Source organism: Megalobrama amblycephala, linkage group LG15 (genome assembly GCF_018812025.1).
Source record: "Megalobrama amblycephala isolate DHTTF-2021 linkage group LG15, ASM1881202v1, whole genome shotgun sequence".
NCBI classification, from domain to species: Eukaryota; Metazoa; Chordata; class Actinopteri; order Cypriniformes; family Xenocyprididae; genus Megalobrama; species Megalobrama amblycephala.
Genome location: NC_063058.1, coordinates 32,996,115 through 33,129,346, shown reverse-complemented (window position 1 = coordinate 33,129,346; position 133,232 = coordinate 32,996,115). Strand labels below are relative to the sequence as shown.

At 36.5% G+C, this 133,232-nt stretch overlaps 6 protein-coding genes and 1 long non-coding RNA gene across 9 annotated transcripts; 4 read left to right on the top strand and 3 right to left on the bottom strand.

Moving 5' to 3' along the window:
• The first annotated feature begins 24,829 nt into the window (after positions 1 to 24,829).
• Positions 24,830 to 35,722, top strand: LOC125247740. Of its 3 annotated transcripts, XR_007180167.1 has the most exons (5): positions 24,830 to 25,075; positions 25,369 to 25,483; positions 25,615 to 25,684; positions 29,716 to 29,845; positions 35,585 to 35,722. It is a non-coding gene; the product is annotated as an uncharacterized LOC125247740 (long non-coding RNA). The 3 variants fall into 3 exon arrangements; XR_007180166.1 differs by having other exon boundaries at positions 25,369 to 25,684; XR_007180168.1 differs by lacking the exons at positions 29,716 to 29,845; positions 35,585 to 35,722 and adding an exon at positions 27,591 to 27,721.
• Positions 27,002 to 41,671, bottom strand: coro2bb (coronin, actin binding protein, 2Bb). The gene is made up of 12 exons (XM_048159194.1): positions 41,280 to 41,671; positions 39,047 to 39,247; positions 36,048 to 36,164; positions 35,764 to 35,913; positions 35,530 to 35,694; positions 34,962 to 35,078; positions 34,776 to 34,880; positions 29,724 to 29,820; positions 29,108 to 29,220; positions 28,324 to 28,414; positions 28,088 to 28,221; positions 27,002 to 27,695 (listed from the first exon to the last, which is right to left on the bottom strand). Exons 1-12 carry the CDS (start codon positions 41,292 to 41,294, stop codon positions 27,576 to 27,578), a joined length of 1,425 nt encoding a protein of 474 aa, XP_048015151.1. The 5' UTR covers positions 41,295 to 41,671; the 3' UTR covers positions 27,002 to 27,575.
• A 9,335-nt stretch (positions 41,672 to 51,006) lies between these two features.
• On the top strand, positions 51,007 to 94,357 carry itga11b (integrin, alpha 11b). The gene is made up of 30 exons (XM_048159495.1): positions 51,007 to 51,243; positions 56,313 to 56,424; positions 61,832 to 61,941; positions 62,024 to 62,115; positions 62,279 to 62,393; positions 62,478 to 62,605; positions 63,715 to 63,863; positions 64,632 to 64,776; positions 64,932 to 65,094; positions 65,382 to 65,452; positions 69,652 to 69,796; positions 72,180 to 72,328; positions 75,295 to 75,438; positions 76,615 to 76,818; positions 78,051 to 78,181; positions 78,269 to 78,435; positions 80,734 to 80,873; positions 82,208 to 82,318; positions 82,395 to 82,480; positions 82,562 to 82,766; positions 84,974 to 85,072; positions 85,916 to 85,992; positions 86,973 to 87,056; positions 87,673 to 87,763; positions 87,916 to 88,029; positions 90,003 to 90,086; positions 90,528 to 90,638; positions 91,692 to 91,787; positions 92,388 to 92,501; positions 92,739 to 94,357. The coding sequence occupies exons 1-30, from the start codon at positions 51,183 to 51,185 to the stop codon at positions 92,811 to 92,813; spliced, it is 3,573 nt and encodes a 1,190-aa protein (XP_048015452.1). The 5' UTR covers positions 51,007 to 51,182; the 3' UTR covers positions 92,814 to 94,357.
• A 2,065-nt stretch (positions 94,358 to 96,422) lies between these two features.
• Positions 96,423 to 102,770, bottom strand: fem1b (fem-1 homolog b). Its single transcript, XM_048159496.1, has 2 exons — positions 101,937 to 102,770; positions 96,423 to 98,965 (listed from the first exon to the last, which is right to left on the bottom strand). Exons 1-2 carry the CDS (start codon positions 102,209 to 102,211, stop codon positions 97,330 to 97,332), a joined length of 1,911 nt encoding a protein of 636 aa, XP_048015453.1. The 5' UTR covers positions 102,212 to 102,770; the 3' UTR covers positions 96,423 to 97,329.
• A 1,695-nt stretch (positions 102,771 to 104,465) lies between these two features.
• cln6b (CLN6 transmembrane ER protein b) lies at positions 104,466 to 116,885 on the top strand. The gene is made up of 8 exons (XM_048159497.1): positions 104,466 to 104,654; positions 104,756 to 104,997; positions 106,089 to 106,203; positions 111,316 to 111,414; positions 114,440 to 114,628; positions 114,806 to 114,861; positions 115,576 to 115,698; positions 116,071 to 116,885. The coding sequence occupies exons 2-8, from the start codon at positions 104,939 to 104,941 to the stop codon at positions 116,354 to 116,356; spliced, it is 927 nt and encodes a 308-aa protein (XP_048015454.1). The 5' UTR covers positions 104,466 to 104,654; positions 104,756 to 104,938; the 3' UTR covers positions 116,357 to 116,885.
• A 1,360-nt stretch (positions 116,886 to 118,245) lies between these two features.
• calml4b (calmodulin-like 4b) lies at positions 118,246 to 126,041 on the top strand. Its single transcript, XM_048159274.1, is given in 6 exon segments — positions 118,246 to 118,290; positions 118,386 to 118,416; positions 119,548 to 119,646; positions 119,649 to 119,687; positions 124,102 to 124,290; positions 125,537 to 126,041. Coding segments are annotated over 6 exon segments (486 nt in total). The 5' UTR covers positions 118,246 to 118,281; the 3' UTR covers positions 125,656 to 126,041.
• Positions 126,042 to 126,345: 304 nt separating this feature from the next.
• Positions 126,346 to 129,042, bottom strand: rxfp3.3b (relaxin family peptide receptor 3.3b). The gene has a single exon (XM_048159272.1). The coding sequence runs from the start codon at positions 128,415 to 128,417 to the stop codon at positions 127,203 to 127,205; it is 1,215 nt and encodes a 404-aa protein (XP_048015229.1). The 5' UTR covers positions 128,418 to 129,042; the 3' UTR covers positions 126,346 to 127,202.
• Between the last annotated feature and the right edge of the window lie 4,190 nt (positions 129,043 to 133,232).

Genomic DNA, 133,232 nt, shown 5'->3' with positions numbered 1-133,232 from the left:
CCTACACATTTCTGTCCATTATGTTTTATTCTTTTAACATTCTGTATAAAATTGGTAGGTTTAGGTTCGGGGTGGGGTTTAAGGATCTTACATTTATCTAAAAAATGATAAAAAGGGGAAAGATTTGTAAATATTTTGTTTTTTCGCTGTAAAAACATACGTATTTTTACGTTTTGGTGCCATAATTACGTCAGTATTGTACGTTTTACCTTTCTAAACGTACAAAAATGTACGTTTTATGTATTAATAACTACGTATTAACAATGAGACCAGGCTGGAAATCCCAGGACATGACTGTGAAAAGCATCTTTCTCCACTGAGGGCTGTTCAAATGTAGCTGTTGATTCTGATCAGAACTACAATCTTCTGTGATATCATCAGCCAATCATTGTTGCTCTTTCAGTGTCATTAGTCACATGGTGTTTATGGCTCAGTTGATTGGCTCAAACAATCTGACTGCAGAACTCGGCGCCCATGCATGTCCAGTTGGTCCTCAAAAATTTCAGTTTTGAATTTTGGTTTACATTTTCATTAAGTGTTTTATAATGTGAAAATGTTTTTTCACTGATGCCAGACAGAATTATTATTCATTTGTTATGCATAATTGTTTGGTTTCCATCTTTGAAGTGCCAGAAATAATAAATTAAGATGAAGGTGAATTGAGATGAAGTCTTTTTTTTATGTCATTTGTATTCAATCCAGAACATTCCTTTAAGTCTTAGTAATATTTATTCTTATTCTGTTTGATGGTTATATAGGGGATTTTATGGTGCTTGACATCTTTGCTACACTACTGTTCAAGTTTGGGGTCAGTATGGTTTTTTAAAAATATTTTTATTCAGCAAGCCACATTAAATTGATTAAAAGTTCTTTTGAACTTTTTATTCATCAAAGAATCCAGAAAAATAAATTGTATCAAGGTTTTCACAAAAATATCAAATTATAGAATGATTTCTGAAGGATCATGTGACACTGAAGACTGGAGTAATGATGCTGAAAATCCAGCTTTAATCACAGGAATAAATTACACTTTACTATATATTCACATAGAAATCAGCTTTTTTAAATTGTAATAATATTTCACAATTTTTACTATTTTTACTGTATTTTTGATCAAATAAATGCAGCCTTGGTGAGCAGAATTCTTTCAGAAATTAATATTACCAACCCCAAACATTTGAACAGCAGAGCTATAGTTTTTTTTTGAAGGGAAAATTTCATAATTGAAGTAGAAGAAAGTCTTGTTTATGAACTAATAGTGATCTTTTGTGGTAAAAAAAGAGAAAAAGTGTTTAGCTGGTCTCCCTGCCTGGTAAATCTGATTAAGCGAGTCTGTTTTGTTGTTTTAGAGAGGTTTAGCTCTTCAGACCAGCAAAGCACTTTAGTCTGGTTTAATCTGTTTTTCTCAAGAGTTCAATTAACCTTGTCCAAATAGTTGGAAGTTGGAAACTGTTGCACAATCATCTTTTACGACCTGTTTGCTTTGTACACGTGCTTGTGTTTTGACACAGATCTCTGAGCTGAACGCTAAATATAAGCTGTGATTTACGAAGGACATATAAGATTGATGGCTTTTATAAACCACTCATTCGCAGCAGCTCCCGAGAGACACGTAAAACAGACAACTGGCCTCCCCGCTTCTTCTCACATACAGGGGCCGTTTCCTGTAGAGACGGTGAGGTCGAGAGGTCCCTTTGAAAGAAAGCAAAAACTGTCAAACCACAATATTATCGAGGAAGTAGAGACGGTGCAAAAATCAATGTTCAGAGGTGAGCTGCAAAGTATTTTCACCCTGTGATCCGAGAACATTGAGAATATTTCTTCCTCTGTCTCGAGTGCTTCAGGCGTTTTTAATATTGGAGATTTAAGGTATTAGAGATGTTTATAATGACTCATTAAAGTAACATTCGGAGCCCAGAGCAACAGTGCAGCAAAACAGATTGGAGTTATAAAGCTAAGTACATAAAGTTGTTAAAACAAATGTCTCCTTTCATGTTCTTGTTCTTCTTCTTATTATTGTATAGGGAATACAAATACAGTGGATTTTAAGGTATATTTTATGAAACTGCTGTTTTTTGGAAGTACCTTAGAGTAAAATTCCCATATGAATATGGAAATCATAATAATTTTTCTTAAGAACATTTTGCTGACGTTCCTGTTAAGTTATGAAAATGTTATTTCTGAATGTTCTCTGAACGTCCAGTTTAAAAAAAATATATAATTTCTTGGTTATACGAACATTAAAACGGCTATATGTAGAATTGAGAAACCCTTGTTGTGAGCGACACCGGTGGCCATTAAGTGAACTGCAGCCAGAAACTTATTGCTCATGCTCACATTCGTAACGCACAAGAAACTGAACGTGATTCGATGCCCTGATATACTCATGGAAAAGTTCTTTTTCATTATTTGCCTAGAAGTTTGTTAACGAATATGCCGACGCTGTCCACGCTGCTGAGAACGACATTTAGATGAATATGTGCTGCACGCTTTCCTGTCAATAACAAAATAAACACAACAAAATTGAGAAAACAGGAGTTCAGAAAGCATCATAGTAATGTGGATATGTTTGCACCAGCTCTGTGATTCACCGGCATCATGTCGACAGATGATGAGGTAATTAAAATTACACTGTCATGATAGTTTTATTATAAAGTATATTTGAGACTGTAGACTATATAGATCTGGCTGTGTGAGACTATAGTTTGAATACCTTTTTTTTTTTTTTGCATGACACATTGACATTACGGTAAATAACGGCTCTTTGGGTTTTATCCTGAACATTGTATAAGCATTCATTTCATGTGTCACTGAATGGAGGAGACGCTCTCATTAATGTCACATCATTTTGATTTTCCCGGCAAAAATGTCCTCAGTCCTTCACATAACAATCAGCCTACAGGCTTTCATAGGAAGTCAGGGAAGGTCTTGTTTTTTAAGTTTTAAGTTTCATTACAAGCTGTTCACACACTGGCAACAAAGTGATTAATACATGAAAATTCTTACATAACGGCCCTTTAAGAAAACATTCCATTTTATTATTTTGCAAAGATTATGGGAATGTTACTTTTAATGTTCTAAAAACATTCTAAAAATAAAAGTAGTAACATTTTAAAAACATGTTCCATGAACAATGTTTTTTTTTTTTTGCTAGAACATTATTAATGACCAAGCAAGAACATTAGCCAAAGTTTTGAGAGGTTTCCATTATTTAGAATTGGATTTTTTTTGTAAAGAACAGCTACAACAAAACTTTTTTTCCCCCCCAGAAACAAGCTTTCCCACATTTACAGAAACTTCTGATTTTCTTGATCCGATCTTGATTTTCAGACTCCATTTTCAACCGTTTAACATCTCTGTGGAAACTTCAGATCAGCATTTTTTTCAAGCTGATCCGCAGGTGTTTGATCATCCAGCGTAACTGGGTTTGTCTGTGCTAAGCACTAAACCAGCCTGATCATTAAACACCAACTGTCATAACAGATGAATATAGCAAATGGGTGTTAGATGTTAGTTTCAGCATCATCTTTCTCCATCATTTCATCTCATGTGATTCATGCTGACAGAAATGACTCAGAACTGTTTGCTTGAGAGTTTCAAGACAGATTAGAGCTGAAGATCTGTGCCTTTCTTAGCCCCTGCTGGTCAATGTCGTAACTACACTATCATGCAGGTAAAAAGCTTTTTGTCCATTTAAAAATAGCATTCTGATTGAAAAAAATTTTTGGGACACTAATTGTGCAAAAATGTGCTTATGTATGGGGGGAAAAAACAAAAACAAAAACACAAATGATCATCTTTGTGGAGGTCTTTAAACAGCAGATGTGTAACTTTGCTTACCTATCTGGGTTTCGTTAAAATCTGCTGTGTTCCTTTTGGCACAGAATTTATTCCACTTCCAGAGCCAGAAGCTTCTGATTATTAAAACAGAAACACGGGATGACCGTGGCTAGAACTCTCACTGACAGACTCCAACATTACGGATAAATCAAATAAACTTCAGGATTAGCTTAATTCCATAAAGACAAATGCGACTAGAAATACAGTCAGACATTTAGCGAGTATTAATGGAGATAAAAAGCTCTCTGAAGTTTGTGAGCCTTATAAATTATGCACATTGCTGCTTAGAACCAAAATTTAGAATAAAAGTTGAACTTTGCTTTTTAAGGTCAATAGGGTGAACAATTTAATTACTAAATTATATATTTCTACAATTGATTGATTAGATTAAATAGTGCTTAAGTTACAAGTTTTCTGAAATATTGTTTAAATATGCAAATTATCCTTTATCTAATTAAATATGCACTCATTTGCATAATTTTCCAGAACCAAAATCTGAACATTGGATAAAGCCAGATTCCAAACTCTTTTTGTTTACAAGTTTAAAGGTTTCTACAGAGAGGATTTTGGATTTTTCCTGATTTTAAAGCACATCTGAATGTCTTATTTAGTTTGAGATGTGATATGTGTCTGGATACTGTGAAGTATTTGGGAAACCTGGGTCAAATTCCTTTGAACTTCAGCCTTTTAAAGTGAGGCGTGTGAGATTTTGGAATTCTTCATTATGTGTATTTCAGTTTATGCCTTTCTTTGAAGTCATAGTTCTGGGAATTGCATAACATCGCAAACACTTCAGGACGGGAGGGGGTTCGGAATTCCATCTGTGTGGAATTCATCTAAACAATGCATACGGGAAGCTGCCAGCAGCTCTGGAAACACCATTGGGATGGTGTGAATAAGGCCACACAACCACAGCTGGAAATGTGTTAAGCATCTTAGCATGTTTACATATCTGTTCGTCTCCGTTCCGGGGAGTAATAATATTCCATGAGCTTACGCTTAACATCAGTCTCCATCTGGAATCCATCTTTCGCTGCAGCGTCAAGCCTCATATTCAAATTAAGCTAACTGTTGATGTAAGCTTTTATTGGCGTGCCTAAGCTCCTGCATGTTTACTTTGGGTTTAATAGCATTATTCACTCTTTCCCACAGGATGCATTATTATTTAAAGAGATGCAATGGATTGTTCTGTTTGATTTTCACAGGATCCTAGAGATTGAGGAAGCTCACAGAGAACATTTGTTGAATAAATGTAATATTTATGCTACTCATGTTCCTGATCTTATTGTGACTCACCAGTGCACGATATTCCATAATCTTTTAGCAAAACTTTGTGTGATGTGTGCCATCAATCCCTCCCGTGAGACACCAAAGTGCACCACGTCCTAATACGGGAGATCATTTTTACTGATGACGCCGCATTGACGTCTCACACGCAGGACGGACACTAATCAGACGCTTCTCAAATACCTACAAAGAATTTGGTCTTACCATCTTAAGAAGACTGAGATCTTAGGCCAGGACGTCAGTGGAATACAAACATCTGCTTTGACGACCACAAACTGCAGGTTGTGGAAGAATTTACCTAGTTAGGATCTACAGTGTGTAACACCTTGTCACTAGATCCAGAGGTAAACAGGCAGATTGGGAAAGCAGCTTCTGTCAAGGACGGGCTGTCCAAGAGAGTGAGGGTGAACAAAAAACTCACAGCAGCAATCAAAATGACAGTGTACAGAGCTTGTGTTTTAAAGGGGTGGTTGATTATGATTTCTCTTTTTTAACTTTAGTTAGTGTGTAATGTTGCTGTTTGAGCATAAACAACATCTGCAAAGTTACGACGCTCAGGGGCGGTTTCCCGGACAGGATAGGCCTTAAAGGTGCCCAAGAATGCTTTTTCACAAGATGTAATATGTAATATGTAATATGTAATATGTCTAAGGTGTCCCCTGAATGTGTCTGTGAAGTTTCAGCTCAAAATACCCCATAGATTTTTTTTTATTAATTTTTTTAACTGCCTATTTTGGGGCATCATTAACTATACACTGATTTTTTCAGCGCCGCCCCTTTAAATTGCGTGCTCCCTGTCACACGAGCTCTCGACTATATTACAGCACATTTACAAAGTTCACACAGCTAATATAACCCTCAAATGGATCTTTACAAGATGTTCGTCATGCATGCTGTGTGCATGCTTCGAATCATGTGAGTAAAGTGTTTATTTTGATGCTTACATTGATTCTGAATTAATTTGAGGCTGTGCTCCGTGGCTAACGGCTAATGCTACACTGTTGGAGAGATTTATAAAGAATGAAGTTGTGTTTATGAATTATACAGACTGCAAGTGTTTAAAAATGAAAATAGCGACGGCTCTTTTCTCCGTGAATACAGTAAGAAACGATGGTAACTTTAACCACATTTAACAGTACATTAGCAACATGCTAACGAAACATTTAGAAAGACAATTTACAAATATAACTAAAAATATCATGATATCATGGATCATGTCAGTTAATATCGCTCCATCTGCCATTTTTCGCTATTGTTCTTGCTTGCTTACCTTTTCTGTGCACAGATCCAGATGTTAATACAGCCTTTCCTTGTCTAATGCTCGAACATGGGCTGGCATATATGCAAATATTGGGGTCATACATATTAATGATCCCGACTGTTACGTAACAGTCAGTGTTATGTTGAGATTCGCCTGTTTTCCGGAAGTCTTTTAAACAAATGAGATTTACAAAAGAAAGAGGAAGCAATGGGGTTTGAAACTCAATGTATGTCTTTTCCATGTACTGAACTCTTGTTATTCAACTATGCCAAGATAAATTCAATTTTTAATTCGAGGGCACCTTTAATCCAGAATGGCTATGGAGTCTTGAATTAAAATAAACTAGATTAATTTAAAACCAACTGTGAAAATCTGCATTAGCATGAGAGAGGTTGCCTGTAAAACATGGAACCAAGAAAAGCTTAAAATTGCATGGAAATGAGAAGCAAATCCAAGGAAAACAATGGCAGCAAAAAAAAAAACTCCAATATAAAAACTGAACTAAACAAGAGACATTTATTTTAAAGCAAGCAAAATACATCAGCTGTGAAAAAAAGAGATGCCTGGAAATCTGTTTGTAATTAATTCCTTTTAAATAGATGAATTCTATATATGTAATAATCATATGATTATTAATGCTTTTATTTTGTCCTTTACATTGCAACTAAACATAACTATTTACACATGTGATAATTGGTGTTGGCAGTCTAGAGATGATTCTGGTTTGATCCAAAACACCATCATAGAGATTGCTTCATTATATAAAAAAAACAATTCTGTTCAGCAGGTCCTCAACCCAAGCACAAGCTCTTAATCCCCAAAAAACATTAACATAACCAAAGCGTGAGCTGTTAAAGCTCCGCCCTCTTCTGGAAAGGGGGCGGGAGCAGCAGCTCATTTGCATTTAAAGGGACACACCCAAATAGGGGCATATTTGACAAGATATAATAAATGATCTGTGGGGGATTTTGAGCTGAAACATCACAGACACTTCACAGAAACTTATATTACGTCTTGTGAAAGGGGCATTATAGGACCCCTTTAAGCACTCTCCTTTATGGCAGCAAGAGCTGGACAACCTACATGAACCAGAAGCACCACCTACGGTGTATGCGAAGAAATTAAGGGGTGTGCTGGATAAACCGTGTTCCAAATACAATCATCTTGAACCAAGCAAAAATATCAAGTATGCATACTCTTATATCCAGCTGTAATGCTTGGCAAGAGAATATACACAAGGGTTTAGCCATGGCAGAGGAAGACAATGATCTGAAACATCTGAAAAGGAAGGTTGTGACAGCACCAACCCATGCAACCAACATCATCACCCTACTGTATGTGTGCGCAAAATGCCCTAAAGCCTGCCACTCACAAATCAGACTGTTTAGCCACAGACATCGCTGCTCTAAATTATGACTATATCCGGGGGCATCCATTGTAATCTTCAACAGACGGAGCTGAAGAAGATGAGACACTTTCACATCCAATCAATTCCTCAGAAAATCAAACAATTAAATCTCTCTAGATCTCAGCAGATGATGAATAAACAAATAAAAAAACAGCTTTGCCAGTTTCACTTATTTATTTATAATTTAAAATAATAAATTTTTTAATATAAGTCACCATTTTGGTGAATAGTATTTCCTTTAGTAATGCTCTTGCTCCTTGACTTTTCAAATTAATTTTTCTGCTTCAATACTGATTAAAAAAACATGCTTGTTGTGTTAAAGGAAGTCAGATGTTTGCTTCTTATTAATAATGTAAGCATCATAGGGTTGCTTCATGGATGATATCTAAAGACTTCATCACTGATTGTTAGATTTTAGTGTTATTAGTGCCTCTAAATTTTCTGCTGGTCTTGTGATTACTGCAGCATTTGCTCTAGCAGTGTCATGACAATCTGATAATTTGAAGATTTTAAAAAAACATGTTGGACAAAATATTTCAAACTTCATTATCATGCAGACACACACTTACATAAACAATCAGCGTATGAATCTCAGTAATGGTGACAATAAACAAAAAGTGCACCAAGTGATTGGTGCACCCAGGATGCTGCAGTGCATCCTGGGTGCACCAATCAAATTTCATCAATGGCTCCCAGCATGCATTGCGGCATGAATTTTAGTAATGTTGTCATCTATACAAAGAAAAACATTTCCTTTTTTAGTACATAGTTGTCGTGTAAACATACCTTTAGAGTTAGTTTTTCTCTTGCTACTGAAATTGTGTTGAATCATGAAGCATGTCACCATTGTTGAGATTAATGTTTCTATATAAGAGAGTCTATTGTTGGAAAGATGCTTGAGTAGGCTTGCAGTGATCAACCTGAAGCTTTCACCTGCACACCCATTGTAGCTGAGAAGGGTTGAGCTCAGTCTTTATCTGGATGGAAGACTGGGTGGCTGTGGGAAGAGGTGTTAGAGAGGCTAGTGAGTCTGATCAACCTATAGCATTAGTGGGTCCTAATGCCCCAGTACAGTTGCCATAAGCTGTACTGCATAAAGGGTGTCACCCTGGTGTAAAATAGTCCCTACAGCACATCACATACTGCCCAATGCCCCAGTACAGTCACCATAAACTGTACTGAATAAAGGGTTAAAATAAACCTCAAATAATAAGGAGTATAACCCTGGGGCAAAAATAATCCCTACATTACATGATTTAGTTAGTTTCACATCACAAATTTCTAACCACAGAAAGATTTCAATACACACCATGATTTAATTGTCTATAACTTGTGCAGTCTGAACTGCTCCAAGTGAGACTCAAACCTGGGTCGCTGGTATGGGAGGTGGGCCCACTAACAAGAACACCAAAGACTTTTGTTAAGGAACAAAGCCAACCGTCAGTAAAACCTCGTTATGGAACAAAACCGAGTGACCTTTAAATCTTGTAATGGCAAAAAACAGCTGTTATTGAAATCTCATAGAGGAACAAATCCGACCGTCATTGAAATCTCACAACTGAACCAAACCGACCTTCATTGAGATCTCGTAAATGAACCAAACTGACCATCATATAAATCTCGTAACTGTCATTAAAATCCTGTTAAGGAACAAAACCGAGTGACATTGAAATCTCATAATGGAAAAAAAACAGCCGTTATTGAGATCTCGTAGAGGAACAAAACCAATCATCACTGGGAATCTCGTAACCTAGCAAAACCAACCGTCAGTGAAATCTCACAACCGAATAAAACCATCCGTCATTGAAATCTCATAATGGATCAAAACTAATTGTCATTAAAATCTTGTAAAAGAACAAAACAAACTGTATTGAGATCTCGTAACTGAACAAAACTGACTGACAATAATGAAAACCGACTGTCACTGAAATCTCGTAAAGGAAAAAAACTAACCGTCATTGAAATCTCGTAACGGAACAAAACCGACCATCATTGAAATCTCGTAACAAAACAAAACCAACTGTCTTTGAAATCTCATGAAAGAACAAAGAAAGAAAACCGACCGTCTTTGAAATCTCATAACAGAACAAAACCGACTGACACTGAAAACAAACCGTCATTGAGATCTCGTAATGGAAATTACTGAAATTTCACAAAAGAACAAAACTGACCATCACTGGAATCTCATAACGAAACTGACAGTCATAGACATCTCATAACCCAGCAAAACCGACCATCATTGAACTCTTGTAACTATCACTGAAATATCGTAACGAAACGAAACGAAACGAAACGAAACTGACTATCATTGAAATCTCGTAACCCAGCAAAACCGGCCATCATTGAAATCTCGTAACGGAACAAAACCGACCGTCACTGAAATCTCATAATGGAACAAAAACAACTATCATTCAAATTTCATGAAAGAACAAAACATATTACAACGTATTGAGATTTCATAACTTAACAACTGAAAATGTGACTGACTGACAATGAAATCATTTAAATCTCGTAATGGTACAAAACAGACCACCTTTGAAATCTCACAAAGGAACAAAATCAACCGTAACGAAACGAAATCGACCATTGTTGAATTCTTGTAACTGAACAAAACTGACCATCAATGAGATGGCCCTCCTCTGGTCAAAGTTACTGCCCTCCTCAGGTCAAAGTTTGAACTAAATTGTCATATACAATATGCTAGTCCAAGTATATAACAATTAGTTCAAACTTTGACCTGTGGAGGGCAGTAATACACTTAGAATTAAGACACTTAGAATACACTTAGAACTTAATACACTGCCGGAATTCAAATAGAGAAGAAGAAGAAGAGAGCTAGTTCAAGATGAGCATTTATGGTTAAAACGTATGTAAAATTTAATTTTTTTTTAGAAAATGAGTGATTGTTTCTCTAGATAAGACTCTTATTCCTCATCTGGTATCGTTTAAAGCCATTTGAAGCTGTACTGAAACTGTAATTTTGACCTTCAACCATTTGGGCTCCATTGAAGTCCACTATATGGAGAATAATCCTGGAATGTTTTCATCAAACACCTTAAATACTTTTTGACTGAAGAAAGAAGGACATGGACATCTTGGATGACATGGGGGTGAGAAAATGATCAGGAAATTTTAATTTGAAAGTGAACTAATCCTTTAACATGTGTTGCGCAAATTAATTTAATTAGCAATATCTTGGCGTGACGCTGGTGTTTATTTGTGAAATTGAACCACATGACTCTCGAGAGGTTTTGACTCGGCAGCAGCTGGTCGTGATTTATTTGACCTCTTGACAAGTTTTTCCTCAATAGGCTTTTGCTTGTTCACAGTCTGATCTAGTGTTTATATTTATTTTGGGCTTTAGTTCCAGCCCCTCAGCAGAAGTACGGCGGGAAATCATAGCTTTGGGCTTACACAGCGACTCAAACACGAGCTGTGCACGAGCCGTTGTATTTACGATTATATTACTTGTAGTTAAATCTATCTACTAAAGTCGAATGCTAACCGCTTAACTGAGATGTTCTCTGGCAGACAAACAATATATTAATAGTTAATATAAATTCTATATGTAGGCCTTATATAAATGACTGTACTTTACCTACAGAACTTAAAAGTATGAGTAGCTTGTAATAAGAAACTGGATGGGAATAACATTCCTTTGGGTTTTCCATCCATGCAGGATAACCACGTCCTGCTAATTGTCTCCTCATGTGAAGTCTTTGAGAACATCATACAGAGGTGGATTACTCTGCAAAACCCTGTTTAACGTATCATTGCCCTCTGAATTTCCTTCAAATGTTCACACACATGGCTGAAGCCCCAGCTCTCGTGTTGCTTTATATGGCAGCTTAATTCTTCCAATCTCTCCCTCTGAAATTCTTTCCAGGTTCCTGCACAAATCAAAGCACCTTACGGTCATTCCTCTGAATGACATGGGCTGTAATTCTGTTTAATGGTTCAGAGAACTTGATGCAACCTTTCATCAGTTTAAGGCACCCACACACTACAAGATAATCGGCCCATTTTGGGCCCAATTCATCTCTTCTGAAAACTAGCCCAGTCACGTTCCGGTGCTGGTTCCCGGGTAAAAATCATGTTCACTAAAAAACAACCCGCGGCAACAGTGTAAAAGTAGTTTAATTCCACGGGAATTGACCTCTGACTTAGCAATACTGACCCAGAGGACAAACGCACACCCACTCTGTAGATTTGTCATGTGGAACAAAACAATACCCAATCAGGAAGTGAGCTGACATGTGACATTCAAGACGAACTCACCTCCAGCTCACGCTGTATCATGTAAAGTCCACGTTCACATCGTCACTACTTCATCCAAACCTTTGCTTTTTTTTCTGACAAACTTTCTGTAAAAAGAAGTCCAAATGCTATTTCCATTATCGCCATTCCTTCTTGCCTGTTGCCTGCCATGTTTGTTTACTCTAAAGTCACGTTTGCGAGATGTCCTGTGTTCTGATGACTATATCTATGGATATTTAAGTTAATCAGCTAACCTAGCTAGTTTTTTTATTGTTGCCATTTTATTTTATTATTTAAATATCTAAATATCTCAAATCTGCAAATGCGATAGAAATCGGTTATGCTCATCTTTGCACATATAAAAGACCTGAACTGGAAGCAATGCAACCTGTTTTACTGAATACATATATGTTTCTTGCACATAACCACCATTAGGATATAAACGTTCCAATAAAAAGCAAAATATGACGTGCAGTTTACATATTTCAATTATTAAAATATAGGGGTGTAACGGTACATGTATTCATCCCATGAATCATTTCGGTACGGACATCGTGGTTCGGAGCATACAGTCAGACGACGAATACAGCCAGTCACAGGAGATCTACACTCCAAACCAGAAGGGGGCGGTGTGGTAATGCAATGCTGTTTGCTAACCGCCACAACAGGAAAAAGAGCAGAAGAAGAGACGATCTATGGACCAACCCAAAACAAGAGTTCAGATGGCACACATGATATTGCTAGAATATATGCTGAGTATCGATTAATTTTTGTGATGCGCTCCACAAATTTTGCGGAAAGAAAACTGGAACAGCAGAAAGCGATATCCTGTTTGTTTTCTTTATTTTACAAAAGGACAATGTTTTGTTGTTATTCTGAGTGTACACAAATAAAAAATACTGTTTTTACAGTATTTTTACAGTTTTGAATGATGTATTACTCTTATCTGTATGACCATAAAAGTTTTTTGCTTCTCTTTTCCCATTCTTGCTCTTCCTTGTTTTGTTTTTGCGCACAAAAAGTATTCTCGTCGCTTCATAACATTAAGGTTGAACCACTGTTGTCAAGTGGACTATTTTAACAATGTCTTTACTACCTTCCTGGACCTTGAATGTGGTACTTAAGTTGCTTTCTATGGGGATCAGAAACCTCTCGGATTTCATCAAAAATATTTTAAGATGATCCGAAGATGAACAAAGGTCTTACGGGTGTGGAACGACATGAGGGTGAGTAATTAATGACAGAATTTTCATTTTTGGGTGAACTAACTCTTTATCACACACTCGAATCGAACTGTGACTCCAAAACCGAGGTACGCAACTAAACGTGACTTTATCTGGAATAACATGCAATGATGAAACGATGCATAAATGTGCGTCGACTCTAAAAATCATGCATTATAGAAAATGAGATTCAGGTTTTATTATTGTGATTGACAGGGCAGAGCTTTTATGTAAACACATTTCATGTTTTATTTTCCTATCTGAGTCCAAACAGAAGCTCCTCTGACAGAATGCTTTCTCTGAATGTCAGTCTGGAGGATCAGCCCCGAGGGCCTCATGAGATGCTAAACTAGGTTGGCGGTAATGCTTGATCAACCAAACAAATGTCTAATTTAAGTTCAGCAGTGATGCTCTCTGAGATTATGTGCACTTCAGATTTACTGTTTTTGGGGAAACTAAAACTAAAACAAACATTATTTGTTTGATCATTGCATTAATTACCATCAAAGAGAAATATGCAGTTTCATGTGATTGTCATATACTGTATATTTTGCAATTTCTTCATGCAAAATATAACTCATCTTGGGTTGAACTATAACTTAAAACATGTGCCTGACAGGCTTCATTAGATTGACCCGAACTATTCATTCCCTGGTAAACTGATGCTTTATTTTGCACAGTGGACATGACGTTGGACATTGAAACTGTGTAATAAGTCAAATCCCTCTGTGTCCACTGAGGATGCGTTTCTCCAAGGAGGTTTGGGCCGATCCAGATGATTCTTTGAAGTTCAGACGCAGTGAATGGCTCCATGGGACACTGTCAGTTCCCAGTCAGTTTTACACGTTTTTGCCTTTTTCCATCTGTTCATCCATCTGCGTGTCTTGCTCATGTGACGGCTCCTCTTTTATGTTCCTTTCCATGTGGAAATGGTGAAAATGTCTCCCCGGTGTTTGGCAACCATGCGAGGGAGACGTCAGGTCATATTAATGATATTTTGTAAATATAAACACTATTGCACCTTAACAACAGCATAGTAATGGCACAACATGGTGTGCTGGTTTTTTCACTCTCAGTTAACTTGTGTATGTCAATCTCATTCTGTCTGGCATTAGCCATCTGCTCCGGGTTTGTTTTGGTGATCAGAGAGCAGAACGTTTCATCCACCTGCTTGTTCAGAACATCTTCACCTGCCCTCATCCTATTAGCCCTAAATGCTCAACCATTAGCACTATGTCACGGAGACAAATTGCAAACAATCTCATATGAAATGTCTGCTGGGTGTCCAGGGACGTCAAGCTCTGGTGCTTGATGAGTTTTTCATATGCACTAGTGTGTTTTAGACACACATTGAGGTTAGGTGTGTTTATGAGCAAGGGGTTTGCGATATTCTATGGAAACAGTAAGTAAATTACATTAAAGCTTTTTTCGCTGGATATTGGAAATGAATAATTTAGTGAATTTGATTTTATTATTATATTGTTTATTTCATTCTTTTATTTTACTACTATTTATACTTTATTTTGAATGTGTTTATTTTCTGTTTAATATTTATTTATATTTTTAGTTGGTTATTTTAAGGAGCTTGATGGATGCAAACAAAAAATCTGATTATTCATAATTTCTGTCATGACAACTCTTGGAGTGTTTGGCATGGTAATGGATGAGACAATATTGATATGTTTGGTCTTGGCGGAATATGCTGCTGCTGCTGTTGGTTATTGCTGCTGCTGGTTATTGCTGCTGTTGTTGGTTATTTCTGCTGCTGCTGGTTATTGCTGCTCCTGTTAGTTATTGCTGCTGTTGTTGGTTATTGCTGCTGCTGCTGGTTATTGCTGCTGCTGTTAGTTATTGCTGCTTCTGTTAGTTATTGCTGCTGTTGTTAGTTATTGCTGCTGCTGGTTATTGCTGCTGCTGCTGCTGGTTATTGCTGCTGCTGTTAGTTATTGCTGCTGCTGCTGGTTATTGCTGCTGCTGCTGCTGCTGGTTATTGCTGCTGCTGGTTATTGCTGCTGTTGTTGGTTATTTCTGCTGCTGCTGGTTATTGCTGCTCCTGTTAGTTATTGCTGCTGTTGTTGGTTATTGCTGCTGCTGCTGGTTATTGCTGCTGCTGTTAGTTATTGCTGCTTCTGTTAGTTATTGCTGCTGTTGTTAGTTATTGCTGCTGCTGGTTATTGCTGCTGCTGCTGCTGGTTATTGCTGCTGCTGTTAGTTATTGCTGCTGCTGTTGGTTATTGCTGCTGCTGTTGGTTATTGCTGCTGCTGTTAGTTATTGCTGCTACTGTTGGTTATTGCTGCTGCTGCTGGTTATTTCTGCTGTTGGTTATTGCTGCTGCTGTTGGTTATTGCTGCTGCTGCTGCTGGTTATTGCTGCTGTTGGTTATTGCTACTGCTGTTGGTTATTGCTGCTGCTATTGGTTATTGCTGCTGCTGTTGGTTATTGCTGTTGCTGCTGTTGGTTATTGCTGCTGCTGTTATTGCTGCTGCTGTTGGTTATTGCTGCTGCTGTTAGTTAATGCTGCTGCTGTTGGTTATTGCTGTTGCTGTTATTGCTGCTGCTGCTGTTATTGCTGCTGCTGTTGGTTATTGCTGCTGCTGTTATTGCTGCTGCTGCTGTTATTGCTGCTGCTGTTATTGCTGCTGCTGCTGTTGGTTATTGCTTCTGCTGCTGTTGGTTATTACTGCTGCTATTGGTTATTGCTGCTGCTGTTAGTTATTGCTGCTGCTGTTGGTTATTGCTGCTGCTGCTGGTTATTGCTGCTGTTGGTTATTGCTGCTGCTGCTGCTGCTGGTTATTGTTGCTGTTGGTTATTGCTACTGCTGTTGGTTATTGCTGCTGCTATTGGTTATTGCTGCTGCTGTTGGTTATTGCTGTTGCTGCTGTTGGTTATTGCTGCTGCTGTTATTGCTGCTGCTGTTGGTTATTGCTGCTGCTGTTAGTTAATGCTGCTGCTGTTATTGCTGCTGCTGTTGGTTATTGCTGCTGCTGTTATTGCTGCTGCTGCTGTTATTGCTGCTGCTGCTGTTATTGCTGCTACTGTTGGTTATTGCTGCTGCTGTTATTGCTGCTGCTGTTGGTTATTGCTTCTGCTGCTGTTGGTTATTACTGCTGCTATTGGTTATTGCTGCTGCTGCTGTTGGTTATTGCTGCTGCTATTGGTTATTGCTGCTGCTGTTGGTTATTGCTGCTGCTGGTTATTGCTGCTGTTGGTTATTGCTGATGCTATTGGTTATTGCTGCTGCTGTTGGTTATTGCTGCTGCTGCTGTTTATTGCTGCTGTTGGTTATTGCTGCTGCTGTTATTGCTGCTGTTGGTTATTGCTGCTGCTGTTGGCTATTGCTGCTGCTGTTATTGCTGCTGTTGGTTATTGCTGCTGTTGGTTATTGCTGCTGCTGTTATTGCTGCTGTTGGTTATTACTGCTGCTGTTATTGCTGCTGTTGGTTATTGCTGCTGCTATTGGTTATTGCTGCTGCTGTTGGTTATTGCTGCTGCTGCTGGTTATTGCTGCTGTTGGTTATTGCTGCTGCTGCTGTTGGTTATTGCTGCTGCTATTGGTTATTGCTGCTGCTGTTGGTTATTGCTGCTGCTGCTGTTGGTTATTGCTGCTGCTGCTGCTGGTTATTGCTGCTGCTGTTGGTTATTGCTGCTGCTGCTGCTGGTTATTGCTGCTGTTGGTTATTGCTGCTGCTGCTGGTTATTGCTGCTGTTGGTTATTGCTGCTGCTGATGTTGGTTATTGCTGCTGCTGCTGCTGGTTATTGCTGCTGTTGGTTATTGCTGCTGCTGCTGTTGGTTATTGCTGCTGCTATTGGTTATTGCTGCTGCTGGTTATTGCTGCTGTTGGTTATTGCTGCTGCTGCTGTTGGTTATTGCTGCTGCTATTGGTTATTGCTGCTGCTGTTGGTTATTGCTGCTGCTGCTGGTTATTGCTGCTGCTGCTGGTTATTGCTGCTGTTGGTTATTGCTGCTGCTGCTGTTGGTTATTGCTGCTGCTGCTGGTTATTGCTGCTGCTGTTGGTTATTGCTGCTGCTGCTGTTGGTTATTGCTGCTGTTGGTTATTGCAGCTGCTGCTGTTATTGCTGCTGCTGTTGGTTATTGGTGTCTTGGTGGAATAGATCTGCTGTGCTGCTGCTGTTAGTTATTGTTACTGTTGGTTATTGCTGCTGCTGTTGGTTATTGCTGCTCCTGTTATTGCTGCTGCTGTGGGTTATTGTTGCTGTTGGTTATTGATTGATTGTATTGTATTGATTGATATTGTAGATCTGCTACGCTGCTGCTGTTGGTTATTGCTGTTGTAATCGCTGCTGATGGTTATTGCTGCTTCTGCTGCAGAGTAAGTACGGGACTTGCTACTCCCAATACACACATGACATGCAGCTGTGAGCAAGTAAGACATGCTGCTGCTGTAAAATGTAGTGTACATGAATTACCCGTAGCAGATCTATACAGGTGGAGCTGGGGATGGAGCTGGGAAGGGCTGGAACAGATGGAGGGTTTCTGAAAGCGCGCTGCAAGAGCTACAGCAAATGCTGACCAAATATTTGAAGGTTGAGGAGTGAACTCAAAGGCAACTGATACAGCAGGAATCAATCAGCTGTGTTCTATAGAGAATGATGTGATTGCAAGCAGACTGAGTTAAGGACCAAAAAACAAAAACAAGCTTCTGAGGTCACTGGGTTTGGTCGCTTCCATCACAATGCATAAAAAAAAATCTGTCATCAGTATGTGCGTAGAGAACTGAGAGAGTCTGAAGCCTCAGAAATCAGGCAAAAGTGTTAATGTGCAAATCCTTGAAACTTCATTGAGAAGGTTATGTAATAGGCTACAGCAGATGTCTGCTTTTGAGACATGGAGAGGGTCAAATAGGCAGCTGTGTATTTCTGAAGAATGGGAATCTATTACCTGACTGATAATCTGCGAGCAATAGTAGTCTAATACGCTGCTGACTCAGCGGAAGTGCTCGCGGTCATTCGGATTGCCTGTCAGGGATAATTTGATTTCTGTTTCCCTTGGAAAGCTCTCGTTTATCACGCGCTGTCTCATAAAGCAATGGGTGAAAGCTCATGATGAAGTCCACCTTGAGGCAGAGTCGGGGAAAACTCGGTTATACCTACTTATACGCTTATGCTCAAAGAAACACACACACACTTTTTTCTCACAGTGTAATATATTACGTTCTCTCACTACCTTGACAAACAAACCTAAAGTCCGTGTTAAAAAAGGATCCTGTGCAACATTTCCCAGAGAACACGAGCAGCTGTATAAGAACTGCATGATTTATGAGTCAATGTGCTGCACATTTCATTCAGCCTGTATGAAACATCTGCACAACTCTCTTTCTCCTGAACAACTGCAACCTGTTTTATTCAATAAGCCCATCTGCTTATAGAAACGTCATTTTGAACGTACAAGCAGCTTTAAATGGTTAAAGGTATGTAACTCTACCATTATTATGCAAGAGTGTTGTGGATGGTTGCCAGGCTGCTATGGTATTCTGGGTGGTTGCTGTTGTGTTCTATGTGAGTAGCCCTTGTATTGTTTTCTTTCATTTTCTTTGGCTGTCTCACCTTGCTGCCATCCTGTCGGTCACATGGTTTGTGATTACTCATCTGTGGCCGATTTCCAGATTTCTATGCATCTGCAAATGTTGGCGTACTCAACTCAAGCCTGTTGCCCCTCATTCTCAGAACTCCACATGACCAGCAGACACAGCCATTAATATTCACTGCAAACGGACTGTATCCCAGCATGCCGCTGACGTTAATTGCCTCTTTGAGGAACATTGACCTCACAGTGGATTGGTGGTTCGTGCTTACAATGGTCATTATTGAGGCCAGCGAGCGCAAACAGAGAAGAAAAACAAGGCGAGAGTGAGGAAATGAGTGTTTATTGTGTGATTTCATGCTTGACTGAGAGAGGACACGTGATATCAGCTTTCTGTCTCTCACAATTTGTCAGTGTTTATAACTTTTGGGTTGAGTCTGTATCATCTCTGTGGTTTGGCCTTCTCTGAGATCCAACGCAAGACTCTAAATCTGTCTTGTTTTCAGGGTTTTTCATAAACCTTCACCTTCATAGTTCACCCAAAAATGATCATTTACTCGCTCTTCCAACTTTAATTGTAATTTATTATCTTATTTAAATATTTTTGTGGAATTTCTGAAGAATCTTTATACTGATTTTTTTTTCATTTTCACAGAATTAAAGTTCAAAGTGGATTCATATATTCAGACTCAAAGTCATTTTCAATGGCAATTTTCCCTCTGCCGAAGCTCATAGTACATGTTAAAAATGCTGCATTGATATTTTGCCCCAGATTTTATGAGACTTATGCTAAAACACCTTTATTTTCAATATGTAACGCATGAATGAAGACATAAATCCTCAAACAATGCTGGTCAAAATGCTTCCCTCCATTTTATGTTGCGAACTCTACAAAGAACACTTAAACATTCCCTTAAAATAATGAATTAAATGCCAATCTATTATAATGACATTAGTGAACCCAGTGCAAAACATCATTTCTCTCGCTTCATCCTCCATCAAGTTTCCCTTGATCTTTTGAGACAAGACTTCAATAACCTACAGAACCTTCTCTGTAAATTAAGACCCAAAGTAAATAAATAATATTTAATTAGACATTCAATAAATTTACCAACCCTAATAATAAAAATGTAAACCAAATTTAAACAATAAAAGTGAATCACAAAATGACTGTTTTATTGTTGCAAAATAGCTTTGTGTGCTTTAGTGCCATGAAATGCACTAGTGTTTATAGCCGTAGTGGCACCAGAAAACCAGAAATTGAATTGACCAGCATTTGACTAAATACATTGCCTTAAGATACGGCCTATGTAGTCCTCATTCATTTGAACACACATTGTGCATCACTTTACTAATGCTGAAGAAGCCGCTGAAATCACATCTGCCACCAGTAAGAGTATCAAAATGATCAATATTTCAATCCATTTTTAATTGCTTGTGTTTGTTGACTCACTACGGTGCATGTCTCACCTCAGAAGCTGATTCTGTATTATAATGCAAACATGGCATTTTGCAATAACAGCTGTTTCTGTGGACACTTCAGACTCAATCTCATCTGTGTTTTGGCACAGCGGTGATGGATAGACCCGTCTGCTATGGCCAGCGTAATTTTCCTCCCCTGCAAAACAGCATCTGCATGTAAAGCATGATCTTTTCTCCACCGTGGACTCCATAATAAATCACAGGCCCCCCTCACCTCCGTAACTCACAGCTACAGCTCCAGGCTTCCTTTATTTCATTTTGCAGGAATAAACCGCTCCTAATCATATTATGTCGTCCTGTTGTGGCGTGATATATAAATGAGTCTGATGTAAAAGCAAAGTGTGAATTTTCAATGGCACTTACATAAGTTAACATGAATAGAAATTGCATTTAGAGTTCAAAACTTTCAAACTTCCTTCCAATTAAATTAAGACTGGTTGTGGAATAAAATAAAATAAAATTATACATTTGCTAATCCTCTTAAAATAAATAAATAAATAAATATTGGCTGGCATGTTTTAAATTATTGAATATTTTAATGAAATTCAGCTCGTCCCTGGTACAGTAAGAACAGGAACATCAGGATGGATTGCTTCATTTTTGGAAAGAATAAGCCTTGACATGTTCAGTGAAATGAAATGAACTGGCACTGGCAGCAGCCAAAACCCCTTTTTATTAAAAATTAGTATTTAATTATAGATATAAAATAGACTGACATAGACCTTCTGAAATGTTCCCACAAAACTTCCCCAGCTCATGATGCAATATTACATTCCGAAAGAGTTTTGCCATTTTATACCTTGGACATCGATTAAAATCAATGGCACATCCAGGAGCGAGCTACCAGCCACAAAAGAGATCTAACGAAGTTATGAAAGCACATAACAGCAGTTCAGGACTTAATGAAGTTCAGAGAGGTTAGTTAGGACAGACAATATCGATTCAACAGCGTAAACCGTAGAAGACACAATAGTGGCTACTGGACAACAATGTCGGTCCTCATCTGAAACCTTGGAATGTATATTTGTGGTTAAAGGTACATCCTTCCACACATTCTTTAATTCAAAGAAAACGCTGCCAAGTACAATGCCTGGAAAAAGGATATTTCAGGCCTCACGTCCTCTTCATCCGATGTCATCATGACGAGGTCGATGCTGCGACCTTTAATCCAGTACTGAAGATGGCTGCGGAATCGACCCGACCTTCAAGAGTTCCATTTGGAATCTGATTTCCTCTTGAGTAGAAAGTTAAATTCCAGTGAGAACTTAAACTGGTGAAGTTCGCATTATGAGTGACTTAATAAAAAAATAAAATGTCAAAAAAAAAATGTAAATGCACAGCTTCAAAACCGTCAAATAAACAGGAAAACTAGAGAAGTTCTTCATTGACCTATATGTTTAAATACGGAGATCTCTCTTCCCTTTGGACTTTGTTTATGAATACTTTCCTAGTATGTACTTATGGCTTATGCAACTTGGTACTTCAGCGTTATAAAAAACAAACCAAGAATCAACACATAAACTTGGTGGACAACATAAAAATCTGACTGATGTCCATCACCAAATGTTGTGAGATGGTTGCCAAGAAACATAAAATTCAAAACACTTCTCTAAAGTATCAACCCACTGAGAAATTCCTCAAACGGCCCTGCTGAACTCGACTTACCCTCTCATTCTTCCTTGGCTGTTGAAAATATTCCCAATAAAACCTTTTTGCACCTCATAAACTGTTTTATATCGGTGTCAAGCACCTCATATTCACTTTTAGGGAAAAGTCTGCTGAACGGTCTTCAAATAAACCTAAAAATTGTTTGCTATTAACGCAAGGGATTACGAGAAAGTATATAAATTTTACATGGAAGTTGAACAAATGAAAGACATTTTACTACTCAACGTCTCAGCTCGTATGCATCAGAAATGGCATGGCAAATCAAATCAGACTGCTCTGAGAACATCTGAATCAATCTACAATCAAATTAAATGCCGCGCAACCATTATTATTTCATCAGCTTGTAAATTGAAGGCGGTGAGATGATCTTGATAGGCTCATAATTAGCATATTCTTAGGATGAATGTGAAATAGTGAGACAAAAGCCACAATCTGAAGGAAAAACTTGATAATGAATGTGAAAGTCTGTGGTAAAGAACGTTTATGCAATACACTTTAAAGGAACTGACCTTTAAAACAACTTAAAGAAGAAAATAGTCGACAATAGTTAAAAAAAATACTACAGAAAATAATACTTATTCTTATTATGTTTCATGTATTGTTTTTGCATTAGATAGATGAGGCACATTTCTATTCCCAAGACTGAGATGACATTAATCTTTCCTCCAGCGCCTTCTACAATCACTGAGATTGATGTTGCTTAAGCTTATTACTTCAATTATGCTGTCTAGCTGGGTATGAACAATTTCCCATGATGCAATGCGTCAGTCACTCTGGTCATTATTTCTGCCATTACCAGACGTCTAATGACATTGATAACATTCTCATAATCTTCAAACCTGGCCAAATGTAAGCAGATCAAGTCACCGACAATCACGCTAACCCTGGCCATTGCGTATTTTCAATCTATTTTCAACACAAAATTAAGTGCTCTGCCTACATTAATGCATGAACAATATGGCTTCATTTTGTCCCTCAGAGCAGAAGAAGCCATTATCCAGCACATCTCATAACTAAAAGCTCTTCTGCAGTCACAAAGATCGATTACACCAATGTAACTGTCTTTTTCTTGGCGGACAATGATCATATTAACTCTGGAAAGCAGAACAATGTGTGCCGAGTATGTCAGGGCGACATTAAAGCGGCTAGGACACTTACAGATTCGAGACTTTAATCATTACCCCATCAAAAAAGTATACAGGATATAGCCTTAAAAGTAGAGTGAAGGGGGGTAAAGGAAAAAAATATGGGAGGAAAAATTATTTCAATGTTTTGTGTTCACCGAGAAACTCAATTCAACTCAAGTTTATCAGGGGAACGTAAAACTTTTGAGTGCGAACGCAAAAAGCATCTCACATTCTCAAGCATCTAAGTAGATTGGTTAATAAACCTGATAGACATTTGAAAGTTTTGTTTTCTGAACAGATCATAGATTAATATCAAAGACTACAGAATAACACAAGACGCGTCACTCGTATTATTATGAATGGGAGAAAGTGAAACACGCAATATGGTGGAATAATTCCCCCTTCTAAATAGAGCCAATCGCCGATTGGTAAAGTCATCGCGTCACTGCAGCGGCCGTTAGAAGCTCCGGTTTCTATAGAAACAGTCAGACGTGCGCCTCCAAAATGAGGCAGTAGAGACGCATATTTAGGACTGTGCATGCTGATCCAGCCTGAAAAATACTGTTTTTTTTGTCATGATTCGAGCATTTAGAAACAAAGTTTATGAGAGAGTTGTTGTCAGATTTCATTGGTTATTTCAAATATGAAATTTAATTGAAAACTGGGTGAACAGATTTGGAGAATTTGATGTTTCCCCACTCAAAGAGATAGGAGCTGCATGCCCGAAAGGCGTTTCAAAGATGGCCGCCGAGTGAAATGACTTGTCTTAAAGGGACTTTCCCTGTGTCTCAATCAGCTCCCTAGTTCAGTAGTCAGGGCACTGACCAGGGAGTCGGCCATTTTAAGGGCTGTCTCAATCGCAGAATCCTTCCAGGGCACTGAAACGTTCGCTCCCTGAAAAGTCCCACAATGCACCGTGAAAACCAGGGAGCATCGATGCTCACTATGCTCCCTTAATGGAAGTTCTAAAGCGTTCACTACACATAACGATACGCGATAGATGTTTTTAAAAATACAAACTGTTATTTTATTATATTTCAGCATAAACATACATTGCTAGACAGGTAATGAAGCTTACCCCCCCCCCCCCTTTAACCACATTTAACAGTACATTAGCAACATGCTAATGAAACATTTAGAAAGACAATTTACAAATATCACTAAAAATATCATGATATCATGGATCATGTCAATTATTATTGATCCATCTGCCATTTTTCGCTGTTGTTCTTGCTGGCTTACCTTGTCTGTGCACAGATCCAGACCTTAATACTGCCTTTCCTTGTCTAATGCCTTGAATATGGGCTGGCATATATGCAAATATTGGGGTCATACATATTAATGATCCCGACTGTTACGTAACAGTTGGTGTTATGTTGACATCCGCGTGTTTTCCAGAAGTCTTTTAAACAAATGAGATTTACATAAGAAGGAAGAAGCAATAGGGTTTGAAACTCAATGTATGTCTTTTCCATGTACTGAACTCTTGTTATTCAACTATGCCAAGGTACAATTCAAATTTTGATTCTAGGGCACCTTTAAATAACATTACAAGTAATGTCAGAAAATATCAGCTCTGTTGTTCATAAATACCAGTAGTGATGTTGTACAATGAGGACGTTGTCACGTCGCCGGAAATAGAGTCATAAGTGTCCCAATGTGTAGTGAACCAGCATCTTTTACTGTCCTTATCAGTGCCCGAATTCGTGTACAGGATATACTGATTCACGAGCTCGGGAGCTAGGGAACTGATTGAGACACACCCTTTGTTAATATCCACCTGCGCCTCCATTTTGTATTCTAACGTACATTACGCTGTGAGGAAACCGCTGCAAATGAAACAGTGCGTCACGTGAGTGAACTGTTCAAATGAATCAAACTGAATCGTGAACAATATGACCTTCTCGCGAACCGTTCGCCGGATTAGATCCAATTAAGAGTGATTTATTCGCGATCTGGCATTGCTAATTATAATGGTAAACAACTGATAGAAAATTAACTGTGACATTGGTGAAATATTATCAGAAAAAATATTGTCGATCGTTATCCGTCAGACATGGATTCATCCGTATGCTAGGCTAACAATTTTTACAGGGGATCAGGTTGTTTACATGCTAAAATAACACCACAATTACGAATGATTCACCCAAAAAAACACTAGATTGTTCAGTAAATTACCATCAGTTATTTCGATGCGTTTGGCACGCAAATCCTTTTTGTGTTATGTTTCACATTTAAACATTACTAACATCATATTTTGTATCCCAAGGCACTCGTAGCTTTTCTTAATGATCGTGGCTTAATCGTGGTAGCTGAGAATAAAAGATATTGCTGAAGTTCATCTTCTGATATTGGATTCCAGCGCCTCAAATATTCAGCTGGAGGTGATTTCATTCTGGCCACAGAGAGACAAATGTCAGAAATCTCTACATTTTATGTGAAACCGGAGCGCTATCGTTGACATTTTCTGCGGATCCTTGGCGGACGCTATCAAAGCTTTTTGGTTGTGTTTCAGGACACATGCTGTGGGAGGCTGCAGACGTTGCACGACTGTTTACAAGGATCTGTCATTCATTCTAAATGAGGTGAGAGATCCACATTCAGGCCACGAATCCTGGAGGCAATTAATGAGCGGTTTTGGATCTTCCTTTGAACCCCGCGAGTGACTTTCTCTTCTCAGCTTTAACAATCTGGTCGTGGTTTAACGCTAAACTAACACAGATATTTCTTTCTTAAAGAGATAAAACCTTATAATTTCCCCACCTGCAGTAAAAATGCTCCTGAACTCATTTGTAGTATGAATGAGTCACTATTTGTACTGAAGAAACTCCCAAAAATGAAAATAATGTCATTATAGTATACTCAACCTCATGCCGTTCCACACCCATAAGACCTTCGTTCAACTTCAGAACTCAAATTAAGATATTTTTGATGAAATCCGATGGCTCAGTGAGGCCTGCATAGGGAGCAATGACATTTCCTCTCTCAAGATCCATTAATGTACTAAAAACATATTTAAATCAGTTCATGTGAGTACAGTGGTTCAATATTAATATTATAAAGCGACAAGAATATTTTTGGTGCGGCCAAAAAAAAAAAAAAAACGACTTATATAGTGATGGCCGATTTCAAAACACAAGCAGGAAGCATCGGAGCATTATGAATCTTTTGTGTTGAATCAGTTGTTCGGAGCGCCAAAGTCACATGATTTCAGCAGTTTGGCAGTTTGACATGTGATCCGAATCATGATTCGATACACTGATTCATTTATGCTCTGAAGCTTCATGAAGCAGTGTTTTGAAATCGGCCATCACTATAAGTCGTTTTTTTTGGAGGGGTTTTGGCGCACCAAAAATTCTTGTCGCTTTATAATATTAATATTGAACCACTGTACTCACATGAACTGATTTAAATATGTTTTTAGTACATTAATGGATCTTGAGAGAGGAAATGTCATTGCTGGCTATGCAGGCCTCACTGAGCCATCGGATTTCAACTAAAATATCTTAATTTGTGTTCTGAAGATGAATGAAGGTCTTACGGGTGTGAAACGGCATGAGGGTGAGTAATAAATGACATTATTTTCATTTTTGGGTGAACTAACCCTTTAATGCTTCAAAAAAGCAAGTAGCTAATACGTCTTCAACAGTGTAATTAGATTACTCTCTCTAAGAAGTATTGGATTGCTTATTAATTACTTTCTAAATCTCATATCAACCTCGACCAGTTGAACAATACAAGGATAGACATGAAAATGCTCTTTTATTTCTTTAAAATAAACGATATACAATTGCATAAATTACTTTTTCAAGGGAAAAGTAATTAGATTACTCAGTAAAGAGTAAAAAGTGTAGAGTAAATTGTAAAGAAGGATCTTTTGTAATATATATAATTTAACGTGGTTGAGCAATATTTAATTTAATTTAATATATATATGTACATGCCAGCATTAATGACGAACACAATCATTATGAACATGAATGTATCTGTAGAGCAGATTGAGAGTTTGAGATGAGGGTCTTTGCTTTTTTCGCTCTCCTGTAGCGCCATCTTCTGGCAGACAACCTGAAGAACTTCATAAGCAAATCTGTTTCTTAACAATTCTTTGTAAAAGGACACATCAAGACTTCATTTGTACATCTGTATCTTAAAGGAGCAGTTCACCAAAATCTGAAAATTCATCATTTACTCACCAACATGCCATGTTAAACCTGTATGGGTTTCTTTCTTCTGTGGATGTTCAGCAGAATGTTAGAAAATGTGGATGCTAAATAATACTGCGAAGCTCCAACACATCAATTCCACAGTAAAAATATCAGCATGGGAGTGAGTAACTAATGACTGAAATTTCATTTTTTGTGAGAACACAAATTTTAAATAACATAATTAAATTTAAAAGTACATCCATAAAATCATAATAAAACAATTATTTCCTCAGTGTGCTCTTAATAACATGGTCCGTCAGCTGTTTTGTCGTCACGTGTTTCTCAGGTTCTTGAGCTCCAGCTCCAGTTGTCGGATTCTCTCGTCTTTTTCTCCAAGTTCATCTTTGAGTTTCCTCAGCTCGTCCTGCTGCCTGTAGACCATCTTCAGCAGCTGAAAAAACACACATGTGATCTCTTGGATGTCTCATTTTTTCCTCCTAGACATCAAAAGCTTAAATGGAGAAGATCACAGATGTTTCTCAAAAGCACCCCAGTAAAAATATTTCACAATATTGCTGTTTTTTTCTGTATTTCTGATCAAGTAAATGAAGCCTTGGTGAGCGTAAGAGACTTCCTCTTTCACAAACATTGAAAAATCTTAATTATTCAGATCTTGTTCTCTTTGCCTCGTCCTTTATTCTCTGAGCAGAATCACATCACATTACTTTAATAAAATGGGTTGTGAATGCTGCTTTATGTCTTTACATGAATCATACTGTATATGAGAGCTCCTCATGAGCTTTGAAAGAGAAACTCCAAACAATAACACACACACACACACACCTCTTTGTCTGTGTTTGGAGAAATGTTCTCCAGTAAGTCAATGCCCTTCACTGTCCGTCTGTCCCGTTTTGATGCTCTGAGACCTGCTGGATTTGGACGTTTATATGCTTCTTTAAGAGAAATCAGCACTGGCCCTGTACAAACACAGATGCATTTAGACACGGCAGCATTAATGAATTCAAATCATGTTTATTTATGCATTTATTCCCTGATATGTATGAAGATGCAGATGTCACCTCTGTCAATCCCACTGAGCCACTCCGCAGCCGACAGGGCCGATTCTGTGCCCGCCGTCATCGGAAAAAGATCCTCCTGAAACGACTCGGACTGCAGCAGACACAGATGATAGTTAAACACACATAACAGTGGAGAACATTACAGAAGGGAAGATGTTTCTGTGGATAATGGCTTCATTTCAGTATGTTATGCACACAAACCATTGTATGACTTCAGAAGACTTGGAATATAAGTAAAATTAACTCTTTCCCCGCCAGCGTTATTTAAAAAAGTTGCCAGCCACTGCCAGCATTTTTGAACATTTTCTTGTTGCTTTTAAACAAACAAACAACAACAAAAATTCTAGCTTCATGCATCCTTTTATGAACATTTTAAACATAAAAGCTGAGAAAATCACATTTTTTGTCAAAGACTTCCTCCAGATCGGCTTCAGAAATCGAGATTGGGTCCATCAACACTGCAAAAGCTTCACAGTCATTTTCTCTTTTTGGGTTCAACATTTCATGTTAGGCAGTTTTGCTTTATATGCTGTTTATCACGTTATTTTACATATGCCTCAGCAATGTTTCTGCTTCTTCTTCGCCTGTGTTTTGATCCGGAGATTCTGTACTATTTCAGAAAATGCATAATAGCGCCCCCTACTGTGTAACAGTGAAAACATGGATTGTCAGAGAATTCCCTAAATGGCAGGGAAAGAGTTAAACTTCACTCAGAGAAGCATCTGATTTCATCTTGTCTTTAAAGCTAGATAACCCCATGTTATAAAATCTTGGTTTCTCTCACCCTGCGCGGGACGATCATGGAAATGGGCTCCACCAGATTTTTCAGAGTCACCAGCTTATAAAACCTGAAGATCTCGCACTCGCCCACATCGACGCCGCGTTTGGGCATCAAACCTGCATGCAAACGTCACCAGATCAGACTTGTTCACCTCCACCTTAATATTATCACAAAAGTACTGGGATAAAAGTTTATAGTTCGGATATAAACACTGATGTCTATGATAGAGCAAATCACCTTTTGAAAGTAACTTGGTGCTTCAAATAACGATTGTGTCATTACATCATTATGCCACTAGGTGGCGACAAGCGACTGTTAAAAAATTAATCATTCATTCAAAAACGCCGATTCATCCAGTAATTAAACAAATGAAGTATTTATGAGTGAGTCATTGAATCATTCATTCAACCCGTTTTTTTTAATAATAAATTCAGATAAATTAACATTTTAAATAGACTGCAGCATTTAACATTTTGTCAGAAATTACATGTTATCTTGTTTAGTTGTCTGTTCAGAGTCATGATATCTGTTTGAAACAAAAAATCCTGTTTCTCAATTTAACGAGAATCGTGCAGCTCTCTGATCCTCCTATCATGCGTTTGGTGATGCAGTAACTCACCCAGACCCTTCTGAGGAGCCGGAGACCTGAACTCCATCAGCAACTGCAGGAAGGGCTTCTCAGGACTGACCTCATAATACCTGATGTTTCCGTCACCCTGTGGACGTCAGATGATCTCGACGGTAAGATTACACACACAGTTCTGCACGTTCAGACATAATTTTCTTTGCACTAAATGTAAATAGTTGTTAGATTCCATTTATAGTTGGTGTATTGTAGAACATTATAAAACAGTTTGCAATAATAACAACATACTCAGTGTATATGATATCTATTAAAATCATTCATGGATGCTGCTTTATTGGGACATTATTTGTGCCTGTCCCTAAAGCCCGTCATTAACCCTACCCGTTAACACTTTTAGGCACTTTATTTCCCCTTTTCGAAAATGTTCTTAATTTTCATTTAAAATAAACCCCTCTCTGAGCTGATATGCAATGGGAAAAGAATGAGCGGATTCTCGCCTTACTCTCCACACCACTGATCCTGTTATTAGACAGGTTTTTTTTTATATGTTTTTTATATATTTTTATGTTCTTAATCAGACAATGGTATGGAAGCCCGTTTCCGCCACTAAAAAAAAAAAAAAAAAAAAAAAGAATTGTGACTTTATATCTCAGAATTCTGACTTTTTATCACGCAATTGTGACTTTATATCTCAGAATTCTGACTTTATATCTCAGAATTCTGACTTTATATCTCAGAATTCTGACTTTTTATCACGCAATTGTGACTTTATATCTCAGAATTCTGACTTTATATCTCAGAATTCTGACTTTTTATCACGCAATTGTGACTTTATATCTCAGAATTCTGACTTTATATCTCAGAATTCTGACTTTTTATCACGCAATTGTGACTTTATATCTCAGAATTCTGACTTTATATCTCAGAATTCTGACTTTATATCTCGCAATTCTGACTTTATATCTCGCAATTGTGACTTTATATCTCAGAATTCTGACTTTATATCTCGCACATAATTCTGACTTTATATCTCACATAATTCTGACTTTATATCTCAGAATTCTGACTTTATATCTCGCAATTCTGACTTTATATCTCGCAATTGTGACTTTATATCTCGCAATTGTGACTTTATATCTCAGAATTCTGACTTTATATCTCGCAATTCTGACTTTATAACTCGCAATTCTGACAATATAACTCGCAATTCTGACTTTATATCTCGCAATTCTGAATTCTGACTTTATATCTCAGAATTCTGACTTTATATCTCAGAATTCTGACTTTATATCTCATTCTGATAACTCGCAATTCTGACTTTATATCTCACATAATTCTGACTTTATATCTCAGAATTCTGACTTTATATCTCAGAATTCTGACTTTTTATCACGCAATTGTGACTTTATATCTCAGAATTCTGACTTTATATCTCAGAATTCTGACTTTTTATCACGCAATTGTGACTTTATATCTCAGAATTCTGACTTTATATCTCAGACTTTTTATAAATTCTGACTTTATATCTCAGAATTCTGACTTTATATCTCAGAATTCTGACTTTATATCTCAGAATTCTGACTTTTTATCACGCAATTGTGACTTTATATCTCAGAATTCTGACTTTATATCTCGCAATTCTGACTTTATATCTCGCAATTGTGACTTTATATCTCAGAATTCTGACTTTATATCTCAGAATTCTGACTTTTTATCACGCAATTGTGACTTTATATCTCAGAATTCTGACTTTTTATCACGCAATTGTGACTTTTTATCTCAGAATTCTGACTTTATATCTCGCAATTGTGACTTTTTATCTCAGAATTCTGACTTTATATCTCAGAATTCTGACTTTATATCTCAGAATTCTGACTTTATATCTCAGAATTCTGACTTTTTATCACGCAATTGTGACTTTATATCTCAGAATTCTGACTTTATATCTCGCAATTCTGACTTTATATCTCGCAATTGTGACTTTATATCTCAGAATTCTGACTTTATATCTCAGAATTCTGACTTTTTATCACGCAATTGTGACTTTATATCTCAGAATTCTGACTTTTTATCACGCAATTGTGACTTTATATCTCAGAATTCTGACTTTATATCTCAGAATTCTGACTTTATATATCACTTTATATCTCAGCAATTCTGACTTTTTTATATCTCAGAATTCTGACTTTATATCTCGCAATTGTGACTTTATATCTCAGAATTCTGACTTTATATCTCATTCTGACTTTATATCTCGCAATTGTGACTTTATATCTCAGAATTCTGACTTTATATCTCAGAATTCTGACTTTATATCTCAGAATTCTGACTTTTTATCACGCAATTGTGACTTTTTATCTCAGAATTCTGACTTTTTATCTCGAATTCTGACTTTTATATCTCGCAATTCTTTTTATCTCAGACTTTATATCTCAGAATTCTGACTTTATATCTCAGAATTCTGACTTTATATCTCAGAATTCTGACTTTATATCTCAGAATTCTGACTTTATATCTCGCATTCTGACTTTATATCTCGCAATTGTGACTTTATATCTCAGAATTCTGACTTTATATCTCAGAATTCTGCTTTTTAATTGTGACTTTTATCTCATTCTGACTTTTTATCACGAATTCTGACTTTTATATCTCAGAATTCTGACTTTTTATCACGCAATTGTGACTTTTTATCTCAGAATTCTGACTTTTTATCTCGCAATTGTGACTTTATATCTCAGAATTCTGACTTTATATCTCAGAATTCTGACTTTTTATCACGCAATTGTGACTTTATATCTCAGAATTCTGACTTTTTATCACGCAATTGTGACTTTTTATCTCAGAATTCTGACTTTATATCTCGCAATTGTGACTTTTTATCTCAGAATTCTGACTTTATATCACAGAATTCTGACTTTTTATCACGCAATTGTGACTTTTTATCTCAGAATTCTGACTTTATATCTCAGAATTCTGACTTTATATCTCAGAATTCTGACTTTATATCTCAGAATTCTGACTTTTTCTCAGAATCTGACTTTTTATCACGCAATTGTGACTTTATATCTCAGAATTCTGACTTTTTATCACGCAATTGTGACTTTATATCTCAGAATTCTGACTTTATATCTCAGAATTCTGACTTTATATCTCAGAATTCTGACTTTATATCTCAGAATTCTGACTTTTTATCACGCAATTGTGACTTTATATCTCAGAATTCTGACTTTATATCTCAGAATTCTGACTTTATATCTCGCAAATTGTGAGTTTATATCTCAGAATTCTGACTTTTTATCACGCAATTCTGACTTTATATCTCAGAATTCTGACTTTATATCACATAATTCTGACTTTATATCTCAGAATTCTGACTTTATATCTCGCAATTCTGACTTTATATCTTGCAATTGTGACTTTATATCTCAGAATTCTGACTTTATATCTCAGAATTCTGACTTTTTATCACGCAATTGTGACTTTATATCTCAGAATTCTGACTTTATATCTCAGAATTCTGACTTTTTATCACGCAATTGTGACTTTATATCTCAGAATTCTGACTTTATATCACATAATTCTGACTTTATATCTCAGAATTCTGACTTTATATCTCGCAATTCTGACTTTATATCTTGCAATTGTGACTTTATATCTCAGAATTCTGACTTTATATCTCAGAATTCTGACTTTTATATCACGCAATTGTGACTTTATATCTCAGAATTCTGACTTTATATCTCAGAATTCTGACTTTTTATCACGCAATTGTGACTTTATATCTCAGAATTCTGACTTTATATCACATAATTCTGACTTTATATCACATAATTCTGACTTTATATCACATAATTCTGACTTTATATCTCAGAATTCTGACTTTATATCTCGCAATTCTGACTTTAGTATCTTGCAATTGTGACTTTATATCTCAGAATTCTGACTTTATATCTCAGAATTCTGACTTTTTATCACGCAATTGTGACTTTATATCTCAGAATTCTGACTTTTTATCTCAGAATTCTGACTTTTTATCACGCAATTGTGACTTTATATCTCAGAATTCTGACTTTATATCTCAGAATTCTGACTTTTTATCACGCAATTGTGACTTTATATCTCAGAATTCTGACTTTATATCTCAGAATTCTGACTTTTTATCTCAGAATTCTGACTTTTTATCACGCAATTGTGACTTTATATCTCAGAATTCTGACTTTATATCTCAGAATTCTGACTTTTTATCACGCAATTGTGACTTTATATCTCAGAATTCTGACTTTATATCTCAGAATTCTGACTTTATATCTCAGAATTCTGACTTTATATCTCGCAATTCTGACTTTATATCTCGCAATTGTGACTTTATATCTCAGAATTCTGACTTTTTATCACGCAATTGTGACTTTATATCTCAGAATTCTGACTTTATATCTCAGAATTCTGACTTTTTATCTCAGAATTCTGACTTTTTATCTCAGAATTCTGACTTTATATCTCGCAATTGTGACTTTTTATCTCAGAATTCTGACTTTATATCACAGAATTCTGACTTTTTATCACGCAATTGTGACTTTATATCTCAGAATTCTGACTTTATATCTCGCAATTGTGACTTTTTATCTCAGAATTCTGACTTTATATCACAGAATTCTGACTTTTTATCACGCAATTGTGACTTTATATCTCAGAATTCTGACTTTATATCTCGCAATTGCGACTTTTTATCTCAGAATTCTGACTTTTTATCACACAATTGCGACTTTATATGTCAGAATTCTGACTTTATAACTCGCAGTTGTGAGATATAAAGTCGCAATTGCGAGTTAAAAAGTCAGAATTCTGAGATATAAAGTCACAATTGCGAGTTATAAAGTCAGAATTATGTGATATAAAGTCAGAATTATGTGATATAAAGTCAGAATTCTGAGATAAAAAGTCGCAATTAATTTTTTTTTTTAGTGGCGTTTTTTTTTTTTTAGTGGCGGAAACGGGCTTCCATACAATGGTGGGCGGAGTTAGTGTAAATAACTTCTGTCAACAAGGCGGCCTATTTGCACTTAGTGTAAATAGAGGCTCACTCACCTTCCCGGCCAGATAAACCATGTGTGTGTCGGCATCATAGAACGGGAAGAGGACGCCCGACAGTCCATCGATCTCTTCCTCCATAACAGGTGCAGACAGGTCATCCTACATATTTAAACAAATGTCTAGATGAATTTGTTGACTTATTCTAGTCCACCTAATGACATTAAAACATTTAGACCCTACCTGATCCCATAATGCAATCTGTCTGGTGTTCCACCTGGAGACGCCCGTGGTGAGGACACATTTCAGATTACCCAGAAACACGACGCGATTCACTCTGGTGTTTTTACAGTCTGCTTCCTGTTTGGATGTACAAATTATATAATTAAACAGGTTCAGTTAAAATATAAATATAATTGTATTAATTTCTTTGGTAAATTTATTTTATTTGGCTAGTTTTGTATTTTATTTTAAATTGTTCTGCTCTTAAAAAATACAAAAATTAAAATCAAAATGCTTCTATTGTTTTTAATGCATTTCATTTCTTGAAGATTTTTATTGCAATTTCTTTTTACTTGAATAATAACTCAAAAAACCTGAAACATTTCAATATTAAATAAACCAATTCAATTATAAATAATTATACATTTTCGACGAAATATATTTAATTAAACAAACATTTTCAGAAAAATATAGTGTACAGTTAAAATATAAATCTAAAAATAAAATATTTTTTATTTAAATATATATTTTGGAATGATACAAAATTAACATTTCTTGGCTTGTGCCAGTATATGACGTCTGCACGCACCTGAATAACTTTTCCTGAACGTGGATCAATAATCCGCAGTTTTTTATCCTTACAGCTGGTGGCCAGTAAACTTCCATCAGTGTTGAAGGACATACAGAGGACGACGTCTGGATGGCTGTCAATCATCTTCACAGCCACGCCCTCTTCCAGATTCCAAATCAGAATCTGTTCCGTAAACAACAAAATATCACCATTGTTTTGTCATTCAGACCTAGTTCTGGTTGTCTTGGTTACCTTGCAGTCGTATCCGGCGCTGAGCAGGATTCCGCTGCAGGTGGGATGCCACTCAATAAGCCCCGCCCTCCGGCTGTGGCCAATCAGGATCATCAGAGCTTCTGTCATGTTTCTTCTCAAACCGCCATCAGGAATCTGCCAGATTCTCACCTGGAGTTCAAAGGTCAAGGCAAGTTTTATTTAGTATTATTTAGATACTATTATATTCATCCCTGGTCAAGGCTGCATTGGCATCAATGTTATCATCATCATCTATCATCATGGTTAACCAGGTTATTTCTCACCGTACAGTCCTCTGAGCTGGACGCGATGATGTTGTCCATGAATGGACTCCATTTGATGTCCATCACACTGCCCTGGTGGCCGCAGACCTTTGGGTGATGAGGGTCTATTCGCCCTGGCTGAGAGAGAATGAGCTCATATTTAGACAGGGGCAAGTTGTCACATGAGAAAATTGTCTAATATGTATGACATATTGAGTCAAATGTTTTGTCTAGCAGTGGTTTTGTAAGTTGGTAACATCTGTCTTAAATTAGAATATTTTTGTGATTTTTTTTCCTCCAAACTCAATATCATCATATGCAATTTTTATCTGTTGGGTTAAAAGTGAACATAAAACAACAACTATATATATATATAGAGTAAAAGTAAAAGTATAGCAACTTCCATTATAATTAAAATTCTCTTGGCTGCAGTTCTTATTTCTACCAGAAAGTGGCGCTACAAACAAACTATCCATTGTGGTTCCACAGAAATCTGAGCAGCCACATTACCCAAAATACCATGAATTTGTTGAGCAGTAAAACATTTAATTCACTACTCCCTCTTTAGTTCAATAAAACACATTTCTGATGTGATTTTGATTCAGTAGAGTTTGTGTACGCTTGAGGACTGAACTAACTAGTATCAGAACTCTAACAGAGGGCTGATTGAGCATCTGTACCAGTCACATGTGTCTCCATCTCTCAGTTCCAGCCTGACATTGATATCAGTACATCCTCCAATCACTGAGCACACGTGTCTGAACACACACTTATGTATCACTATAGTCTCTGATTTGCACATGATCTCTGGTTAAACAACATTACTGTGTAAAGTTGACAAAAAAAAAATAGTTTGTTTTAGAATGCACAGTACAGATATGCTTGAATTGGCTGGATGGTTAAACTAGTTTTAGCATGTACTTTTATATTTTAGTATATAAAACTTGTTTGTGCTTTAATTGGTTGCATGGTTAAACTAATTTTTTAGTATATACAGAACAGTTATGTTTCAGTTGGTTGGTTAAATAATTTTGTTTCAGTAAACACAGTATATGGTTATGCTGTAGTTTGTTGGATGGTTAAATTAGTTTGTATTAGTATCGAAAATATGTTTATGATTACTGATTGGATAGTTAAACTAGTACGGCTTTTAGTATGCACAGTGCGATTATGCTTCACTTGGCTGGTTAAACTAGTTTTAGTATGCACAGTATAATTATGCCTCAGTTAGTTGGTAAAAATAGTTAGTTTTAGTATGCACAGTATGATTATGCCTCAGTTAGTTGGTAAAACTAGTTAGTTTTAGTATGCACAGTATGTTATGCTTCTCAGTTGGTTAAACTAGTTAGTTTTAGTATGCACAGTATGGGTTTGCTTCACTTGGATGGTAAAACTAGTTAGTTTTAGTATGCACAGTATGATTGTTTCACTTGGTTGGTAAAACTAATTAGAGTTAGTATGCACAGTATGATTATGCTTCACTTGTTTGGTTAAACTAATTAGTTTTAGTATGCACAGTGCGATTATGCTTCACTTGGTTGGTTAAACTAGTTAGTTTTAGTATGCACAGTATGGTTTTGCTTCACTTGGTTGGTTAAACTAGTTAGTTTTAGTATGCACAGTGTGATTATGCTTCTTGGTTGGTTAAACTAGTTAGTTTTAGTATGCATAGTGTGATTATGCTTCACTTGGTTGGTTAAACTTGTTAGTTTTAAGTATGCACATTGTTATTATGCTTCTTGGTTCGTTAAACTAGTTAGTTTTAAGTATGCACAGTGTGATTATGCTTCTTGGTTGGTTAAACCTGTTAGTTTTAGTATGCACAGTGTGATTATGCTTCTTGGTTGGTTAAACTAGTTAGTTTTAGTATTATGCTTCACTTGGTTAGTTAAACTAGTTAGTTTTAGTATGCTCAGTGCAATTATGCTTCACTTGGTTAGTTAAACTAGTTAGTTTTAGTATGCTCAGTATGATTATGCTTCACTTTGTTGGTTAAACTAGTTAGTTTTAGTATGCTCAGTATGATTGTGCTTCACTTTGTTGGTTAAACTAGTTAGTTTTAGTATGCTCAGTATGATTGTGCTTCACTTTGTTGGTTAAACTAGTTAGTTTTAGTATGCTCAGTATGATTGTGCTTCACTTTGTTGGTTAAACTAGTTAGTTTTAGTATGCTCAGTATGATTGTGCTTCACTTTGTTGGTTAAACTAGTTAGTTTTAGTATGCTCAGTATGATTATGCTTCACTTTGTTGGTTAAACTAGTCAGTTTTAGTATGAACAGTACAATTATGGTTCATGATTGTTAAACTAGTTAGTTTTAGTATGCTCAGTATGATTGTGCTTCACTTTGTTGGTTAAACTAGTCAGTTTTAGTATGAACAGTACAATTATGGTTCTTGATTGGTTAAACTAGTTAGTTTTAGTATGCTCAGTATGATTGTGCTTCACTTTGTTGGTTAAACTAGTTAGTTTTAGTATGCTCAGTATGATTATGCTTCACTTTGTTGGTTAAACTAGTCAGTTTTAGTATGAACAGTACAATTATGGTTCTTGATTGGTTAAACTAGTTAGTTTTAGTATGCTCAGTATGATTGTGCTTCACTTTGTTGGTTAAACTAGTTAGTTTTAGTATGAACAGTACAATTATGGTTCTTGATTGGTTAAACTAGTTAGTTTTAGTATGCTCAGTATGATTGTGCTTCACTTTGTTGGTTAAACTAGTTTGTTTTAGTATGCTCAGTATGATTATGCTTCACTTTGTTGGTTAAACTAGTCAGTTTTAGTATGAACAGTACAATTATGGTTCATGATTGGTTAAACTAGTTAGTTTTAGTATGCTCAGTATGATTATGCTTCACTTTGTTGGTTAAACTAGTCAGTTTTAGTATGAACAGTACAATTATGGTTCTTGATTGGTTAAACTAGTTAGTTTTAGTATGCTCAGTATGATTGTGCTTCACTTTGTTGGTTAAACTAGTTTGTTTTAGTATGCAGGTGATCGATCAGTTCAGTTAACTCTACCTTATGAAGTGGGATAACGAGGAACGCTCCTCCTCCCGCGCTCTCAGTGACCACGGCGAGGAATTTGGGGTTAACGGCACAGAAGTGGTTGTCATGGACGCTGTGTGTGATGGGAATTCCCTCATAACACTCCTCCCTGCTTCCCGCCTTTCCATAAACATGCCGGAACTTTGAGCTTCTGTACGTGGAGTGCCACGACATCTAGAGAAGAACAACACAGTGAGAAATGGAGTGCAAACACTAATCAGACTAACCCAGCAGTGTAATAACACATCACTCACCATTAATATGTATTCTGCCTCTCTTATTTATAAAACATTCTTGATTAAAAAGGTACAAAATCAAATAATAAAAGGAGTACATACAGTGAAAGCAAAAACAGCAGCCATAAAAAAATAATAACAATAATAGTAATGAATTATGATATAATAATGATGCATATTATGATATAATAACAATATTCATACAATCTATTTATAGTGACACCCTTTCACGTTGATTAATCCAAGAGAATTATTATTTCCTCTCATGGGGAAGCACTCAGGTTTCTGTTTTGTGACTCTGTCTGAGGTTTATAATACGATGCAGAGTTTGACAGCTGCCGCCTCCCACATGTTCAAACGTCACAATCACACAGAGAACATGACCTATTTTCCCTCGCGCCGCTCTCTCTCTCTGATCTAGCGGGTGATGTTGTGTTCGCACAGACGACCAAGATTGTGTAACTCCATTTAATGAGTTGGAGGATTTGCAGAAGAAGGATGTGCTACACATAATCTTCTACAGCCTTATGCACCCTATATAGTGGATGAAGAGAAATGCAGAATGAATGTTTCTCACCCATTTTATTGTCCACTATAGGTCAAAAACTTTAACAGCTATGAAAAATAGTCACTAAAAAGATGGCGTGGATGTTAAAATGCAAAATGTCGAAGTGACTGACTAGTAAAACATCCTCTCGTCCTGTGGTTTGTGTTTTAGGGAGTTGCATTTCATTGTTTGCTATTGTTTCAGCTCAATTCCTGCTTTGCCCCCGTGCGGATTCAAACACAATGGGGATCCATCCGCACCCTCTGATCAAGACAGGAAGTGAATTATATTAATATCTTCATATAAAGACAACATGAGCACTGCTGAATTCACAAACCATCACAATTTAACTCACTTGTGTGATTGTATTTGAAACTAGAGCTCTAGAAATGAAGAAAGATCCAGCAAGATTCCCACACATTCCCTGTTTTTATTGGATAATAATTTTTTTAAGATCATTTTTAAGGGCAAAAAACAGTTTTTAATCAGTATTTTTTTTTTCTCATTTATTTATGAAAAACTTTTTTGGATACTGCTAGAAAACATTTTTATTCAGAAACATGGAATATTTCGGAATTTATTGCCCAAATGTAGTTTAGATTTTTTTATCCTATGTCAAGTTAAAATGTTTTACATAATAAATTAAATTTTATGGATTGTGATTTTGATCTTGTGTTTGGCGTGTAAAAAAACTTAATAAACAAACAAATGAGAAAAATGTCTTTAAAACAAGATGCATTTTATTTTAGAAAATATTAAGAATCAAGTTTATTTTTCCTGCCACACTGGAAAATAGTTTTTCCTTGTTTTAAGCATTAATATGACACTATTTAGCGAGTTATATGCTTAAAACAAGAGAAAATGTTGGTAGTTAAATTTATTTTTACTACAAAATAAGATATGAAAGTGATTTTGCATTGGATAAAACAAAATAAACAAACTATTTGAAGCTTTCTTAAATATTATATATAATTTGTCAATTTAAAATAAGGATTTAATTTTCAGTATTTTTTCATTATTTTGCAGTAAATTTATTATATATATATATATATTACTGCTGTCAAATCGATTAATCGCGATTAATCGCATCTAACATAAAAGTTTGTTTAAATAATATGTGTATATATATATTTATGTGTGTGTATATACAATATATATAATATATATATATAGACACACACACACACACACACACACACACACACACACACACATATATTATATAAACACAAACTTTTATATTAGATGTGATTAATCGCAATTAATCGATTTGACAACTCATATATATGCATTTCTAACTGGAAAAAAACATTTTTACTATAAAATATTTTTATTAATTCAGCCCTCTCAGCCATCGACTTAACTATTTCCTGTCCGTTTATATCCGGCATCTTCATTCAAACTCTTGTGTCAGTCTTCTTACCTTAACTTTGGTCATGAAGATCTGCTCTTTTGGAGCTCCAAATGATCCCAGAATGCTCTTCTGCTGCTGATCTACTGCAGGGAAGCTAAAGGAGAAAGACAGAGAGAGTAAATGACACACATCTGCTGCTGCTGTTGAGTCTGTGATTCAAACACAAACACACATGCTGGAAACACGACTCCTCCTCCTGCATCTCTCTCTCTCTCCAGTGATTATATAACACAGGCCGTGTCTGACTGTCATGCTGGAATCGGCTCTGATCCCTCTTCAACATGTGCTGAATAAATCTGCCTGTTCAGTCCACAGGTGAATCTCACAAGAAAGCTTCATTCTGAAGTCCTGCATGTAAAGGCCATGTGTTGTGAATCATGAAATAATTTCAGGGCCAGTCCAGGTTTACTGTGTTCAACTCAATGTTCTGGAGATTAAACCCTGCTCAGTTTACTTCATTTTGGAAATGCATTCATTTTCCTATACAGACAATATAATGTTCAAACATCTTCCTCTGTATGTACTCTTTGATTGAATGAAGGCTGCTGAATGAGTAAATGTCAATGTTTTGTGTCATCAGGACACAATCCAAAAGTGGTGTGACGCCCTCATGTGGCTGTGAGATGAAACACAACAACTTCCGATCAGCCACTGATCAGGTGAAGGTCCGAAATCGCATACTCTCTTGAATAGGTACTTATTTTGAATATGTTATTGCTTTTAAAAAGTATGTTCTATATAGTATGAATGTACTGCATCTGTCATGTTGTCATTATCATGTGACCTACAGGTACTTTTTGTCTACTCTGTGAATTCAGACATGCTTCTTTTGTCACATACTGTTTTTCGGCAGCTATATAGTAGGGAGGTATGTATGTGATTTCGGATGCAGCCTTGCTGAATTCAAAACCACACACTCGTATACTACACTCTAAAAATATTGGGTTGTTTTGAGCCAAACATGGACAAACCCAACCATTGGTTTAAATTTGCTATTTAAATTTTTAAACCCAATGGTTTGGTTTGTCCATATTTTACCAAAGCATGGGTCAAAACAACCCAACATTTTTTATTAGAGTGTACTTGTATTAATTTTACCATATCTTATATGTAAAAAAAAATTGTATAGTATGCTAGTATTCAGCAGCTGTTATTTTAGTTTTATTGAAATTCTATTATAGTTTTCACTAATATTTTTATTTGAATGTTACATTTAATTTAAATTTTAGTTTGTTTTAGTGATTTAGTAATTTTTTAATGTCTATATAGTTTTTATTAATATTTATTTAGAACATCAAAATGAAACTTGCTGAAATAAAAAAAGGATATTTTAATTTTTATTTTATTTCAGTTAAATTTATTTCATTTCAAGCACCTTTTTTTATGGTTTTACGTTTAATTTTAGTTTCAGTTAGTTATAAAAACCCTGGGCAGTTTTTACAAGATGTAATATAAGTCTAAGGTGTCCCCTGAATGTGTCTGTGAAGTTTCAGCTCAAAATACCCCATAGATTTTTTTTAATTAATTTTTTAACTGCCTATTTTGGGGCATCATTAACTATGCGCCAATTCAGGCTGCGTCCCCTTTAAATCTCGCGCTCCCCGTCCCCGAGCTCACGACTATATTACAGTGCATTTACAAAGTTCACACAGCTAATATAACCCTCAAAATGGATCTTTACAAGATGTTCGTCATGCATGCTGTATGCATGCGTCGGATCATGTGAGTATAGTATTTATTTGTTTACATTTGATTCTGAATGAGTTTGAGGCTGTGCTCCGTGGCTAAAGCTAACATTACACACTGTTGGAGAGATTTATAAAGAATGAAGTTGTGTTTATGAATTATACAGACTGCAAGTGTTTAAAAAATGAAAATAACAACAGTCTTGTCTCCGTGAATACAGTAAGAAACGATGGTAACTTTAACCACATTTAACAGTACGTTAGCAACATGCTAACGAAACATTTAGAAAGACAATTTACAAATATCACTAAAAATATCATGATATCATGGATCATGTCAGTTATTATTGCTCCATCTGCCATTTTTCGCTATTGTTCTTGCTTGCTTACCTAGTCTGATGATTCAGCTGTGCACAGATCCAGACGTTAATACTGCCTTGTGTAATGCCTTGAACATGGGCTGGCATATGCAAATATTGGGAGCGTACATATTAATGATCCCGACTGTTACTTAACAGTAGGTGTTATGTTGAGATGTCGCCTGTTCTTCGGAGGTCTTTTAATGTCATTTCCATGTACTGAACTCTTGTTATTCAGGTAAATTAAATTTTTGATTCTAGGGCACCTTTAAATGTATTTGGTGAATACAAATGAAAGCTTTGGAGTTTTTGGAAAATAAAGGAGATGGGGGCTAGTTGTCACAGATTTCAGTTACAAAAATCTTCAGCTGTGTTACTGTTACTTGAAAATCTTTGCTGATAGAAATTCACAATATGTAAACTTTTTTGATTGAAATATCCAAAAACCACTAGAACAGTGTTATATATTTTGTTGACTTGTGTACTTACATTATCCCAAAGTGTTTCCAAGAATGTTTAAATCCAGAGAAATAAGCAAGTTTAACCAGGACACGGACCGTGTCTGTGCGTCGCCTATCAATGATGCCCGAGTCACGTCCCGATTCTTTTCTACCAGTGTAGACGTGAAGACGACAACTCCCTCGGCATCAAGCTATGCCTTTGTTTTGAATAGGTGACCTCTAGTGGCGAAAAGTTACATATTGTGCCTTTAATTAAAAATCATCTAATTTAAGTATTTTCCCTTTTTTTTCAGCCCAGCACATGTCCTCACACTCCTATTACTCATCACAAGCATTTTCTTTTGTCAGTGTTGCACCAAACAAACAATCCACACACTCATTATCACCAAAGTCCCTTTAAGACGAGTCATTTCACTCGGCGGCCATCTTTGAAACGCCTCTCGGGCATCCTGGGCATCATGCAATCTCTTTGAAGGGGAAACATCAAATTCTCCAAAACTGTTTGCCAACCTTACGATTACATTTCATATTTGAAATCACCAATGAATTCTGACAACAGCTGTCTTATAAATGTTTTATCCAAACGCTCGAATCATGACAATAGACCCTTTTCACAATGACGTCAGTTAACTTCCGCCTATCCGCAAAGCAGTGTATCAGTTGTTCCGTCTTACCTTCGCGCTGGCGACTTCTCGGGAAAATGCTTTAATAACTTTAAATGCGAACGGTTTATGTTAAGGATTTACACAGTCGGCTTCTTCTGGTAATGATATTTATTATTTCCTTTCTGTAACTGCCTTGGTTAGGGTTTCCACGAGCAGAAACTTTAGCAATGTTGTCATTGAATTGAGTTTTATCACGATTGTGTGTCCAAATCTGTTAGCCTATTTGGAATAACAAGAATATTGTCTTTAAAAAAAATCTTTATTTTTAGAAATTGGTAGGCTATATGATAATGGATATTGTTCTTGTGAGATTTATTTACAAATAATGGACATCTGGAAGTAACACGTCCACATATAATACTCCGAAGAATTAATGGTGTGAAGATTTGAGATAATTTTACATCATACCAGTTTGAACTGCTGCAATATATTAAGATTGTATAATTTGTAAGAAGTGTATTGAAAATACAAAACGGAAGTAGCCTATGTGTTCATTTAATGTTATTCCCTGGAGAAATAATTTGATTTTGTTCATTTGCTGCTATAACAATGAGTACTGTTGTAAATCCTCTATATATATTTTTGTATGCGACGATCTTGTTCTGCAATAAAGAGACGAATGACAATGTTTTTTTTACTATGGTAAAAATGCCATGTACATGAGTCAGTTTTTACAACATTAACAGTCTTCATGTAGAAATAGTATTATATTAAACACAATTTGTATTATTATGTATGCCATATTTATCGAAATAAAAGTATAAAAATAGACTTTGATATTTAAAAAGAATAAGCTTATGTTGATCTTCATTGTACATAGGCCTGTAGTAGGCACTGAAATAAGTAGTGCATTAAGGTTTGAATTAATAGTTTTTTACTGCACGTAAATGTTGGAAACATGCGTTTATTTCACAAATATATATAAACAGCTTCATCTGCAATAAAGACAGCAAAGTGCATGTGGCTTCAGTACGTATTCACCTCCTCCGACTTTAAGCAGCAAATCGCACCGATCGGTAAGTTTGTTTGAGATCTGCGGCTGCCAAATACCTCACCTTGAATTTACATGAAATTGGGCGACTACAGTCATCCTTTAACCACATTTGTGGCATATGTACAAATATTGAGTGCACTTCATTCGAGTCGCGCTAGTATTCCACTATGCTGACGGAAGTGAGGATACACTGCTTCGAGTCCTAACGGAAGCTGTGTGACGTCATGTGAAAAGGGTCTATAAACTGTATTTTTTAGGCTGGATCAAGCTAATGCGCATGCGCAGACCTAAATGCGCGTCTCTTCTGCCATGTTTCAGAGGCGCGCGTCTGACTGTTTCTATAGAAACCAGTGCTTCTAACAGCTGCTGCAGTGACGCGATGACTTGACCAGTCGGCGATTGGCTCTTATTTAGAAGGCGGGACTTATTCCGCTATATTGCGCGTTACACTTTCTCCCATTCAAAACAATACGAGTGACAGGTCTTGTATTATTCTATAGACCTTATTTTCCAGAGAAACATGCGCGCCGCCATCTTTAGAATATTGTCTTTGAACTTCCGTTTTCGCGGTAGCCCTGCATCGCTGTTGAAGAAGCTGGTGAAGTGGATTTACGTGTTGTAGAGTTAACAAAAGTTATCATGAGCATTGTAATGTTTAAAGCGGGTGTCTTAACAAATGTCAGTAGAACGAGAAGATTTTAAAATGAGCAGTTCATTCATAAATACATACGATCGCTGTGGAAATACAAACCGGAAGTCAAAAGACAACGAGCGCAGCGCTGAAAAGGGGCGGGGCTACATAAGGTCTATAGTCTTTGTTATCGCTCACATATCCATCATGAAAAGCCACCAATGGCTTTTTAAGTCTCTCAGTGATCAGACACATTTGCTGCAAATAATCAACCCAACCCACATCATTCAGCTCATTAGTCCTGGACTAAGCCTACTAATAATTCTCCAGTATGCAGTGTGTATGGGATGTGTCATATGGGCAGTTTGCTGTGATGTAGAGTTTAATTTACATGTGCCAACTTAGAAACACTGCAATTTTACATCAGCATTGACTGTTTCTCATCCAGTCTGAATTTAGAGTTTATTTAATATTAATTTAGCAGTTTTGAGTCTAGTTTTGAACCCAAGTGTTTGATTTTGTGAAGCTGTTTTATACCGATGTCAGACTGATTCAGTAATATGACATAAAACTTTTGGTTTGTGTACGTCAAGTTCTTGCTTTACTATTTATATTGATAGCGAATGGTTAAAAAGTCTGGAAATAGGTGAAATTGGGTTTTAAACCACTTTGGTGAATTTAATATTTCTCTATATGAAAATGAAAGTGAATGTCATCGTCATTATCTCAGCTGTATCACTTCATTGTTATAAACACTATATTTATAAGAGTAAATGATTTTGCAGCAGTGTCTGTGAGCTGGTGGGAACGTTCAGATTTCTTTTGGCTTCAGAAATCATTTCCCAGGAGACAGAATTACATCACATGACTAAACCAGTGATTTACCCCATCACTCTGTCAGAGTGATTTCTATTTCTGAGAAACAATAACTTCTGTGAGCTAAATCTGGATAAAATAAGCTCCATTCAGATCTATTTAAAAACACATTGCTTAAGCAGTTTTTTGTGACTACTGACTGTCTTGACACAATCCAGTTCAACAAATATTACCAAGATGCATAAATAGTTTACAAATTATATATATATATATATATATAATTTGTAAACTATTTATGCATCTTGGTAATATTTGTTGAACTGGATTTGTTGAACTGAAGACTCTTTTCATGCCAAAGGGGAGGAAAAACACCTAGCAACCACCCAGAACACCATAGCAACTCCTTAGCAACATGCCAAAAACAATGTAACACATTTTTGAAACGGCATGGCAACACCCTAGCGCCCGCATTAAATCTATTTGAAAAAGTTCAACCTGGCAGGAACATCCTGTTCATAATGGATTCCATATTGCACAAACACACACGCGTCTGTGAAACACATGCACACACACCTACACACACACATGCATTTTCAGGGTTAACTCTGAAACAGACCTGGTCTGGCAGACACAACACCGTCTTCATGCTGGTCCAGATGAACGAAATGCACGGCCAACTTTGCACAGATTTACTCCATGACGCCCTTCCATCCTGTCACAGGATTTAATAAAGACACAGATGACCTCATGTTTCAAACTGACTTCACTTCTGTTTGATGTGGCTGTCAGATGTTATTTTAGCACATCTGATGCATTTTGAGGTTGATTTGACGCAGGTTTAATTGTAGCCGTTTTTGGCTGTGAACATTATTAGTTGAAACACACCCACAAAGTCTGTATTTAAAGGTTTATAGCGGTCTGATGTCTGCTGATCCATATTCCAGATTATTTCCATGGCTTTTCTTTTTGAATTTGTGCACCAATTTCTTAATCACTCGCTCCTCGACAAAATACACTCTCTGCAAAAAAATACTTTTTTAAAATGTATTGTTTTCCATTTAAAATATCTTAAAAGCAACACTTAGATATTAGTGCATGGTTTCATTGATTATATCTTGAATGCAATTGTTTTTGTCTACCTGCACTGGTAGATTTTTAAACTTTAACTTCTTTATACTTAAAACAAGTGATAAAAGCTCATGTTAAAGATATATTCTCTGAAGACAAGTCTTAATATATTATGCAGTGTTGCTTCTCAAGTCATTTTTTATTATCATTTTTAAGGATTTTTAGATATTTTAAAGGGGTGGTTGATTATGATTTCACTTTTTTAACTTTAGTAACACAAAAATAAAAGACCAAAAACACCACAAAAATCTTGAATTATGTGAATTATGACTTATATTTGGGTCTGTTCCTCACATTAATCTTATATGACTTCCTGAATACTCATATGGTGCCGTTATGTCCCTTTGGGATCTTGACACCTACATCTTTTGTGTTCAATGGAAGAAACTTATATGGCTTTGAAAATGACACAATGATGACTGAACTTTCATTTTTTTCCCGTGACTTACGGTAAAGAGCATTAATCAGCTCCTGCTGTGTTTTTCTAGAGTATCAAACATCTCCTCACGTCTGGAGTCTCTTAAACACACTGAGTCATGAAGGTGAAGGTTTAATCAGCAGTGTCTCTGTTGTGGTTGGGGGTTTGTAGTTGTATATCCCCCTCACCAGCTTCCAGGATATTCATCTGTTTACTTTGGTTTCCAGAGTGTGACGCCCACATTTGACAAACTAAACCGCACGCTGAAAAAACTAATTAGAGTAGTATTTCCTTTGAAACTATTTTCTCTCAGAAATCGCTAGAAAATTTCACAAATACCAAACAGCAAGTAATGCTGAAGTACAGTATGCTGCAAGAAAATTGAAGAATGCTTTTTCTCAGTAATTTTGTCATGTTTTCTAGTACAAATATCTAAACATTCTTAAATCAAGATATATTTACTGGAGAAGATATAGTCTTGTTTTCAGAAAAATATCAAAATGCTATGGAAGTTTCCACCACTAAAAAAACAAAAAAAACAAAAAGTAAATCTGACTTTAACTCGCAATTCTGACTTTATATCTCACAATTCTGACTTTCTGACTTTATATCACGCAATTCCGACTTTATATCACGCAATTCCGACTTTATATCTCGCAATTCCGACTTTATATCTCGCAATTCCGACTTTATATCTCGCAATTCCGACTTTATATCTCGCAATTCGGACTTTATATCACGCAATTCTGACTTTATATCTCGCAATTCCGACTTTATATCACGCAATTCCGACTTTATATCTCGCAATTCGGACTTTATATCTCGCAATTCCGACTTTATAACTCGCAATTCAGACTTTCTGACTTTATATCACGCAATTCCGGCTTTATATCACGCAATTCTGACTTGATAACTCGCAATTCCGACTTTATTTCACACAATTCTGGCTTTATATCACGCAATTCCGGCTTTATTTCACGCAATTCCGGCTTTATTTCACGCAATTCCGGCTTTATATCACGCAATTCCGACTTTATTTCACACAATTCCGGCTTTATATCACGCAATTCCGACTTTATTTCACGCAATTCCGGCTTTATATCACGCAATTCCGACTTAATAACTCGCAATTCCGACTTTATATCACGCAATTCCGACTTTATAACTCGCAATTCTGACTTTATAACTCACAGTTCTGACTTTCTGACTTTATATCTCGCAATTCTGACTTTATAACTCACAATTCTGACTTTATATCTCAGAATTCCGACGTTATATCTCGCAATTCTGACTTTATTTCACACAATTCCGGCTTTATATCACGCAATTCCGACTTTATTTCACGCAATTCCGGCTTTATATCACGCAATTCCGACTTAATAACTCGCAATTCCGACTTTATATCACGCAATTCCGGCTTTATTTCACGCAATTCCGGCTTTATATCACGCAATTCCGACTTAATAACTCGCAATTCCGACTTTATAATTCGCAATTCTGACTTTATAACTCACAGTTCTGACTTTCTGACTTTATATCTCGCAATTCTGACTTGATAACTCGCAATTCCGACTTTATTTCACACAATTCTGGCTTTATATCACGCAATTCCGACTTAATTTCACGCAATTCCGGCTTTATATCACGCAATTCCGGCTTTATTTCACGCAATTCCGGCTTTATATCACGCAATTCCGACTTAATTTCACGCAATTCCGGCTTTATATCACGCAATTCCGGCTTTATTTCACGCAATTCCGGCTTTATATCACGCAATTCCGACTTAATAACTCGCAATTCCGACTTTATAATTCGCAATTCTGACTTTATAACTCGCAGTTCTGACTTTCTGACTTTATATCTCGCAATTCTGACTTTATATCTCAGAATTCCGACGTTATATCTCGCAATTCCGAATTTATATCTCGCAATTCCGACTTTATATCTCAGAATTCCGACTTTATATCTCAGAATTCCGACGTTATATCTCGCAATTCCGACGTTATATCTCGCAATTCCGACTTTATATCTCAGAATTCCGACGTTATATCTCGCAATTCCGACGTTATATCTCGCAATTCCGACTTTATTTCACACAATTCCGGCTTTATATCACGCAATTCCGACATTTTATTTCTTATTCAGTGGTGGAAACAAGTTTCCATACAGTACAATGCTGAGTAAATAATTAGTAAGAAAATCTTTTTTTTTTTTTTTGCATTGTAGAAAGACTGGAATAGTATTTTCTTGTAAAATGAAACTGGTTATCAACATTCTTCAAAATATCCTCTTTTGTGTTCAACAGAAGAAAGAAACTCATACAGGTTTAGAACAACACGAAGGTGACAAATTTTTTGGGTGAATTATAGCCACAATTTTGATTTCTTGAAGTCTTTAAAGAGTGTATAAATCACCATATTATGGAAGTCCCTTGAGCTCTGTGGTGTTACCCGACAGATGTAAGCTGGAGAGCTGAACATCTGGAGATGGACATGAAGCAGCTTTAAGAGCAGTAAAAGCATGCGGGAAGCAGCTAGAAAGGTCAGTCTGGTCTAATAAACGCACCTCACCGGGTACCTGCTCCAAACTCTCTCTCAGTGTTGAGAGTTTGAGGATGGTCGGCCTGTTTTCCTCCTACTCGTGTCAGCTGTCAGCTCCTCCTTCTCAGATGTAGTTCTGCTGCGGTTCAGGACTCAATCAGACCCGACCGTCTGCTCTCGCTGGGAGGACCTCATGAACACGCACTGATTGATTCATGCATGAACTTATGGAGTACACTTACTTCTGGCTGATGTGGATCGGCGCTCTGCTGCCAGGTGAGTGAGCTTATGCAAGCATGATTGACAGGTGTTTGAGAGAGCGTACACTGCAAAACTTATTTTTGTCTTTTCCGGTACAAATATCTAAACATTATTAAATCAAGATACATTTACTGGAAAAGCAAAATGATTTCAGATTTTAAGTGGGTTTATGCTAAGAACAAATTTCTGCCAGTGGGGTCAGAAAAATAAACTTAATTCAAAGGGAAAACAAGTGTATTTTTCTGACCCCACTTGCAGATATTTGCCAGTTTTATGCATAAACTCATTTCATTTTAAGACTTAATATCTTATGTCATTTAGCATCTCAAGTAGAGGTATCTTTTTCTTAGAAGAAACCTGTTAATACTTGGGCAAAAGCTCTTTATTTTAATCTCATTGACACAAAATTGAGATATTAAAGAGACTTTTTCTTTAACAAGTGTGATAAAACAGTCATAATAGTTGTGTGCTTTCTAAGTTCTGAGAAATTAAGTACTTTGTGAGTGCTTGGGTTTTATCAAGTTGATCTCAAGTTCATTATAGTGATCCTTTACTGCTCTGGGAACGACAGGTTGATAAAGGAGGAGGAATTACTGTGTGAGCTTCAACCAGAACATCCAGATGGACTTTTATGATCAGGATCAAACACACAATCTGGACCCACTTACACACTCACTCATCTAATGGACCTACACAACAGGGCATATGTTATAGGTTCGATTATAATAAATGTATGCACAGAAGATGTATTCTGGTGGACTGACTTCCCAGAGATTTTTTACGAGCTGAGAAGTGGTTACCTCAAATATTAGCTCATGAATATAGACCGATCCAAACTAGAGGTGCCAGAACTTCAGTCCTACAGCTCAACTGACTGGATTTCCAAGAGTAGCAGCTCCCAAACTGGCATGCACAAGACAATATGCATAATATTTAATAATCATTATAATATTTTAAACATTTGGTCAAATATTTGTTATTTTAGGGGATGCGACTAGTCAAAAAGCTAAGTCTGAAAAGATTTACTGAACGATTTCTAATGAGAAGATTTGCCTGCATTCAAACAATAAAAAACTGTTCTGAAACGTTTAGGAAACATAGAAGCATGGAATTTAGCGCTGCGTTTGCATGTGGCCTCCAGCAGAGGGCGCAGATTTATTAGCCTACACTGTTTACGTGGGTCTCTGAGGAGCAGTTACGGGAGCTCTTAAATACGGTCATTTAAAAACAATAGACGTCTCAAAGTGGAAAAAGAACGTCTGAGGCGAGATATTTTTAAGGAATGCTTTGGAAAAAGGACCTAATTCATGGCTAACTCCCATTAAAAACAATTGGGGCAAACTTTAGAGTCAAAACACATGTGAAAGAAGGACCATAATTGTTGTCACTGTGATGCATTAAATTTGAATACTCACGGAGATGTTTACGCTCTTGGAGAGCGCTCTGATTGGCTGATGATGACACGGGAAGTGTCTCGGCCTGGAATTCTGGCGGGAGTTCTGATACGCTGATAATTGCCAGTAATGAGGAGAAAATACCATCCGTCTGACTGATTTTAACCTACTTTTAGCTTAATCAAAACCTCAGATAGGCCTACGGGTTTCAAATATTCACTTTTGGGACACTCTTGTTTTCCAGTACAAATATCTAAAAATTCTCAAATCAAGATACATTTACTTGAGATGTTAAATGACTTAATAAGTCTTGTTTTCTGAAAAAAAAAAAAAATCTAAATTGAGATTATTCTTTAAATATGAAAAAATATCTGCCATTGTGGTCAGAAAAATGACCTTAAAGGGAAAACAAGACTTTTTTTCTTACTTTGCCGATAGATATTTGTTTTTGTTTTAAGCAAAAACTCACTTAATTGACCCTTCGCCAGGAGTTTGATTGACAGGCAATCTAACCAATCATAATGCCGACAAAGCAGTCAGGGGAGTTAGTAGATTAACGCAGGTGGACTTGAACTTGAAAAATGGTGTGTATTTATGTCTTTCCGCGATTGAAACAACATTCCTTCTGATGTTCATTCATGTTTATTTGATGCTATAAATGAACTAGTAGGAAGAGATGATCGGTTCTCTGAAGTTCACTTGAACTGAGGCGCTACAGTGATCTGTCACGACACATTAAAGAGCCACAAAATGGTATTTATTGTTTAAATTTCTTTAAAAATGACAATTTGAAATTCGTGACTTTGTTTAATATCATAAGTAACCTGCTCTGTCTTGTCTGTCGATGCGTTGTGAATCTCCTCTTTGCTCCGCAATGTATTTTTCATTGCGTGAGAACATGATTTGTGGCGCGAGATCGGCATCATGGCTTGTCGGACGTAGCAACAGTAACTAAAGGGGGCGGGTCTTCGCGAACGGTCAATTGATCCATTTTTCAGTATACATGACTTAATATCTTAAGTTATTTTGCTTTTCAAGTAAACCTATCTTGATTTAAGAATGTTCAGATATTTGTCCTGGAAAACAAAAATACTACATTTTTTGCAGTGTTGATGTCAAAATCATGTGTCCTGTTGAGGAGAGGTGTGCTGTTTCTTTATTAAGTGATCCTACTTGTGAGTTTCACCTGTTGGACAGTAAAACAGGTGAAAAAACACTGAAAGAGGGACCTGAGCCATATCTACAGACTTGGATGAGTCAGAAGAGCCACCTGTTCAATAACTCAAAATTAAGAGCACTTTCCCAGAATCCTTTTGTGAAGACTTTACCATCCTGGAATCTTACGCAGTCACTTGCCATGTGAGTGTAATGTCTGGTTAGGATAATTTCTGGCCCAAAGTGTTGGTCGTGGATTCATTTCTCATCTGAGCCAGAACTGGTCTGAAAGGACTGCGATAAATCCAATTCTGGCGACCCAACTGGAGATTTTTGTCTCAATCTGATTAAAATATATGCATTTTAGCTAATATATATATTTTTATGCAGTGCGCAATAAGGTTTCTCACTAGGATTTGGAACACATGGTCAATCACACATGAAAAATGAAATGTCACCAGATCCCCTCAAGAATGCAGAGCATCTGAGCACATAACATTCGTTATAGTCATTACTATTGTAAAGTGGCTGTAATTTTGCCACAGATCTTGGCTGATTTCACAATAACAAGTAGCGATTGGCTAACGCTTCGCCTCATATTCCCAGAGATGGTGTATTAAAGGAGTGCTTTGGGTTCAATAAAACCAATGGTTTTACTAACTGAAATAAGTAAGTTAAAGTATTGAAATTACTAATATTTAACAGGCATGTGCACAGACAGACCCTAAAGCCCTGGGTATACTTCAGCCGTCCGCATGACGTAATTTTGTGATGCTCAAGGACCTGCCCTTTTTGACTCAAACAATTTTGACTCTATTTGATCAATAATAATAGTTCCAAACACCCAGTATCATTCATAAATAAATAAGTTGGTTTGAATGAATCATGAATGAATGATTCTACTAGCGTTTTTAGTTTCATATATAGAAAAATATAATTTAACAAATATCACCAAATTTAATATCAAATATCACCACTGTGTTGACTTTTCATCCTGATCCTCTTTCTTTGTGGGACTTTTCATCCTGCTGAGAAAAAGAGAAGAATACAGAGGAAATGTGATTGACCCTTTTTCTTTTTTCCCTGTCAGGGGAAACGTTTCCCCAGGAAATTAAACTTGAAAGGCAATGTGACATCACTTCTACAATACCATATTCGAGTGACCTACCCCGATAAACATTTAAATGAAATCCAGAGGCACTTACTGTTGAGAGTCGCTGCCAATGTCCATCCAGAACCCGAGGGAAGTGAGAACAGACCATCAGAGGACACAAAAAATTCCCTTTGATTTGTGCTGCCGATGGTGTTTAGCTTGATTTTTCCCTCCTGCTCTTATTGACTGTTTATCATCTTTGTGCACCATGTGAGATAAATTTTGCCTCTTTAAAAACAACAAAAGAGTAAGAGCGTTTCTTAGACATATTGTAACATTTAGACCTTTTATCAGTGACTCTTAATGTGAACGCAGTATTCATGCCAAAAATAATTACAGTACCTAAGACAAGCATCACTACACTGCAAAAAGCAATTTTCTTCCTCAGAATTTTTATCTTGTTTTCCACTACAAATATCTCTCAAAACAAGATTCATTTACGGAAAAAGCAAAATTAATTTAAAAAAGGTGAGTTTGTGCATGAAACAAGAAAAAAATAAATCTGCCAATGGGGTCAGGAAAATATACGGAAGAGGATTAGGGCCAAGCAATAATAAAAAAAAAAAAACCATCTCGAGATTAAAGTTGTTAAATTTCGAGAAAAAAGTCGAGATAAAATGTTGAGAATAAACTCATTAAAATACGAGAAAAAACTCGTTAAATTATGAGAAAAATGTCGTTAAATTTAGAGAAAAAAGTCGAGATAAAATGTTGAGAATAAAGTCATTAATTAACGAATTTATTCTCGTAATTTAACGACTTTTTTCTCGTAATTTAATGACTTTATTCTCAACATTTTATCTCGACTTTTCTCGAAATTTAACGAATTTGTTCTCGTAATTTAATGACTTTATTCTCGTAATTTAATGACTTTATTCTCGTAATTTAATGACTTTATTCTCAACATTTTATCTCGACTTTTTTCTCGAAATTTAACGAGTTTTTTCTCGTAATTTAACAAGTTTATTCTCAACATTTTATCTCGACTTTTTTCCTCGAAATTTAACGAGTTTATTCTCAACATTTTATTTCGACTGTTTTTCTCGAAATTTAACGTGTTTTTTCTCGTAATTTAACAACTTTAATCTCGAGATGGTTTTATTTTTTATTATTGCTTGGCCCTAATCCTCTTCCGTAAAAATAAACTCAAAGTGAAAACAAGTTTATTTTTCTTACCCAGTTGGTGGATATTTGCTCTTTTTTTAAGCATAAAGTCTAACGATAAGTTTTTAACTTCAGCATGTTAAGCATCCCGAATCATTTGCGCTCAAGTCATGAACGATTCCTCAAGTCACTTCTAATAATCTTGGGAATTGTCTACAAATGGTAAAGTATTTAACATGAATTGAATCCAATTAAAAAGCTGTTTGTGTTTCTTTCAGGGCCGTGCACTTGCTTTAATATTGACACAAGACATGCAAGAATCATCAAGGGTTCGAAAGAAGCTCAGTTTGGATATACGGTTCAGCAACATGAGGCAGATGGGCGGAAATGGTAAGACTGCATCTTCAGGAACTGATTTGAAAAGATTTCTTTTGTCAGCCAATCCATATAGAGCAAAGAGAAAACCAGTTCAGTATGGAATCCTTGAAATTTTATTCCCAGTTTGAGTTTCACAGGCCTGAGAAAACATTCCCACAAAGCATTGCGAAGAGCATAATCAAATTACAAACTACTCATTTAAAAATGTATAAAAACAATATGCTGTAAGTTTGTTGCAAAATAGGCAAATATATTCAAATACTTAACCACTTAGAGAGCATAGGGAGACCGACTTGATTACGTCATTCTCAGTGCTTCATGGGAGTGAATTAAACGTGATTATTTAGTTGAAATAATGCAGATGACGTCTTCAGCAGAAGCAAATACCATCGATTAACAACCTCATAGCTCACAGTATGTCTTTGTTAAAAATCAATTTTCCTATGGAGGAAATGAATGGAGTTTTTACTTCCAGAACCCGACTGTTGCACTCTATTGCTGTCTATAAGAAACAATCAAGATATTATTGAGAAATGCAGAACTTCAGCAATCATTTTCTCTTTAGGAATACTTCCATCCATAATTTTTTTCCGTTGAAATAGTGTTGCGAAATGCGATCACACATCAACGTTCTGCTGTCTGCTGGCAAACACGCAGTCTCAGAATCGACCTTGAAACTCTCCCAGCAGGAAGACGAATCGCTCTCACTGAAGTAAATCAAACTGTGGTTCTCCTGACGCCACGTAATTCAGCTGCAGATTTCTGCAAGGATCAGATTCATGGGAAATTAAAGAAGCGATAAACAAAACCGTTCACAATGAAAAACAATGACACAAGTTTTATGCATCTAGTAGCAAGTGAGTCATTGCAGATCGTCTTAATACTGTAATTTTCCAAGACTAAGTATTAAAATTCTTAGAGAGTCAAGTACATTTACAGATGCAATAATGCAATACTTATTACAGAGTAATTAGTACAGAAATCTGTTTACACTGCTGAAGATGTAATTATGTAAAAACAAAAAAAAACAAAAAATTACTGTAAAATTACTTTTTAGAGTAACTAACCCAACACTGCTTAGATTTTTACATTACTTTAAAGGGTTAGTTCACCCAAAAATGAAAATAATGTCATTAATTACTCACCCTCATGTCGTTCCACACCCGTAAGACCTTCGTTCAACTTCAGAACACAAATTAAGATATTTTTGATGAAATCCGATGAACTCGTCATTAGCCATTTTTAACTTTTTAAGTCAACTTGATTTTTTTTAAGTCAATTTAATATAGTTTACTTTAATTTGAAATGACTTCGATTAATGACCAATTTGATTATACTTAAAAATTTAAGGCAGCAACTGAACGTAAGATTTAAAGTTGAAAAAAGTGGACATTTTTTACAGTGTAGTCAAATAAATTGGTGTTTTTATAGTATTTAAAACAAACAAACAAAAACAAAATACTTTTTTTCATTATTTTTACACCTCATTTGTCATTGGTCAGAGAATCAATAGTCTCACCCCAAACTCACATCATTGGTTGAGTCAGAAGTTGACAAATAAATGTTTTGAAAGAGACTGTGTCCGAAATAAATAAGTAAAAATTTATATATATATATATATATATGATAATGGTGAATGTAGTACGTCCGGATTGCATTCATACTATTTAGAACATGCTTTTTTAGCTGTTGTGATGTAATTACTACTCAAACTATACAATTACCTATTCAAACTAAGTACCTACTCAAGAGAGTATGTGATTTCAGACGCAGCCAGGAAGTCAAACTAAGAATGACTGACTAATAGGGATTCTGAACATTGTGAACTATGTGAGAAATTGCTTAATATACAAAAAATACAGCAGGTTTAGGTAGACCATGATCATAAATATATTTTATATAGCATAAATTTTAAAACCAGGTTGCATGCAAAATTGCACCCTGCTGATCATTCCAGAATGCTACTTGCGTCATGAGCAAATAATGGCATTTACTGTAACCCAGCCGACTGTGTTAAAGCTAATCAATTAGTCCTAAACCATTACACGGTCACAGTTTACAGCCTTTAAAACACAGGGTATTGTTTTAGACTCGTAAAAGCCCAGACACAAAAAAAATACACACCATAAACCAAACTCCCACTGCACTAAAACCTCCAAATCCGGACGTCAACTTCCTGTTTTTTAATCCTGAGGTTTGTCATCATTGATGAATAACTCGTGGTCCCCCAGCATTGAGAAATCCGGGGGCCTTTGATGTGCACAGGTAAATAAGTGGAAAGTATTTGCACTTGTCTCGACCTGTCTACGAGCGTTCGCGCGCCACTCGTGAGCTCTGGAAAGTATGTGTTTTGTGGCTTGTAATTCCCAAACCCCCTCCTGTGCATCAAGACAAACCGTGTGGCGCGCTTTTCCTTCTGGAATGTGATTTACTGTGCAAGAACCGAGAGGAATGTTGTTTTTTAATTTTTGTAGAATGTCCCTTAAATGAAGACAAGGGACTGTTTTGCTTTATGCACTAATGGATATAAAATATTTCATGCATCAAATTTTTTTTTTTTTGCAGAACTATTCAATGCAGTTCTAGTCAAGTTTGAGTGCATCCTGTTTTTTATATAATTCAACAAAATATTAACTTTTAACAAATGCTCCTGGTTTTATTGTGAATGATTTATCAGTGCACATCTGTCTTCATGATATTTCATGAAAAATAAAAGATTATTCTAACAGTTAACAGGAATTTCACAATGTAAATTTAATGTTGCTAATGTTAAAGGACTAGTTCACTTTCAAATTAAAATTTCCTGATAATTTACTCACCCCCATGTCATCCAATATGTTCATGTCTTTCTTTCTTCAGTCGAAAAGAAATTAAGGTTTTTGATGAAAACATTCCAGGATTGTTCTTCTTATAGTGGACTTCAATGGAGGTCAAAGTTTGAACTAACTGTCATAAACAATATGCTAGTGCAAGTATATAACAATTAGTTCAAACTTTGACCTGAGGATGGCAGTAATACACTTAGCAGTGTCTACACTGCTGGAATTCAAATAGAGAAGAAGAAGAGAGCTAGCTCAAGATGAGCATTTATGGTTAAAACGTATATAATTTTTTACAATTTTTTTTAGAAAATGAGCGATGATTTCTCTAGATAAGACCCTTATTTCTCATCTGGGATCGCGTAGAATGCACTAAAACTGCAATTTTGACCTTCAACCGTCTGGAGGCCAGTGAAGTCCACTATATGGAGAATAATCCTGGAATGTTTTCATCAAAAACCTTAATTTCTTTTTGACTGGAGAAAGAAAGACATGAACATCTTGGATGACATGGGGGTGAGTAAATTATCAGGAAATTTTAATTTGAAAGTGAATTAATCCTTTAACATAAGATTTTTGGCAATAATATTAAATAAGCATAGAGTTAAAACGAAGCATTACCACTACACTGTAAAAAATGATGTTCTTCCTCAGTATTTTTCTCTTGTTTTTCATTACAAATATCTTTCAGTAAATGCGTGAACTTGAAATGCAATGCAAGTTGCATTGGGTAAAATGCATAAACCTAAATGCAAACAGGGCAAACTTTTGTTAATGGTGCATTCTATAATAAGCCTCATTTGCATGTTTGTGCTGGAAAAAAGACAATTACCTATACTTTAAGTAAACACTGTACAGTAGATACCAAGTTTCAATCACAACCGTTTAGTGAATTGTTGTAAAGTTGTAGTTTATCAATCAACCTTGATTGGGGTTGAACCTAGAGCTTTCCAGTTACCAGTCCCATTGTTTAACCACTAGGTTTTATATACTGTATGTATGCTTTATATATCTTGAAATGACGGTTTATTTCACGCAAATGTAAACTGAATGTTAATTTAGTGCTATGAAATCTAATCAGAGTGAATAGAAGCCTTTGCACTGATTCGCCACCATATTACAATCATATAGTTTGCTGCTAACAAAAAACATCATTATAGGATGTAATACCAGACTCTATCATGGCATTATCAAGTGGAAAATCCAAACAAACTGCCAACCTAGATACACATTCCATTTCCAAATAGAATACATATAGCTCATTCAAATGGTATGGATTCACAGAGCAATTAGTTTGACATGCAATGACAAAATATACAATGGCAAATCTATTTATTTAAGTGCATGCTTGAATACTTGTTTAGGGTAAGATGAACCATCATCTTTTCAGATGTTGAGCTCCAATTTATTGTGAAAACCCTGGCATGTTGTATTAGCATTGGATGGACTGGAAAAAAGACTGGGTTTAACCAGACGTTCTTCAAATAACTTTGCCTCAGGATAGACTAAACCTTCACTACAGGTGCCAAAGAGTAACAGTACATTCCAATAATGACTGATGTTCAGAGAGCGGTGCATTGTGGGAACGGACAGTGCTGCATACAATTGCAAATCTATCATGTGCCTTAAAGCAAAAACAACCCCTACTATGGTACTTCATAGCATAATACTGAAAGATTACCATATTTATTCAACATGGTAATACAGCAAAATAATTTCCCTTCTGAAAAGACTAGTTTAAACCACTCTTAGTTTGCTGGTATTAATAGATTTAGTTGGTTTCTGAACCAATTGAAGTTGGTTTTCAGCTGGTCTTAACTGCCAAAAACCTCTATAAAATCAAACTAGACCATCCTGATTAGTGAAAGGTGGCCAGTTATAGCCAACTCAGACTGGTTTATTTTTGGGGGTTTTCATATTGACAATATGACAAGACTGCAGATTGATTGACAGCAGTGTTTTTGTGATCCAAAACATACGGCCGCACTGCAGGTCACAGTGGCAGTAGAGGAATGTAAACATTGACATGGATGGATTTCACAGGCCAAACTCTGGGATGCGGTTTGTCATAGTAGTTCTAAACGTCTTGATCTCAACGTGAACAGAATTACTGAGTTTTGCTGTTGGTTTCTGGTATTGGCTCGGTCTCAAACGTACCTCAGAAGCTGGAAAAATCTGCTTAGCGATTCCCTACTGCTGGGCTCGTAGCGTTTTCTTCCTATCGGGGAGTGAATGACTGACTGGAACTCTGGAACACTGCTGGAATGTTGAACTTGTGATCCTATTTGCGTTTCTCATAAAATGGCTGTTTGGACTGATCTGCTACCGTTACTTTTCCTGGAGATAATCTTGAGTGCTGCTTTCCTGTGCAAAACTTACCTCCACTATGCTAGAGCATTGCTAAAGTTGCAATTGTATTTTTGGTGTTTCCAGGTATATTTGGAGTGGTTTTCAAGGTGGTTGCTTACTGGCCTAAGTCAAAAGACTTGGGTGCCAAGTTTTTACAGATATACATAATTACAGAATACATCAAACAATTAAACATGATCAAATAAAGCATGTTGTATAAGTATTTAAGAAAGTATATTCTTGTATTTCAGGCTCCTAGTAGGAGCTCCCTTTGAGAGGAGCGGCGAACATCAGACAGGTGACGTCTACAGATGTCCACTAGATCGCAAACCTGCCACAAACTGCACACGATTGCATCTAGGTATCATATCACCCATTTGACACCTTAATATTAAGGAGTATTGTGCCAACATTTTGTAATATTTTTCCTTTGGACTTTCAAGGAAAGATATCTCTAAACAATGTGTCTGAACGCAAAGAGAAAATGAGGTTGGGAATGAGTCTCACCTCTAACCCCAAGGATAACAGCTTTGTGGTAATAATTATGTTCACTTTAATGCATTAACTATTTTACTTTCTCAAAGATCTAAGAACTATTAATCAGTGCACATTATTCTAAAGAAATGTCTTAATTTTTCATCAAAATGCTGAATGCACACATCGTTTGTGAACACAGTTTCATGCTGGCTGTGTTTTAGGCATGTGGGCCGCTGTGGTCGTACGAGTGTGGAAGTTCTTACTACAGCACGGGCATCTGTTCAAGAGTCAATAGCAGCTTCAACTTCACCCACAGCATCGCTCCGGCCTTTCAAAGTAATGTCAAACTCTTCATTGATGAAGCTTCTTATGGAATCTGCTTTCATCACATGCATTCTGACAGCATCAGTTTCTCCACAGGATGCGAGACCTACATGGACATAGTGATTGTGTTAGATGGATCTAACTCCATCTACCCCTGGTATGAGGTTCAAGATTTCCTGATAAATGTGCTACAGAAGTTTTACATCGGTCCAGGACAGATCCAGGTGCGTCTGAATTATGACCTGGAAAATCAGTTTGGACCGTTTTGTCTATGCTTTGGTTTGTACAAAAACAGCACTTACCACTGTACTCGTGAGGCTCAGGAACTTCAGCCAAACTTGTGCAAACAAATCTGATAATTCAAGAAAATATACATAATTTTTTTAAATGGCAATTATGATGCATTATGGAAATATCTAGATATATTTTTAAAATTTTAAAGCTAAGTTTCTGTTTCATGCATTAGTTTTTAAAGGCTGGACAACATTACAAGACTTTTCAAATCTGAACAAATTTTAAAACACTAGGCACTACCTTTCATGTCATTCTGAACACAACAAACAGATGCAAAAATGTGGAGCTTTTTGCTAGGAGACACATGACAAATGTAAACAATATGGCTGCATCTGAAATCGCATACTTCCCTACTATATAGTAGGTGAAAAACAGTTTGTGACAAAAGAAGTATGTCCGAATTCACAGTACTCATAAGAGAGCAGGCAAAAATACCCGGATTACCTACTACTTCCGGCGAGATTCTGAAGTGTGCATTCAAATGACACTTTACTATCCCATGAGGCGCCAGGATTTGTGAATGGCAGTGAAACGATGCAACTGATGCTGGTTACGTCACATGATAATGACAACATGACGAATGTAGTATGCTAATGCTATATAGAACATACTTTTTTTTGGTCGTGAAGTAATTACTTATTCAAAAGAAGTACCTACTCAAGAGAGATTGTGATTTGGGACAAAGCCACAGTACTCGGACATACTACTCTTTTGGCATACTGTTGTCCACATACTGTATAGTGGGGAAGTATTCGATTTCTGATACAGCCTATGTGTTCTAAAATTGGCTCAAAAATTCAAACATGTCTGATCTCCGACAAATGAATGGAATCATATTTTAAAGCTAAAAGAAATCAGTCTGTGCTCATGATACACTATGCAATTTTCCGTGAAATCTGTCAAATCAAATTTACAGACTAGCACAGAATCTGGGCCAAAATCTTGCAGTGTATTCCAGTTGAACAACAGAATTTGATATGTAAAAGCAAGTATACTGTAAATTATGCCATCTCACCTGGTGTTGTGTCCTGTTGTCCAGGTAGGTGTGGTGCAGTACGGTGAACGAGTAGTGAACGAGTTTCGGCTGGATGATTTCCGTACAGTTGAGGAGGTTGTAGCGGCAGCTAAGAATATCAACCAGAGAGGCGGAGAGGAGACGCGCACGGCTCTCGGGATTAATGCGGCTCGGTAAACTGGCATATTTGTGTTTGTCTGTCTGCCATTCATAAACGTATGTGCATCGTTATTTACAATGGAAATAAGGCAAAACAAATGAGTCAAGGTGATTTGCAACTGCATAAAATCACAATAAATCGGAGCATTATTTTGGATCAGCTAATTTAAATAATATTAAACTGGCAAATTTGTTTATAATTTAAATCCCTTCTTACCGTCATTTGACATTACTTCCAAGAAGTCGGCAAGTCCTGATTCCAATGAGCATGATGGTATTATGTAATAATACCTTTGTTTTTGCTTTTCGTCATCTGTTTTCATAGCGATTTTGTTGTTTTTATTCTGTTTTTGCCATAAACACAATATGCTCTCGTTCTGTCGTGGCAACATCATGTGGTCAACATGTGAACGTGATGTCTGAACTCTTGATGTCTGAACTCTTTGTGCTTCATGTTACTCTTTGGCTTAACTCAATGTTTTCATGTTAAAAGAACATGTTTCCATCAAGTAGCTCAATTAAATATAGAAAACACGATTTCTATTTCAAATCTGCTTTTCATGGGGCTGGAAAGGGACAGTAAATGTTGAAATAAAGTGTTATTTTATGCATTTTTAGTAAGATGCGAAAATGGGGAGATTAGTTAATGTTCTTTTATGTTGTTGTTTTTGTGCATGTGTGGGTAAGGGGGGGGGGCGCTAATACTGTGGTATTTGAATCAAAGTCAGCCAAAGTTTTATTTTTTGTGTGTGACTCACTCATTGCATATGTATTTATAACAGAACTCAAGGGTTCAAACATGGAGGTCGTCCAGACGCTAAGAAAGTCATGATTGTCATCACTGATGGAGAATCGCATGACAGCCCAGACCTAAAGAAAGCCGTGGAAGAAAGCGAGAAGGATAATATCACCTTGTATGGTATCGCGGTGAGTTACTGCTTCTTTTCAGTAAAATCCTCCAGATGCGTTCTTCAGGTTTACTTTGGTCCGTCAGTCATGTAACTCAAACTCTTGAGTTGTTTTCAAACAGGTGCACAGGTCGAACAGGTGAACATAGCTCAGATATTCCAATGCCGTTCCAGGTTCTTGGCTACTATAATCGGCGAGGGATCAATCCCGAAGCTTTTCTGAGGGAAATCAAGTTCATAGCCACTGATCCTGAGGAGCACTTCTTCAGCGTCACTGATGAGTCGGCCCTGAAGGATATCGTTGATGCTCTAGGAGAGAAGATCTTCAGCTTGGAGGGTATGAACTTTGTGAAATCGGTGAATACATGTTCAACATAAGCATAATCCTATGCTTAAGCCATATCTAGAGACCCGAATGCCACAAAAAACAAACAGACTGCATAGCAACATGCTAAAATCCACTCATAACACTGTGGAAACCACATTTAAAACCACTCAGAAAACCCTATCAACTGCACAGCAACATACAAACTATAGCAACGGCCTGCCAACCATACACAACACATTAGCATCATCACAGTGAATTTTGCACAGCAATACACTCAAAAATGGACTTTTCTGCAGGTACCAACCAGAACGGTACAGCCTTTGGTTTGCAGATGTCTCAAGCTGGATTCTCCTCACATATTGTGGAGGTGAGTGTTTCTGCATCCATTCCATCCAGAAGAAATATAAATATTGACAACAGCGCTAATGCACGGAGAATTATATTAAGTACTCAGTGAGGTGCATAAAATGCTGTTATTTTGCTCTTTGCACTCTGTGTTTGAAGCTCTTGCATTAGCCTGGAGCAGAAACTATGGCATCAGTCAAAATAAAGAGTCATTGAAAGAATGATTCGTTTACCGCTCTGTGCCCATGGGAAAACAAACCTTAGGTACGTCCTTTTAGGGCCCGACAGAAGCATGAAACACCACTCTTTCAATTTAAATAAGGCTTGTTTATGTTTGAAGTTGTTCCACATGCTGTGAGCGGCATGAAAACAGACCGTCTTCTGAGACAAGGACAATTTTTCATGGAGGAGAGGGGTTTGAAGGTCGGGGGCTCTTTTCGTGTTAGATGAAGGACAACTTACCCGGAGAAAAATAACATTTTTTTCATAACTTTCACTGTTGGATCCCAGAAGCTGCTTTTGACAGTGGCAATTCGAGACGGGAGATAACGTCTCGGAAAGTTTTTTTCATTCTTGCCTTCTCTAAGGGAACGAGGTCCAGAGAACACATATGGTTTTGTTGAATTAGGCAGCTTGAGCGAGGAACCCTCACATAAACACTCACACACGTGCCCTTGTGTTTTATATGCACGATTGTGCATGTGACTCTATTTGTAAAGGAAGGCTTTTGCCTTATTTGCTTGTGGCTGTAAATGTTTTTAAAGGAATGACTTTATTTTGTTTTATAAGAAAAAGTTCAGTGTCCATCAAGCCTGCAGTAAATACAACTTAATCAGATGGAAATAAAACGTTTGGAAGTCAGTTTATTAGCTTGGGCCATTGTTTTGTAAAGAGCCTAAGAGGTGCCAGGCCTCAAAACTCTGCTGCAAAATCTAGTTATACTGCTGTCTTCTGCCTATGTTGGTGAAATAGATTTGAAAATCAAATAGAATCTGATTTACTCAATAGGCAACTTGTTTGAATAGCAATTGAAATTGATTCCAAAACTTTGTCATTAGCAAACAACATGATACAAATATTGAATGAATTTATAATTAACTTTTATCTCACATTGTCTGCATCTCTAAGCCTACAATGCATTGTGGGACTCTCCGCAAGGGATGTTGCCGTTTTAGATTTTGGATCGATAGAAGATTTTGGATCTTCTGCCTTCCAAGATCCTTCTTATATAGCCTACGTCTCACATATGTACCATTTCAACCAGATTCCATTACAGAAATACATTTTAATTAATTAGGATACATTTAAATATATTTAAATTTGAAGGAAGGTTAAGCAACAATGTTTTTGGTTGTTTTACCTTTAATCTACTCCAAGCTTATGATTAGTTTCTGTGGTGATGCTCAAAATGATTAGATGGATAATGACAATAAAATACCTGATCACTAATACAAAGTTCTGTCATGAAACTCTAGCTGGCATAGGCTGATAGGTCCTTAACGCAATCTGCTTGCTATCATATAATTATCTACAGGGCACAGCTGATTGGTTCCTGCTGTATTGGTAGCCAATGAGCTCGCTGCTCATTCTATAAATTCTTGGTCACTCGTCAGCATTTGCTGTGGCAGTTGCAGCTCCCCAGCTCCACCTGTATAGATCTGCTATGGGTAATTCATGTGCTATATTGTACAGCAGCAGCATGTCTTACTTGCTCACAGCAGCATGTTATGTATTGGGAGTAGCAAGTCCTGTACTTGCTCTGGAGCAGCAGCAGCAATAACAACAACAGCAGCAGCAACAGCAACAACAACAACAACAACAGCAACAACAACAACAACAACAACAACAACAACAACAACAACAACAACAGCAACAGCAACAACAACAGCAACAACAACAGCAGCACAACGTTTAAATTCTTGGTCACTGGTCAGCATTTGCTGTAGCAGTTGCAGCGTGCTTTCAGAAACCCTCCACCTTCCCCAGCTCCACCTGTACAGATCTGCTATTCATGTAATTCATGTATGTTATGTTGTACAGCAGCAGCATGTCATGTATTGGCAGTAGCAAGTCCCATACTTGCTCTGCTGCAGCAGCAGCAGCAGCAGCAGCAGCAGCAGCAGCAGCAGCAGCAACAGCAGCAGCAACAGCAGCAACAGCAGCAACAACAACAACAACAACAACAACAACAACAACAACAGCAGCAGCAGCAGCAGCAGCAATAACCACCAACAGCAGCAATAACCAACAGCCACAGCAATAACAACAGCAGCAGCAGCAATAACAGCAGCAGCAGCAGCAATAACCACCAACAGCAGCAATAACCAACAGCCGCAGCAATAACAGCAGCAGCACCAGCAGCAATAATCACCAATAGCAGCAATAACCAACAGCCACAGCAATAACAACAGCAGCAAAAACAACAACAGCAGCAATAACCAGCAGTAGCATCAATAACAACAGCCACAGCAATAACCAGCAGTAGCATCAATAACTACAGCAGCAGCAATAACCACAGCAGCAGCAATAACAGCAGCATCAATAACAACAACAACAGCAGCAATAACAACAGCCACAGCAATAACCAGCAGTAGCATCAATAACAACAGCAGCAGCAATAACCACAGCAGCAGCAACCACAGCAGCAGCAATAACAGCAGCAGAAATAACCACAGCAGCAGAAATAACCACAGCAGAAGAAATAACCACAGCAGCAACAACAGCAGCAATAACTACAGCAGCAGCAATAACAACAGCAGCAGCAATAACCACAGCAGCAGCAATAACAGCAGCAGAAATAACTTCAGCAGCAGAAATAACCACAGCAGCAATAACCGCAGCAGCAGCAATAACCGCAGCAGCAATAAGCAATCAGATCTATTCTGAGTTGTCATTACAGAACATTATCCTCTTTATGCTCCTGCAAAGTATTGAAGGACAAAGAAAGAGCTCTATAATCGCACAGACACAATAACACAACATATTAAATGGTAAAATGTTATCTAACTACCTTTAACTATTGAAACCACTGCCATTTTGTTTAGACAGAAACTCATAATTACGTTATTTCTGATTTGATGCGATCACAACATTATACCTGGTTGCTAGGGCATTGCTGGGTGGTTGCTAGTGTATTTTTCATCAACCCACACAATTTGAGGCATCATTAATTTCTTTTGCACAAAGTGTGCAGGACAAGTTATGAGCTGAAGTTTAATACTCAGGATTAGGGTTTTGTTCAGGGGTTTGCCTTTGCAAGCACCACTAATAAAAGCGAATGGAACAACCCACAGAGTGTATTGGAGAGAGTTTATTGTGCAAATGTGCCATGGAACGCTGTCAAAGTGTCCACGTCGACATTGCATGAGGAAAACTTTGGCAGTGAACGCTGCGAGTTTTAGAACTCTAGTCAGACTCACAGATGACTGCTGCACTCGCTCGCATGCATTCAGGATATCATCAAGCCAGAGACTTTTATGTCCAGTTAATCACAAAGGGTTGTCCAGATCACTGATATGACCACTGTCCAAGTCTTCCTCTTGGAGAAGGTTTGTGTTGTATTATTAGTGATGTTTGCTAAGCCACTGTGGAACCCTTTTTTTTTTTAAACTACTTAAAGACTATAATAAAAGCTCATTCAAAATATGAACAAATACGGTTATAGAATATAAATAATACTAAAATAATACTGCAAACACTTTAGCAACTACATTGCAATGCCCTGGAAACAACCTACAACTTTCTAGTATTGTGGCATTGAGTTGTGAACGGGTTAGCATCACTCATTTAGTTAGTTAGTACTGGATATTCAGTCTTACTTTAAAACAGAACTGGAATAGAACTATGACCAAGCATATTTGAATGCAGTGGTGGTATCGGTCAGAAATGGGTTCATTATGGGTTTGAATGCTACAGTCCCAGATGTTAATGCAGAGTTTTTGGCAGGGGCTCTCAGAATCGGTGCGGGAGAGGTTTGGCAAACTATCCGTTTGCATTCCCTATGCCGCTGGAGTCCCTGCCAGGCCGTTTGTCATGATCCCATAATACTCATTGAATCCTCCCAGCAGGTACATGAACCCAGTCCTGATGCAAGACTGTGGGTGTGTGTTTTTTCCTCTACCACTTGTGATTGTATATTTCCCTTTCAAACAACTACCATGGTGTATGGTAAAACTCATTTTTGTATGTGAACAAACAAAAATGCAAACCATTCTCTTAAAGGACGGGATTCTGGTTGGTGCCGTTGGCGCATACGACTGGAACGGAGCTGTTCTGAAGGAGACCCGTCACGGTAAAGTCATCCCACCAAAGTCCTCTTACATGAAAGAGTTTCCAGAGGAACTGAAGAACCATGGAGCATATCTGGGTAAGAAAAATTAACCGTTTTTAGTTAGTACATAACGAGGATCTGATTCCATGATGGACAAAAATCAATATGTACTCACCATTGAGTCATTCAAAAACCCTTATGACTTTCTTTCTTCTGTGGAACATAAAAGAATTGGTCAAGAATGTTCACTCTGTTCTCTACCAGTATTATTTGTGCAAACACATATTAAAACCCATCAAATCAAGATGACCTACAAAGTTTAAATAGATGGGAGTGTAAGAGTGCTACGAAGAGGAATATAAGACTGTTCAGTCTGTTCTTCAAAGTTATCAGGTCTTACTTGTGTAGTATGGACTATTTCAATACATAAGGTTAACTACTTAACTAACTTAACCAGCAGACGACATCAGCACCAAACCAGCATGGAAATACTGTGCATCCGGAAAGTATGTTACATTCATGGATTCAATTCATTATTTTCCTCAAAATTCTACAAACAATAGCTCATAATGATAACATGAAATAAGTTTGTTTGAAATCTTTGTAAATGTAAAAAAAAAAGAAAATATCACATGTACACAAGTATTCACAGCCTTCGCTCAATACTTTGTTGAAGCACCTTTGGCACCAATTACAGCCTCAAGTCTTTTTGAATATGATGTTACAAGTTTTGCACATCTATTTTTGGGCAGTTTCTCCCTTTCTTCTTTGAAGGACCTCTCAAGCTCCATCAGGTTGGATGGGGAGTGTCAGTGCACAGCAAATCTCTCCAGAGATGTTCAAGCTTGGGCTCTGGCTGGGCCACTCAAGGACATTCACAGAGTTATCCCTGTAGCCACTCCTTTGTTATCTTGGCTGTGTACTTAGGGTTGTTGTCCTGTTGGGAGATGAACCTTCGCGCCAGTCTGAGGTCCAGGGCGCTCTGGAACAGGTTTTCATCAAGAATGTCTCTGTATATTCCTGCATTCATCTTTCCCTTGATCCTGACTAGTGTCCCAGTTCCTGCCGCTGAAAGACATCCCCACAGCATGAAGCTGCCACCACCATGCTTCACTGTAGGGATGGTGAACATGATTTCACTAAGTACAATATGTTCCTGGATCAACATCTTTGTTGATCCTGGAACAACATTCCAATCAACCAATCAGATTTGAGGGACAAGTTTACCATTTATGTCAAGTTTAGGCTTGCAACCAGGGTTAGGTGCTTCCACAGCAGTGTTATTCAACTATCATTTCCCTCTGATTTTAGGGATAAGTTATGGTTTAGGTTAGGTTTAGGGGTTGGGAAAAGGTTAGGACTAAATTTTCGGATAGGAATGTTGTTCCAGGATCAACAAAATATGTTGATCCAGGAACATGTCTTACTTGGCAAAATCACGGTGACCCTGTAGGGATAGTATTGGCCAGGTGATGAGCAGTGCCTGGTTTCCTCCAGACATGACGCTTGCTATTCAGGCCAAATAGTTCAATCTTTGTTTCATCAGACCAGAGAATTTTGCTTCTCATGGTCTGAGAGTCCTTCAGGTGCCTTTTGGCAAACTCCAGGCTGGCTGTCATGTGCCTTTCACTGAGGAGTACAGGCCTGATTAGTGGAGTGCTGCAGAGATGGTTGTTTTTCTGGAAGGTTCTCCTCTCTCCACAGAAAAACCCTGGAGCTCTGTCAGAGTGACCATCCGGTTCTTGGTCACCTCCCTGACTAAGGCCCTTCTCCCCCAATAGCTCAGTTTGGCCGGGCGACCCGCTCTAGGAAGAGTCCTGGTGGTTCCAAACTTTTTCCATTTGTGGATAATTGAGGCCACTGTCCTCATTGGGACCTTTAATGCTGCAGACATTTTTCTGTACCCTTCCCCAAATCTGTGCCTCGATACAATCCTGTCTCGGAGGTCTACAGACAATTCCTTGGACTTCATGGCTTGGTTTGTACTCTGACATGCACTGTTATCTGTGGGACCTTATATAGATAGGTGTGTGCCTTTCCAAATCATGTCCAATCAACTGAATTTACCACCAGTGGAAGTTGTAGAAACATCTCAAGGATGATCAGTGGAAACAGGATGCACCTGAGCTCAATTTTGAGTGCCATGGCAAAGGCTGTGAATACTTATGTACATGTGATTTTTTTCATTTTTTATTTGTAATAAATTTGCAAAAAAAAAAAAAAAAAAAAAACTTCTTAAACATTGTCATTATGGGCTATTGTTTGTAGAATTTTGAGGAAAATAATGAATTTAATCAATTTTGGAATAAGGCTGTAACAGAAAAAGTGAAACGCTGTGAATACTTTCCAGATGCACTATACATGCTGTCTTTTGTCTCTAAAATATTATTAATGTTCATTTGCATTGTGCATTTTTCCACAAAAAAAGTCAATTGACAGATAGCTTGTATTTATTTAAAAATTTGACAATTGTTTCTAGGGTACATGGTGTCCTCAGTGGTCTCGGATCTGTATGGTCAGCTGTACGTTGCTGGAGCCCCTCGATTCAACCACACAGGGAAGGTCATCATCTTCACCCTGACTAACAGTGGCAACCTCACCATACTGCATTCTCTCTACGGACAGCAGGTAAAGCAAAGTACATACTACAAGACTGAAGATCACCACACTTTCATGTTTTAAAGAAGTACTGTGGAAGGTGTTTACATGGTACTTCAAAGTAGTGTTGTCAAAAGTACAGACTTCGGTACCAAGTCGGTACTGCAATTTAAAAAATGTGATGATACCAGCATTTCCCCCTAGAATTTTGAGCGCTGTTGAGCAGATTCTTAAACACCTCTGATTGCCCCTTGTATTCACGCGCTCAACAGATATGTCTGTGATTGGCTACAATGATCAACGCTTCAAAAACATGTCGCAAATACACATCTTTGGTGCTTGGAAACAGGAGCATTTGAAAGAAGGCATCTATCAGCAGATCCCTAATATATCCGCTGATAGATGCCTGCTTTCAAACGCTCCCATGTGTATCTGTGTAAGCCCTTGTGAAGAGTGTCAAATATGTCCATTTACAACATGTTTCTGAAGTGTTGATCATTGTAGCCAATCACAGACATATCTGTTGAGCGCATGAATACAATGGCCATTCAGAAGTGTTTAAGAATCTGCTCAACAGCGCTCAAAATGCTAGGGGAAAATGCTGATGTCGTCACATTTTTAAAATTTCAGTACCGACTTGGTACCGAAGTTGGTACTTTTGACAACACTAAAGTACTTCCAAGAATACCATGGTACCACCAACCATGGCAGGGATCGACAATAAGGCTTACTACAAACTGAAAACCTTATGGTTGGGCCCAGTGAAAATGTTGGTGGGAGAAGTAAAAATCTAAATTACTGCCAAAAATATCCTTATTTTTGAGTAATGCACGGTAGTATCACAATACATTTTGGTACTTCATGCAGATACCAGATCATACCCAGGTAAAAAAAAAGTAAATTTCTATAATGTACTTAAAGTGCTCTATTTTCGTGCACTAATTTTGTACTTAATATACTTAAAATTCTTCTTTAGTACTTACTTAAGATCATCTTAAGAACATCTAAGTGTACTCAACTGTGCTATTTTGAGACACCATGAAATTTGAATTAAAATGTGCTTTTAATATACTATCTCAAAAATGTATTTAGATACCACTTATAGTACATTTGAACCCATAGTGTACTACAAAATATATATTTTTAAGTAGATATAGAAGTGTACCTTTTTTTTTTCCACCTGGGTAGCCACCTGCCTGTTTAGACTGGTTTTAAATCTGGCTGAGCAGCCATCAAGTGTGCATACTGTCCTGACAAATGAAACGGCAACAATGAGCAACAACATAGTATTATAAGTTTCATTAAAGTGCTCTTGGAAGGTTCGTATTTACGGATTGTTGGGAAGTCTTAATTACAATGTTCAAATCACTTTGGCTGGAGCAATATAGCGATGCACCTTTTCTACAAAAAATACAGCAAGATTTTTAACTACTTCTGCAAAATCATGAATAAAGAATGTGGATCATGTGTTTTGCTTATTTACATGCTGTGCTGTAAACTGAATTGTTTATTCAATATTGGAATTGTACAAGAGTGCAAGAGTCAGAGCAAAAATAGCCCATTTATAATGTTCTTCTCCATCATTTGATAAACTACTGCCACCTATCAGAACAAAACATACATAATCGCCTCTTTTAAACAAAATTCCTTTTACGACCTGCTTTCCACAGATGGTAATAGTGTAATGTTAATTGCACCAGGGAAATAGTGCTGTTTTGTCAATAATCTATAATAGGACTAATTTGCATTAAATAGTGCATGTAAAAGTAGTGTGTGCTTGGCCTAAATGGTGAACGTTTCTCCTAACTCCTTCCTTAATCCATCTGTCTGCATTTTTCCATCATACCTTCTTCTCTCTGAAACGGTGGCGTGTTTGATTGGAGAGGCACATCAGTAGATTAATGCAGACCATGTGTGTGGACAGGAGACAGCGTGTGAAGGTCTAGACTCAGTCACCCGCTCCAGATGGGCAGGCGTCTCTGCGGCCCATGTGAATCTCATCTGCACGTGTGTGTGTGTGTGTTTGTGTACGCATGGCCTGCAGTGAATGCACACAATAAACGCTTACCGTTTCAAACGCTGCCGGTCGCCGACCACAACATTTAGCTATCAACCTGTTATGCACCAGACCGTGTGTGTGAGTGTGAGCCCTTAGGGAAGCACTTAGACGGGAATGTGATAAAGTACGTCTCCTGTTTTCTGGCATTTGTAAAGCCGACAGGAACTTTCAAGGTTGAAATGCGAGATCAGCACAGCGTGGTAACTGAAGAATCTGCCATACAATGTGTGTTCCATCACTGAAGCAAAAGTACAATATCACATTGTGTGGCTATTGAAATACACTTTTCTCTGGTTAGTGTGAAATTTTAACTTTCAGTAAAAGGAAATACTTTAAAAATAAATAAATAAATAAAATAAACATCATTACAATGTCAGGCGCATTCAAATCACTTAGGAGCAAGTCGACGAAGTACCTTTTCTACAAAAATTACAGCAATACTTTGAAATCTAAACTGTGAATCATTTTGACACGCAATTGATTCAATTTTCAAATGATTTGAAGTTTCTAAAACATCGCTTCTCCCATCACACCACATCATTTTGTGGTTCCTCAGATCATTAATCTTGTGGCTAAGTGATCAAACTTACGATTCCCACCAGGTGAATGATAAAAAGGGTAAAAATAAATCCCAGAAATTTACATTGAAGGAGGGACATATCACATAGACCAGTTCTCAACAAGGGGGCCGGGGACCAAAAGGTGGCCTCAAGTTGACAAAATTAGCGTTAAAATAAGTTAAAACAACTAAAAATTAAGATATTTCTTATTATTTGGCCATTTTTGTAATGAATAAACATTATTCCAGTTATGCCAAGCAAAAACGTTGAAAACCGCTGGCATAGACCACCCTAGCAACCGCACAGAACAATTATTTACATGGCCTAATGTATGTGGATATCAAATGCTGACAGAGTGTGTTTTTGGTGAATTGTAGATCGGGTCGTATTATGGAAGTGAGTTGGCACCAATTGATCTGGATGATGATGGATTGACGGATCTTTTACTTGTTGGAGCTCCGATGTACTTCTACAGAGGGTGGGAGAAAGGCCGAATTTACATCTACTCCATAAACTCACAGGTGACAACATCCTACACAACACCATAATGTTATCTCAAAGAATACTGGTCCTCAGAAAGACTATAGGCCTACGCACCGTTTACAGTAGACGCCACTTGTTTGTGTAGGTCTACCTCACGGTAAATCTACAGCACCACAGCAAAATAAATTATATATTTTTTGTTACCTGAGTGGTGAGTTTGCAGGCTGCGTCGAATATGAGGTAAAAAGATCGTGTTTTGAGTTGCTCTCCCGAACTGCACGTAAAAATGAGCATATAGCGCGGGCTGCGAGACACTCTTATGAGCCGATTCTTTTAATTAATCATTCAACAGACTCACGAGTCACGAACTACAAGTTTGAACAGTGGGTTTGAGTCAGTGCTGAATCAACACCGCTTTTTTAAGGCAAACAGCTCCACTGCAAAGTAATTGTTTTTGTTACCTGAGTGGTGAGCTTGCAGGCTGAATTTAATATCATGAGGTAAAAAGAGTTGTCCTTCCGAGCAGCACGTAAAAACAAACATGCGACGCGACTGTAATCTGATTCATTAGAAAATAACATGTGAACCGATTCCCTAGGCCGTAGTCCGATTCGCCAGCAAATGACTCTCTCGAGACGGTTATTTCAGTGTACAGTGGTGTGTTTCACACACAAAAATGTCTCTTATTAGTCGTTTCTTTAATGAATTGTTCAAATGTCTCAGGAAATCAGGAATTACTAGTTTGAACAGTGAGTTTCAGTCAGTGAATTAACGAATCCTTTAATGAATGAACTCAATCCGTCAGAACGATTACTGAAAAATGTGAATTACTGTAATATGTTGTTATTTTCAAGTGAAAATGCATGTTTTGTGTATACGATTCGTGAACTGTATAAATGCTCGTTCATATGGAACATGTTATTATATATTATACATATTATTATATGTTAAATTTTTGTGTTTTGTGCTTTGAAAAAGATTATATAATTAATGAATGTTGTACAGTATTGGCAAGACTAGGTAAATAAACTAAATATATAGCAGTTTGATGAAGGAACCAGAAAAAAAGTCAGCAGATTATTTTTTTTTATCAAAAAAATACCAATTAAGTTGTGAGGTGACAGCATTATGAGGTCATGTGCATACTTCACGCTTGTATACTAGTGCTCCATTCTGAACACAACCATTTTAATGAATACTTTCTCTCTCTGCAGGGCTCTTTTATACCAGATGGGACTCTTGGGCCATCAGAACAGACCCATGATTCTCGTTTTGGTGCGGCTATGTCCGCCCTTCCGGACTTGAATGGTGACGGCTTCAGGGAGCTGGTAGTGGGCGCGCCATTGGAGGACAATCACAAAGGAGCTATCTATCTCTTCTATGGCCGACAAAAAAGCATCCAACCCAAATACAAACAGGCAAGCGCTGAGAGTCACTGATTTTACTTTATTAAAGGATTAGTTCACCCCAAAATGAAAATTATGTCATTAATTACTCACCCTCATGTCGTTCCACACCCGTAAGACCTTTGTTTATCTTTGGAACGCAAATTAAGATATTTTTGATAAAATCCGATGGCTCAGCGAGGCCTCCATAGCCAGCAATGACATTTCCTCTATCAAGATCCATTAATGTACTAAAAACATATTTAAATCAGTTCATATGAGTACAGTGGTTCAATATTAATATTATAAAGCGACGAAAATATTTTTGGTGCGCCAAAAAAACAAAACAAAATAACTACTTATTTAGTGATGGCCGATTTCAAAACACTGCTTCAGGAAGATTCGGAGCGTTATGAATCCGCAGTTCGGAGCGCCAAAGTCATGTGATTTCAGCAGTTTGGCGGTTTGACTCGCGATCTGAATCATGATTCGATACGCTGATTTGTTATGCTCCGAAGCTTCCTGAAGCAGTGTTTTGAAATCGGCCATCACTAAATAAGTCGCTATTTTTTTTTCACCAAAAATATTTTTTCCGCTTTATAATATTAATATTGAACCACTGTACTCACATGAACTGATTTAAATATGTTTTTAGTGCATTAATGGATCTTGAGAGAGGAAATGTCATTGCTGGCTATGCAGGACTCATTGAGCCATCGGATTTCAACAAAAATATCTTAATTTGTGTTCCGAAGATTAATGAAGGTCTTACGGGTGTGAAACAGCATGAGGGTGAATAATAAATGACAGAATTTTCATTTTTGGGTGAACTAACCCTATAAACGCCATTCCAGAAATGCCAAATTACTAAATATAATAACATTTATGATCTTTTTCACATTCCCAGCTAACAGGAAATGTTCTCAGAACATTCTGACAAAAGTTATGAACAAACGTTCTTCCAGTAACGTTAAAAGAACGTTTGTTCAAAGTTATCTGGTCTTTAATAATGCTCTCAGAATGTTAGTGCATGGAATGTTTTTTCTGGAATTTTTGTAAATGTAACTACTTGTTTTAGAATGTTCAGAGAGTAACATCCCCATAATGTTTGCAGAATGAGAATGATTTTCATAACCAAGAAAAAGCGTTTTAAAAACTGGACGTTTTCAGAGAACATTCAGAAATAACGTTTTCATATTAATTGTGACATTAGCAAAACATTCTTTGTTAGTTATTTCTTAATCATGAATCATTCTCTACCTCAGAGAATAGCCGGGGGTGACATCTCTCCAGGTCTCCGTTATTTCGGCCGCAGTGTGCATGGGATGATGGATGTAAATGGAGATAAGCTCATAGATCTCTCTGTGGGCTCTTTAGGGGCCGCAGTTCTGCTTTGGTGAGTTTGAACCATTCACATTAGGAGAAACAAAGATGATACACAAGAGAACTCCATTAAGTCTCCTCTTCACGTGTTTTCAAACAGGTCTCGCAGTGTTGTTCGTGTTGGAATCAGCATTAATTTTGAGCCTTCAAAAATCAATGTTTTTAATAAAGACTGCATCCGAGGAGGCCGGGAGGTGTCGTGTATGTTGGCCAACGTTTGCCTGAATGTCACGGCACAGACACCGATGACAGATCCAAAGAGAGTCGGTATGTAACTGGATGTCCATTAGCGAACCTGAATGATAAAAGCACATTTGTTGTATTTTCCAGTGTCCTGTGCCTGTGTGTAATCTCTTTCAGATGTTACCATGAAAGGTCACTTCTTAATATTAGAACAGTTTTTCCTAATGCACAAAGCCTCCGGCCAGAGAGAAAACACTTTAATCCCGGCATTTAGAGAGAGAGAAGCCCATGGAAACCATCGTAAAATGGTGTCAGGCATCCCCTTCATTTCCCATCTGGAACTTATAGGATCAGGTCCAGAGGGTCATACGTGCATTTAAACTGAGAGTCATAGACCATATTCAGCTCTTTATCAAACATGATCCAATGGCAATATTTTTTACTCTTTAAACAGCGTTATGATATAATGAAACAAAATGCTTTTTTATCTGTACGCGGCAGGGTTTTGCTTCAGGTGGAACTGATAAAACTGCAGTTTCTTTCGGCTTTTTTCCCTCCATTTGGCCTAAACACTATATTCGTGGTCATTCGGTTTGAAATTATATTTTTCAGATTTTCCCTCACTGCATTCTCTCTGTATTTATGATTCTTTGCAGCTTTTGGCCAATGCCTACAATGCGCTGGATTCTTAACTGGAAACCAAAGTAAATAACAAATGTTTACTCTGAATTCTTGCACCCGGGAAGTTGACACTATTATGACTAAAAGTTTGCTAAGAAGTATTTCCTACTAAAGCAAGGCGGTATTTGACTCTAGAAAGCGTATTCATAGCATTAACAGACAGGTGGGAGTGGCCTTGGATGGGAACATGCCCAGTGCATTATGGTTGTTGGAGTTTTCCTACCTATTTGGCAAAAGGGAAGACAACAACCTTTTTTTAATCTGTATTCTTTACGCAGGTAGCACCGATTTAAATTATTTATTTATTTATTTTTTGCCTTTCTTCTGTATAAGCAGCCAATTTTTACTGAAAGCCCATTTTGCGATTAAGATAATTTTTAAGATACTTGAGAAGCAAAATTACTTAAGATTTAAAGTCTTGTTTTCTGAAAAATTGATCAGAATGAAGTGACTTTATGCTTAAAACAAGAACAAATATCTGCCAGGGCATTCAGACAAATAATATTGTTTTAAATTTACATTAAGTTTATTTTTTTGACCCCACTGGCAGATATTTTGTCTTATTTTAAGAATAAACTCGCTTAATTTTGATCAGTTTTTCAGTATACAAGACTTAAAGGTGCCATAGAATTGAAAATTGAATTGACCTTGGCATAATTGAATAACAAGAGTTCAGTACATGGAAATGACATACAGTTCCTTATTCTTGTGTAAATCTCATGTGTTTAAAAGACCTCAGAAGAACAGGCAAATCTCAACATAACACCGACTGTTACGTAACAGTCGGGATCATTAATATGTACGCCCCCAATATTTGCATATGCCAGCCCATGTTCAAGGCATTACACAAGCCAGTATTAACGTCTGGAGCAGCACAGCCGAATCAACAGATTTTATGCAGGTAAGCAAGCAAGAACAATAGCGGAAAATGGCAGATGGAGCAATAATAACTGACATGATCCATGATATCATGATATTTTTAGTGATATTTGTAAATTGTCTTTCTAAATGTTTTGTTAGCATGTTGCTAATGTACTGTTAAATGTGGTTAAAGTTACCATCGTTTCTTACTGTATTCACGGAGACAAGAGCCGTCGCTATTTTCATTTTTAAACACTTGCAGTCTGTATAATTCATAAACATCTTCATTCTTTATAAATCTCTCCAACAGTGTAGCTTTAGCCGTTAGCCACGGAGCGCTATCAAACTCATTCAGAATCAAATGTAAACATCTAAATAAATACTATACTTACATGATCTGATGCATGCAGCATGCATGACGAACACTTTGTAAAGATCCATTTTGAGGGTTATATTAGCTGTGTGAACTTTGTTTATGCAATCTATTATAGAGTCGCGAGCTCGGGGGCGGGGACTGCGAGGATTTAAAGGGGAAGCAGCCTGAATCAGCGCATTTATAATGATGCCCCAAAATAGGCAGTTAAAAAATTAATAAAAAAAAAAAATCTATGGGGTATTTTGAGCTGAAACTTCACAGACACATTCAGGGGACACCTTAGACTTATATTACATCTTGTGAAAAAGCATTCTATGGCACCTTTAATATCTTCAGTTATTTTGCTTCAGTAAATGTGTTTTGATTTAAGAATGTTTAGATATTTGTACTGGAAAACAGGTCAAAAATACTGAGGAAGTGCATAATCAGAGATGTTGACATTGAGATTTTATCCTACTGTTCAGCGCTGAGGTACAGCTTTGGTTTCGAGGAGAGCAGATATTTTCCCAGAGCCGTGTTAGACAGCACAGAGGACCCGCAGCCCAGAGACGTCACCCTGCGGCCGGACTCAAACTACTGCCTGCAAGTGTTTTTCCATGTTCATGTGAGACACTTTCTGTGCATATAATCATGTTGCAGACGCGTTTATCCATTTCAGCTGAAATTATTTCATTTTTATGTAGCAAAGGAGAGTGTGGAGTGAGACTAGAGACCTGAAACTAGCAGCTACATACTAGCAAGATAAAAAAAAAAATGTTTATTCAGCAAGGACACATTAAAAAGGTTCAGCAAAGACATTTATAATATTATAAAAGATTTCTACTTCAAATAAATGCTGTTCTTTGAACTATCAAAGAATCCTGAAAGAAAACCTATCACACAAAAATATGAACTGTTTTCAACATTGATAATAATCATAAATGTTTCTTGAGTATCAAATCATCATATTAGAATGATTTCTGAAGGATCATGTGACACTGAAGACTGGAGTAATGATGCTGAAAATTCAGCTTTGATCACAGGAATAAATTACACTTTCATATATATTTACATAGAAAACAGCTGTAATAATAATGTAATAATGTTTGATTTTGACTTTAATTTTCAGCAGAAGAGACTTCTTTCAAAAACATTAAAAAATCTTACCAACAAACACAGGTGTATTTAGAAAATCGGTAAATTAAACAGTTTATCTACAGTACATTATACACAAATATTTATGCGCATAATGCTGTGATTAACCAATCAGAATTGAATATTCCAGAAACTATAAAAATTGCTTGTTTTTATGAAATATCCACTGTGGTCATGCTTGATTTACATCAAATATTTCACACTGCTTCTACCAGAGTAATGGTTGTCAATATTTGATGATTGCATGTATTAATATTTATGAATATTTATGAATATTAATGTTTCTGAACCTTAAAAAAAAAAATTTAGGCTTAAATTTAAGATTTAAGTATTTGATTTGCATATAAAATTACACAGTTTTAACATAAACTAATGAACTCAATGTGATACATATTTGTCAGTCATGGTTTCTGGTAATTCATGGCATAGTTTATTATTAATTTATTTGATCTATTTGATTTTGCATTTATTCAAATCACTTAGAATCAGCTTAAATTTGTTCAATTTTTTAATGGTTAAACAAGTGGGAACAAGCTAAATTCAGTTATTGAAAATGTAAGAAATTGAAACAAATTGGATTTATTGATGATAAATATATAAAGCTGTTTATTAAAACACTTTGAAAGTATTAGTACTTATGCAGAAATCTGACCTGTTTCATTTACGTATGACTGACAAGTATGCATCACATTAAGTTTATTAGTTTGTGTAATCCAAATGGATTATATGCATTTCAAATACGCACATCCTAAATATTTTAGTGAATGCAGTGCGTTTTAAAACAGAATCTGATTGTTTACACAGGAAGTGACAGACTACACACGACCCGTGATCTTCACTGTGAACGTCGGCCTGAAAAGCGCAGAAGAAGGGCCGGTGCTGGACGACGGCTGGCCTACCAGTCTGCAGTCAGAGGTGAGACAGACAGATAAACAGACTTAAAGATTGATAACTTCTCTGTCATGCATTCTTCTAAAATCTCTCTCTCTAGCTTCCGTTCTGGAATGGTTGTGACAATGACGATCAGTGTGTTCCCAACCTCATCCTGCAGAGCAGCTCTGACTTATTAGATCGCAGGTTTGTCCTCACGCACACTTTTGCTCTTCCTCACACACTGCAACACACCTCAGTCCCTGACTGTGTCTCTGTCTCTTTCAGGCAGTTCTGTGGGCGGAGCGAGCGCGCCACGTGGCCGCTGTGTGTCCATCAGAGGGCGAGGGCGAGCAGCGAGCGTGTGGTGGAGGCCAGCCGGAGGAAAGTTCTGGTGGAGGCACGTTTGGAGAACCGAGGAGAGAACGCTTACGGCACGATCCTGCATCTCACGCATTCTCCAAACCTCCAGTTCTCCAGTCTGGTGGTGAAGGTTCGTCTTTAGGAAAAACACACTGATCCGAATCTCAGCCCAGGCTTCACTTGTATTTATGAGGGTTTAGAGCATTAAAGAAGGAATTTAAACATGAGATGGAAGGGGTTGCTGATAAAGAGGCCAAGAGTGGAAGGGAAACCGTGAGTCTGTGTGTGGATCTGTTCCAAAACCCACTGAATTCCTCAATGACTTAACATTTTTAGAACCTATTTTTGTTTTGCTAACGTTGCCATCAAGTTATGAAAATGTTATTTCTGAATGTTCTCTGAGCATTCAAAACATTAGGCATTAAAACGTTTTTTCTTGGTTATGCGAACGTTAAAGGAACATTCCATTTTGCACTTTCCTCCCCATCACGAGTGGACATGCCCCCTACTGCTGATTGGCTCACTCTCCTCCCCATCACGAGTGGACACGCCCCCTACTGCTGATTGGCTCACTCTCCTCCCCCATCATGAGTGGACTCTCCCCCTACTGCTGATTGGCTCACTCTCCTCCCCCATCATGAATAGACACACCCCCTACTGCTGATTAGCTCACTCCTCCCCCATCATGAATAGACACACCCCTACTGCTGATTGGCTCACTCTCCTCCCCATCATGAATAGACACACCCCTACTGCTGATTGGCTCACTCTCCTCCCCATTATAAGTGGACACACCTCCTACAGCTGATTGGCTCACTCTCCTCCCCCATCATGAGTGGACTCTCCCCCTACTGCTGATTGGCTCACTCTCCTCCCCCATCATGAATAGACACGCCCCCTACTGCTGATTGGCTCACTCTCCTCCCCATTATAAGTGGACACACCTCCTACAGCTGATTGGCTCACTCTCCTCCCCCATCATGAATAGACACGCCCCCTACTGCTGATTGGCTCACTCTCCTCCCCATTATAAGTGGACACGCCCCCTACTGCTGATTGGCTCACTCTCCTCCCCATTATAAGTGGACACACCTCCTACAGCTGATTGGCTCTCTCTCCTCCCCCATCATGAGTGGACTCTCCCCCTACTGCTGATTGGCTCACTCTCCTCCCCCATCATGAATAGACACACCCCCTACTGCTGATTGGCTCACTCTCCTCCCCATTATAAGTGGACACACCTCCTACAGCTGATTGGCTCTCTTTCCTCCCCCATCATAAGTGGACACACCCCCTACAGCTGATTGGCTCTCTCTCCTCCCCCATCATGAGTGGACACTCCCCCTACAGCTGATTGGCTCACTCTCCTCCCCCATCATGAGTGGACATGCCCCCTACAGCTGATTGGCTCACTCTCCTCCCCCATCATAAGTGGACACACCCCCTACAGCTGATTGGCTCACTCTCCTCCCCCATCATAAGTGGACACACCCCCTACAGCTGATTGGCTCACTCTCCTCCCCCATCATGAGTGGACATGCCCCCTACAGCTGATTGGCTCACTCTCCTCCCCCATCATGAGTGGACATGCCCCTACTGCTGATTTGCTCACTTTCCTCCCCATTATAAGTGGACACACCCCCTACAGCTGATTGGCTCACTCTCCTCCCCCATCATGAAGTGGACATGCCCCCTACAGCTGATTGGCTCACTCTCCTCCCCCATCATAAGTGGACACACCCCCTACAGCTGATTGGCTCACTCTCCTCCCCCATCATGAGTGGACATGCCCCCTACAGCTGATTGGCTCACTCTCCTCCCCCATCATGAGTGGACATGCCCCTACTGCTGATTTGCTCACTTTCCTCCCCATTATAAGTGGACACACCTCCTACAGCTTATTGGCTCTCTCTCCTCCCCCATCATGAGTGGACACTCCCCCTACTGCTGATTGGCTCACTCTCCTCCCCATTATGAGTGGACACGCCCCCTACAGCTGATTGGCTCTCTACCCCCCATCATGAGTGGACACGCCCCCTACAGCTGATTGGCTCACTCTCTCTCCTCCCCCATCATGAGTGGACACTCCCCCTACAGCTGATTAGCTCACTCTCCTCCCCATTGAGTGTACATGCCCCCTACAGCTGATTGGCTCACTCTCTCTCCTCCCCCATCATAAGTAGACACGCCCCTACTGCCCAATTCTAAAATCAGTAATATTGACCATATGTGTCCATTCAGTCATTTACTCGATAATATCTTGGAATGATCTTCATTTGAGGGCTTTTCTCAGCGGAAGTGTATTGGTTTGAAATTGAAAATTAGTTTGTTTTTCAGGCACCTTCAGACATTGCAATCGAGTGCTTGAACTCTGATGAAACGAGCCTCTACCGGACATGCAACGTCAGCGCGCCGTTTATGAGGTCACATGCTCAGGTGAGACACCTCAAACTTGTAACCACTGACTTGTCTGAATATTATTGATCATTCTTTGATCAAATGATAGTTGCATGGTTTAGTGATGGCAGTGTGACATATATACCATGGAACTTCATTACCATTTGCATACGGCATGATATTTACATGGTACTTCATAGAAAATGTTCAAAAACATGCATTGGTTCATTCTGGTTCATTTTTGTTAATAAAGAAGTGGTCAAAACGATGGTACCGCTCACTTGCTTGGAAAAACAAATGTCACATGTTTCAATTTAAGAGAACATTGGAGTCAATCTGTAACAAAACAGAAGCCCCTAGTTGTTGAAAACATGTCTGTAATCCTCCTGACATCGACAGAAGCCGCAGAATGGAAAACTCATCATGTAAATTCCCATGATTCTCTTCATATGTCGATATTTGTTTATGCCTGTCAGAATGGGACAGATAAACCTTCATTTCTCTGCTCATTTTCCACATACCAAAGGTCTGATTCTCATGTTTGATCAGTCTCTGTCTCTCAGTGGGACTGTTCCTCAGGTACGTTCTGTGGTTATTTAGTTTTTCCCTGCGGTTTCCTGTGCTCTCGCTGGGCTGGCGTCACCCCAGACTCGTTTTTCCCCTCGTGTTTCTGGGGCCAGTCGGAAATTCACGGGACCTTCTGTTCAAATCCTGTACAAAGCAGCAATTCCATTAATCACCGCCGGTACGGCCAATTAGATGACAATGAGAAATGCAGAAACTGGAAATGACTGTAGAATACAAGAACAGTTTGTCCTTTTATTGTGTTTTGTGTTTGGCTTCTCTGTTGTCTTAACTTGAAGTTTTATTTGATTTATCCAGGTTTATTTTCGCCTGGAGTTTGAGTTCAGCAGATCTGTCTTCTTGAACTTCATCCAGATCACCCTGAGGGTCTCCAGGTGAGGTCATGAATCCATAAGAATTTCATCTGAGGATATTTTTTTATTGATGTATAAAATTACAAAACTAAATAAAAAAAGTTTAAAACAAACATTATGTTGACTTGAGAAAGCCTGGCCAGAAAACTTGATTTAGTTTTAATAGCTTGAAGGCTATATGGATGGATAGATGGATGGATGTTTTGTTGCTAGGGTGTTCTGGGTGTTTACTAGGGTGTTGCTATGCAATTTCTAAGGTATTCTGGGTGGTTGCTAGGGTGTTACTAGGCAGATACTAGGGTGTTCTGGTGGTTGCTAGGGTGTTGCTAGGCATATACTAGGGTGTTCTGGGTGGTTGCTAGGGTGTTGCTTGGCAGATACTAGGGTGTTCTGGGTGGTTGCTATTTAATTGGTAAGGTATTCTGTGTGGTTGCTAGGGTGTTGCTAGGCAGATGTAGGGTGTTGCTAGATAGCTACTAGGGTGTTCTGTGTGGTTGCTGGGATGTTGTTTAAGGTATTTTCGGTGGCTGCTGGGGTGTTGCTAAGCAGATACTCGGGTGTTATGGGTGTTTTCTAGGGTGTTGCAATTTAATTGGTTGTTCCGGGTGGTTGCTACTAGGATGTTGCTAAGGTATTCTGGGTAGTTGGTAGAATGTTGTTATACAGATACTAGGATGTTCTGGGTGGCTGCTAGGGTGTTGCTATGCGGTTGTTAGGGTGTTGTTAGGTTGTTCTGTATAGTTGCCAGAGTGTTGCTATGCAGTTCCTAGTACACCTGGTAGTGTCCAGATGATGTTATGATCTTTGAACCAATGAGAATCTCATGATCATCTGAGGATATTTTTATTGATGTATAAATGTAATATAGATGAAATTACTGTTTGCAAACAAACGCTCAGTGGTGACACTTTCAGGTGACTCATGACAACTTTTTGTTTGTAGTTTCAATTGATTTGATTTGTTGAGATGAATCTAAGAGCACCCTGTTTGTTTCATTGCAGTGAAGGAGAAGAGATGTTTCCAGAGGACAACATCAACGATATTTACCACAGTTTGAAATATGAGGCTGATATTCTCTTCACAAGGTAACAAAGTATTAGAGTGAATCAAAGAAATAAGAAAAGCAATTATATTTAGCATAAGAAAATTAATTAGCTTTTTATTTATTTAATTTTTTTATAATTATCATTATTGCAATGTGAAAAAATCCATTTAAACTGTAGGGCGTTCAATCTACAAAAAAAAAATGATAAAAAATCTTAAGGGTACAAAAACAGGACAAAATATTTGTAAATTTTAATATATTTTTATTCTGATTTTGAGGTGACATATGACCCAGACATGTTCTTGACAGGTTTTGTGAGAATCACCCTTAAATATCTTAAAGCTAATAAACGGTTACGGTAACAGTTTACAATAAGGTTCAATATGTTAACTAATATTTAACTACATTTGTTAACATGAACTAATAATGGAAAAATACTTCTTAAGCATCTCAGTTAATGTTCATTTTAACATTTACTAATAAATTATTACAATCAAATCATGGACCTGGACTAACATGAACTGTTGTATTTTTGTAACCTAATGTTAAAAAAGACAATAATAAATACTGTAACAAATGTATTGCTCAACATTAGTTAATGCAACATAACTAAAAATAACTAGGACCTTTTTTTTAATATTTTCTCTTTCTTTCAGAGATTCCAGTTCGTCCCGTTTTGAGATCAAACATGAGCTTGCCCAGAGCGTCCCTGTTGGGACTGGACCGCCCTTCAACCTCTCTTATCAGGTGGGCTCTCCATATCCAAACCAGGTTTTAAATAATATTCTTCATAATGAATCAGAGAACCGTTCCTCATGCACTGTGTGCTTGAGCAAAATAAATATTTCCTTTGGACGTGTAAGATGTTTCTGCTAAAACTGAACCTATTTCTTTTGCAGATCCAGAATCTTGGCCTCTTCCCTATATCTGAGCTTCTCTTCACGTTAAACGTCTTCACTGTGACCAGAAACGCACACGCACTCTTGCACCTCTCAGACTTGGATATCGATCAGGTGCATTTTTAATTCACTTATTTATATTTCAGTTCAATTCACATTTATTTGTATAGCGCTTTTCACGATACATATCGTTTCAAAGCAGCTTTACAGAGAATGCATGTCAACATTACAATTTAGAGAATGCAGTTAGCTAATAACATATTTACATATTTTTCCATCACTGAACGTCAGCCTCAAATGACAAACTTCACACTGAAAAAAAATATTTTATTACTCAGTATTTGTGACTTGTTTTTCAGTGCAAATATCTAAACATTCTTAAATCAAGATACTGCCAAATATACTTAAAATAATTCAGATTTTCTGAAAAATGTATCAAAATTAAGTGATTTTGTGTAGAACTATGGAAGCTTTTTTTATAATAAAAAAACAAAATAAAAGGTAATTACTTTTTAATCTCACAATTCAAACTTTTTTCTCGCAACTTCCTAGTTTAATTCTCGTAATTCTGGCTTGATTTTTCCCAATTCCGAGTTTATATCTCGCAATTCCAACTTCATTTTCCCCAATTCCTAGTTTAATTCTCGCAATTCTGAATCTATTTTTCCCAATTCTGAGTTTATATCTCACAATTTCCGACTTGATTTTTCCCAATTCCGAGTTTATATCTCGCAATTCTGACTTCATTTTTCCCTATTTCGAGTTTATATCTCGCAATTCCGACTTCATTTTCCCCAATTCCTAGTTTAATTCTCGCAATTCTGAATTTATTTCCCCCAATTTCGAGTTTATATCTCGCAATTCGGACTTCATTTTTCCAAATTCCGAGTTTATATCTCACAATTCCGACTTCATTTTTCCTAATTTCGAGTTTATATCTCACAATTCCGACTTCATTTTTCCCTATTTCGAGTTTATATCTCGCAATTCCAACTTCATTTTCCCCAATTCCTAGTTTAATTCTCGCAATTCTGACTTTATTTTCCCCAATTCCGAGTTTATATCTCGCAATTCCAACTTTATTTTTCCCTATTTCGAGTTTATATCTCGCAATTCCAACTTCATTTTCCCCAATTCCTAGTTTAATTCTCGCAATTCTGAATCTATTTTCCCCAATTCCTAGTTTAATTCTCGCAATTTCTGACTTGATTTTTCCCAATTCCGAGTTTATATCTCGCAATTCTGACTTTATTTTTCCCTATTTCGAGTTTATATCTCGCAATTCCAACTTCATTTTCCCCAATTCCTATTTTAATTCTCGCAATTCCGACTTAATTTTTCCAAATTTTGAGTTTATATCTCGCAATTCCAACTTGATTTTTCCCAATTTCGAGTTTATATCTTGTAATTCCAACTTCATTTTCCCCAATTCCTAGTTTAATTCTCACAATTCCGACTTAATTTTTCCAAATTTTGAGTTTATATCTCACAATTCAGACTTTTTTTCTCAGCATTGTAAGATATGAACACAATTGCTAGAAAAAAAAGTCAGAATTGTGAGATAAAAAGTCACAATTACCCTTTTAATTTTTATTCTTTTGTTGAAACAAGTTTCTAAATAAAACAAAAAAAATGGGGTCAGAAAAAAACAATTCAAAGGGAAAAGTTTTTTTCTGCCATATTTGTTCTTGTTTTAAGCATAGTCACTTAATTTTAATAATGTTTTCAGAAAACAAGACGTAATATCTTAAATCATTTTGCTTCTCAAGTAAATGTGTCTTGATGTAAGAAAATTTGAAATTTACTGAAAAACAAGACAAAAATACTGAGTGAGAAAATCATTATTCACTGTGCATGCTTGTTAGTTAATCTGAAACATTGTGTTATTAGTGTTGTAAACAAATCCTTTAACTGCTTCCAGAGCTTGTTGTTTTGCATAATGCAAGTGATCTGTTGATCCAGTTTATTTAAGTTGGAACAGCTTGAGTTCAATCAGTAGTTCTGTTTTAGTAAGCGGTGTTCTCATCTGTTTTATTATCAAGAAAGGCTTGTGCCGTGTGTTTATGACCTCTGCTTGCTCGTCTCAGATGGCTGGATCGCACTGCAATGTTCCACGTGTCATCACCGCCGGCTCGTCCTCGCAGGAAGACCTCTCTCTCAACCCGCACATGGTAAACTTAGCTCATTTTACACTTCGTCCAAACTTCTTCAAAGTTCGTGATAAACTAACTGCCTCCATCTGCTGGGAAACAAAGCAACAGAATGTAAAAGTGACAAGCTTGATGAAAACAAACTACCCAACCTTTTTCATCACATTCAGTTGGATAGAGATAAGAAGACCGTTCGTTTGCAGTCTATATGTGCTCCAAATTGGAAATGATTCACTCCTTCACAGTTTTAGCAGTTTCCTCTCTGGCACATTCAGTTTCCAAGTGTGACGTGATCAAAGCCATTTTCAAGAGGACTTATTATGCTTTTTTTCCATGTTCATCTTTTTTTAGTGTGTAATGTTGCTGTTGTAACCCCTCCTGTTCGTACTGCCTGTCCCTAAACCTCACTCCTATCTGGGTCACGGCACCACTGTAACCCTCCTGTGCTATTTGTGTTCACAGAACGCGTCCACCAGTGACGCATTATTTGCGCAGTGTAGAATCAACCTGCTTCCCCAAGGAGACGTTAGCATCACCGCAACAGGATGGCTCAATCTTCACAATTTATTAGCCGTGAGTAACTCAGGCATTTTCTGACAACCCTGCTGGAAATCCTGGTCAGTTTTCCAAGATATATACAGCATTTACCAGCAAGCTAAACCTGATGGCATGGCTTACCGTAAAAAAATAAGGTTGCAACATTTTGAGTTTTACAGATTGAACTTAAATTTCATTTCATTAACATAAATAATTACTAAAATCTTTATAATATTCTGGCAACCATAAAAATACAGATAATAAAGAGAAAGTACACTCTAAAAAAAAATGCTGGGTTAAAAACAACCCAAGTTGGGTTGGAAACGGACAAACCCAGCGGTTGGGTTAAATGTTTACCCAACGTGCTGAGCAGTTTTATTTAACCCAACTATTGTTTAAAAATGACTATATGGCTGGCTTAAAATTAACCCAAAATATGTTGGAAATTAAAAATCAGACACATAGAGGCAACAGTAATCATCAAAAATGGGGAACATTTATTAATAAGCAATTTAATGCATGTTTAATGTTTAATTATTATTCATTAAACTTGTTAATAAATGTTCATTTATTAAACATATTAATAAATGTTAATTTCCAACATACTTTGGGTTCATTTTAAGCAAACAATACAGTAATTTTTAAACAATAGTTGGGTTAAATACAGCTACCCAGCAGGTTGGGCAAACATTTAACCCAACCGCTGGGTTAAAATAAACCAATTGCCATTTTCATCCCAACTTAAGTTGCATGAAGTTCATCACAACTAGCTTAGGTTAATACTAATTTATGCACACATTACAAACACATAAAGCTCTAATGTACATAAATGATAAGAAAAAACTAAGAAGAAACAGTTATTTCAATGAAAAACCATCAAATGTGAAGCATCACACAGGGAATTATGGAAATGTCAACTTATGGATGTCTAAAGTGGACCATCAAAATGTGTTTTTACAGTGTGGACCCTCAAGAGTTTTAAAAATATGTTAAAAACTGGTTTGAGGAGTGCAGTTGATGTATGATATGGTCTTTACAAGTCTTTACAATCAATGCAATTGATTCTGTTTGCCTTCATTTTCTCCTCAGGTGAAATTTAAACGGTTAGATCTGGTAATGACTGCCGCTGTTGAGTTGAGCCCTTCCAGTCCGATGTTCCTCCATGAGGAACGGCCCGTGAGACATGTGAGTAAGCTGTATAACTCATGGATATGGAATGAAATGATGCATTTGAGATCCCTTTATTACATTTGATTGTGCCTAGAAGCTAGTGTCATATGTAGGATTGTAATGAGAAAGAAAGACCAGTTGTTTACAGAAAGTATCATGGGTTTTTCCTGGAAGTGTTTGTACTTTTTGTTCAATGCAACAGGTCACTTTTGAGACTTTTCTGATATACTTTTAAAAATAAAGGTTATAATATTGGGTTTTCATGTCAATTTTGGTTCCCCAAAGAACATTTCAGTGAAAACGTTAATAATCTAAAGAATCTTTTTCCATGATACAGAACATAGAATGGAATGGAATGTTAAAGGTTCTTCATGGAACCCTCAAATGACAATAAAGAACCTTTATTTTTAAAAGTGTAAGCAGGTGAAAAATGAACCAACTCTTCTGTAGAATCACTCAAATGACATGCTGCCCCCTTCTGGCTAAAGACAGTATTAGTTAGTCAACTTTAACTTAATTACACAGATCTTTTAACATCTTCATATGCAAAAGGCCAAATCTCATATATATCCAATTCCTCTGAGAATTTGACTGTTTCAAATTATGGTTTTGTAGATAATCCTGGAAATTAGGAAGGAGGACGAATACAGAATTCCCATCTGGGTGATTATTGGAAGCACTCTGGGAGGACTACAACTTCTGGCCCTGCTAGTACTGGCGCTTTGGAAGGTTTGGGACGGATTTTATTTAAAGTTACCAAGCAAAGTTACCTACTGAAATCCCTCTTTATCCATAGCTAGTCCTAAATTCTGTTCATATGTTGCCACTCTCTTTTACTTTAGATTAAGTAGAGCTAAATTAACATATCAAAACATATGTACACATAATATCTTAGGGTTTGTTTGGGGTTAAATCTCCTGGGATGCTTCAAAACAAAACAAGTCACTGTTTTTCTTTCATCCACAGCTTGGATTCTTCCACAGGCAGAAGAGAAAGAGAGAAGAGCAGGCGACCAATGAGAAGACAGCAGAGGATCGGTAATGCCACGGCAACCGCACGGCAACCTCTTCAGCCAATCACTCAGGGACTCTCCAGACACGGGTGTGTGTCAGCCAATCAGTGGCTCTTAAGCACTGCCACACCCTCCAGCAATCTGACCAATCAGCTCGCTTCCCTTGGCCACGCTGCCAATTAAGACGAAGATGTGAAGAGGCTGAAGCTTCAGTGTGAGACTTTGAAATCCAGGTCAAAAGAGAAAGAGTTGGAAAGGAACACTAATGAATAGGCTTCGGTTTGAACCACCATGAGGTTTGGGTGCTGAGAAAATGTTTGTGTGTCATGAAACAAACTTCAGATTGCGGAACAAGACTTTTTTGCTGCAGCATAAATTCAAGCTGATGCACTTGCACAATGTAAAAAATTTTGAACTTGAAATATGTAAATATGAAAAAGTTCAGCAATATAATGTAATACAATGATAAAATAAAATATTTAACCATAAAATTATTAATATCATGCACTTTTTGTTGCCACTTACATCTGTTAATGATGTATGTGGGATGTATGGTCATAATTTTATATACAGTACGAAATTTTGCAGCTGGAATTGAAAGTATTCAATGTGTATTTCTGTTTTTTTAATCAACTGAAACTGGTAAAAGTGCTTAAGGGTAGTTGAAATAATAAAATGGATAGGAAACACATTTTATATGCTGTAACTGGTCACCAGTTTTCCACCTTTTATTTGCAATAAAAAAATATTCTTTGACTGTACATTTATTGTCATAAATAATAATAACAAAAAATCTAAAAGGTTTGCTTTTTATGCAGTTGACTTAAATATTCATGTAGTGTGATGAGTATTTTAGAAAATTATTTTCATGCATTCACTACATTAATACAGTCACAATGAAATATTTAATAAATAGACAATAATTCGATGCTTTAGAAATAAATAAATCATCCTTGACATCTCAACTACCCTTAAACACTTTGTGATCACTGTCTCGAATAACACAGTGGCTGTGTTCAGAATGCAATACTAGTTTACTACTTATGAACACACTGTATACTGCTGGCTATTTTATAGAGAAATAGTTTGCATTATTCTATATGTAAACAATTTCAACATCATTGCTTTATTTTGTCACATTCCAGTTATCATCTCAGAAATAATTATTAGGTTACTTTGCATTTCAAATCAAAATTTTAATAAAAATGTTAGTCTTATCAAATTATGAGTGAGGATGGAGATGTTAAAAATGCATTGCATTGCAGTAAAATGGACATTTGCACATTTTGATAAATGTAGGTGATCATGACATGCAAAAAAATTGCATACTGTGCATATACATACTATATACTGCAGCAATAAATAAGTATGCCGTTCTGAACACAGTCACTCAATCAAATCTCAAGACAGTAATTTTCTTTTGACATGGCTTCACAGCTTTCACAGTATAAGGCACTTGTTTTAATTGTTGTCACTTATGTTGGCATTTTATTGCATGTAGAGATGACAGCCGAATGTTCGTCATGTGTTTTTTTTTTATTGAACCACTGAATAAATTAAAAATTTAAAACAATAAATCTTTGTTTTTGAATTCAGACCAGAACGGATTAGTTTAATATTCAAATATGAACTGTACCTACATATGTACATATTTCAAAACATACATTAAGCTGCATGTTGCATATTTTGCTCACTATTATTCCCATATGGTTCCATTTGTGTTATTTCAGAGTTTATCACTTTATTCTAACATGTGGAAAAAATCCAGAATAAAGAATCAATAGGTGTGTTTGACACATGGGTACGTTTACACGACAACAATGATTACGTTTTGCATTTTTCGTGTACAAACGTAAACGTTGTCAAAACGATCCCCATTCACACATCCGCAAAAATGACTAAAAACGCCGTAATATGCTGCCAGGCCAGTAGTTGGCGATGTCATTTTGTAAAGAAACACTACAGTACAGTCCCTCTAGAAAAACACGGATTTTTTTTGTGATTTTGCGGCACGTTTTCTTAAAAAATGCAATGGAATATGCGGGATATTTTTGCAATTTTATGCGATGAAATTTGCGGGAACTTGCAAAAACTGTGTTTCGATGAAAATGAGAAAAAAGGTGATTCCCCAACACCCTGTTCTCACTAGGCTACTACCTTAATGTAAAGAGTCATAATTAACACATGGCTCAAACTTACAAAACATTGAGTCAAACAAGTTCTGTAGCTTTACAAAAGGAATATTCAACAACTTCTGTAAAAATGAATAAATAAAATATAAAAAAATAAAATGTGTGCTTCCTGTTTTACAGAGGTAGTTATACAAAACTGTTACTGTACATTTTCTGTTAAATTAAGTGCTTCCAATGCACAAAGTGCAATCTCTTACTGCAACATAAATTATTTTTACATACTACTAATATACTTACAACTGTAAGGTTTTAGTACTGTTCTGTAACAAAAAAGTGCAGTCTTACAACAGTCTTTTGCACTTATTTTTGTTGGCAAATGAGAATGATTTGCGTGCTTCATCATGGTTTCACCGCGGGGTTTGCAGATGTTCACGTCGCGTGATTACGTCACTTCATAAGGTTCCCATGGCAATAGGGGGAAAATAATGGCGCTTTACTTGTGTGAAGTAAACGCAACATTTTTCAACTTTCTGCTAAGATATGTGACTTTTTTTGCAACGAAAATACAGGGATTATGAAATCATGCTAGCCCCGCATATTTTGCTTGCTGAAATAGGCAATTTATGCGGCGAAAGTGCGGCGTATTTGAAAAAAATGCGATCCCCGCATAAATATGCGGACTTTGGCTGATTATGCATTAAATCAGACGATCGCATAATCGCGTTTTTCTGGAGGGACTGACTACACAACTATAGACTTTATTCAGAGCAGCACCATGACAGGTATGAAAGCAAGGGACAGACTTACAGTGTTTCACTGGCATCCGCTGTAAAAAGCTCCTAGATTTTCCAGTTTTCTGGTCTACAGAAATGTCTTGGAAAGATATTTTTGCAGTGTTTTGTCAGCAGAACAGTCCAAAAAAACTCGTTAAATAATAATACTACCGACCAAAGCGATGTTTATCCATTCCTCACAGCGTCGCTTTCATTCCCGCTCAAAATCAAAGATGGCGCTGCGTAAAGGTCACATGATGTCACCGTTGGCGGGAGTGGCAGCATTGGTTTTCGGCGTGAATGCCGCGAAAAACACACAAAAGACATTTAAAACGGGAAAGAGCTTCGCGATTCACTGTACAAATAGATTTGACAAAAAACTGAGGTATATTTTTAGAGACTGTAGAAAGCTAAAGAAAAGAGAAGCAACTTAATTGCTTCAATTCACAGAAACAACTGGACTCCAGGCAGCAAATGTGGATTTGCAGTTATCGTTTTGTCAATATGTTGAATTTTGGGTAAAATCATACCCTGTATATTGTATTGTTACTGTAATGACAACTCATCAAGTAAATATTTATACAAAACACATAAAGTTTTCTGTTTTTAGTTGAAAACGGTGTTGTGTAAACGGACCCTAAGTAGCAATCTAGCAAAAATTAAAATCACAAAAATCTTAAAAATCACAACTCAAATGCAACAGAAGCACATGGAATCTGACAGGCATCTTTGATCGATGTTTTTAATCTTGTTTTATTTGGATTGGAAATAAAAACACGTTGAACAATCCCCAGTAATTAAAGAATAAAACATGGTGCAAACACAGAGGGTTGAAAACCTCCACATTCAGAATCGGCCACATTCAAGCACTCAAACTCACACACACAGAGAGATAAAAGCGGGAAGACATGCTTCTCACACAACAGCACCTTCCAGAATAAGGCCCCGTGACTCCAAAAGAGCTCCAGCAAATGTTCATTACCGCAAGTCAGAATTACAGACTTGCTAATTGGCTTTACAGTGGCATCATGTTTAAAAAAACAAAACATAATAATAGTTACATTAATAATAATAATTATAAATGTCCAACTTCTGGTTACAGGCACATTTTAATATTCTAATAAAAGAAATCGCCTGGCACGGAGTTTAGCTTTAGGACATCAACTCTCAGCTATTGATTCCTCATAAAATAGACATTTTAGACTCTGTTTTAAATAATCCTTTTATAAAATATGTTAAGAAAACCAAAAAATTATGAAAAGGTTGACAAAAGACCAGCTTATTTTAAAAAAAGAGCTGTTCACATTGTCACGATGACTAAAGTACAACACAATAAAATGCTGTTCGTCAAAAGAAGATTTTCAAAATAAGAGTCTTTCGTGCTGCATGTATCCATGAGCATCAACACACTCTTTGATTTGATAAAAAAAGAACCAGGATGAAACTGGAGACTCCAGTTACTTTGGGTTAAAATGCAGCAGTCAGATTTAACATCTCTCAAATGGATCAACAAGTAAATTAGGGACAAAATCTAGACTTACAATCCGTGCTGAGTACGTAAACAAGATCAAATCAAGAGTCAAGTTAAATCAAACTCCAAAAACATTAAACCAGATCTGACGGAAAACTAAAAGTACAGGTCAGTGAAATTCAACAAACTCCTCCAGACTTTTGGGAATCTGGTCCCGATACAAGATCTGATGTTGTTGCACGGCACGAGCCGCCAGGCATTTCAGACTCATCTTCATTTGCGTTTTCAGAAGGATTTCAGAAACGCCTGTTGTGCTCTTGTCAAGCGGGGTCTTCTTTTGCTTGTTGGTCATGTCCGTATGAGCGCCGGCTTCGACGAGGCTGATGATGATGGCGTGGAGGGTCAGGAAGTCGCTGATGGGACGGTTGTATTGTACTATGAGATGTAGAGGACTGTTTCCTTCATTGTCCACGGCGTTCACTTGGGCGCCGCAGTCTATGAGCAGCTTGGTCACTTGCGCATTGGGGAAACTGCAAACGTCGTTGGTGTGGAAGTCATCTACGGGCGTACTGGAGCTCGCCGCCAGGTGCAAAAGTGACGACCCCTCTCGGGAACGCGGATCCAGGCGTATTAAGTCGTAGATCTGTTTGTTTATACGCGCTCGTTCCTCTTCGCCGCACTGCGTTTTGGTTGAAATGCAAACCAGGTAGAGGAAGGTGAACACGTTAGACTCGTAGTTGTCGTTGGCCGCCGGCAAGTCTGCTTCCGTGGCGGTTTGCACACGTGCCATGCTGCGGCGGATCTCCAGGACGCTGGCGCGCAAAACGTGCTCCACGTCCGATGCGCGGACCGGCTCCTTCAAGTGGACCATTTGCGAGAACACTTGCGCGAATCTCAAGAGGTCTTTATGCGTGTTGCGGTTTCCTTGCTGGCGTAGGTGCAGAGCGTGCAGCCACAGCTTGATGCAAAGGTCAAACTCCATGTTGTCGGCGTAGACTGCGCCGCGGTATATAATGGGATGCGACACGTCTATGTTATCTGCACCTAGAATTCGTTCTCGAATCATCAGGCCTTCCATGTGCAGCGCATCCCGGTCGTGCCGAATGGCTTCCAAGTCTTGCAAAGTCCGGCATTCGGTTCTCCCTCCGTATGCATGCACAGGTGACAGCAACTCTTTGGCAATGACCCTCTGGGGATCACGAAATCGCTCCAGCATGGCCAGGTACAAGTAGTGGTAGGTCTTAAGAATGTCGTAATTCTCACGGTCGTTGGCGAAAGACGCTCCAAGCAGTTCCAATGCCTCGATGCGGCTGTGTGCGTTGCAATCCGCGTGGGACAGTAGCAGTTCTACCACATCCGCCTTGCAACTTTCGGCCGCCACTTTCAGTGGCGTCATGCCATGTCCGTTAACCACCATAGCCGCTTGGCATTTCACCAGCTCCTTCACAATGTCCAGATGCCCGGCTTCGGCGGCAAAGTGCAGTGCGGTGGCCCCGCAGTGAGCTTTAGCATTGGGATCGGCGCCCCGCTCCAGCAGGAAGTAAACGACATCAGCGTGGCCCTTATAGGCAGCGATCATCAAACAAGTGTTGTCGTACTTATTGGCGATGCTGATGTCGGCCTTGTGCTCCACAAGGTACCGTACGATGTCCAGTCGGCCGTCGAAGCACGCAGCTCTGAGGGGGGTGGAGTTAGTGAGGGTGGTGTGGTTCACGTTGGCGCTGTGGGAAACCAGCAAACGTACCACCTCGAAATGTCCAGCGCCGGCTGCACACCAAAGAGCTGTGGCGCCATCGATAATATACCTGTAAGAGTGAAAAATGCGTCAGCAATGACATGGAGCTCTATTCACTAGGGCTGCATGATTTAGCGCACGATACGAAAAATAACACTGAAATCGCCCTTGAATGTGATTCTTACCCCTGCTGGCGAGAGCATCAAAGTGACAGGAAGTCATTCATTTTCAATGCGAGCCAGCGGCGAGAGCGGTGCGGCGTGTCTTGGATGGTGAAAGCATCAAGGAGAGTTGAAGTCAGGTCAACTTTATGGTAACGAGCTATGACGCGGTTCAGCGGCCGGTGGGAGGGTCAAAGTAAATGACAAGTTGTGGTAACCAATCGGAATTCTCTCAAGTGAGGACCTCTACAATCCGATTGGTTGCCACAACTTGTCATATACTTTGACCCTCCCACCGGTGGCAGTTTGAATGCACAGTACAGAATTTTGATGCTCTCGTCCGTGGCGGTGTGAACGTACAGTTAGAGTGATTATGAAATCGCAAAGGCTGTGATTATTTTTTTCTGTGCAGCTTGTCAATGAACTATGGCTCCAAATGCTAATCCATCTGAAAGCACTGAGAGTTGCTTCTAATATATATTTTAAAAAGCAACACACGTAGAACATCTTTCCAGACATGAGAAGCATTTATTAACATGTTTTTACTCCAAACTCACTTTATAACAACAGTTGAGCGTCCTTCTGTGAGATGATGTGGCTTCTTACACAGAATAAGGCAGTCACATGTTTAATCAATAAAAGCGTTTCAATCTTCTGTTTATTCAGCTACAGCGATAGTATGATGCCCATAGAGATTTTCTGGAATGACATTATCGACTTCTACGGCAGGGCATATTTGGAGTTTTTGCGCAAGAGCTTTCAGATGGAAAAGCATTTACTACTGATCACAGAGGCGTACAGCTCTGACAAGCTGCGATTATTTCATTTTTTGCCAAATCGTGTGTGGTTTAATCGCGATAAATCGTGCAGCCCAAGCTCTATCCACCTTATTTTTCAGCGCGGATGCACATCAAGAATCATAACAGACTGTTTTTGTACAGTTAAATAACTGGAGGCGAATGGTGTTAAAATGGATAGGAATAGTTAACGAAAAAAAATGACATTTTTGTATGCGTTTATTCGCCCTTATGTTGTTTCAAACGTGTATTTCAAATTTTTAATGCAATAAAATGCTTTAATAATTGAATTATCGTCTTGCATGTGCTTCCGCTCTCCGCATTCTTCAAAAAGCTTACGCTGTATGTCCTACGCCTTCCCTATTCTACTTACAGAAAAAAACGAAACTGCCGCCGCGTTCATTCCGTAAGTATAATAGGGAAGGTGTAGGACATACGGCGTAAGCTTTTTGAAGAATACGGAAAGCGAAAGCACGTGCAAGACGATAATTTGTGTTTATAAAGCATATACAGTTGTATTTTTTTTTTTTTTTCGAAAATGACCCGATGGTTTCTCTAGATAAGACCCTTATTCCTCATCTGGTATCATGTAGAGCTCTTTGAAGCTTCACTGAAACTGTAATTTTGACCTTCAACCGTTTGGGCTCCATTGAAGTCCACTGTAAGGAGAATAATCCTGGAATGTTTTCCTCAAAAACCTTCATTTCTTTTTTCGACTGAAGAAAGAAAGACATGAACATCTTGGATGACATGGGGGTGAGTAAATTATCAGGAAATTTTATTTAAAAGTGGACTAATCTTTTAATGATGCTTTTTTTTTTTTTTTTTTGACCTTTTTGGAGATCTCCATTCACTTTCACTGTCTGGAAAAGAGCAATTTTGCTAAACACCTCTGTTTATGTTCCAAAAAAAGAACAACGTGAGGGTGAGTAAATATGACAATTAATTGGGCGGACTATTTCTTTAAAATATACAGCATGTTTTCTGGTTTCCTCGACTTAATAGTCCATTAAACCGGCGCTACTTTCATGTGCATCGTATCTCTTTTATTTCATACGCCATTTTTTGTGTGTCATTATAAAAATTACCTCAAAGGACTACAGTATTAATATTACTGTAATTTCGTTGCCAGCCCAATTGTTTTGTACATTGTAATTGACTTTTTTTCTTAGCGGAAACTTTAGGATAATATACAGGTAGGATTATAAAATAATTTGAAGCTCAAATCAATATTTCATGTATATGGAGTAACTGTGTAATAAATAATACAGATATTATACTGTCAGCAAAGGTATCCCTTACATAATTTATATAGTATAAGAAAAGTAACTAAACTTAAAGGGTTAGTTCACCCAAAAAATGAAAATTCTGTCATTTATTAATTACCCTCATGCCGTTCCACACCCGTAAGACCTTTGTTAATCTTCAGAACACAAATTAAGATATTTTTGATGAAATCTGATGCATAGCCAGCAATGACATTTCCTCTCTCAAGATCCATTAATGTACTAAAAACATATTTAAATCAGTTCATGCAAGTACAGTGGTTCAATATTAATATTACAAAGCCACGAGAATATTTTTGGTGCGCTAAAAAAACAAAATAAGGACTTATATAGTGATGGCCGATTTCAAAACACTGCTTCAGGAAGCTTCGGAGCGTTATGAATCAGCGTATCGAATCATGATTCGGATCGCGTGTCAAACCGTCAAACTGCTGAAATCACGTGACTTTGGCGCTCCGAACCGCTGATTCATTATTCTTCCTGAAGCAGTGTTCTGAAATCGGCCATCACTATATAAGTCATTATTTTGTTTTTTTGGTGCACCAAAAATATTCTCGTCGCTTTATAATATTAATATTGAACCACTGTACTCACATGAACTGATTTAAATATGTTTTTAGTACATTAATGGATCTTGAGAGAGGAAATGTCATTGCTGGTTATGCAGGAGCCGTCGGATTTCATCAAAAATATCTTAATTTGTGTTCTGAACATAAACGAAGGTCTTACGGGTGTGAGGGTGAGTAATAAATGACATTATTTTAATTTTTGGGTGAACTAACACAGTTCAAACTTACCCGTCAAATCTCACAGTCCCCGTCTGTTCGGTGTCCACCTTATAGTGGTCCAAAAGCAGCCGGACCACCTTGTCATGTCCGTTCCGAGCAGCAATAATGAGGGGTGTAGATCTCTGGCCGGCCACCTGGGTCACATACTCCAGCAGGTATCGGGTCTGGACGCTGGAGTGGTTCAGGAGCAGGGCAGCCAGGGTCAGGACTCTCCCCTCACTGGCTGCTTTGTGAACGTACCGGGCCAGGGACTCCAACCGGGCCAGAGCCGGTACCTCCGCCATCTGTGCAAGATTCGCCCACTGATCTCAGAACAGATCAACCCGCCTCCCATTAAAAACACCTGCCTGAGCTCTTCAGCTCATATATGAAACCAGTGGAGAGTTTCCGCCTGACCAACAGCCATTATAGTGATTATTGATATAATATGGATCGTTTAGTCTAACTTTATACCGTCACACTGAATTCCTGATTATATGAATGTAATCTCTCTAATAATAATATATCTTGTAACTAAAATAATAATAATAACAATCCTATATCTTATAATACACGAATCATTCACTATTAATATCAAATTCTGACGTAATCTGTTTAATTCAAACGAGTTTCAGTAGGAATTCTCTTTCACTTCTATAAGAAACGAGTTTCTCGTCAGTTTTACTCTTCCTTTTGTTCTTGTTTCCCTCCGCGATGATGTCCGACAGAACGAATCCAGATTTCGCTCATAAATCCGATATTAAATCCGAAATAAAGCCCAAATCTGCGGTCAATGTATTTATGTCTTTCACCTCTGCTAGAAACGACGCCCGGAAATGAAGTCAGCAATAACAGGAAGTGCGACACTGGGATTCCTGTGACGCCTTTTTTTTTTCGAAATAAAAGTCCCGTTTGAATTAGAAAAATAAAATAAAAAAATTACTAAGGTAAGCATAGTTTTCATATATGATATAAATGGAACACCTTTAGTATTTTGTATAGTATTTTAGTATAGTATTTTGCAACTATATTTTTAAACTATACTATTTTACATATTTAATATAAATATTATATATTTTTTATTTATGTTATCTGAAATATATTTGACATATTTAATATAAATATTATATATTTTTAATTTATGTTATCTGAAATATATTTGACATATTTAATATAAATATTATATATTTTAATTTATGTTATCTGAAATATATTTGACATATTTAATATAAATATTATATATTTTTAATTTGCTATCTGAAATATATTTGACATATTTAATACAAATATTATATATTTTTAATTTATGTTATCTGAAATATATTTGACATATTTAATATAAATATTATATATTTTAATTTATGTTATCTGAAATATATTTTACATATTTAATATAAATATTATATATTTTAATTTATGTTATCTGAAATATATTTGACATATTTAATATAAATATTGTATATTTTTAATTTATGTTATCTGAAATATATTTGACATATTTAATATAAATATTGTATATTTTTAATTTATGTTATCTGAAATCTATTTTACATATTTAATATAAATATTATATATTTTTAATTTGTTATCTGAAACATTTGACATTTAAAATATGAAGGAGGAAGGAGGAAGAGTGTTATCTGAAACATATTTGACATTTAAAATAAATATTATATATTTTTAATTTATGTTATCTGAAATATATTTGACATATTTAATATAAATATTATATATTTTTAATTTATGTTATCTGAAATATATTTGACATATTTAATATAAATATTATATATTTTTAATTTATGTTATCTGAAATATATTTGACATATTTAATATAAATATTATATATTTTTAATTTATGTTATCTGAAATATATTTGACATATTTAATATACATATTATATATTTTTAATTTGCTATCTGAAATATATTTGATATTTATTATAAATATTATATATTTTTAATTTATGTTATCGGAAATATATTTTACATATTTCATATAAATATTATATATTTTTAATTTATGTTATCGGAAATATATTTTACATATTTAATATAAATATTATATATTTTTAATTTATGTTATCTGAAATATATTTTACATATTTAATATAAATATTATATATTTTAATTTATGTTATCTATAATATATTTGACATATTTAATATACATATTATATATTTTAATTTGCTATCTGAAATATATTTGACATTTATTATAAATATTATATATTTTTAATTTATGTTATCGGAAATATATTTTACATATTTAATATAAATATTATATATTTGTAATTTATGTTATCTATAATATATTTTACATATTTAATATAAATATTATATATTTTTAATTGATGTTATCTATAATATATTTTACATATTTAATATAAATATTATATATTTTAATTTATGTTATCTGAAATATAAATACATCATGTGCAATAGATAATAATCTTTATTTTATAATAAAAGTGTGTTTTATTGTGTAGATATAAAGCTGTATAGACAAAAACAATCCCTGTTTCATTTATAAATACTGTTTTTTTTCTTTGGCAGATATTAAAATGCTTTTTCCAGGGACACATGGCGCTGTACATTCAACAGAAATATTAAATCCTAAACCATGCATTTCACAAAGGGAGGGGTTTGGATTAAAGGTTTATCTCAACTATAAATGCACTGAAACGCTCACAAAACCTAATCTTTACAGGATTTAGTTTGAACGGACAGGCTCGATTTATTCATTCTCTCAAGTGAGCCAGTAGTTGTTTTAATGTTATTTTACCTTATGTTTGACTAAATAGTCAGAAGTCATGCTGTCAGCTCAGTGGGATCGAATCTTCTTGTGTTACAGCTACACCAGACACCTGCGATGAGTGTCTTTACAAGCGCCGCATCGAGGAGAGATCAAGACTCAACAGGAATGATTGCTTTCTTTTCATGTTTTACCTCTGCCCGACGAGGTCAGAGGTCATTCAAAGGGATCATCTGACCCCAGTGTGAGTGAAAAGCAAGAAATCTTCATGGTGGCGCTGAAATGCCACCCATCATGCGCAAGCGGCAGAACTGTGCGATGCATGCTGCCTTCCTGACCAGGTTTGAAACTTTTACTTTGCCTTATTTTTGACACTATTGATGCATTGAAAAGGGAATATGTGTTTGTGGCGTTTCACAATTAAATAATCTAATGATTTAATATTTAGTAAAAGAGGTGCTTGGATTGGGTTGAATCCACCTCAGAATCACATTCAGAAGGCAAAAGCTCTTCCAAACCCCCTGCAGCCGGAGATATTGGGTTGGGATTTGAGGGAAACAAATCGGATGAGATTAAAATGCGTTTCCCACGGCGGTCCATGAGACGCGCTTCATGATCTGAAGAAGGAGGAAGAGTGTGGCTGCGTCTCAAATCATCATCATGACGCTTCACTTGCACTTTTAATGATGTTTGTTCCATTGTATTGTGTTTTTACATATAATAAACACTGCAGTTTTTCCGCTCTATTTCGTAAGGTGAATTGAAATTTAACCAATTTACAGTTTCTACTGTAGTATTTATTTTACCTTTAAAATAATTCACATTTTTACACTGCATACATTTGCTGCAATTACACCTGTGGTGCTGTTTGATGCTTTTTCTGGGAGTTTCTCTTCAAAACGTAGTGCATTACTTTCCATAAAAAGTAACTGTTACTTTTTGTAACTGATAGTTACTTTTTGGGAGTAACACAATACTGCAATGGATTACTTTTAAAAGTAACACTGTATTCAACTTAAACGTGTCCCACTTCTATGGACTTGTTGGTGAGTTTTGCGCTCAAACTTGTTTATATTATTGCAATGCACACTTTGAATGTATTTGTGTTGATATTACGGTCTTCTGGAGTGGCATTAGCATCCTCGTGTCAACAGTTGGAATAAAACTAAACTGATTTGTGCTCCAACATCTGGTCCCCAGTGCAAAGTCAGCATGAAAGTCAAACAACAGAACACAAAATTAAGGTGACATAACCAGAGTGAGCCAGATGGACATAAATAAATAAATCATATTTGCCAGATGCTCTGGGAAACACAGCTGGACCTGACATCCTTTATCAGACAGACATTCCTAAAAGCATCAGTTGTGTGACTTTAATGACCTCAGGCACATTTCTCATTATCATTTTATATCTGATGTCATATCTGCACAGACACGGGTCGAGGGAGACGGACGCCTGTCTGAGGAAAGCTCAGTTTCACATGGACCTCTGGTGCTGCTTCACCATCCAGAACTGGCTGCTGGACTTTGGGAGACACTTAGTCATGGTGACAGAATAACACTTGAATAAAGCGTCACATCATTTTCAGTGAATACACCAGATATGAAACTATTCAGAGGTTTAACGTTTAGAAAAATACAGAAATAAAAAAATATAGAAATTCATAAGTAGACAAAATTTCATGTGTTATGCTATAACATTTACATTTATTCATTTAGCAGTCGCTTTTATTTTATTTTTTAAGAGGCAATAACAGGAGTTTCAAAGCAAAGACACATACATATTTATTTTTTCATACTTTTTATGAAAACATAATTTTAGTGAAAAGTGGATGTTTTATCTGGTTTTTTCACTGTCAATTATAAAGATAATTAACTTTTTTTTTTTATTTACAAGGAAAAGACATTTACAGTATTTTATTGTACAATTGCATGCATTGTCTTGTTAAATATAATATACACTAGTTTTTCCACAAATTAACTGGTTTTTACTGCAGTATTTTTACATTAATAATAATAACAATAATATTTAAACCATAAAAAAAATCCAAATAAAATAAATGTAAACTGAAATAAGATACATTTTTAAAATACATATATTTAGTTGTTAAAAAATTACTAAAATTTAACTAAAATTAAAAAAAAAAAATCCTTTAAAATGATTCAAAATTTTTACACAGTAAATATTTGTTGCAAACACTTTTTAATTAAGCAGTTAAACCCGTACTTTCCTTAATGTGCAGTTTATAATTTTATTAAAGTGTATTAATAATTCTCTTGTACAATGTTTTATTTCAGTTATAAAAAAAAAAACACTTTATTTTGTAAAGAATAACACTTGAATAAAGCGTCACATCATTTTCAGTGAATACACCAGATATGAAACTATTCAGAGGTTTCACGTTTAGAAAAATACAGAAATAAAAAAATATAGAAATTCATAAGTAGACAAAATTTCATGTGTTATGCTATAACATTTACATTTATTCATTTAGCAGTCGCTTTTATTTTATTTTTTAAGAGGCAATAACAGGAGTTTCAAAGCAAAGACACATACATATTTATTTTTTCATACTTTTTATGAAAACATAATTTTAGTGAAAAGTGGATGTTTTATCTGTTTTTTCACTGTCAATTATAAAGATAATGAACTTTTTTTTTTTTTTTACAAGGAAAAGACATTTACAGTATTTTATTGTACAATTGCATGCATTGTCTTGTTAAATATAATATACACTAGTTTTTCCACAAATTAACTGGTTTTTACTGCAGTATTTTTACATTAATAATAATAACAATAATATTTAAACCATAAAAAAAATTCCAAATAAAATAAATGTAAACTGAAATAAGATACATTTTTAAAATACATATATTTAGTTGTTAAAAAATTACTAAAATTTAACTAAAATTAAAAAAAAAAAATCCTTTAAAATGATTCAAAATTTTTACACAGTAAATATTTGTTGCAAACACTTTTTAATTAAGCAATTAAACTCGTATTTCCTTAATGTGCAGTTTATAATTTTATTAAAGTGTATTAATAATTCTCTTGTACAATGTTTTATTTCAGTTATAAAAAAAAAACCCACTTTATTTTGTAAAGAATAACACTTGAATAAAGCGTCACATCATTTTCAGTGAATACACCAGATATGAAACTATTCAGAGGTTTCACGTTTAGAAAAATACAGAAATAAAAAAATATAGAAATTCATAAGTAGACAAAATTTCATGTGTTATGCTATAACATTTACATTTATTCATTTAGCAGTTGCTTTTATTTTATTTTTTAAGAGGCAATAACAGGAGTTTCAAAGCAAAGACACATACATATTTATTTTTTCATACTTTTTATGAAAACATAATTTTAGTGAAAAGTGGATGTTTTATCTGGTTTTTCACTGTCAATTATAAAGATAATGAACTTTTCTTTTCTTTTTTTACTTGCAAGGAAAAGACATTTACAGTATTTTATTGTACAATTGCATGCATTGTCTTGTTAAATATAATATACACTAGTTTTTCCACAAATTAACTGGTTTTTACTGCAGTATTTTTACATTAATAATAATAACAATAATATTTAAACCATAAAAAAAATCCAAATAAAATAAATGTAAACTGAAATAAGATACATTTTTAAAATACATATATTTAGTTGTTAAAAAATTACTAAAATTTAACTAAAATTTAAAAAAAAATCCTTTAAAATGATTCAAAATTTTTACACAGTAAATATTTGTTGCAAACACTTTTTAATTAAGCAGTTAAACCCGTACTTCCTTAATGTGCAGTTTATAATTTTATTAAAGTGTATTAATAATTCTCTTGTACAATGTTTTATTTCAGTTATAAAAAAAAAAACCCACTTTATTTTGTAAAGAATAACACTTGAATAAAGCGTCACATCATTTTCAGTGAATACACCAGATATGAAACTATTCAGAGGTTTCACGTTTAGAAAAATACAGAAATAAAAAAATATAGAAATTCATAAGTAGACAAAATTTCATGTGTTATGCTATAACATTTACATTTATTCATTTAGCAGTCGCTTTTATTTTATTTTTTAAGAGGCAATAACAGGAGTTTCAAAGCAAAGACACATACATATTTATTTTTTCATACTTTTTATGAAAACATAATTTTAGTGAAAAGTGGATGTTTTATCTGGTTTTTCACTGTCAATTATAAAGATAATTAACTTTTTTTTTTATTTACAAGGAAAAGACATTTACAGTATTTTATTGTACAATTGCATGCATTGTCTTGTTAAATATAATATACACTAGTTTTTACACAAATTAACTGGTTTTTACTGCAGTATTTTTACATTAATAATAATAACAATAATATTTAAACCATAAAAAAAATCCAAATAAAATAAATGTAAACTGAAATAAGATACATTTTTAAAATACATATATTTAGTTGTTAAAAAATTACTAAAATTTAACTAAAATTTAAAAAAAAAATCCTTTAAAATGATTCAAAATTTTTACACAGTAAATATTTGTTGCAAACACTTTTTAATTAAGCAGTTAAACCCGTACTTCCTTAATGTGCAGTTTATAATTTTATTAAAGTGTATTAATAATTCTCTTGTACAATGTTTTATTTCAGTTATAAAAAAAAAACCCACTTTATTTTGTAAAGAATAACACTTGAATAAAGCGTCACATCATTTTCAGTGAATACACCAGATATGAAACTATTCAGAGGTTTCACGTTTAGAAAAATACAGAAATAAAAAAATATAGAAATTCATAAGTAGACAAAATTTCATGTGTTATGCTATAACATTTACATTTATTCATTTAGCAGTCGCTTTTATTTTATTTTTTAAGAGGCAATAACAGGAGTTTCAAAGCAAAGACACATACATATTTATTTTTTCATACTTTTTATGAAAACATAATTTTAGTGAAAAGTGGATGTTTTATCTGTTTTTTCACTGTCAATTATAAAGATAATTAACTTTTTTTTTTTATTTACAAGGAAAAGACATTTACAGTATTTTATTGTACAATTGCATGCATTGTCTTGTTAAATATAATATACACTGGTTTTTCCACAAATTAACTGGTTTTTACTGCAGTATTTTTACATTAATAATAATAACAATAATATTTAAACCATAAAAAAAAAATTCCAAATAAAATAAATGTAAACTGAAATAAGATACATTTTTAAAATACATATATTTAGTTGTTAAAAAATTACTAAAATTTAACTAAAATTAAAAAAAAAAAAATCCTTTAAAATGATTCAAAATTTTTACACAGTAAATATTTGTTGCAAACACTTTTTAATTAAGCAATTAAACTCGTATTTCCTTAATGTGCAGTTTATAATTTTATTAAAGTGTATTAATAATTCTCTTGTACAATGTTTTATTTCAGTTATAAAAAAAAAACCCACTTTATTTTGTAAAGAATAACACTTGAATAAAGCGTCACATCATTTTCAGTGAATACACCAGATATGAAACTATTCAGAGGTTTAACGTTTAGAAAAATACAGAAATAAAAAAAATATAGAAATTCATAAGTAGACAAAATTTCATGTGTTATGCTATAACATTTACATTTATTCATTTAGCAGTCGCTTTTATTTTATTTTTTAAGAGGCAATAACAGGAGTTTCAAAGCAAAGACACATACATATTTATTTTTTCATACTTTTTATGAAAACATAATTTTAGTGAAAAGTGGATGTTTTATCTGTTTTTTCACTGTCAATTATAAAGATAATTAACTTTTTTTTTTTATTTACAAGGAAAAGACATTTACAGTATTTTATTGTACAATTGCATGCATTGTCTTGTTAAATATAATATACACTAGTTTTTCCACAAATTAACTGGTTTTTACTGCAGTATTTTTACATTAATAATAATAACAATAATATTTAAACCATAAAAAAAAAATTCCAAATAAAATAAATGTAAACTGAAATAAGATACATTTTTAAAATACATATATTTAGTTGTTAAAAAATTACTAAAATTTAACTAAAATTAAAAAAAAAAAAATCCTTTAAAATGATTCAAAATTTTTACACAGTAAATATTTGTTGCAAACACTTTTTAATTAAGCAGTTAAACCCGTACTTCCTTAATGTGCAGTTTATAATTTTATTAAAGTGTATTAATAATTCTCTTGTACAATGTTTTATTTCAGTTATAAAAAAAAAAAACTTTATTTTGTAAAGTTAAACAAAAATTTAACCAAAAACATATTTATATTATACTTCTTTTAAAATAATTCACATTTGTACACTGCAAAAATATTTTACCTCAAACTTTTTCTTACTCTGTAAACTTCCTTAAAACAAGATAGATTTACTGCAAAATGATACAAGGATTGTATGTCTTGCTTTCAGAGAAATCTAACAACATTTTGTGATGTTTTTGCTCAAAACAAGAAAAAATCTGTTTGCCAATGGGGTCAGAAAAATAATCAAATTCAAAAGCAAAAACAAGACTATTCTTGTTTTAAGCAAAAAAATCTGTTAGATTTCTCTGAAATCAAGATGTAAAAGTGTCATTTTCCTTCTCAAGTGAATATATGTTGTTTTACAGATAATTGTGTTGGAAAACGAGAATATGATTTTTGCAGTGCAGTTACACCTGTACTCTTGTGGTGATTCTCCAGATCTTCTGTCCTTTGGAGTGGTTCCCTTTGAACAGACCCAGCGCCGGCGACTACTTCCACATGCTGTACAACATCACTACACCCTTCCTGCTGCTCAAGGTGAGTTTAATATGGAGCAGGTCACTAATTGGGTTTACTAAGCCCCGCCCTTTGAAGACTGCACTGAGATGCATTGCACTTCCAGGATGGATGGCTCTTGTTTTTGGACACTTTGTCAGGGTCACATTTCTCAATGTGAGGCTTTGCACAAAGCGCAGGCATTTTATCAAAAAGAGCTCAGAAGCAGGCGATATTTATGACCTGAGAAGCTACATATCATCGAAATGATGCATCACCTCAAACGTGTTGGGAATAAACAGCGCTGCCCTTTATAATCTGCGAGAAATATCTGGCTGACATTTCCGATTTCTCTGTGTCCAAAGACTGAAGTTTACGAGATTGATGCCATGCATTGCATGCGTCAAGAAATCTGTTATATGATAAACTGTTCCCAGGTCAGTGTTTTCTTCCTCTGTATTTTCGTCTTGGTTTCCAGCACAAATATTTAAACATTTTTAAATCAAGATGCATTTACTTGAGGAGCAAAATTACTTTTTTTTGTCTGAGAAATGCATCAAAATGAATGAGTTTTTGCTTAAAGGTGGGGTAAGCTATATTTCAAAAACGCTGTTGGACAATGTTGATATTTGAAATCAACCCAAACAAACAAATATCTGGCATTTGGGTCAGAAAAATAAACTTAATTCAAAGGAAAAGCAAGATTATTTTAATGACCCTATTGACAGGTGTATTCAAGCTCGGAAATGGCTGAAATGGCTCATAACTCCTGAACCGTTAGGCGTAGGCTTAAGTGTCTTATATCCTTGGAATCCAATTTTGCATTTTTTGAAAAACTAGTCCTAGGTTTTTGGCCCGACTGGAATCAGTCCGGAGTCTGATTGTCAATAATTATCAAAAAAAAAGTTGAAATTTTGATTCACGGCTCCTAAGGGCTGCCAAAAAGTTTGAAGTGGGTGGAGCCACTTTTACTAAAATGGCTATAACTCGTCAACAAAATTAGATATTTTCACCAAACTTGGCACACCTTTGTAAGAGCTTATTTTGTGGTCACATGAAAAAGGACGTGGTGACTGGCCACTTGGTGGCGCTATAACAGGAAAAACAGGAAAATGGCTATAACTACTTTACCGTTAGTCCGATCGACTTGAAAATTGGCATGCAGTGTCTTTGTCTGAGGTACCATGACTGTCCATGAGGACATTGATATAACTAAAAAACATGTCTGCCAATGAAGTTTGAGCAGCTATCAGACTAACAGAGGCCGATCAGAATGAAACTCGCTGGCCTGTTTGACTCACGGCCCTAGAGGCCTGTGAGAAATTCGAAAGAAATCGTCCACTGCTTCTTTGCATTTTTCACATGCATAAAGGATTGTGTATCGTTTGCCTACGAAATTTGTACCACATGGTAGAACTCCTCATTCTGAGCAACTTTGCCTCTAGGACCGCCGCTGTCCATCGAATCGTCCGTTAAACAATTGGAGATCATTTCAAACACCAACTTTGATGAACTAGTCCTATGTTTTTGGCTAAAATGCTTTAAAAACCATATATTTCCTATGGTAAATTGCCTGTATTGGCTGTAAATGGTCTTTTCATTGTATGATCGAGATGGTTAGGCTTGCTAAATAAAGCAAAAAATCTTTTATGCATGTGCTTGAAGGCCTTAAAATGCTTGAAGCCCATTATTTGCTGCTTGCAGCTATATTTATTCTTGTTTTCAGCAAAAAATCACTTCATTTTGGTCCATTTTTCAGACTTAATATCTGAAGTTGTTTTGCATCTCCAGTAAATGCATCTTGATTTAAGAATGTTTATAAATACAGTACAGTCCAAAAGTTTGGAACCACTAAGATTTTTAATGTTTTTAAAAGAAGTTTCGTCTGCTCACCAAGGCTACATTTATTTAATTAAAAATACAGTAAAAAACAGTAATATTGTGAAATATTATTACAATTTAAAATAACTGTTTTCTATTTAAATATATTTGACAAAGTAATTTATTCCTGTGATGGCAAAGCTGAATTTTCAGCATCATTACTCCAGTCTTCAGTGTCACATGATCCTTCAGAAATCATTCTAATATGCTGATCTGCTGCTCAAGAAACATTTAATGTGTACAATTGTACAAAATATTTGTGTACAATATTTTTTTTCAGGATTATTTGATGAATAGAAAGTTCAAAAGAACAGTGTTTATCTGAAATCTAATCTTTTGTAACATTATAAATGTCTTTACTGCCACTTTTGATTGATTTAATGCATCCTTGCTGAATAAAAGTATTCATTTCTTTAATTTCTTTTCAAAAAAATAAAAATAAAAATTCTTACTGACCCCAAACTTTTGAACGGTAGTGTATAATGCTACAGAAGCTTTGTATTTCAGATAAATGCTGTTCTTTTGAACTTTCTATTCATCAAGGAATCCTGAAAAAAAAAGTACACAACTGTTTTCAACATTGAAAATAATCATAAATGTTTCTTGCGCAGCAGATCAGCATATTAGAATGATTTCTGAAGGATCATGTGACACTGAAGACTGGAGTAACGATGCTGAAAATTCAGCTTTGATCACAGGAATAAATTACTTTGTGAAATATATTCAAATAGAAAACAGTTATTTTAAATTGTAATAATATTTCACAATATTACTGTTTTTTACTGTATTTTTAATTAAATAAATGTAGCCTTGGTGAGCAGACGAAACTTCTTTTAAAAACATTAAAAATCTTAGTGGTTCCAAACTTTTGGACTGTACTGTATATATGTATGGAAAACAAGACAAAAATACTGAGGAAGTGATGCTGTTGCCAGGCAGTTTTGAGTTTGTTTATGATCATTTGCTATTTTTAAGTGAAAAAGTATGCAATACCATTGTCACATGACCTCACTTGTTTAATTCAGCAAGTTGCATTCAATATATTTTGCAATTTTGTATTTCTTCAATTCAGTGCTGTAATTTTTGACAATAATAAATCACAGCTGTACTTCATCACTCTGAAATGAAGTCAAGTCGAGTGCACTGCATTTTGGTATATAACATCTCATGTGTCGTTCTGTTCCAGCTCATAGAGCGAAGCCCGAAGACGTTGCCTCGCTCCGCCGTCTACCTGTGCATCATCACGTTTGTGATGGGCGCGAGCGCACACCTGGTGGGAGACTCCATCAACCATCGGCTTCTGCTCAGCGGATACCAGCTGCACCTGAGCGTCAGAGAAAACCCCATCATGAAGAACATCAGACCACAAACTCTGGTAGAACAGACCAGAAAAACTCTCTCTAATGATCAGAATCAAGTGCTTTCAAGACTCTTAGTATGTAACAGTTTGCACATGGCAGTTGTTTAGCATATGTGGTTATAGCACATAGTCATTGACACTTTCTTCAGGAAATATTACAGGTTTGCATCTAGTTTTTCTGTTTTCCGACAGATTGACTCGTTTGAGTTGCTACAGTATTATGATGAAAGTCTGGGTCATTGCATGTGGTAAGCTACAAAATATTCTGCACACATTCAGCTCTTACATTTCAGCACTGATTTACTTCATACTAATTAATCAGAAAATCATTATTTAGTAGAAACATCCTTGCCTCAAGAGTGATTAAAAGCAGAAATGTGCCATTTATAATTTATATTAAAGTGCTGGTATTAATTCTCTTGTATAAAATGTTTTATTTCATCTATAACCCAGCTGACAAAATGTTCTAAAAACATTTTACTAACGTTCCCATTAAGTTATGAAAACGTTATTTCTGAATGTTCCCTGAACATTTAAACATCCCCGTTTTTTCTTGGTTATATGAACGTTAAGTGAGCATTCCACTGTATCATTCTGCAAACATTACAGGAATGTTACTTTTATATGTTCTCTGAACATTCCGAAAGAAATAGTAAAATTTAAAAATTTGAATTTTCTCTGAACATTCCAAAACTAGTAACATTTAAAAATTATAATGTTCTCTGAACATTCCGAAACTAGTAGTAACATTTAAAAAACGTTAAAAGAATGTTAAAATGTTTTTTAAAAAACATTCCATGAATGATGTATTAATAATGTTTTTGTACTGATGTTTTGAGAACATTATTAAACTTTGGAAGAATATTTGCTCATAACGTTGAGAGAACTTTGCTAAAACATTCCCTGTTAGCTGGGAAGGTGTCTAAAAATCACTTTTATGCATTTATCTTTCATTTTTACAGGTATGTTCCTCTATTTCTCATCCTGTTCCTGTATTTCACTGGCTGTTTCACTATTGTCAAAGCAGAGAAGAAGATGCCCATCTCCGCTTGGCTTCTACTGGGTCCCAGTGGCCTTTACTTCTGGTCAGTTTCTCCCTGTAACACTAACAAGAGTTTGACCTGCTCGTCGGGAGCCAGATGGCCTGAATGCAGCGCACCGTATTTCATTATTCACCACAGCAAAACTCAACTCTCCATCCTGGAACACAATTATTTATAAGCTCAGCCGTTAAAAAAAGAACAGTGTCTGTATCATGTGTCGTGCCGAGGAAATGAGCTCCAGTGTCACACGTTAACTTTGTGTTTACTTTAGAGTGCCATCCGACACAGCGCATTTCCTTTCCTTATCTGATGATTAATTAAAGCAATAAGCCACTTGAGTTTTTTTTTTTTTAGCAAAATGTTGCTTATGCAATCAGATTTTGGAACTAAAATGATTTGCTCTTTACTCCTCAGGTATCTTGTGACGGAAGGACAGATTTTCATCCCCTTCATTTTCACGTTTTTTGCCATGATGGCTACAGTCGTGCACCAGAAGCGTAAAGGTTTTCTGCCTGACAGTAACGGACTCTTCCTGCTCTACAGTTTTTCCATATCGCTCGTGTTGGTGACCGTCTGGGTCGCCTGTCTGTGGAAGGACGCGGTGTTACGGAAGAAATATCCAGGAGTGATGTATATACCGGAGCCGTGGGCCCTTTACACGCTGCACCTGAGAGACAAACACGTGACGCTCACAGACTGAACCCGTCAGTGCAGATCAACAAATCTGACCGTCATTCTCTTTATTAATGTGTTTATATGCAAGCAACGTCATGTTGCACCTTCAAAAATGGACTTTATGCATTGTATGAATTTATGCAAAACGTTTTTTTTCTTGTGCACAGAGTGCATTGCACCAGTCAAAATTGTGCAATATTCTATTCTATTCTATTCTATTCTATTCTATTCTATTCTATTCTATTCTATTCTAAATTGTTAAGATACACTGGCGTTCAAAAGTTTGGGGTTCATATGTTTTTGTTTTTTAAGAAATTAATACGTAAACTGTCAAAAGTGACAGTAAAGATGTTTGTAATGTTACAAAAGATTCTATTTCAGATAAATACTGTTCTTTAGAACTTTCTATTCATCAAATGGGGGAAAAATCAGACCAGCAGTTTTTCCAGAGGAGTTTGTTCATCTGATATACAGTACAGTCCAAAAGTTTGGAACCACTAAGATTTTTAACGTTTTTAAAAGAAGTTTCGTCTGCTCACCAAGGCTACATTTATTTAATTAAAAATACAGTAAAAACAGTAATATTGTGAAATATTATTACAATTTAAAATAACTGTTTTCTATTTGAATATATTTCACAAAGTAATTTATTCCTGTGATCAAAGCTGAATTTTCAGCATCATTACTCCAGTCTTCAGTGTCACATGATCCTTCAGAAATCATTCTAATATGCTGATCTGCTGCTCAAGAAACATTTAATGTGTACAATTGTACAAAATATTTGTGTACAATATTTTTTTTCAGGATTATTTGATGAATAGAAAGTTCAAAAGAACAGTGTTGATCTGAAATCTAATCTTTTGTAACATTATAAATGTCTTTACTGCCACTTTTGATTGATTTAATGCATCCTTGCTGAATAAAAGTATTCATTTCTTTCATTTCTTTTCAAAAAAATAAAAATAAAAATTCTTACTGACCCCAAACTTTTGAACGGTAGTGTATAATGCTACAGAAGCTTTGTATTTCAGATAAATGCTGTTCTTTTGAACTTTCTATTCATCAAGGAATCCTGAAAAAAAAAAGTACACAACTGTTTTCAACATTGAAAATAATCATAAATGTTTCTTGAGCAGCAGATCAGCATATTAGAATGATTTCTCAAGGATCATGTGACACTGAAGACTGGAGTAACGATGCTGAAAATTCAGCTTTGATCACAGGAATAAATTACTTTGTCAAATATATTCAAATAGAAAACAGTTATTTTAAATTGTAATAATATTTCACAATATTACTGTTTTTTACTGTATTTTTAATTAAATAAATGTAGCCTTGGTGAGCAGACGAAACTTCTTTTAAAAACATTAAAAATCTTAGTGGTTCCAAACTTTTGGACTGTACTGTAAATAACATTTTATTCCTGAAAACATTGTGAAAGCATTTTCTGTCAGTTGACATTATTTTCTGATTTATATAGTGATAAAAGAGCGTCAATAAAATGAAAAAATTATTCAGACTTTATTCAAGTCTTCTGATTTCTGTCCTGGAAATGTATGCAAATTAGCTCATATTTTGCATTTGCATATGTAAAACATATCAGAAGACTTGTAATCCAAAATAAAGGTGATTAATCGACTTAGGAAATGATATTGGTTACTTTTTTTACCCTGTACATCTGTTGTCTTGGCTTGAGTAATATTTTGTTAATAAATGAAAAATAAACCATTTTTAAAAAATATTTTATTTAAAGAAAGTGTTGACTATGATGTGGATTATTAATAATTCTAACTTTGTACATTTTCACTGTATATTTTAAAATATGAAATATTCAGTGTTTATTAAAGACATTTGAATGCGACTCAGTTTCTGCAGTCGAGCGCCGCCTGCAGGAAGAAAAGTTCCTCTCATTAGCTGACAACATTTAAACAGGGTAAAGCAGGGCTGCACATGGACATGGTCAGTTTAGCATCCGTTCTTTGCGTTTTATTTACAAGTAAATAAATAATTTAACGTTTTAAAGTATAATTGCCTTCTTCTGTCATTAATTGCAGGCGAAATTCCTCAGTCAAGATCAAATCAACGGTAAGTACCACCATGAAAAAATACTATAGTAAAGAACTTGTATTAATTTGTTGTGGTAATTGTGGCAATATAACAACTATAGTAATATTTACAAATTACGTTCTACAACTATAGGGTATATTATACTACAATACACTAGTTTACTGTAGTAAAAACTAAAGTATACTACAGTATTTATTACAGTTTGTCACTTCACTATAGTTAATACTACAGTATGCTGTTGCATTCATTAACAAAGTGTTGTAAATACTATAATATATACAGTATACTACAATTTACTATAGTATTTTAGACCGAGGCTATAGGTTTATTGTTTATTGTCAGGCACTGTAAGAATAATTACTAATCTGATTAGATAGATAAATTCGATAAACACAAGCCAAATACATGTTAATATAGAAATTCAGCCACTTTTACATGAACACTTTATAATAGCTTTCATTAACACACACATATATATATATATATATATATATATATATATATATACACATTATATAAATATATATTGGTGCTATAATGTGAGGTTATTATAAAGCATTGCTCTGATGCTGAAGCTTTTCAATAGATTTTATTCTTCCACTGAAGACAAAATGGCATTTGTTGCGGTCACTTCACTTCAACTGACCGATTACTGCAGCACAAACACAGTGTGGATCCTCTGATGCATAAAGAGAGAGAGAGAGAGAGAGAGAGAGAGAGAGCTGAACATGGGCCTCAACAAAATATGAGGATAAAAACAAGATGACAGACGGATGATGCAGTTTAAACACAAAGATATAAACTGCAGAAATGAGAGGAAATCTTGAACGCTTCAGCGTGTCGTACTGTCTGGCTTTGATTCATTCGTCCACCTGCTGTTGTTGATAATGCTGTAATCTTGATTCCCTCTTAAACAGGTTGTCTCAGTTAGTGCCAGAACAAATCCTTCCTTTGGGATTAAAGAGATTCTTTGCCAATCCTTATAAAAAATAAACATTCGTATCTGTCATTTGGATACATTTTAAACTAAAACATCTGATTTTACTTCTAAGTTAACTTAGTTAAGGGGTGCTTTCTACTCTGATGTTGTGTTTCAAAGGTTTGCATGCTACACTTCTGTGTATATTAATATGTTTTGACCTCATTCAGAGTATAAGGAGTGTTTTTCGCTGTACGACCAGAAGCGCAGGGGTAAAATGAAGGCGGAGGATCTGTTGACGGTCATGAGATCTCTGGGATGCTGTCCGACCTGACAGAGCTCGACAGACACTTACTGACACATAAAATAGGTATAGTATATCCGCTAAATTTGTTAAATGGGTTGCAAGCTACAAAATTATGGTTGTTTCCAAATGGGTTTCCTAAACTCCTCCCCTTCTGCTCCCCACCTGTCAGTCAAACAGATAGCCCCGCCCCAAACTTTTTCATTTTAAAATAGTCCTCGTGAAAGAGTTATAATCGATGAACCAAACCGACCAGCTAAGAGTTGAAACACATTACAAACTTTGAACCAAAAAATATTTGAAAATCAGACTGGCTTTAATGAGGAAAAGAACTACAATTCCATTAAGCATTGCAAATATGTTAAAGATGTTGATTATGTATATAGAAACAATATATTTTATGTTTATTGCTAAATATGCATATATATAGACCAATATTTGTAACATAGGAGTTGTTCGCTAAAGAGTTTTTTTTGGCACAATTTGCTTATTGCGATTCTTTATTTGCTGGAGATTGTTTTGCAGAATCATGGGTAATGTAGTTTTTCACCGGGAATTCTGCTGTTGAACATGATTATTTAAAAATAATGCAAACAGATTGCTTTAACAGAAGCATATACCATTGATTAACAACTTTGGTCTATCAAAAAAATAAAAGCCCTTTCACACTGAGCATGACGCAATAAAGTGAAGCGAATTCACAGTGAATGCAAAGCTACAGCTACAGTTAGCATCACAATAGAATATTTATCGACAGAATATTTATCGTCATAATCATATATCTATTTGGAAGAAACATTTCTCTCAGTTGTTTATGTGCAGAACTCAAAACGAGGAAGGGGAGGAGTTATGATGATCATGTGATATGATTGACAGATCTAGAGCGAATGAGCACTATAACACACGTGCACCCGGAAGAAAACAGACACACGGCGCTCTGTATGCCGTTGCAAACTCATCAGATCGCACAATTCAGTGGAAAATGACTAGAAATGATATTCTGTATAAAGAAATATGAAGTAAACATGTGAGAATAAATCGGTTCTTCTCAGACATAACAAGAACTTAAAGGGATATTTCACCCAAAAAATGAAAATTATCCAATGATTTAGTCACTCTCAAGCCATCCTATTTGTATATATCTATCTTCTTTCAGACGAACACAATCGGAGATATATTGAAAAATATCCTGGCTCTTCTAAGCTTTATTAGGGCAGTGAATGGGGGGCCAAAAAAGTGCATCCATCCATCATAGAAATAATCCATACGGCTCCATATTTAATAATTATTAACTATAAATTTCCGCAGGCCATCGTACTCATGTATTTCCAGCAGACCTCTGACCGAAGAAGATCATATACACCTACACTGCAAAATCCCCAGAGTTAAATCAGCTCTGCTCAGAGAACATATGGTCCCTCTCTACATAGAGTTAAAATAACACAAAAGCATAAAGTTAATGAGATAATATGCTGTTTGTGGAGTTGTTTAATTTAATGTCTTTTATCTTCAGCTGATTACATCTAAAGCCCCGGGTATACTTCAGCACACCCTGGCCGCGTGCAGCCCAAATTTCGAGACCGCGCGGACAGTCCGTGTGCAACAGCGCATGCGCAAGCAGTATAGAAGAGTCCACTAGGTGGCGATACGCACAGTACTGAGCACAGTGTTCAGCCGTCGAAGAAGTGTGTGAAAAGACCGGTTTAAAAACAACACGCTTGAAAAAACAGAAAACATGACAATGGACAGCGAACGTTGACCAGCGTTTGAGCGAAGAGGTTAGAAAGTACCCACATTTGTACAATTCGTGTTTGAAAGAGTACAAAGACATGTTTAGGGTGGCAAATTCATGGAGGAAAGATAAGTCAAGTCAAGTCAAGTCAAATTTATTTATATAGCGCTTTTACAATTGGTAATTGTTTCAAAGCAGCTTTACATATTAGAAGCACAGAAAAAAGGGAAGTGGTTAAAAATAAGCTGTACAAACAAGCGTGGTAATATGTAACATATACAAGATGGTGCTACATTAAGCCAATGTCGGCTGACTCCCAGGGGTGGAAAAAACCCCCTAGGAGAAAAACCCAGCGTGCTAACACTGGGAAAAAAGTCCTAGGAGGGAAAAAACCCCTTGGAAGATATATATAATATATGTAAATGGATATGGAGATCAAAATCTGAATTATACATTTTTATTATAGAGATTAAAAATAGATTATATATAAATATATGTAAGCGGATACGGGGATTAAAAATCAGAATTATAGATGCAGCCAGAACTGGATCTGTAGGCCCATTGTCTCCTGGGCTACGTTGTAGTCAGGTCCAGACACAGGTTCTCCATCTGATCTGGATACGGCCTGGATCCAGCACCCGGAAAACCTCAGGATAAGCAGAGAGACTGATATTAGCGTAGATGCCATTCTTATTCTGATGTACAGGTATATCTAGTGTTATAGGAAATGTTCTCGGTTCCGGCCGACCTAATTATTGCAGCGTAACAATCCTTTAACGGATTTGAAAAATGTAAATGTATTGATAATGTGTTATGTGTATGCAAGAGCAAAGAGATGTGTTTTTAGTCTAGATTTAAACTGACAGAGTGTGTCTGCTTCCCGAACAATGCTAGGAAGATTGTTCCAGAGTTTAGGTGCTAAATAGGAAAAGGATCTGCCGCCTTCAGTTGATTTTGATATTCTGGGTATTATCAACTGGCCTGAATTCTGAGATCGCAATAAACGTGAAGGACTATAATGCATTAAGAGCTCACTTAGGTACTGGGGAGATAAACCATTTAGAGCTTTATAAGTAAGTAGCAAGATTTTAAAATCTATACGATGTTTAATAGGGAGTTCTGTCAATGTAATGTTGACAGAACTGGGCTAATATGGTCATACTTTCTGGTTCTAGTAAGAACTCTAGCTGCCGCATTTTGGACCAACTGTAGTCTGTTTAAAAGCCGAGCAGAACAACCACCCAGTAGAGCGTTACAATAATCTAGCCTTGAGGTCATGAACGCATGAACCAACTGTTCCGCATTTGTCATTGAGAGCATATGTCGTAATTTAGATATATTTTTTAGATGGAAGAAGGCGGTTTTACAGATACTAGAAACATGACTTTCAAATGAAAGATTGGTATCGAATCTTTCATTAAAAGTAAAAATATGGGAAAGGATGCACTACTTTCCTTCTCCGATCATGCCCAGTGAATGTCCCGTTGATGACTAGTGCTGTCTGGTAGAGCATAGAAAAAAACTGTACTGCGCATGTGTCGAACGCGGTCATCCGCACGCATCCGTTTTGTAGTATACTTTGAAAGTTTCGCGGACGTGACTGCGGGCGCGGAAAGTGAAGTATACCCGGGGCTTAAGGCTGCAGCTGGAAGTCATTTGTAGTTATTATGTTTCTCTTCAGTGATTCTGCTTGTTAACAGCAGGTGTTCATCACTAATGCTCAATCATAACTTAATTAATCACTTAATTATCTCATTAACTTTAACTCTGCTTCAGTGTTACTTTAACACTATATAGAGCGGGACCATATGTAATCTGAGCAGAGTTGGTTTAACTCTGGGGATTTTGCTGTGTAGGATGGCTTGAGGATGAGTAAATCATGGGATAATTTTCATTTTTGGCTGAACTATCCCTTTAACATCCATTCTCTTCTCTCTTCCGGAAAACATTTCTTCGGTGCTTCCACTGTTTTCAAAACATGGGCACATGATCTAAAGCTCAAATCTAATTGGACGGCCTGTTTCATGGGGAAAAAATTGGCACTGGTAGGAAAAAAAACCTTTGATCGTGCCCAGTGTGAATGGCTCCATAGGGATAAATTGTTTCGATTCAAGAGCATCATCGCGTCATACATCCGCATCACTTAATCACACTAAGTGTGAAAGGCACTATAGATGACAAAATTAAAAAAGTTTTCATTAAAAATCAATTCCCCTGTTTAGAAAATGAATGGGATTTTACTTCTCCATTGTCTGAGTGCAGGTGGCTCATTGAAAACAATCACTGACTGACTTACAGTGAACATTAAAACAAGATACTGGAAGTATTTGAACATCCAAACAAATGACTCACATCAGTGTTAAGTTATCAGCTGGATGTCCTCCTAAACTTCCAAGCCCCAGGTAAAGTCAACAGTGTAAACTTTGCTTACTAAGTAAAATAAACTGGAAATCTGTAGGAGTGCGCGGATGAAACTCAACAATAACAACCGCAGACCTCAACATCCAGATAAGGATGTTTATAGAGTAGCCTGGAAGAAAAACAGAGCACTGGAAGTACCACGCTACACTTCCAGAAGGATTTTTATTGGAAAGGAGAGATATATGAGCTGACATCACATGATGAAATTCTTGACAAATGTGATGAAATGCACTAAATATAAACCTGACGTTCAGCATGTCAGACGTGATCAAGCGGCTTCTGTATGCGAAGCTTTTTGGCAAAGTGCTTTGACTCTGTCTGTCCCAGATAAGAGCGGCGAGTTGGACTTCTCCACGTTTCTCAGTGTGATGCATGCGCAGATCCGGCAGGAAAACCCACGGGTCGAGATCCTGCAGGCCGCGAGGCTGATGGACACGGAGAAACGAGGCTTCATCGTGGCGACGGAGCTCAGAGCCAGACTGACGGGCTTTGGAGAACGACTCGCAGATCAAGAAGGTATAGTGCGCTCTCAAGTCCTTCTGGGAAGGCCGTATTTACGAGTTGGGAAGTCGTTAAGTAACTTTCGTGGGAGCAAGATGGCGGTGTACCTCCTCTTAATTGACTACACAAAATACAGCAAGGTTTTTAAACTCTACTTCTAGAAAATGAAGAACCAAAAAGTGCAACAGGTGTGTTTGGCTTTTTCATGTTTTTAATTTAACTCTCGCAAGTCCCAAAGAAAATCCTGAGCTTCCCACTTTGTTCATGTACGTTCAACTCGTAAATATGATTTTTCCAACTCAACTTGAACGCAGGATTCAACCAAAACACACAGGAGAGGTAGAACTACATTACCCACAATGCATCAGATATTGGATATTCCTACAATATCTCTGACTTACAACAATAAAAGTGTTTCTATTTTGAATATAATAACAAAATACCAATGCTAGATTGTCAACAAAGTCTCAAAAGTCATGCAAAATAGGAACTTTGACTAATTTATGCATTTTATTAGGGTAAATTAAAATATATCACCACACTTTCCCCAGCAGATTAATCACGTTACACTAACTTTGTATTACAAGTTTTCTGAAAGGTTATGTTTGTTTATGCAAATGCGGCATTATCTAATTAAATATGGATTCATTTGCATAAAATTCCAGAAGAGAGATCTAAACATTGGATAAAGCCGGGTTCAACATTCTTGTTTAAATTTTGTCAAAATTATTAGAGGCGGTTTTGGTTTCTTCTTTTTATCACTCCATAAATCAGAAAATACAGCCAGAAAATAATAATTTTCAACATGTTTTTTGAAGAAAATCTTCAACAAATTAAGAGAATGATAAATTAACAAGATTCTCTGCAAAAAAAAAACTTTCAGAATATAAATAAGAGTAAAACTGTAAAGTTTGATGTATGTAAAGCTGCTGAAATGGACAAATAAACGCATTTTGATAAAACGGCCTTTAAAGATATGTATTGTAATTGGAAAATAGGTAATAAATTAAACACTTAAATGTATATTTTAGGTGTTTCCTTTCCTCTAATTTGAAAGAAGACTACTTTGGAAGCAAAATAGCCCAAAATCTCAAAAATGTCCAATGCATGGAGGGAAAAAACAGTAAAAAGTTGCACATTTTTATGTCAAATGCAAGGCTGCATATTGAAAACATCTGCAGTCCAGAAGCAGTTCAGAACACATCAGCATAGAAATGACTTGCTTAGCTAATTACTCATAATAATGATGTTTATGTCTCAGTTGACGAGCTGCTGAGTGAAGCCGGCGTGGCGTGTGACGGACAAATCCACTACGAGGACTTTGCAAAGATGGTGACGTTTCTGACGGTCGATGCAGAACAACCTTCAGAGCAGCAGTGAATCAGCAGCACAACGTCGATCAAGCTGAAAACCACAGATATCAAATCTTCCTAAAACAGCAAAAAATGAAATAACTACACAACCACGACCATATTTAACTGATAGACCACCTGCCAGACCGATTCAATCATTTACTAACCGTGGGATTGTTTTCAAAGTGACCAGATGTGTGTAAGTGATAAGTTGGTTTCTGACTTTCCAGAAACTTCAATACAGGTGAATATTTCAGATTATTGGTTTTGCATTTGAAATTATGATCATAGTGCCCTCTTGTGTTAATAGAGAATATTATTCTGTAGTTGTTGTGGTGTAAATCACATTTCACACAACAGAAATGAATTTTGTCTGGTTCAGAAACAATAAATGTGGATCACTGAATGCAAACAGCCTCTCTCTCTCTCTCTGTTAAAACAAGCTTTTAAGCAGTTTATTATAACCTATAAAAAGCAAGAACTCAAAGCAAACTGTTGTTTTGTGAACCAAACCATCTTTGCATGGTAAAGCTCATAAATTCCCCTGTTGTGCTGTTATCGTTTGCATTGGTTTATGTGTCTGTGTTGAGATAATAAAGCTGTTGCTTCAGTCTCGATTTACTCCCTAAACCACAGACCTGCTGTCAAATGTTAATTAAGATGGAATAACAGTAAAAGTTAACTTTGTAATTGTGTTTATGAGGAAAACAAACATCGCTATGATAAGACAGGACTTTATTATGCCCTTCAAATGGACAACATAGTAACACTGTTTACATTCATTTCCTTTCGGACCATCACCTTCACATGGTTGAGGTCACTGACACAGCTTTATTACACGTCAAATGAGCAATACATTTTAATTATTTCAGAATTTCCAGGCAATAAATTCAAACACCAAAAAGGAGGTCGGAAACCAGATATGAATAATGCATCGATTTCAAGTTGCTGCTTCATTTACAGTATGATCATTCATGAAATTAGAGCAATTATTTGCTATAAAAAAGCAACAAAATGTTACTCCCAACGTGAATAAAAGTGAAAAAATGGGGTTGGTTAAATATTTATAATAATTATATTTACTATTTTTTAGTTTATTTTATATTTTAACCTTTAATTTTTTTTAACCTGGAGCGCAATACTATTTTACTCCAAACGTGAAAAAAATGAGGTTTGTCCAAAAAAAAAAAAAAAAAAAAAATTATAATAACAACAATACATATTATATATATATATATATATATATATATATATATATATATATATATACACACACACATTATATATTTATATTTAAATATAAATATAATTATATTGAGCGACTGATTTTTCAATGCAACAGTATCTTCCTCCAAACATGAGTAAAAGTGGAAAATATAAAAAATGCAGTGCAGCTTAAGCCCAATATTTTATTTCGGTACTCTGTACATCCAGGTCAGCTTCACGCGCGCCTTTACACGGAATTAAACCAGTTTCGAAGAAGCGCTAAAAAAGCAGCGGACAAATGGCTTGCAAAGGACAATTCGGCACATTGTTCATGGAACAATTACAATAAAAAAAGAGATTTCCTCCAGTCTACCTCATAACGGCGCAGTCTGTGGACGGCAGCGCGTCGGTTTGCCCGTTCACCACCGACAATCTGTAGTCCTCGGTCTCCATCACGTTCAGCGGAATCGCCGCGTGACTGTCGTCGCGCGCCTTCGCGGTGCCGGAGAACGGGCGGATCTGACAGCTGTTGGCGATCGCCGGTGAGGAAATCCTCCAGAAGAAGTCCTTCAGCATTTTCCTGAACTCCCTGCGCATGAGGCAATACAGGACCGGGTTCAAGCAGCTATTCGAGTGCGCCAGGCAAACGGTGACCGGGAACACGTACGTGTGGAGCATGTAGTAGACTTTGTCCCACTGGATGACATTGAACTTGACCAGGACTCCCCAGAAGGTGATGGCGTGGTTGGGCAGCCAGCAGATGAAGAACGACAAGACCACGATCGTGACGGATTTGGTGACTCTGGACCTGCGCTTGGGGAGGTTGTTGTTCATGCTCCGCTGGCGGATGAGGCGCAACAGGAGCAGGTAACACACGATGGTGATGAGCATCGGCAACACGAAGCCCACCAGGATCTTCTGGAGGTGATAGATCGCGAGCCAGTCCTGGTCGCTGGGGAAGCGCAGCAGGCACAGCTTGACGCCGTTGATCGAGTTCACCCCGCTGAATATCGCCGTGGGCACCGAGGCCACCGTGGCCAGGAGCCACAGAAGCGCGCTGACCAGCTTCACCGAGCAGCGCGTGTTGCGCGTTCGGTCCTTGAGCGCGGACGCCACGGACCAGTAGCGCGTGACGCTCATGGCTGTGAGGAAGAACGCGCTCGCGTACACGTTCATCACGGTCACCGTGACCACCACCTTGCACATGACGTGTCCGAAGGGCCAGGTGAAGTCCAGCGCCGTGTCCACCGCCCAGAAGGGCAGCGTGAGGACGAACTGGAAGTCCGTGACCGCCAGGTTCATGATGAAGTAGTTGATGGTGGACTTCTTCCTCCCCTGTCGGACTTTCATGAGGAAGAAGACCAGCAGGTTCCCCACCAGACCCACCGCGCACACCACCGAGTACACGATGGAGATCATGACGCGCAGCTCCAGGTTTGCGGCCACGTCGATGTCCTCCTGGTTGCTTAAGAGGCTCAGCTCGGATCCGGAGCCGTTCGAGGCGCTCTGGTTCTCGGCCATCCTGTCCAGCCACGGCTCGGCGTCCGGTGCCCGGTGCAGCCCGGGTCTGTGGAGGGCTTGCATCGCGGGAAGGAACACTAGGAAAGCGGGTGAGGGTTCGGCGCCGCTTCCTGACACACCGGAGAGGCTGGAGACTCCCGCGCCATGACGGAGCCTCACTGTGCCGCTGCTGGTGCAGATGCTCCGCGCGGGACTTTATGAAACCTGCGCCACCTGATGCGCCGCCCACAGGGGGCGGGGTCACGAGGTTTGTCGCCCCTCCCTCAAGACTTACTTTATTTTACATATGTGCTGCTAAATATAGAGGTGAAACACATTACACGTGTGTATGAAATCATTCAAATCATTCAGGAATCGTACAGAAATAAGTGAAAGAATAAACACAGAAATAAATTAAATGGTCGTGCAACAGACTCAGGATTGTTTGGGTGCCAAAGAAACATATACAAATGTGTATATAAAACATTTGACATTCAATTTAGAAATATGAAGGATCAAAAACAATGGATAGATAAAGACTTTGACCTCTGCAGACTTCACAGACTGTCTAATCATTAATCTATAAAGCACTCATGAGACGGAGCAGACTGAGATGTTATAAAAGTTATCCTTGATCCCTTTCCTGGTTTGAACATTGTTTGTCTGCAAAAGAATCCATGTTTATTATAGTGTACAGTAGAGGTGGGACGAAATGCTCAGTCACAGATAAGCCACACTCTAAAAAATGCTGGGTTAAAAACAACCCAAGTTGGGTTAAATATGGACAAACCCAGCAGGTTGGGTTAAAGGACACCTATTATGCCCTCTTTAACAAGATGGTCTCTGGTCTGGTCAAGTTTCAGCTTAAAATACCTCACAAATTTGCCCCTATTTGGGGGTGAGCAAAACATGCCTTTACTATATTAATATATTGCTGGCTAAAAAAAAAATAAATCAAAAATTGGTTGAAAAAAAAAAATCCCATATTTAACCCAGCATTTCTTTTTGAGTGCATGCTTAAAATCCCCCTGTAGTTGATTATTTTTCTCCCTTAAGACTCATCTTTGATCATCAAAATGACATATTTAAACATTTTCCTTCATGCTTAAAAGAGCTTGAATGTAACTCTCCTCATTTAGTATATGCGGTTCTATGAATATGCAAATGAGCCCCGCCTCCACTCACTCAACCCAGTTCAGAGATTCAGTTTGTGACGTCAGAAACACCAGCGATTTCTAACCATGTCTTTAGATCACTGCAGTTTTAGGGCAGAGAAAATACTTAAGAATTTGCACATGGTTTTGCTTAAAGCATATTAAAAACACCACATAGACATATAAACAACATTAAAAACAGGGGGACTTTAAAGGGTTAGTTCACCCAAAAATGAAAATAATGTCATTTATTACTCACCCTCATGCCGTTCCACACCCGTAAGACCTTCATTCATCTTCAGAACACAAATTGAGATATTTTTGATGAAATCCGATGGCCTGAGCAATGACATTTCCTCTCTCAAGATCCATTAATGTACTAAAAACATATTTAAATCAGTTCATGCGAGTACAGTGGTTCAATATTAATATTATAAAGTGATGAGAATATTTTTGGTGCGCCAAAAATCAAAATAACGACTTGTATAATTTGTGTTCTGAAGATGAACGAAGGTCTTTGTGGTGTGGAACGACATGAGGGTGAGTAATAAGTGACATTATTTTCATTTTTGGGTGAACTAACCCTTTTAAAATGACTGAATGACATTAGAAAGCTTTGTCTCTTGTGAGATTCCTTAGAAGAATCCTGCCTAGCAGACGGTAAACTCCCGATGACGCTACGGAGCGCCATAAACCTCCCGTGCATGCATACATTTTAATATTGATTTAATCTTAGATTAAACATTTGCAGTGCCATTAAATATTTAACTTTTAGCCGATCTAATTAAACTCCGCAAACTCGTAAATGTCAATACGTGGGTGGGTGTTCATGATCATTGTCTTAAGGAACGGCTTTAAATAAACTGCACTATTAAGATGTCCTCAACTCAACCAGAACATCACACACATTCTTCTTTTTCATCACGGCTGAACACTTTTGTGTCGCTCAAGAGAAAATTGCGTCCTGAAACAGACACACGGAGCGAGCCGATCGATCTTAAAGTACATCACATAACTGCTAGTTTATATTGAGCACGAAGCATCATGAAGTTTGCAGTCAAAGTGTGTTCGGACAAGCAGTGATTCATGAACACTGTCTCTGTGCTTTAGTGTTTCTTCACGATAAAGCAAATGGAAAGTTCTTTATTTTTAATGTTTTAATCTCCCGGGTCTGTAGATAAACGACGTGCTGCAGCAGAGACAGACGCAGAGTATTTTTAGAGGAAAGTTCTTTACTTTTCCAGCAGCTCATTGATAAGCCACAGTTTATAGAAATGAAATAATTACTGTTATCTGTCTGCAGTCCCTCTGTCAGAAAATAAACAAGGATATATATGAAAGCGGAAACATTAGTGACAGATTTGATGATTTGTCGTATTTGGGTTCAACTGTGCTTTGTTGATGTGTTGGTTATTAAAAGATTGTTGTTCAAAACAACCTAAAATAACATTTTAGAGAAGATAATTGCTTTAACGGGAATACGTGCAGCTTTTAGACCCTCCAGCATGTCATGTCTCTTTGCATTAATCTCGACAATTTATGTCAAAATTATTTTGTGTGATTTTAGAGAGTCTGTATTGGCATGGTTAACACAGTTTAACATGATTTTGAGAAGCTGAGGGTCGCGTAAAACGTGCATTTGGCTATTTTAATGAAAACACGGGCTAGACATCTGAATATGAATGCATTTTTATTAATGAAAAAATAAATGGAAAAGTTATCATTCTTTTGTTGAGTTGCTGTAGTTCATCAGCACCTGCTCTGTGCGTGAAATTTACATGAAGGGCAAACATTAAAAGTCTGTATGATGATATGAAGTGATTGTTTGAGTAGATCTTGCCTTGTCAGTTCTGCTCAGCTGGGCTTTTTAATTGCATTCTTGAATTTGAGCCCTAATAATGATCCATCCGACATACACACACACACCACATCATCCCTGTGGTCTCCTTTTGGTTTTTGGCTTGAATTCGGGAACATCTGTGTGATTTCTGCATCAAGGGTGTCTAATGAGGTAAAATCCCACAAAGAGCAATAAAGCGGAAAAACCGAATTGAAATTTTCTTTAATATCACTCAGAAATATCCAATATTCAGTAAACGGTTTCTGTGCCAGACCAGTGTCGTTTGTGTCTTGGCTCTGATCTGCTGTCCTATATAAACACGCCTTTGAAAACCCTTCCAGAAAATCACAATCTTTGACCCTGAAGATATTCAGCGTCTCTTTTTTCTGGTTCCAGCAAGTCTAATTTTATTTCTCCATTCTGTTAAAGGATTAGTTCACTTTTAAATGAAAATTAGCCCAAGCTTTACTCACCCTTCAAGCCATCCTAGGTGTATATGACTTTCTTCTTTCAGACGAACACAATTGAAGATATATTAATAAATATCCTGACGCATATAATGGCAATGAGCGATACCAATGAATATGAGCTGAAGAAAGCGCATCCATCCATCATAAACGTTCTCCACACGGCTCCAGGGGGTTAATAAAGGCCTTCTGAAGCGAAGTGATGCATTTGTGAAAAAAAATCCATATTTAACAAGTTATGAAGTAAAATATCTAGCTTCCACCTTCCGTATTCAACTTTCGAAATTAATATTTTTTTTCACAAATGCATCACTTCGCTTCAGAAGGCCTTTATTAACCCCCCGTTTATGATGGATGGGTGTGGATGGAGACACTTTCTTCAGCTCATACTCGTTGATCCTGTTCCTGTTCATTATAAAGCTAGGATGCATCAGAATATTTATTAATATATCTCAGATTGTGTTCGTCTGAAAGAAGAAAGATGACTTGAAGGGTCAGTAAAGCTTGGGCTAATTTTCATTTGAAAGTGAACTAATCCTTTAAGGCCCATTCACACCAAGACCTATAAATATAATAACAATATATATAGCGATATATAATAACGGTAACACTTTACAATAAGGTTCATTAGTTAAACATTAGTTAACCCATTTTAGCCCACCGGCAACTATAGTTGCCGCAGTGTATGGTTGTCATTTTTCTTTTGTAAGTATTTTTCTAGATGTTTTCCATGTTTTATGTCTCAATGACATGCAAGAAAACATCCAAATAAAGGATTTCAAAAACAAAAAAAGGTATTCACTTCCTTCCTGTCACATGAGGCTGTCAACTTCCTACCCCTACTTCCAGGAAGCATATTGAAGGCAAACCCTCCCAAAGAAAAGTAATTTTCATGTTAATATTAAGAATTTTTTGTTGACATATATATATATATATATATATATATATATATATCTACATAATCATGAGGGTCTCTAGAATCATCCAAACAAAACAAATCTTACAAGAGATCTATAGTTTTTTGTATACTTAGTCAAAAGTACAAGCGGCAACTATAGTTGCCGGTGGGCAAATGACTTGTAAGTACATATATCATGGGGAAATGGGGTATAATGTGTTTAATGGGTTAATAAGTCAAGGTTATTGGTCTTGTTTAGTGCTTTTTGCTTTCATAATATTTTATATTGTTATATATTGTTATTTGTTAATTCATTTATTTTTTAATTTATTTATTTTTTGTTTGTTTGTTATATGTGACCCTGGACTACAAAACCAGTCATAAGGGTCGATTTTATTAAATTAAGATTTATACATCATCTGAAAGCTGAATATATATATAAGCTTTTCATTGATGTATGGTTTGTTAGGACTGGACATTTGGCCAAGACTCAACTATTTGAAAATCTGGAATCTGAAGGTACAAAAAAATTTAAATATT

What these genes read in the sequence shown, in the direction of transcription:
- coro2bb (XM_048159194.1), bottom strand. An exon ending in TCGTTATCCCACTTCATAAG is followed by an intron (nt 36,165 to 39,046) that starts GTAGAGTTAACT and finishes ATTCTCTCTCAG; the next exon opens with CCAGGGCGAATAGACCCTCA. An exon ending in CCATGATCGTCCCGCGCAGG is followed by an intron (nt 28,415 to 29,107) that starts GTGAGAGAAACC and finishes TGTCTGCTGCAG; the next exon opens with TCCGAGTCGTTTCAGGAGGA.
- itga11b (XM_048159495.1), top strand. Translation starts at nt 51,183, where the DNA reads ATGCATGAACTTATGGAGTACACTTACTTCTGGCTGATGTGGATCGGC. An exon ending in CCAAGGATAACAGCTTTGTG is followed by an intron (nt 62,116 to 62,278) that starts GTAATAATTATG and finishes GCTGTGTTTTAG; the next exon opens with GCATGTGGGCCGCTGTGGTC. An exon ending in CAGACTTGGATATCGATCAG is followed by an intron (nt 88,030 to 90,002) that starts GTGCATTTTTAA and finishes TGCTCGTCTCAG; the next exon opens with ATGGCTGGATCGCACTGCAA.
- fem1b (XM_048159496.1), bottom strand. Translation starts at nt 102,211, where the DNA reads ATGGCGGAGGTACCGGCTCTGGCCCGGTTGGAGTCCCTGGCCCGGTAC. An exon ending in GGGACTGTGAGATTTGACGG is followed by an intron (nt 98,966 to 101,936) that starts GTAAGTTTGAAC and finishes TCACTCTTACAG; the next exon opens with GTATATTATCGATGGCGCCA.
- cln6b (XM_048159497.1), top strand. Translation starts at nt 104,939, where the DNA reads ATGCCACCCATCATGCGCAAGCGGCAGAACTGTGCGATGCATGCTGCC. An exon ending in CATGCTGCCTTCCTGACCAG is followed by an intron (nt 104,998 to 106,088) that starts GTTTGAAACTTT and finishes ATATCTGCACAG; the next exon opens with ACACGGGTCGAGGGAGACGG. An exon ending in ACATCAGACCACAAACTCTG is followed by an intron (nt 114,629 to 114,805) that starts GTAGAACAGACC and finishes GTTTTCCGACAG; the next exon opens with ATTGACTCGTTTGAGTTGCT.
- rxfp3.3b (XM_048159272.1), bottom strand. Translation starts at nt 128,417, where the DNA reads ATGCAAGCCCTCCACAGACCCGGGCTGCACCGGGCACCGGACGCCGAG.